Source organism: Delphinapterus leucas, chromosome 7 (assembly GCF_059928025.1).
Source record: "Delphinapterus leucas isolate spDelLeu-1000000601 "Yukka" chromosome 7, BTC_Dleu_Yukka2, whole genome shotgun sequence".
Lineage (NCBI taxonomy): Eukaryota > Metazoa > Chordata > Mammalia > Artiodactyla > Monodontidae > Delphinapterus > Delphinapterus leucas.
The window spans coordinates 30,676,793-30,820,971 of NC_143135.1; the positions used below are offsets into that span (position 1 = coordinate 30,676,793).

General features: G+C 38.4%; 1 protein-coding gene across 1 annotated transcript; it reads right to left on the reverse strand.

The window, feature by feature from the left end:
• Window positions 1–49,108: 49,108 nt before the first annotated feature.
• Window positions 49,109–120,076, reverse strand: BBOX1 (gamma-butyrobetaine hydroxylase 1). Its single transcript, XM_022583739.3, has 7 exons — window positions 118,548–120,076; window positions 117,221–117,335; window positions 99,040–99,238; window positions 72,955–73,060; window positions 67,736–67,932; window positions 51,780–51,946; window positions 49,109–50,055 (listed from the first exon to the last, which is right to left on the reverse strand). Exons 1-7 carry the CDS (start codon window positions 118,764–118,766, stop codon window positions 49,895–49,897), a joined length of 1,164 nt encoding a protein of 387 aa, XP_022439447.1. The 5' UTR covers window positions 118,767–120,076; the 3' UTR covers window positions 49,109–49,894.
• Between the last annotated feature and the right edge of the window lie 24,103 nt (window positions 120,077–144,179).

Here is a 144,179-nt window from a genome sequence, read left to right on the forward strand (position 1 = left end):
TGCGGCGAGCAGGGGCTACTCTTCGTGGTGGTGTGCGGGCTTCTCACTGCGGTGGCTTCTCACTGCGGTGGCTTCTCTTGTTGCAGAGCATGGGCTCTAGGCACACGGGCTTCAGTAGTTGCAGCACGTGAGCTCTAGAGCCAGCTCAGAAGTTGTGGCACACAGGCTTAGTTGCTCCACAGCATGCGGGATCTTCCTGGACAAGGGATCGAACCCATGTTCTCTGCATTGGCAGGTGGATTCTTAACCACTGCGCCACCAGGGGAGTCCCCCTGCTTGCTTCCATTTTAGAGCTTTCCAAGGTTGGAGTCTCTGTTGAGGCAGGGCTTTTGAGAAAATGAGACAGACTCCCTTTCTCCCTTGGAATTGCCATGGGACCTGGTAGCTGCTTCTTTACACCCTCTGATAAGATTTATTGGCACATCTTACAATCCAGGGAATAATCGATCATTTCAGTGGGAGTGGTTATAATTTTTAGTTCACATCTTCAGGGACACTTTGTATGACATGTGATCTGAAATGTGCTGTACTTTTGTAAATTGGGAGCCAGTTTTCAAAGTTGTGGAAACTGAACCTGAGAGCCTCTGTGAATTTTATTAGGATGGTTGACCTTTGTGCATAAGGCTTGCGTTCTATTGTCTCAGCCATTTTGTACCCATCCCCACGCATGTCCTGCACTGCCTCCAATTAAGACCAGTGCCCAGATGCTGTCTCCTGCAGGGATGACCTGCCACCATCCCATGCTGCAGAAGTCTATTCAGGGTGAGCAACAGGCCCAGAATCCATTAATTAACAAGGGTGATGGGAAGTTGTAAACACAGCTGTCGGCTGCTGGCGCACAGACCTGCCTGCATGTGGCAAGTGAAGAAATGTTGGGTGGTAACATAGTCTCATTGTCCAGGGCCTCTCAAATGAACTTGAAAGCAGATCTCTGGCAGGGGAGCCAACAGCAATGTGCTAGTCTCTCCAGAGGTACCCAGAGGCAGGCCCTCTTTTTGTCTGGCGTTTCTATCTTCAGAGCCAACCCATCAACAGATGGGAGAGTTTTAAGGAAGAATGGGGAGAAAGCAGCAGGCTATTTGCAAAAGAGCATATTTTCCAGGCATTAAGCACTTGTATTTTTGGTGAGTCCTTGGAGGAGACTTAGTATCTGACCTTTCATTCCCACCGTCTTTTAGTAGTAATTATTTATCCTTCACCCCAAACTGGGCCTTGGCTATTTCCTTTCTAGGAGAGATACATTCATCCCTTTAGCTGACAAAGCTGTTTGACATAAGAGAATGATAGCATCTTATTTTCCAGAGAACCAGAGTCTACAAAATCTTTCTATACTTGCCTTTCCATAAGAACTCATTTAAATCTCATTGGTCTTAGTTTATAGATGAAGAAACAGAGGTTCAGAGAGGTTAAGCAACTTGCACGAGGTCATATAAGAAGCCAGTGACAGGGGGACTTCCCTGGTGGCACAGTGGATAGGAATCCGCCTGCCAATGCAGGGGACATGGGTTCGATCCCTGGTCCCAGAAGATCCCACATGCCACGGGGCAACTAAGCCCATGAACCACAACTACTGAGCCTGCACTCTAGAGCCCGCGAGCCACAACTACTGAGGTCCACGCACCTAGAGCCCATGTTCTGCAACAAGAGAAGCCACCACGAGGAGAAGCCCAAGTACTGCAACCAAGAGTAGCACCCACTCGCCACAACAAGAGAAAGCCTGTGTGCAGCAACGAAGACCCAATGCAGCCAAAAATAAAATAAAATTAAATCTTTAGAAAAAAAGAAAAGAAAAGAAGCCAGTGATGGGGTTGAAACTTGAATGGAATCTTCAGTCTCCACACCCTGTGCTCTTCCCAGTACCTCCCAGAAGCGCCACCTGACCTTCTGAGGGAAGCAGGAGCTCATCATGAAGCCTGACTGTTGGCCCAGGGTGTTGGAATCCCTCTGCGTGCCCCAGGAAACAAGGCCCAGCCTTGATGACTAGCACTTCCTGCATCAGTGTTTAGACCAACACTCAAAGCTGACAGCAGGTTCCAGTAGCAAAAAAAGGAAACATGTGAGGCAGCTTGTTTATAAATTAAAATGAGAAGAAAACCCTGGGAAAACAAGTGGACTCATAGGCAGGCCAAAGATGATGGTTGCTTTGATGAGTTCCTTCCCGCTTCTGACAAAGTGCCCTCCATTCATGCTTCAGGAGGCCCAAAAGTGTCCAGTGGCCCTGGAATTTCTAATACTGTGTTCTTTAACAATTCAACCTGACATATATATATATATATACATGTATATATATATACATATTTATGTATTATGTGTATATATATGTGTGTGTATATATATGTGATTTTTATTTATTTTTCTATAAGTATAAATATAAAATATAAGTATCTATCAGTATTTACCTATTTATAATTGTTCTTTGCAAACTACAGATGCATTCTATATATTATGATATTAATTATATATTATACTATGTATAATTCTTCTGATCAGGTTTATTGGGACATTATTTGGCTCTCAAATCACAACACATTTTTGTGCATCTGTGCTTTGCAAAGCCCAATGGTAGAAGCTGAGGGGTATCAGAAGTGATTAACCAGGCTCCCTGCTTTTGTGTTGCTTCCATTCTGGAGGGAAAGACTGACCTGTTGTAAATAACTTTTTAAAACATGAGACCAAATGAAGTAAATACTATAACTGAATGAAAAAGTACGTGCTATGTGAACCAGAGGAGGGAGACCTCATTCTGATAGGGCTCATGGAAGACTTCAGGTAGGTGAGGGATTTGTGGTGGGAAAGACATGCTGGGCTCAGGGTCCAGAGGAGCACAGGCTGGAGTGTCTGCAATGTTCTGTTTAACCAGGGGATGGCTGTAGGGTGAGGGACCTGTGAATGGCTGGGAGCAGAGGAAAGGGGACATTGTTAAAGTAGAAGGTCACAGAGGTGCTAGGAATTGAAGTGGGATTATTAATGGTTTTAAATGTCCAGGGGCCTGGGAAGGCTAATTATACCCCACCAGCCACTTCTCCCAGTTGATTTCCCTGTTGAAATAAAGTCAGAAATAGCAGCTAACTAGGACTTTAATTAGCCCTGGGAGTACCCAATAACCCTCACTGTCGAGTTCTGGACAAAATGCTGACTTTAGCTTGAAGACGAGGTTGGGCTTAAAGTCTTAAAAACTTAAATCTGAATCCTTCTGACTAGCTGAATTATATGGAGAGGCAAAGGCCAGCATGCTCAGGCATGCATATGGAGACATGGTGGGCCTGCCTGACTGTCTACTTCTAGTCACGTGGAGAAGGTAAAGGGATAGATGGGATTGTACTTTTAACACACAGGATTATGACTCCAAAGAAAATGTGACATGAAAAATGATCTAGAATTTTGATCAAGCAGATTAATAACTCTTCCTCTCTTGAAAAGTTAGGGAGGGAGCTAGAAAGCAATGGCAAAATCTTGCGTGATGTAAGGAGAGGGGCGGAAGCATTCCTTCTCCTACAGGCAGCCGTGGGTGGTGGGTGTGAAGTGGGTGAGAGTCCATGAGCAAGGAGAGCACAGATTCTGGTTGGCAGAACAAAATGGGAGACCTCAGGTCCTAGTAACACTCAGGAAGTGGTCAAGTTGATGGAGCTCATGAGTCAGAAAAAGGTGGATGGTCAAAGGACCAAGAGGAAATTAGGAACAGAGCAAGGCAAGTAGGAGAAGAAACAAGTGGCACTGACAAGGCAAATGGAAGCATTGCTGCCCACCTGTCCTCTTAATTCATTGAGACGAAGTCCCTGGTGACTCTCAGGCAATGGTGACCGCAGGCAGCCAACTTGGTAGTTAATGCAGTGGCGGGGTGTGGAGAGACATTTGTCTGTGGTGGTGGGAAGTAGCGATGGGCGGAAGGCACTTTAGCTTCCCTCCTCCAACTCTAACAAGGGCACCTCTGCTGTGTTATATACACGTGAGCTATGTAAAATATTGTTCTCTTAAAGAGGTATTTCGACGCTCTGAAATGTTTGGAAACTATTGGTATGGCAGAAAATATTGGATTGGAATTTAGCAAACAAGTGTTTTAGTCCTGATTCTGCTATTTCAACTCTATGACCTTGAACAATAATAAACACTATAATAACGACCACGATGAACACTCACTGATAGTGTGTTAAGCTGTGTGTTAGACAGTGTACGTAATAAGTACCCTCCACGTACTACTTCATTTAATCCTCACAATAACTCTATGAAATAGGTATATTATTTCCATTTCACAGATGAGGAAAATGAGATGCAGAAAGGTAACTTGATCAATGAGATACAGAGCTGATATCAGATCCAGGTCTCAAACGGAGGTCTGTCTGATATCAAAGACTATGATCTTATGACTTTCACTCCTACCTCTAATAGGTGAATAAATATCCTTGCCTATGAAAAACGCCATTGGTATTTTGATAGGAATTGCACTGAATCTGTAGCTTGCGTTGGATAGTATGGTCATTTTAACAACAATGCAAGAACATGGTGTATCTTTCCATGTAAGTCAGACAGAGAAAGATAAACAGTGTATGATATCACTTATATGTGGAACCTAAAAAGTACAACAAACTAGTGAATATAACAAAAAAGAAAGAGTCACAGATATAGAGAGCAAACTAATGGTTACCAGTGGGGAGAGGGAAGAGGGGAGGGGCAATATATAGGAATAGGAAAGTAAGAGGTACAAACTACTGTGTATAAAATAAGTTACAAAGGGGGCTGCCCTCGTGGCGCAGTGGTTGAGAGTCTGCCTGCCGATGCAAGGGGACACAGGTTCGTGCCCTGGTCCGGGAAGATCCCACATGCTGCGGAGCGTCTGGGCCCGTGAGCCATGGCCGCTGAGCCTTCGCATCCGGAGCCTGTGCTCCGCAACGGGAGAGGCCACAACAGTGAGAGGCCCGCGTACCGCAAAAAGTTACAAAGATATGTTGTACAACACAGAAGATATAGCCAATATTTTATAACAACTATAAATGGAGTATAACCTTTAAAAATTGTGAATCACTATATTGTACACTTTAACTTATATAATACTGTACATCAACTATACTTAATCAAAAAATCCTTGTCTATTCTCACAGAGTATGTTGGGGTTTCAAATGAATAAATGTTTGTAATAAAAACATTGTAAGCTAAATGCACTTTAAAAAGGAAGCAGTTATTATCCTACACAAAGTCTGATGCTTTTAAATGTTTGTTGAATGAATATACTTAATTGGAAATGCAATTTATCTATCTCTCTATACATTTATCTATTAACTTTTCTTTTTTTGTTTTGCTCCTACTTATGTGAAGAAGAATAGTTGTAAGTCACCAAAAAACAATCTTCTAGAAAATCTTTTAGTAGGAGGGCTTCTTTCCCAAGTTTGGTTGGTTTTAGAGGATTAAAAAAATGATTGACCTTTGGGTACACTTCATGAAAGGAATCATAAAAGTGCTCCCTCTATTAAGCACACTGTATATTGGGGTACTTTTTAATCTCGTTTAATTCTCAAGTGTGGGCATCATTATTTTCGTTTTACAGGTGAGGAAACTTAACCTTTGAGAGCTTGAGAAATTCATCCAAATTTATCTAGCTCGAAGTATAATCACGAAGCCTGAAAATAATGGATGCCTTGGAATAAGAATCTGGCTTTGGAGGCAAAGCTGGGGGATGACCTATTATGACTGTTCACTTCTTACCAAGCCAAGACAGAAAAGGGGTTCCAGGGACTATTTGAAAAGCATTCCCCAAAGGACTGGATGAATATGAATAGTTTCAGCAGCCCTGTGACACTGAGGAGGGAGGGCCGGTTACTCTCTGGAGCCCTGGTAAGTGTCTCCAGCTCTTCCCAGTAGCTTTGGCTCCAACACCCATCTGGCGAGAATCTTGTTTTCCTCCTCAGCATAGCTGGGCTGGAGTTTCTGATAGTGTTTGACTTCAACAAGTTTCCACACGAGCCTCTGATCTAGTGTTGGAACAAAGCAACAGCGGAGGGAGGCCCAGCTCGGAATGAGTCAGGTGGAGACTGATGCCTTGTTTCTTGTTAAACACTGTTCCCCCTCCAGGTATGTACTTTGCCCCAACAGTCAAACTCTGTCAACACAAGTCTGGACTTCCCTCTCTCCACTAAGGCAAACACTGTTAATAGCAGAAAGGGAAAAAAAAGTCCATGGCTGAAATATGAAAACCTGTGCTTTCAGGTGCAGGATCAAGAGCGCTTCACCTTGCCAAACATTATTTGAATTCTGTAGAGCAAACACTGGAGTTTAAGTTACATCCTCGAATTCAATAGTTGGCATAGGATAATAATCACTGTTGATCTCTCCCACTTGATACAACTGTTAATTGCTTTGAGATAAAGTGACAGACCCCATCAGGAGATTGTGAGTTCGTTTGCATTACCCCACTGTTTTTTTTTAAGTAGGGAAGAAACTGAGTTTCAGAGAAGTTAAGTGATTCACTCAGGCTTATATAGCCACTTGATGAGTGGGCTGTGTAGAAAGAACTGAGGGCTCCTAACTTGTATTAAAGTGACTTTCCAACCATGCTAGACTTAATTCTGTTTTGGTTGGTATCAATATCCACTGAGATAAAAAGATTTGTCTTGGCTGAGCTTGAAAACATGTTCTTAAGAAGTCACCTGCTAGTAACTAACAGTATTTACTATAGCTAAATATTCTGACCCAGTTTACCAGGCTCTCTAATGTCGTGATTGAGAGTAGAACTTTGGGAGTCTGCCTTGGTTTGTGTCTCAGCTGCACTAATTATTAGCTCTATTATCTTATGAAATTTTACCTCTTTGCACCCCGATTTCCCTTTGCATAAAATGGGATATATGAATAACATCACCTAACCCTGAGTGATTATGAGAATTAAGGGAAATTATACATACACAGAGGTCAGAACTCTGCCAGGCACATAGTAAATACCTCATAAATGTCGGGGATCCCTGCTATTATGTGGAAGCTTAAGACGTTTTAGTTTTGTCTCTATCATTAACTAGCCTCTTACTCGCTGTGCCTCGGTTTCCTCATTGCTCCCCATTAAACATTGATTGAGTTTATATGCTATGCAATGGAGACACTTACTCGTTTGATAATTTATTCTTTGCTGAATGAATTTTTCTTGAGTGCCAGCTGTGCGGGGTACCCTGTGAACAAGACAGAGGAGTTCCCTGTTTTCAAGGAGTTTATAGTCTGTGGGGGTCACAGAAAATCATACAAGCAGTTAGAGGATGATTATGAGTTATGAGAGCAGAGTATGGGGTGCTGTGGAGGCACACAGCAGGGGTACTCACATATTTTGTGGGTGGAGATAGGGAAGTTAAGGAAGACTTCTTGGAAGCGATAATTAAGCTGAAACCCAGAGGATGGGTAGGAGTAACCGGCAAAGAGAGAGAAAAGTGTTCTAGGAAAGAAGAGAGGAACACACGTGAAAGCCCAGCGACTGGAGAAAGCAAGAGAATCAGGTGGCTCTACCGTATTTCATCTACTTTGAGACACTATTCATTTTAAAGATGTGCCCTTATTTTATATACCCTTAAGAGAGAAAAAACATTGCCAGTTGAACTATGGCATAAAGTTTTATCATTTAGGGTTTTAATACTTTTTGAAAGAGTGTATTAAATTCTTTACTGGACATACATTTTATCATACAGTGCTCTATCAAATATAGGCAAATAAAAATATATGTGAAGCAATTTGCTTTCAGTATTCTTGAAACTTACTTTTAGAGTTAGATTCTTCTGAAAGGCATTTTTGATTCAGACGCATCGATGTTGAGCTTTTCCACACAATATGGTCAAGAGCCTCGGTGATAGAATTCAAGGCTGAGCTGAACGCCATTGGGGCTGGGCTCTTCAGCTGGGTTTGTGAGTACATGGAATTAGCTGTCTTTTGAGTCCCACTTGGGAAATGTTGCTAAACGCCTCTGATTCACCTCCTCCCACAACATTTGGTGCAGAGAGGTGAAGAGGTGGCCCACTGTTGTTTCTGGGATTTTCTTCCAAGCTAACACCTATTCTGACAGTTTTGAAGCTGCTGCCTTTCATGTTTGTGCATGCAAGACCAAACCAATTAGTTAACAACTGTTGTCTGTTCTAGAATGATTTTTAAATGCATCCTAATCTCAGGGGGCGGGTGTTATGATGTGAAAAAAAAATGTGCATCTCCAAGGGTGATAAAATATGGCTAAAGCAGAGAGGGTGTATGTGTGTGTGTGTGTGTGTGTGTGTGTGTGTTACAGGGAGCAGGGTGAGATGGGCAAGTGGTAGCCTGTGGTCAGACCAAATGTCTTAAGGCATTTCAACTGTATCCTAAGAGTGTTACGCTAACAAGGATATCAAACAGGAGAATGACAATCCTTCCGTCAAGTGTGGATAGGATTGGATGGGAACAAGATGAAATTTGGTAGATCGAGGGAAGAGGCAGGCTCCAGAGGATTCCTGCTTTGTGGGTTATTCTAATAAAAAGAGGAGGAATGATCATCATCTCAGAGCTCTTAGTGGGGGATTCAGCCACCAAGATTGCTAGTCTGGGGTGGCCATCTCTCCCCCAATTACCAGGAAAAGGTGGTGTCCCAGGGAGAGGATCAACAAAGAAAGACACCTAGCTTTTCACCTTGAATGAGTATCCCAGATAACTGAAACATCCCTTTAAGAACTAAATTCTCTTTTGGATGAAAGTGTCTTTCAATTCAATACAGATTTAGCTACCTTCTCACACTGGGGCCTGTTAGGTATAATACAACCCTTTTGTAAACTGAGACTATCACAAGAATATAATTATTTTTTAAGTGAACACCAACAACCAAAAAGAGCCTCAATATTAATTAGTGAATGGGCTAACAATATGAGTTGTATAAAACAATTTGCTCCCACTATTTTTTTTAAAGATAATACCTGATACTTGTTCCTCATGATATGGTTTTCAAAGGATGTTTGCCTCCATGATCTCATCTGATCCTCCCAACACCCTGTGTGTCAAGTCAGGGCCTTCTGGAAGCAGAGGCTAAGATGAAATGAAAAGTGCAAGAGATTTATTGAGGGAAATGTCTGTGAAAGGGCTTGGGTAGGAAGAGCCTCAGACTGCAGTGTAGCTCTGAGTAGGTCTCTATGGGCTGACGGGGACCTCCACGGAGGAATCCTGTGACAAGCAGAAATGGTCTGGCTCTAGTTCACTGCCATACTCAGTCACTAGCTAGAAGCAGCCTGGGGAGGGTGTGGCCCTGGCATGAATACTATCAAGACGCTCAAGGTGCAGCTGCTGGAAGTTGCTGGCTAATTGTACTCCTCCTGGAAGTTTTTTTTCTTTAAGAAAGATCTTAGCAGCAATGCTCCATGGCTGCCACACCCTGTGAAGTAGGCAGAGCAGGTACTACTAGCCCTATTTTAAAAAGGTTTCAGATAATTAAAGACGTTCAGTGTGATAATGGCAGATTCCCAGGTTTCATGGTTGTCTTGTTAAGCGGATTTTTAAAGTATTTTTCAAAACCCTGTTGTGATAGATGGTCTTCAAAGATGGCTACCATCTATTACTTCCATTGCTGTAGGTCAATCAGCTCCTTGCATCCAGCTCCTCTCCTTGAATCTGGGATGGCTCTATGCCTTGTTTTGAATGCAGCGAAGTGTTGCTTGGCAGGTTTTAAGAGGACAGGCAGCTTCTCTCTTCCCTTTTAGAAGCCAGATATCATGTATGTAGTTTGACGGTAACCTCATTCAATTATGAGGAAACATCAGATAAAACCAAATTGAGGGACGTTCTACAAAATAACTGACTAGTACTTGTCAAAACTGTGTGAAGAGCATGAAAGACAAGGCTGATGCACTGTTACAGGTTGGAAGAGACTAAGGAGAAATAATAATTAAATATAACGTGGGATCCTGGATAGGATTCTGGGATAGAAAAAGATCATTAGTAGGTCAACTGACCAAGTTTAATAGTGTCTGTAGTTTAGTCAGTAGCATTGTACCACATTAGCTTAGCTGTGGTCATGTATTAAGGTTAGGGGAACCTGGGTGATGGGTGTGTAGGAACCGTCTATACTATTTTTGTAACAGTGTCAGAGGGATCTGTAATGTATCAGTAGATACCTGAAACACCAGAACAGAGGCAGCAGCTCAGATCACTCCAGCAGGGTTCTTCTTGAGTTGCGGATCTTGGAAAAAAAGTACTGAACTCAAGATTGGGTAGTTGGTGGCTTTTCTGTAATGTCCTCTGAGGGGGCCAAATGATGTTTGGTTTACACATAACCTCTTCACTGGTCTATTTTGAAGCTGAAATTCCTATTCTTCTGGTAACCCACTAATTTAAGGCAAGTATCATAAAAGGCATCTTGTGTGACATCAATTCTTGGAGATTCATCACAAAAGAAAAATGTTTGGTTAAATGTTTGGAAAATAATTGCACAGTTTACTACTTCTTGAAGATTATCTATGAATATTAGTATGTGAAAGGCTCTGAGAAATTCTGCAGTAAAGAAATCTATGTAACTATTTAACTTAGCAGTTATTCTCCAAATGTAACCAACCACGGGATCCTAAATGTGTATATTCAAAAATTTTCTTATGGAAGACATTTTAGGGAATGCCAGATGAAAGCATTGTGTACTGCAAAGGATTTCAAGCAGCAAAAGTGAATCCCCTTATCCTAGAAGGAATAAAAAGGAGGCTGAATGTCAAGAGTACTCTAAAAAGTTCTCTCACATTAAGAGATAGTTCAAATTTAGTAACCTATAAATATTCTTTCCCACTTCAAAAGTCTGTCAGTCAGTGGAAGCATGTGCATTAGTCAAGAATCTTAGTAATAAATAGCAGAATCCACTCTGGGAATGGGATTCGTTATAGGACACTAATAAGTTTATTACATTTACATGAGGGCCAGGAAACTTGTTTTAATGTTACACAGCTGGAAGAACATAGCAAGGAGAAACTCCCGGCTGCAAAATGAAGTCATCTAGAAGAAATTCCATTGCCAGTGATGCCTGGCTCTTATCATCTGAGATGCCAGAATCTTAATTATAGCTACCCAGAAGGACCAAGTACCCCAGATATGGTCTCATGGAGTGTGATGACTACACAATGTTACCCTACCTTGTGTCGCTTCTGCTTTCCAAGGACTGAGTGGATGTATTTCTTCATAGAATATGTCATATGAGTACCCTAGCTGCAAAGAATTCTGGGAGATGTAGTTTCCTCCACTTTCTGCAGTTATTGTACAGGAAGGCATATGGGAAAGGTTTTTGAGCACGTATTGGGTAAACCAACTTGCAGCGCGCTAGATTTTCTCATTCTTCGTTTGGCATATGCAAACATGAGATTGGTTTCATACCGTGATTGTCATTATTTTCCATTTCTACTCAGGCCATAAAACTATTAATAAATTCACAGATATAGAGAACAGACTTGTGGTTGCCAAGGAAGAGGAGGGTGGGGGAGGGAAGGATTGGGAGTTTGGGATTAGCAGATGCAAACTACTATATAGAGGATGGATAAACAACAAGGTCCTACCGTATAGCACAGGGAACTATATTCGATATCCTGTGATAAACCATAATGGAAAAGAATATGAAAAAGAATATATATATGTATAACTCAATCACTTTGCTGTATAGCAGAAATTAACACATTGTAAATCAACTATATTTCAATAAAAGTTTAAAAAAACTATTACTAAAACATGAAACGTGGTAGCAATGATAAAGTCTAGAACTGTAAAAATGATAATTATTGTCATAAAACTAAAATAATAGTACTAAAATAATACATATAATATAGTATTAATAACAAGGCGAGTATTGTTGTACTAAAATTCATAACTATGGTAATAAAACTCAATGCTAATAAAATTTATTACTAGAGTAAAATAAAATTCAGTATTGTAATGGCATTAAAACTTAATATTCTTAATAGACTAAATAATATGGATTAAACCTCAGTATTTGAAGCTTGTTTTTTTCCTCTTAGTGATTAAGAACTTGGATTCTGGAAACACAGTACCTGGCTCTTCCCTGACTTTCTGACATTAGGTTAGTTAGGTAAGCAATTTAGTTCTCAGTTTCTCATTATGAATCCGAGGTAAGGAGAATTGAATGAGAAAAAGCAGGAAAGTATCCTGCCCACAGTAAGCACTCAATAAAAGTGTTAGGTTATAGTCAGGGGAGAACTCGAGGATATGCAAATGAAACTCATTCTCTACTTCCCCAGAGACAGGAAACCTGCCTCTGTAATCTAGCCTTCTATGATTCCCTGATAATCTCCCAATTGGCTATCTCCTGCTGAGTTACCCACCATAATTTAAGAGGATGTTATCATCTACTACCCAGTTGTGGATTGACCCTTACTTTCAAACATGGAGTTTGGGGCCTGCATTTGGTCACAGAGCCATGGGGTCCTTTCTGGGGCTTTGTCTTTAGGAATAGGCCTTTCCTCAAGCTTGGGGGTCTGCCTATACCTTTAACTACCCTTCCTTGGTTGTGGTTTTATAAAGAGAAACAAAGGCTTTGGAGTCACTCTTGGTTGGATTCAAATACTATCTTCATCTCTTTTTAGCTGTGTCACCTTAGGCAAATTATTATTATTTTTTTTATAGAATCTAATTTGTTTTATAGATAGATAGGTATGCTTCTAAAATAAGTTTTGCTGCCTGGTAAAGGAAGCAGCCCCATTGCTCTTAACAGAATTGTGCCATCACTGGGTGTTTTTCTGTCTAGTTTTACCACGTTTCGTACTCACTGTGAAATGTGCTTCTGACTCTTCCTTCCACATAGTGTGAGCAGAAACTGTTAGAGTTTGGAATTTTCAAATCATGGATGTTCATGGGGGGTAGGTGGTGTGATAAGAGAATTATTTCTTTAAAAAAAACCTAAACTCAAACTTCTACAAGTAAGAAGGGAAGAGCTCTGAGAAGGAATCACTGAAAGAGGAAGGACAATTTTCCAAGGGGGTTTTGCCTTTGATGAACACATCCCGCTTTTAATCCTGAAGGCAAATTATTTTACCTCTCTGAACCTTGGGTTCACATGTAAAATGGTGTTAATAAAACTCTTCTCAAAAGGTTGTTATGAGAAACAATAAAGGACGCTGGATGATATCTGGCACAGTTCTTAGCACAAAGCAGGTACTTTGTAGCCAGCCTCCCACCCCTCTCCAAGTCCTGCTCTCTGCCCCACAGAGCCATTATTCTTTGTTCTACTACAGTAATATGCATGCGGTGGGAGGGGCTGGAGGCTGGACCTTGACTTTGTTCTGGCCCCGGAAGACCTCTGGATGTTGTTGTGATTGTTGTTTTAGTTCAAGAGAAAAAAAGTCAGCTTGTTCCCTGTGTGTTTCTCCTCCAAGAGGTGGAACTCAGCTAAAATTCTGGGAACAGAGCGTTCAGGTTAACGGGTTTCTGCTTGAGAGGTTTCGTTGTGTTTCTACATTGAGTGGGTTGTTCCGGGTCCCTTGCTTGGGTAGATATTTACTGTCTCTTTACTTAACAGGTTATTAACAACATTTTCCTCAGGGCCCTAGAGACTTCATAGAACTTCTGAGACTCTACATTGCAGCTTAGTAAAATTGTATCATCTTCATATAATCTCAATATAATTATTATCGCAGTGTTGGCATTTACTATTTTGGTTGTATGGTAGAGAACTCAAGAGATTGCATTTTGTTGTTAGACAGAGACATCTAGGTTTAAGTCCTCGGCCGATATTGAAAAAATTATATCAGAGCCACTTGGTATGACTTGAAAGGGTACACTAATGCCCCCAGCTCTTGGGTGGCTGGATGGCCTAAGGTGCCAGGACCCAGGGATGGTTTCTTATGGCTGCCAGTACCTACAATGTGCGGTACTAATTGTATCCTTTTCTATTTGTTCATTGATGTGACGAACCTTGGGTTCCTCATCTGTAAAAATGATGATAATAATATCTACCTGACAGGATGCTGTAAGGATTAACACAATTAATATTTAAAAGTGTTTAAGGACAGGATCTGCCACATAGTAAGTAATATATGCAAGCAATTATTGTTATTAATAACAATATAGTTATAATATAGTTATGTAACTGTTATCTATAAGAGGGGTATTCATGAATACGTATTTTGTACTTCGGGTAATAATCTAATACTATGTTATTTTGATGAAATTGTTCCAGCTTTGGCCATTGCAAGCTCTTTCAGTTTGACTTCTGTTTTTTTTTTTAATTTTTTAAAAAGTTTTTTAAATTGAAGTATAGTTAATTTACAATGTTTCAAGTGTACAGCAAAGTGATTCAGTTATACACACACACACACACACACATATATATATATATTCTTTTCCAGATTCTTTTCCCTTATAGGTTATCACAAGATATTCAGTAGAGTTCCCTGTGCTATACAGGAGGTCCTTGTTTATCTATTTTATATATAGTAGTGTGTATCTGTTAATCCCAAACTCCTAAATTTTGACATGCCTCCCCCCCCCACCCCTTTTGGGTTTTTTTTTTTTGAGCGCTTATTTACTTTCTGTCACTGCAAGATTCTCCAGACCCACTTTGTATTTCCCCTGCCCCACCTCTGGAATTGGCCATTCCACCGAGGAGCCCTTGTTCTTTTACTGAAGAAAGGTATTCGAAACCAAGGTGTGAGGGCTGGAGGAGCCACTAGATTTTGATGCAAATACTTCTGCTCTCATGTTAATGTCTGTTAAATGAAACACTAAGTTGAGTTGGTCTGAGAGGCCCTGTAGGGCAGGGTATAAGATAATAATATCAAGCCAGGGTCCAAGAAAGAGTATTTACTGGAGCTTGAGTATCTTCCAAAGCGAACACTGCTGAGGGGAGTCTGTGGAAGAAATTGAACATGTTTTTGTAGACAGTGTGAGGCATGATGGTTGTGTAGCAGTGACTACCTTCTAATGATTCCTCACTTGTTCAGTATTGGTCTATGTCTTTCATTCTGTTCCAACCACCTGCTGCTGTACAGTAAATTACTCCAAAACTTAGTGGTTTTAAACAACGATTATTTTATTATCTCTCTTGGTTTCTGTGGGTTAATGATTTGGGGGAAAGGCTCTGTTGGATGGTTCTGGAGCCTTTCCTTAGGTTTCAGTCACTTGGCAGCTGCCGCTGGAACAGGAGCCTGAAGCAGCTGAGGACCACTCAGGTATCTCTCGTCCTTGTATCCCTCCTTCTTGAGAAGTCTCGGGGCTTCTCCATGTGGTCTCTTCACATGAACTAGTTTGGCTTCCTCACAGCATGGCAGCTTCAGAACAGTTGGGCTGCTTGCACACTGACTAACAGCCCCAGTGCAGGTATTTCAGTGGACAAGGCAGAGGGAACCTCACCTTTTCTGAGCCAGCTTTGGATTTACTATCATTGCATCCTATTGGTTCTGAGTCACAGATGACACAGATTCAAGGGCAGGGGATGTAGACCCACCTTTCATTGGGTGAAGTCACATTTTAGGAAGAGTCTGTGGAATGACATGGTTTTGGTCATCTTTGCAAAAAAAAATTCTGCCACACATTCACCTCAGCTATGCTGCCAAAAACTCTAGCATTTGTAAATGTGCCATAAACTCACAAAAGCTGAAAGCTGCTGCCCTAAAATCGACGGGTTTTTATCTGATGTCTTTCTGTATTTCTTTCCCTCTATTTTCACACCTTCATGGCTTCTTAGAACTCCTTCCATACCTACTATCATTCATCTTCTTTCCCATGTCGTGTTTTCTGATTCTCCCTTAGTGGGCGTAAAGATTTCCTTTAAAAACACTTCTGCTTTCCGTGTGGCTAAAAGGAGGCATGTCAAATGAAGGAAGCACATAAATGGAGAGGAAAGACACAAATGAATAATGGGAAACACAAGTAGAAACAATGATGGGGAAAACAGAGTCAGTGATGTTGAATGATATGTGAGAGCACACGAAGAAGACACTGAAAAACACTGAAGGGTGGAAGTAAGGAAATACTAAAGAACAGGGAAAACTGCACCAGTGCTAAGAATTGTCACAGGCGTGTTATTTACAGAAGCGTGAACCTAGAGATCTGGGATGGTTTGGGGGGGAATCCTGAAACCATCAAAATTGTGTACCAAATTTTACACACACACACACACACACACACACACACACATAGAAGAAGAGGGTCCATAGCACTTGGAACTGCAAAGTGGTATGTGGCCAAAGAATCTTTGAAATACACTGATAGAATGTCAGAAGCTCAGTCAGAGAAGGACGTGATCACAGTCACATGCAGGTAGGAGGGGGGCGGCTCTGGAAACCTGAGGTCACTTGTTCAGGGCTATGAATCACATACGTCCAATATGGTCGCATTTCGGCCACACTCTGCTTCGCAGTCCTGCGAGGCACCATGTTGTCCCTACCCTGAGTGTTTGTGTATCTACTTGTATCTCATTGCCCATTCATTCATTCTCATTCATTCCTTCTCCTGTCTTCCTTACTGATCTGTATCCTACATCCCTGCCTTTAGCAATTGCCATAGCCCACTCTGTTCCGCAACTGAACTCGTCCTCGGCACACCCCAACCCAACACACACACACACACACACACACACTACATACTACAAACACAATACACACTCGCACAGCTTTGCTCCTCTAGGTCGTTAGAAATCACTTTTCTTCTATGTGCAAAGAGGTAAACTGGATGACATCGCCATGAATGGACAGGATATGACAAAATCGAGAGGTTAAGAAATCTTCATTTCTTGGGGATGGAGGGACAGGGTCCAGTGGGTTCAAGGGGAACCCTGCCAGGCAACAAGAGAGAAATCTATTTTTCTATTTTCAACAAGTTTGTGCAAGGAAATTGTGTGTGTGTGTGTGTTTGTGTGTGTGTGAGATCAAGGCTGTGGGACAATTTCCAGGGCAAACCACTAGATGGAGGTCCTGCCTAAAGAACACACTCGAAGGCCCAGGCACTGCAACCTGCAAGCTTCCTCCTCTAGATGGAAACGTGAGTTGGGGGCACCGGGTGAAACCCTAATCTACCCAAAGGGCCCTGTGATCTTGTTTCATCGTGGAACACACTTCCTCTCAATCTGCTTCAGCAAGTCTCCATTTTCTTACTCAGAAATTGCTCCAAATATGGGTCATTTGGTGCCACATGGTTCATTACACTTAGACAACCATAAGAATGTTTACTTTTTCCATGCTTTATTCCTTTGAATGTCAGAATGGCCAGTTTTGTCTTTTATTCTCCATTTTATGAGCTTTAAGTGCCGCCTGTGTAGCGTTCTTCGTTCCTTGAAAGGAAAACTTGCAAACGGAGGTAATTCTCTCAATATGAGAATTTTGAGTGCAAGCAAGGCAGTAAATGAACTCAGATAAATCTGAAGGTAGCTAACCTCTCTTTCTGGGGGTTGAGTTGAGTTTTCATGACTGACGCCAATTACCCCATAGCTAAGGAACTCGGGACAGACTTTATTTTTATTGCGAGGATTACTAGAAGCAAGTGCACATTTATTCTGCAAATAAAACTCCATGAATTTAAACATACTATAGATCGATTTAATGAGCTATAAATTCAGAAATATTTGACACTTTTTCCAATAAAAAGCTTCACACTTGAGATTTATGAGTGAACTGACAATTCACAGGGTCTGCCTGTTTCCCTTTTGTGTGTCAGAAGGTGACAACTTTGCACTTGACAAAGAGTGATTTGTTTTCTTGCTTAGCCTGATGGAGAATTAGGTTACATTAATGTTAGCCTGGGGAAATATTAAACCAAATGGCCTCTGAATTCCCTCCTTGCTGGGCTGACCAAGGTCAAGGTGGCTGAAAGACAACTGCGGGCTGAAGATGTTTCTTTCCAATGTCCTCGGTGCTCAGGTAGGGTCCCTGCCACTGTTTTGTCTCTCTTTATCTCGTTACTTCCTGCAGGTCAGCAGCAGAGGACATGGTTGTCAGTTGCATGCTCACCCCATTCCCTGTCCGAGACTGGGAAGAGGGCAGCAGTATCCTACCATCCCAGCCAACTAGACCAGGGCAATACCGCCAGGATCTACCAGGATAACTTAAGCTACTCTGAGTTCATATTTAAAACATAGGAAACAATGCAGGTAATTGGTTACACAGTGATGAAAGAGCTATGATGCCTAAGAGGCCAGTAAGGCAACCCAGAGATCAACAATAACAAGAAATCATTACTATCCCCAGGCTGGAAGGGACAAAGAGAGAAGGTGGTACCCGAGCCCAAGGGCTAGGATCACCATTCAGAACCTGGAGCCAGGGAAGGCTGACAACAGGAGCCTGAGCCGTGGGGAAGAGGCATTACCCCACCTGAGATGATACCCGAGGCAGAGCAGGATGGAGAAATACACTGGCTCTTTCCTTCATTGGCTCTTCAGTCTCCCAGTAATGCCTCCCATTGGCTGAACTCACCATACACCAGAAGCTGGCAAACATTTTCTGTAAAGATCTGATAGTAAACATTTTTGGCTTTGTGGGTCTTATATCTGTACAGAGGTCTTCTACCCCTTAAGCTCGTAGGGTTAATTTATTTGCTTCTTTAGATATTTTCTCTCTTCCCCTCACCCTCCGCCCCAAAAAAGATTTGCATCACCGTGTGACAAGGAAATATGTGTCTGCTATGCTACATAGTTGCAAGCTCTCGGAGGACATGGCACCTGTGACAGGGCTTGTTTTCTGGCCCCTCCATCTGTCCACTGACTCTGCCTCTGGACCTAGTCTCACTGAGGATTTGATATTCTATAAACACTTATGGCTCCTGGCATGACCCTAAATATTAGTGTTTCCTTGAGTTCTCTACTAGGTCACCTTCTTTTTCTCTTCCCCATCTCCTGACACAGGGTCAGTGTTCAGTAATACTTGTAGAATAAAGAGGGGACAATAGGATCCTCTTGTTTTTAGAACCTGAAATTCTTGTTGCCTTCCTAAAGGTGAGCAGCTATGGGGTCATGGAAATAGTCTTGGACCTGGAGTCTGGAGATCCAAGTTTTTATTCCCATTCTACTGCTTATCAGCTGTGTGATCTAGGCAAGTAGTTATATCATTTTGGATCTCAAGTTCCTCATCTGTTGTAGGGGGTTGATAACTGGAGTTGTTGTGAGGACTAGTTGAGGGACTGCTCTTAGCATAGTGGCAGCTGACCTTGAAAAGACTCTTCTCTTTTCAAGAGTCCTGCTCTTCTGTTAAAAAAGCCTCAGTGTTACTTGAACAGGCCTCATGCTGTCATGGGGCCTCTAGAAGTCTCAGTGCTCAGACCCATATACCTAAGCTGTAATAGGATATACTCCTCCAGTACTGTGTGCTTTCCTGTCTCACCACCTGTGCTTAAGCACTTCCCTTGTCTTCAATCTCTGCTGATCAGAAATGCATGCCTTTATCCCAGATCTAAGTCCATTTCTTTTAGGCTGTATTGGGTTTGCTTACAACAGACCAACTCCCTACAGAAAAATACTAGAAAGGGTGGAAGATGTTTTAAAAATCTGTTTTAAGGGGGCTTCCCTGGTGGCACAGTGGTTGAGAGTCTGCCTGCCGATGCAGGGGACACAGGTTCATGACCCGGTCCAGGAAGATCCCACATGCAGCGGAGTGACTGGGCCCGTGAGCCATGGCCGCTGAGCCTGCGCGTCCGGAGCCTGTGCTCCGCAACGGGAGAGGCCACAGCAGTGAGAGGCCCGCGTACCACCAAAAAAAAAAAATCTGTTTTAAGGGATCAGATTGTTACTAAAGCAGTCAGGACTCAAGGAGCCAAGATCCCAGAGAGAAGGGAAGCCCATGGAGGTGGTGAAGCATTCTAAATTGCCTTTCCCCTGGAGGTCTTCACTGATTTCTAAGTGGCCAGATAGAGAGGCAGAGAAGGCAAGAGAAACATGCATCTAAGGGGATGAGGGGAGAAGCAACAGCTGTTGGCAATCTTACGGTGCTGGTGCTGGGGAGATAAAAATTAGAAACAGAGTTTGCCATGGACTAAATGCTCCAAATAAAAGACAAAATCATAGGAGAAACTGAATGGTGCTTGGTAATATCTTGACTTTGGGAAGAATATTTTTGAAGGAGATTCTAAATTTTAATGGGGTATGTTTGTATTCTGTTCCAGAATGGAGTAAAAACAAGAAGGCCTATAAGTTTGTAGAATCTAAATTTGGTGACACATTCAAAAGAATCAGAGACAAGCTTTTTGATAACGGCTGCCTTATAATAAAATATTTATCAAATAAAGATGATTTAAATAGAGGCAAAAATAAAGTGCCTTTTGTCACATTTGGGCTGAACTTTTATACATTTAATAAAAAATAAAATGTTGACGTTCTCTGTTTAGTAGATTTTGCCCTGAGTTTTCTAAGAACCTTAGCACCTGTAGAAAAAAAGTATTTTCAAATTAAATATATAACGACCTCCTGAGAAGAGTCAGTTAAAGCTGTTATCAATTTAGTAACCATAAAATGCTACTTTGAAGTTTTCAGACAATTTTATGAAAAAATTCAAACTAAGATTATGCAAAACAAAGTGTTCAGTAGCATATTGTGTGCACAGGGTTAGACCCAGGTGCATATTCTTAGACTATTCTGTTCATTTTTTTTTAAGTTTCACATTATCAGTTTAAAGATTGAACAACTGTTGCACGCACACAGACGAATGTCATGTTAACTTTTTAAAATGAATTTAAATATAGTTTTAAAATTAATCTATTTTATAGATCCAGTCATGCAATAAAACCAATTTGTTGATCAATCAATAAGTATTAAAAAATAATCGGACTCACTTTTCCCAAGAAGGCCTTTGTGGCAGTCAGGCTGAGAAGTGCACTTTGTTGACTCTGAGCTCCCGACAGCACCCGCAGGGGAAGGTCATAGCCTCTCATCTCATTGTCCCCTGAATTCTAACCACTTATGGACAGTTAATCTCCACAGGAAGGGGATTCAAGCTCCTGGTTCTCAGAGAGAGACTCTATTGCACTTTATTTTAGTTTTCCACACTGAGAGCAGACAGCTAGTAATTCTTACTAACATCTCAGAAATTACCCACAGAACAAATTGGTAGGTCCCTGGAGGAGAAAATATATTCCACTTTTCTTCTTGGACTATGGGTTATTCCTGCAGATGTTAGCCTTATGCTTTCTAATTATGTAACTTAGAAAACAAGAAAGGATAAAACACAAAATAAATTGACTAGAAAACCAAAAAGAATACATTAAAATTATGATGAAAACAGACAGGAGAAAAGAATAAAATAACATTGAATCATGATAAGGTCTTAGAAAGAATGAAGATAAGGAAGCAGTATAAATAATAATAAAAACACAGGGCTTCCCTGGTGGCGCAGTGGTTGAGAGTCCACCTGCCGATGCAGGGGACACGGGTTTGTGCCCCGGTCTGGGAGGATCCCACAGGCCGCGGAGCGGCTAGGCCCATGAGCCATGGCCGCTGAGCATGCGCATCTGGAGCCTGTGCTCCGCAACGGGAGAGGCCACAGCAGTGAGAGGTGCGCGTACAGCAAAAAAAAAAAAAAAACAAAAAACCACAAAGTAGACCAAGGACAATGGAAATACAGTAAAGAGTTAAAATGAAAGGAATAAAAGATTCAAAGACTAAATCAAGCTAAGCAGAGATAAAGGCAAGGACAGGTTTAGGTTTATAAAAAAGAAATCAATTAAGATTAGATGTGGACTTGGCACCATAGAAGTTCTTTGTCTAGCCCTGTCACGTGAAAACAACCTTGGCCTTACTGGCTAAGCCAGACCTGTTAACTCGAGAGGCCTTGAAGGACTCCTTGGAAAGAACTCTAGGGCAGAGGACCCTCAGGGCTGTGAGGTGGATGCTGGAATGCAGCTTCAGTCTACTAAGGAAACCCTTCTCTTAAAACCTAATTGACTGTGTAGGTCACAGATCATGGTGTGGTAGATGGTTCCTAAGAAAACACATCTAGTCCAATCACCTGTCTATAGAGTTGTGAACTAAGGCCTATATTGAAGAAAGAGGTGTAATTCCAGTGATGGGGCTGAATAGGTGGAGGCGTAGGGAACATTTTTTGGCCACACCATGTGGTTACAAGACCTGTCCAACTAAAGATCGTACTCTCAGCACCTTCCTAAATGATCCTTTTCCTTGTACCTGAAATTTAGGAATTGACAGAAGCTTGTTTGATGTGCCTGGTGGATTGGTTGTAGCGAGCTGAGCTGCACAGCTGAGATGGGTCCAAGAACAGGATTTTCTCATCAAGGACAAAGGAAGCCCTGCTGGCCTGGTGTGAGTCAAGGCTGATGGGGAGGTGAGGAGTGGGAAGCATAGTCCTGCAGAAGCCTTGGCTGGGCTGGGTTTGCTGGAGCAGATGGAGAACACTCCCAAAGGGGAAGAAAGATGCAGAACACAGCGCGATCCTGGGCTGGCCCCCGCTTCGCCCAGCCTCTCTGGTGGTGCCTGGGCATCTCTGCATAGCTGCCTCTGGAGCAGGGGCCACAAGCACAGGGCTGGCATGGTGGGTCCGGTCATCTACGGTAAGACCCAAAGGACCTGCAGGCGTCTTCAGAGTTGTGCTAGCTCTGGCGTGAGGGACCGTATTCATTTCCTATTACTGCTAAAACACATTGCCACAGGCTTAAAACAACACAGATTTATTATTTCACAGGTCTGAAGGTCAGAAGTCTGAAATGAGTCTTACGGGGCTAAGATCAAGGCGTAGGGAGGGTGAGTTTCCTCTGGAGGTTCTAGGGGAGAGTAACTTCCTTGCCTTTTCTAGTTTCTAGGGACTATCTGTTCTCCTTGGCTCCTGGCCCCTTACTCCATCTTCAAGGCCAACAACATAGCATCTTCAAATCTCCCTCCTGACCTTTCACCCCCTCCCCTTTTCTCTCTCCTACCTCTGCTCCTTACTTTGACCCTCTGGAACTCCTCTTAGAAGGGCCCTTATGATTAGATTGGGCCCACTTGGATCATCCAGGATAATCTCCCCATCTCAAAATCCTTCATTTAATCACATCTGCAAAGTTCACAGGTTCAGGGGATTAAGACATGGATAAATTTGGGGGTCTTTATCCAGCTTACCGTAAAAGCATTTATCCCTTATTTCAGCAGGTGGCACAGTGTTCTGGAGAATCACCCACACTGAGGATGGCTGTCCTCCAGCCCCCGGTCCTCACGACCCTCTTGGTGGGGGCTGAAGGCTGGTACTGCCTTGTGGCTTCATTAAATGATGAGTGATTGAGCCAGCTGCTTTAGGGCCAGCTTGGGATCCACTTCCTGTTAGAATTCTCAGCAGCTTAGGCCCCTGGCTGCTTAGGGATAGGGGCACTGAGGGCCAAGTGTAAACTTCCTAGTACCAAACGTGTTCATTGCATGAAAGGATTCTCAGTCCTTATGGGTACTGAATGCTAGGCCAGGAAGCTGAACCTCGCTGGTCAACAAGACTGATTGCTCTCAGATTTTATTGATTTTTGCTTATTTACTCTCTTCCCATGTGTTAGAATCTAGGCTGCATTAGAGCACAGATTTTATCTTATTCACTATGAAACCCCGATGCTCAGCTTTTCAGGGATATTGATGGTAAAATCTCAATAAATTTTTGCTGAATTAGAAAAAGATACCACCTTTGACTTCAGTGAACTAATAGTTTAACAGGCTGAACGGGGTGGGGGTGGGGGTGGGGTTTGGAAAAATCTGGCCCTGGGCCAAACCTGGCTCACCACTTTGGCTCGTAAGTAAAGTTCTGTTGGAACAGGGTTACACCCATTATTTATTTATATTGTCTTTGGCTGTTTCATGCAACGTTAGTAGAGTTGAGTGGCTGCAACAGACTGCATAGATTGTGATTTGGGGCTAAAATATTTACTGTTCGGCGCTTTACAAAGAAAGGTTGCCATCCACTGGGCTGACAAATAAAGAGTAACTGCATTGAGAGTAAAAACAGTGAAAGGAAATATACTGTAGGATGCCTTAGGAGGGCATAAGAGAGGCAACACTAGATATTCTTGAAGCATCCCATGTTTGCAGGGTCATGCTATTAGTGAGGCCTCTTAGGGTGTCGGTCATCTGTCCACAGTGGTTGTCATGGAGAACCCATTGCTTCAGCCTTCGTGGTTCCTGCGCGTATGCTGCTTTCCCGTCACACAGGAGAATCTTTGTTGAGGTGGGAACTCTAGTGTCTAGGATCCGGATTCCCAGATTAAGCCGTTCTGCTTTCCTTCTCAAGGCCTTTCCACTTTCTTGCTTTACTGTTGAGGTGTAGGGCTTGGATCCCTACTGTTCATAAACTTCTCTCCTTCTCCCCAGTGTCCTACAATTGTTTCCTGTGACTTTATCACTTCTCTCTTCCCCTAACCTTCCAGGCAGCCTAACATAATCTAATTTCTTTAAAAGGTTTAGACATTTACAAAACACTTCAGCTTCTAATTTTCTTCCTTGGGAATTCCCAAAGCAAGAAATTACAAAGCTTGGTTACCTATTTGGAACAAGCATTAGGTGGAAATGGCAATAACAAACAAAAAATTGATATTTTAGGAAATTATCTTGCCTTATTTGTATTGCTAAGCAGTTTGGACTATATCCTGAAGGCAATAAATCTTAGATAAGAGAATGGTTTTAAGGAAGAAAGTGATAGGATTATCAATCAGGCTGATATTCAGTATTTAACAACTGGTAAAATGCAATGACCACTCAGTCTTAAAGAACTGTTATGGCAATACGGCTACATAATAGCTAAGGATGAGCTGGATTTGTGTGTTGTAAGTTGACCTAGCTGTTAAGGGCAGAATAGATGGGAGGCATCCTTACAAGATTCAAGGGAGGCTGGGGAGGAGAGTATTAGACTAGGAAAGGGATGATGGAACCTCTACTTGGGAAGTGACAAGGGGAATGTAGGAGAGTGTGCAGAGTTTAACTCCATTTTAAATGTAGAATCAAAGGGGTTTAGGTGAGTGATTGGATGCTGAGATTGAGGGAGAGGGAGAGCCATGGATTGATTGCTCCTAGGGCTTGGGCAATGGGATGGATGATGGAGTTCTTCACTGAGTTAGGGGACAGGGTAAAGAAGCAGGTATGAAGTATGCAGGGAAGATGTAGAATTAACTTGGCTGGGGTATTAGACCATCTGGCAACTTCTGGGGGTCTTTTCTTTAATGGCTTAGTGAATAACTTAGGTACTCAAGGAAAGGGAAAAACCCTTATGCAGGAATGGAAAAGATCTCTGCATCAAGGGTACCATTTTGTGCAAGCCCAGCTTAGGGGGCTCGTAATTGTGTCTACTGTGATGGGGACATAACTGTTGACTAAGTCCCTTTTTGCTAGCCTGCCAGCACTTCTGTATGTAGGTTTTGTTTTATTAAATTTGGAGCCCTCTAGTCTAATCTCTTTCTCCTTTGTATTAGGTCCAGATAGTTCTTAGGTGGCATTTAAGATCAGTTAAAAAAAAACTTTTCCATTATGATTCTATTAAGAGTTATGTTTTCTTTAATTTTTTCCTTCAAAATAAGTTTTTATAAGCCCTATTAAATACAACATATGCTGGTTTCATTTGCTGTGATTCTACATAGAGATTTCTTGACAGTACAACACAGATAAGGTACCTGGCAAAATTGAAATTTGACCTATATTTTTTCTAAACCCAAATATTATGAAAAAGCCCTTTTCCCTAAGGACAGGACCTGACAATAGTAAAATGGTTATTTTTAGGCTATCAAATTATAATCTGTTGTTGAAGCCGAGGGCAAAGTTATAAAAAGAGAGTACTTAAAACTACATTTTCCTTCCTTCTCTCCTTCCCTCCCTTCCCCACCCCATCCTTCTCTTCCTCCCTGTCTTCTTTCTTCCTAATTCAGTAGGCACTGATGACCATACAGTAGCCTAAACACCTGCTCTACCTAGAATTCCCCAAATAGAAAATCAGGGAGTGGTTAAGGGATGCATTTATAAAGAGTCAAATGATGGAAACTGTTCAAAACTTTTCCAAATAAAATTTAGTTTCTGATTCAGTCCAGATTCTTCTTCATTTAAGTGGTTGGATCAAAGTTAGGACCTCTTTAAATAAAATATTAAAAAGCAAAATCTTGGGAATTTAACAATACTAGAGCCTGCTGTTTTCGTATTTCCATTAGACCCATAGCTAGAGGAGGACAGATGTATTGAACATGTAAATGTGCTTTTAGAGTTTATGTTTATTTATTATTTTTTAAATTAGTAAACAATTTTTAAGAGTTCTAAGTTCACAGCACAATGGAGTGGAAAGGACAGATCATTCCTCCTCACCCACAGCCTCCTGCACCACAGGGTGCATTTGTAATAATTGATGAACTAACATGGACTTGTCATTGTCACCCAAAGCCCATAGTTTACATTAGGGTTCACTCTTGGTGTTTTACATTCTATGGGTTTTGACAAACATATAATGACATGTATCCACCCCATAGTATCATACAGAAAACTTCCACTGTTCTAAAAATTCCAGAAACACCTTCACAGACTCACTCAGAGATACTGTCTTACCAGTTACCTGACATCTCATAGCCCAGTCAAGTTGACACAAAAAATTAAGTATTACAAGAATATTTGCCTTAAGTATTTATGTGTATTTGGAGGACATTAAGAAAGAAAACTTGGATTTTATTTTACTCAGTTTTTACTATTTTGGCTGCTTTTCACTCATTCTTAAAGAACTGTGTTTCCCTATGCTATCAAATCTGTTTAGTTATTGTAGTACCTCTTTCACTGTAGATTTGTGAGCAATCAATTCTCTTAGTTAATGTTATTAAAAAGTGGCTTTTTTTCACTTTCATTCTTGAAAAATGTGTTCATTGGCTATAGAATTCTAGATTGACAGTTTTATTTCAGCAATTTAAAGATGTTCTACTAGTTACTGGTCCCCATAATTTTTGATAAGAAGTTCATGGTTATTTGCATCCTTGTTTCCTTTTATGAAATATATTTTTCTCTGGTTGCTTTTGATTTTTTCTCCTTATCTTTGGCTTCAGATGTTTGACTATTATATGCCTAGATGTGATTTTATTCATACTTATCCTGTTTAGTGTTTGCTGAGGTTCTCGAAACTGTGGTTTCAGTACATATATCCTCAACTATGTTTGGGAATTTTTCAGTATTCTTTCTTCAAATAGGTTTTTCTTCTACATTCTCTCTTTTCTTCATTTGGATTAAAATTATCCACATGCTAGGACATTTTGAGTTTTTCCTACAAGTTCCTAAAGCTCTGTGCATTTTTTGCTGATCTTTTTTTCCTCTCTTCTTCAGCTGGGATAATTTCTATTAATTTATCTTTAAGTTTACTGAGTATTTTCTTTGTTATTACCATTATGATCATAAGCACATTCAGCTAATTTTATTTCAGATGTTGTATATTTTGGTTCTAAAATTTCAGTCTAGTTCACTTAAAATTTTTCTATTTCTCTGATGAGATTTCCTCTTTTTTTTTTGCAAGAGTAAAGTGTTTTTTTACTGAAGTACAGAAGTTTTTTTTTTTTTACTGAAGTACAGAAGTATAGTTGCTGTACACTATTATATATTATACAATATAGGGATTCAAAAATTTTATAGGTTATACTTCATTTATAGTTATTATAAAATATTGGCTCTATTCCCCATGTTGTACAATATATCCTTGTAGCTTATTTTATACTTAGTAGTTTGTACCTCTTACTCCCCTACCCCTATATTTCCCCTCCCCCCTTCCCTCTCTCTCCTGGTAACCATTAGTTTGTTCTCTATATCTGTGACTCTTTGTTTTTTCTTATATTCAGTAGTTTGTTGTAGTTTTTAGATTCCACATATAAGTGACATGATACAGTATTTGTCTTTCTCTGTCTGACTTATTTCACTCAGTGTAATGACCTCCAAGTCCATCCATGTTGCTGCAAATGGCAAAACTTTTTCTTTTTTATGGTTGAGTAGTATTCCATTGCATGTATATACCACATCTTCTTTATCCATTCATCTATTGATGGACACAGGTAGGGTCCATATCTTGATATTTCCTCATTTTTGATTTATTAAGGCATATTTTCTTTTATCTCTTGAGCATAGTCATAATCGCTTTTTGAAAATCATTGTTTGATAATCCCTGAATCTAGGTCATTTTGGGGTTCACTTTTTTTCTTACAATTTTATAGAGATATAGTTGACAAACAGCACTGTATAAGTTTAAGGTGTACAGCATAATGATTTGACTTATATTCATCATGAAATGATTACCACAATAAGGTTAATAAACATCCATCATCTCATATAGACATAAAGTAAAAGAAAAAAAATTTCCTTGTGATGAGAACTCTTAGGATTTACTTTCTTAACAACTTTCATATATAACACACAGTAATGTTAATTATATTTATCATGTTGTACATTATATCCCTAGTACTTACAAAAGTATTTACTAATTCATGTAGCAAGTTCTGGGAACATCAAGAGGTACAAGGCCAAGGAGTTGAAATCTGGACTTTAGAGTAGAAAGACTGGGTTTCTCTAGCAACTCTCCACCTGAGTCACCCAACGACCATGGGCAAGCTATTTAGCATCTGTTTCCTCACCTGTTAAGGATAATTTAAAAACATAATGTGGAATGCTAAGCAGTGTTTTTCACATTAGATGTACTCAGTATATGCTCGTTTCTCTCACTTTGTATGGCTCCACCAATAAGGGGGATTACATATATGAGGTAAAATGAAATAGATTTTAACAAAGGGTTATACAGAGGAGCCATGAAGAAGGACTATCTCCCACAGTATGGAAAGAAATGGGAGCACTTCTTGGAGAAGATATGTCCAAGCTGAGGCTTAGAGGATGAGAAGGAAGGACAGACTCAAAAGCACAGAGGTTCCAAAGCATATGACATATCTGGGAGATTGGAAATTGTTATACGTAGAGTATAGGGGTCATAGGTGGTAGGGGAAGGAATAGAAAATGTGGCTTGGATGTTTATTCAGGATTTTAGACTTCATCTTGAATGTAATGAAAAATCAGAAAATTTTAAAGTAGGGAGTTGACATAACTGTTATTTTGGAAAGGAAATTTTGTCATAGTGAGACTAGATGGTGGTGAGATTAAAGGTAGGGTGGTCAGTTAGGAATTTCTTATAGTAACAATAGCTACCGTATACTGAGCATCAAGTATGGTATATTAATATAAGTATTAAGTATTTGTACTATCATAAGTATTCAGTGTTAAACATTTATATTAAGCATAAGGATTGAGACACTGGGCTAATTTTCAAACATAATGTCATTTGTTTCTTGCATAATATCTAATCTGCACAATAATATCTAGAGGTAAATATAACAATATTAACCTCAGTTTACAAGTGAGGAAATTTAGGCTCAGAAAAGCTAAGTAACTTGCCCAATATCACACATCCAATAAGAAACCAGGGTAAAGAACTGAGTCAAGTTCTGACTGATTCCAGCAGTTCAGGTGAGAAATGATGAGGGCGTGAGTTAGGATGGAATCTTTCCTTCTTTGTTATTTGAATAAGATATGGTTTTGTTAGCCTCAGAATCATTCTTCCTTCTTTCTTTCAATTCATTATGCCACAGAATTAAACTGCTGCTATTTAGTAACAATTGCTTAAGAACCACTGTTGAAAGAGATGTACCATTTATGAGAATTCCCACCTTCCCACTTCCTTCTCCAGAGGAAACCTCTGGCAACAATTTAGTTGTATCTTTTTAGTATATGTATATATTCATACACATATAATACATATATTGTTTATATATATGTATACAATGGTTACTAAGCATGACTCATAGATAATCATAGAGCAATTTTATTTGTATTCCCACTGGTCCTTATCTGGGGAGCTAGTTCTTCCCCTGCCCTGGATGAGAGCACATTTAGGTATTGTGCCTTCTCTAGTCAATTCAAGTCACAAAATACCATCTCAGTGCACTAATTACCATGTTAAATTCCAAGTAATAATACAAAAATCTGGCTTTGATTTAAAGTTGAGGCTTCATCCCTATTTCATCTTGGCCTTGCTTCAGGAAAGGAGGCGTGGTTATTTTTATTCATCTTTCCTCATCTAGAACTTCTGCTTGTCCTCCCACATCTCACCAGCCTTGTCTTTCTGACTCCTTTGGGTAAGAGTATCCTTTTCCTCACTTCTGACTCATTATTTGATATTAGTCTTTTAAAAATATTCTGCCAATCTGATAGATACAAATATCTCACTGTTGTTTAATTTATAATTTCTCAATTACTAGTGAGATAGAGTATCGTTTATATATTTATTGGCCAATCACATTTCTTCTTCTGTGAGCTGCTTGTTCATGTCTTTTTACCATTTCCTTATTAGTAATTTTTAAGAAATGATTTGTGATTTTTTATATTTTCCCTATAATGTCATTTGTTAAATATTTTGCAAATATTTGCTTTCAGTCCATCATCTGATTTTTGTCTTTGTGTATGATGATGTTTCTTGTATAGAAGGTTTACATTTTGGGGAGGTCCAATCTTTTCCTTTATTTTCCAGGTTTTGTGTCTTGTCAAGGAAGGTCTTTCCTCCTCCATGGTTATAAAATATTCTCCTATAGTTCTTATTATATGTTCATATTTTGTGCATTTATCTTAACCCCATAATGTATCTGGCGTTTAGTTTTGTATATAGAGTGAGGTGGGGGGGTGTCTAAATTTAATGCTTTCAAAGTGGATGGCCAATAGTTTTTGATGCTACTTATTGAAAAGAGCATATTTTCCCCATTGATATGAAATGTCACCTTTATCACAAATAAAATTATAGATATGTTTCTGGAATCTATCTTATACCATGAAAGAGCCTTCTTTTCTTGTGTCAATACCATTGTTTTTGTCACTACAACACAGTTGGCTTTGACATCTGGTAGGGAAGAATCCCCTTTCCTCCCCTTATACTATTTTTAATGTTCTTGGCTATACTTACACATTTTATCTTTACATAAATTTTAGAATTAACTTGTCACAGTTTATAGATGATCCAGTTGGAATTATGGTTCTAATTGCATTTTATTATGAATTTATTAACTGGAACAGAACTGACATTTTTATAATATTGAACTTTTATATCCAGGACCATGGTATCTCTACAGTGTTCAGGTCTTTAAAGCACTTTAGTGAAGTTAACGTTGCTTTTTATCTAAATCTTTCATGTTTGTTGCTAGATTTATTTATTCCTATATAGTCTAGTTTCCTTTTAAATTGTCTTCTCTAAATGGTACTGCCAGTCTTGTTTCAGCAAGATTTTACTCACCTCAGAGGAACTAATTTGTTTGAGTTATATAATATTCTGTTATGCTGAACAATATGGTAACATTAATTCTAAGTAGAAGAAAACATGCTAGATTTAGAGTCATGAAACATGAGATTGCACTCACCATTTATTATATGTAAATCATTTACATATAATATGTAATCATAAGGTTTTTTTTTGTTAGATTCTTATCTGTAAAATGGGAGCAATAATCTTAACTACACACAGGGTCATTATGAGTATCCAATGAGATGGTATTTGGGAATATGCATTATATAAATGTAAAGGACTACCAGTAGAAATCTTTTCACTAAAACATTTGGGAAAATGGTGAGTGAGTACACATTTTTAGGACTTAATAAGCTCTGGAAGATTCCTATAACTCAAATATCCCTGTATGTTACAATATCCTTTTAAGTTAAAGAGAAGTAAAACTTGTCAGAAACCTTTTTCAAAAGTCCATTAGAACCACTGCATAGGTATATTATGAGAACTTCAGGCTGTAAAATAGCTGTCATTTATTGAGCATCTTCTAGATTCTAGTCACAGCACAAAGCACTTTGCACATATTACTTAAATCTACAAGGTAGATATTATTATTTTCATTTCAAAGATTCCTTCCTTCTTTCCTTTCTCCTTTCAAATTTACTGAAAAGTTGCAAGAATAGTAAAAAGGAAATCTGTATGAAGTTTATAGCAATACAATCTTACCTCAAGGAACAAGAAAAATCTCAAATAAACAATCTAACACTACACCTAAAGGAACTAGAGAAAGAAGAACAAACGAAACCCAACGTTAGTAGAAGTAAAGAAATCATTAAGATCAGAGCAGAGATAAATGAAATAGAAACAAAGAAAACAACAGCAAAGAACAATAAAACTAAAAGCTGGTTCCTTGAGAAGATAAACAAAATTGAGAAACCTTTAGCCAGACTCATCAAGAAAAAGAGGGAGAGGACTCAAATCAATAAAATTAGAAATGAAAAAGGAGAAGTTATAACGGACATCACAGAAATACAAAGCATCATTAAGAGACTACTACAAGCAACTCTATGCCAATAAAATGGACAACCTAGAAGAATGGACAAATTCTTAGAAAGGCATGACCTTCCAAGACTGAACCAGAAAGAAATAGAAAATAGGATCAGACCATCCCAAGTAATGAAATTGAAAATGTGATTACAAATCTTCCAACATGGGGCTTTCCTGGTGGCGCAGTGGTTGAGAGTCTGCCTGCCAATGCAGGCGACACGTGTTCATGCCCCGGTCCGGGAAGATCCCACATGCCACGGAGCAGCTGGGCCCATGAGCCATGGCCACTGAGCTTGCATGTCCGGAGCCTGTGCTCGGCAATGGGAGAGGCCACAACAGTGAGAGGCCTGCATACCGCAAAAAAAAAAAAAAAAGATCTTCCAACATGGGGAAGGGTAAGATGGGATGAAGTGAGAGAGTGGCTCACTTATGGACTTACATATACTACTAAATGTATGTACTTTAGTATGGGATGAAGTGAGAGAGTGGCTCACTTATGGATTTATATATGGACGTATATATGGACTTATATATACTACTAAATGTAAAATAGATAGCTAGTGGGAAGTAGCCGCATAGCACAGGGAGATCAGCTTGGTGTTTTGTGACCACCTAGAGTGGTGGGATTGGGAGGGTGGGAAGGAGTTGCAAGAGGGAGGAGATATAGAGATATATGTATATGTATGGCTGATTCACTTTGTTATAAAGCAGAAACTAACACACCATTGTAAAGCAATTATACTCCAATAAAGATGTTAAAAAATAAAAAATCCAACAAACAAAACCCTGGACCAGACGGCTTCACAAGTGAATTCTATCAAACATTTAGAGAAGAGCTAACGCTCATGCTTCTCAAACTCTTCCAAAAAATTGCAGAGGAAGGAACAATCCCAAATTCATTCTATGAGGCCACCATCACCCTGATACCAAAGCCAGGCAAAGATACTACAAAAAAAGAAAACTACAGATCAATATGACTGATGAATATACATGCAAAAATCCTCAACAAAATACTAGCAAACAAAGTCCAACAACACATTAAAAGGATCATATACCATGACCAAGTGGGATTTATCCCAGGGATGAAAGGATTCTTCAATATACACAAATCAATCAATGTGATACACCATATTAACAACTTGAAGAATAAAAACCATATGATCATCTCAATAGATGCAGAAAAAGCTTTTGACAAAATCCAACACCCATTTATGTTAAAAACTCTCCAGAAAGTGTCCATAGAGGGAACCTGTCTCAACATAATAAAGGCCATATATGACAAACCCACAGCAAACATCTTTCTCAATGGTGAAAAACTGAAAGCATTTCCTCTAAGATCAGGAACAAGACAAGGATGTCCACTCTTGTCACTTTATTCAACATAGTTTTGGAAGTCCAAGCCATAGCAATCAGAGAAGAAAAAGAAATAAAAGGAATACAAATTGGAAAAGAAGAAGTAAAAGTGTCACTGTTTGCAGGTGACATGATACTATACATAGATAATCCTAAAGATGCCAGCAGAAAACTATTAGAGCTAATCAATGAAACTGGTAACATTGCAGGATACAAACTTAATGTACAGAAATCTCTTGCATTCCTATACACTAACAATGAAAGATCAGAAAGAGAAATTAAGGAAACAATAAATTACCTAGTAATAAACCTACCTATGAAGGTAATAAAAGACCTGTACTCAGAAAACTGTAAGACACTGATGAACGAAATCAAAGATGATACAAACTGATAGAGAGATATACCATGTTCTTGGATTGGAAAAATCAATATTGTGAAATGACTATACTACCCAAAGCAATCTACAGACTCAATGCAATCCCTATCAAATTACCAATGGCATTTTTTACAGAACTAGAACAAAAAATCTTAAAATTTGTATAGAGACACAAAAGACCCCAAAAGGCCAAAGCAGTCTTTAGGGAAATAAACGGAGCTGGAGGAATCAGACTCCTTGACTTCAGACTACACTACAAAGCTACAGTAATTAAGACAATATGGTACTGGCACAAAAAGAGAAATATTGATCAATGGAACAAGATAGAAAGCTCAGAGATAAACCTACTCACCTATGGTCAACTAATCTATGACAAAGGAGGCAAGGATATACAATGGAGAAAAGAAAGTCTCTTCAATAGGTGGTGCTAGGAAAAATGGACAGATACATGTAAAAGAATGAAATTGGAACACTCCCTAACACCATACACAGAAATAAACTCAAAATGTATTAGAGACCTAAATGTAAGACTGGACACTATAAAACTCTTAGAGAGAAACATAGGGAGAACACACTTTTATATAAATCACAGCAAGATCTTTTTTGACCCACCCACTAGAGTAATGGAAATTTAAAAAACCAAACAAATGGGACCTAATGAAGCTGAAAAGATTTTGAACAGCAAAGGAAACTGTAAACACGATGAAAAGACAATGCTCAGAATGGGAAAAATATTTGCAAATGCATCAATGGACAAAGGATTAATCTCCTAAATATGTAAACAGTGCATACAGCTCAATATTAAAAAAACAAACAACCCAATCAAAAAATGGGCAGAAGACCTAAATAAACATTTCTTCAAAGAAGACATACAGATGGCCAAGAGGCGCTTGAAAAGCTGCTCAACATCACTAATTATTAGAGAAATGCAAATCAAAAGTACAGTGAGGTAGTACCTTACACCAGTTAGAATGGGCATCATCAGAAAATCTACAAACAACAAATGCTGTAGAGGGTGTGGAGAAAAGGGAACCCTGTTGCACTGTTGGTGGGAATGTAAATTTGCACAGCCACTATGGAGAGCAGAATGGAGGTTCTTTAAAAAACGAAAAATAGAATTACCATATGACCCAGAAATCCCACTACTGGGCATATACCCTGAGAAAACCATAATTCAAAGAGATACATGCACCCAAATGTTCATTGCAGCACTATTTACAATAGCCAGCTCATGAAAACAATCTAAATGTCCATCGACAAATGAATGGATAAAGAAGTTGTGGTACATATACACAATGGAATATTACTCAGCCATAAAAGAACAAAATTAGGTCATTTGTAGAGATGTTGGTGGACCTAGAGACTGTCATACAGAGTGAAATAAGTCAGAAAGAGAAAATCAAATATTGTATATTAATGCATATATGTGAAACCTAGAAAAATGGTACAGATGTACCAGTTTGCAAGGCAGAAATGAAACACAGATGTAGAGAACAAACATATAGAAACCAAGAGGGGAAAGTGGGGTGGTGGGGTGGTGGTGGTGGGATGAATTGGGAGATTGGGATTGACATGTATACACTAATATGTATAAAATAGGTAACTAACAAGAACCTGCTTTATAAAATAATAAAATAAAATGCAAAAATTTAAATTAAAAAAATTCCCATTTGATAGTCCCTTTATTTTAATTTGTGAGCTTAATCCATTTTTGTTTATTCTAATTGCAGTTAAATTGGGACTGATTTTTGTCATTCTATTTCATTTAAAAATTTTACTATATTGTCTTTTTATTTCTATTTAATTGAATTGTCCTAATGATGAATTCCCTAGTTTATTTTTAACTGAATTCATCCTGCTGTTTGTCTCATATATTATGCTCTCAATTTTAAGTACTGTGTTTATTCATATCTGTTATTTTTCTTAATATCTTTTTATGAATATTATTATTACTCATATTACTACTATCTTTCCTTATCTCCCTAAATATATATTTTCATGTTTATTTTAAATTATTAGCCATTTGTTCTGGCTGTTTCTTTAGTGCTGCCTTTCTTTTATAATGGCCATATCTTCATGTGACTTATTATTTTATCTTGTGAGATCACATTGACCTAGGGGTAACAATTACACTGGAAATGAATATTAATGAAGGGCCACCAGTGGGGCCCTAGTCTGTGTCCACCTCAGTGAGTTTGAGGAGAGGGGAAGAAAGAGGGCTTACCACATAGCACCATAAGATCGTTCTTGTTTAGTGCCACTCTACCAGGTAACTTCTCTTTTAACTCTTAGGAAAAAATAGCATGGTGAGGATGTCAACACTGTAGGTGGTAATATTGCCAATCCTGGGGTTTTTAGAGTAGAAGGATAGAATCTGGCAACTGTACCCATTTTCAATAATTCTTCATCTCATTACGGCTACTGAGCTGCCATAAAATCAAGATTTTACCTAGCTGACCCCTGTGGTTGTGCTATTGCTGTAGATTTGGGTGTTGAAGGGACAGGCCATGATTTTTTCAAAGTAACAGCCTGAGAATAAGAACAGAACTTTAAAGATTTTCCCCAATTTATCTTCTCACTTCTTTTCAGACCATCTTTGGCCCCAGGCTGCATTGATCTGTTTCTTATACAATCGGGTCAAGACAGTCATCATGCTCTCCAGGGTTTCTCACGTTTTCTTGATGATTCTGGGAATCCATATTTCCTTCTTATGTCTATGGTTCTATCAAGTTTGACATTTGGCAAGAAGCCAGCAACAACACCTGCTGGTTTTCTATTCAGACAAAAAACTTGTAAAAATTTTTCTACATAGTCAAATGGCTATAATTTCTATTTTATAACTTCTGGGTTTTCAATGCAGATTGTGCATGCAGTTTCCTAGGTTTATTTTCAAGATTTTATTCTTTTTAAAAAATTAAAGTCATTTATCCATCTATAATTTATTTTTGTGGATGATGTAAGATTAGGATAAGGATGTCTCTATTTTATTTTTCCAGAAAGACAGTCAGTTGTTTTATCATCACTTAATAAGGTACTCATCCTTTTATTTCTGTTTGGCTATTTCAGTAGCAATACCATAATAAATAAAGTGGCTTTGTTATTAAGCTCTTGAATCAGTAGTAAATTAGCTGCAGTTACTCTCAGGACAGTCCTATCACCAAGGATGGGACTCATATCCAGCATCACTAATGCTGGCTATGGCTCCCTATTTTAATTGGATATACTTACTGAATCATTTTATGTATGCCAAAATATTTAAAATAAAATTTGCCAAAAATTAGCTTTTGATGTAAGGGTCATCTAGTTTGGTTGACTTATTGATAAGCAAATCATACCTTTTTCTGTTTTTCTTTTTAAATACCACATTGTTTTTTAAAGTTAATTTAAAAAGCTACATTATTAGTGGTTGCTGCTAAGGGAAAGCAAATGGTATCTTAGATTATCTTATTTAAGAGGCTTTCCAGTTTGATCCTGGTTCTTCAGCAGATATTCCCAGTGGGGAACACCTTGGTGATGGCTTCAGATGTGGGCTTCTGTAAACTTGATATCAGGTGTTCCTTTGGTTCCTGGGAAAGAAGGTACATTATTTATCACCACCAATAATTTCAGTGGTATCCAAGAAAGAGTTCAGGACTTTCCAGAAATCATTAAATGACAGCTTTCACAAGGGTTTCATTTTAATGCTGGTTGAATCCCACATTTCAAAGACACTGCCTAAAATTTGAAAGCAAATTGTATGGGGGAAAAACAGAAACCACTAAATACGGTTTCTTTTCATGTGCATATTTATATTCATTGCATCCTGTTTCCATCTGACCCTGACTCACCACTGGTCCAAGAATTAAGTCTCTCTATGTATGTGTTAACTCAAAACAACTAGGACTGCAATTTTGCCCAAGCGTATTAAAAAGGAAATGCTTGATTTATGTCTTAAAATGAAAGCATATCTATATGAATTGCATCTTCTGTACCCTGCTTCCTCACTACCTAGCTCCTTACGATGATTTAGGTTTCTCTGAATATGACTTAACCTAGAAAATCTCAGGTGGTAAGATCTTTAATTTTGCATAAATGTATTAAAAGGGAAGCCTTGTGATTTGTATTTTTAAATACATAATGAACACTAAGCAGCTGGGTCAGCACACTGCTATTTCCTGGAGAGAAACCATAGCAATATTTGGGCTCATCAAGCATCATAGACAGTGGTATTTTCCATATGGCCTCCAGGGAATGTAAAGCTTAGCTCAGTGCCGCTGCTTACATCATACATAAACAAGCCAAAACACCATTTTTGCATGCATGGTAAATGTTTTTTCATTATATTGATTTCAACAATTTGAGAACATTTATAACCAGTATCTTCCAGGCCATATCACAGTATGACATTTGGAAATGTCACTTTCTCCAAAAATAAAAGGAAGGGAAAATTTTCCTCTCTTCTACCTACAAAGTGTGAAATTTGGATCATTTTCAACAGTTTGTATCCCAAAGTGATACTCTGCTTGTTTATTCGGCAACCCTTCATTGAGTGTCTCCTGAGTGCCATGTATACTCTGTATTATGAGTGTAACAATGTCCAGGGAGAAAAATAAACCCAAATAATTAGTTATTCAGAAAACCTTTGTATTGCAGCTATGGTAAATGCTTCCAAGGAAATGTTCAGTTTATAAAGAAAATGTGTGGTAGACAAGAGGCTGAGGAAGAAATACGACTTCTTGGGGCTGACAGACAGATGTAGTTGCTGACCTCTACTAACATAGAATAGGGTAAGGAGACCCTCTCTGTGACACTTCTTTTGCTACTGGTATACCAAAGGAAAATAAGGGAAATCTTTGAGAGAGGACAGTGAAACAAAGTGCAGACAATGTGTGGCTATTAAAAGTCCCAGAGGCCTTTTCAGTCAGGGTTGCAACGCTTCCTTTGGGCCATGTGTTCAGAACAGTGTTTCTTAAAGTGTGATCCATGGACCACCTACAGCCCTGGTATGCTTGTTAAATATCAAGACTCCAAGACCTAGGTCTACTGAATCCAAATGGGGGTGTATCTGGAGTCAGCATTTTACACAAGCTTCCCAGTGATTTTTATGTACTCCATAATTTGAGAATTTTGCACTGATTTAGATTCTCATGTTTATTAGACCCTCAAATGACCTTTGTGCCCTTTCACTTTTGTCTCTGAATCAATCCTGGGATTACTTCACAGGGAAAGTAAAGTGAAGCCACTGGTCAGAAATCTGGAAGCAGCAAGGAGCCAGCCTAATTCCACGTGAAACTGAAATCCTCACAATGTGAAAAAGAAAGAAACCTGAACGGGAAACCAAAATATGTGTTTGAATTCTGGCTCTGTCACTCACTATGTATAACCATGGAAAGTAATTTCTCCTCTCTCTTTCTGTTTGTTTTTTCATAAGATGATCCACATTTTCCCAACTTCAGTCAGTGGAGTATCACCTTGAAAATAGTATCACCTGTGCTATTAGAAATATTTTTCTTGGGCTTTCCTGGTGGCGCAGTGGTTAAAAATCCACCTGCAAATGCAGGGGCCATGGGTTCGAGCCCTGGTCTGGGAAGATCCCACATGCCGCAGAGCAACTAAGCCCGTGAGCCACAACTACTGAGCCTGCGTGCCACAACTACTGAAGCCCGCGCGCCTAGAGCCTGTGCTCTGCAACAAGAGAAGCCACTGCAATGAGAAGCCTGTGCACCACAATGAAGAGTAGCCCCTGCTTGCTGCAACCAGAGAAAAGCCTGCATGCAGGAACGAAGATGCAATGCAGCCAAAAATAGCATAAATAAAATTTATAAAAAGAAAACACAAAAAAACAAAATCCCAATCCCAGCAACTTAAAAAAAAAGAAAAGAAATATTTTTCTTTTAATTGTTACTTAAGTTTAATTTGAAAAAGGAACTTCATATCATTACCATAAATGGAAAACCAATCATCACGATAATTAGAAAGTCATAAGTATAAAATATATAACAACTAAAAATTTAAAAAGTCTATCCCTGAAGTGCTGAAATAATCAAATCTACTTTTAATATTATTATTACCATACTTGGGGAAACAGCTAATTAAATGGTATTTAAGACCATTTTCTGTTTTATAAATCTAAGGACTTATTGGAGTGTCATGCAAATTATTTCATTATTTCTGGGAGGAAAAAAAAGTTTAAACTTGAGAAACAGTTTCTGAAAAATCAACCTTGGGTGATTATCAGGAAAAAGTATCATAACAAAAGCTATGAAAAAAATGACTTTTTTTCCTCAAAATAAATGGCATTTAATGTTACTCTAATATTTAATTAAATGCTTATATTAAGTATACAGTATTTAAGCAAGAAATATTTTTCTTAATAACATCTTTTAACTGCATCTGTTTCTTTTTTCAAATGATTAAAACTAGAACAGAATTAGAAAAAAAATTACAGTTTTAGCATAAATGAAATTTGAAATCTGTTCACAGTATACTTATTGTGCATCATTTTTACAGCTTTATTGAGATATAATGGACATATTGTGTAAGTTTGAGGTGTACAACATATTGATTTGATACACTTATATATTGCAATATGATTACACCATAGTGTTATCTAATGCTTCCATCACATCACATAATTAACATTTCTTTTTGTAATGAGAACATCTATGATCTAATCTTTTAACAACTTTCAAGTAAATATTAATAATACAGAATTGTTATCTATAATCACAATGCTGTGCATTAGATGTGGTCTCTCTCTCTATATATAGACCACATCCTTTTTATCCATTCATCTGTTGATGGACACTTAGGATGCTTCCATATCTTGGCTATTACAAATAATGTTGCTATGAACTTTGGGGTGCATGTATCTTTTCAAATTAGTGTTTTCATTTTCTTCAGATATATGTCCAGGAGTGGAATTGCTGGGTCATATGGTAGTTCTACTTTTAGTTTTTTGAGGAACCTTCATAACGTTTTCCACAGTGGATGCACCAATTTACAACCCACCAATACGGTATGAGGGTTACCTTTTCTCCACATCTTCCCCAACATTTGTTATTTGTGGTCTTTTTGATGATAGCCATTCTGAGAGGTGTGAGGTGATATCTTATTGTTGTTTTGATTTGCATTTCTCTAATAATTAGCAATGTTGAGTATCTTTTCATGTGTCTATTAGCCATTTGTATGTCTTCTTTGGAAAAATGCCCATTTTTTGATTGGGTTGTTTATTTTTTTGATATTGAGTTGTATGAGCTGTTTATATATTTTGGATATTAACACCTTATTTGTTAGATCATTTGCAAATGCTTTCTCCCATTCAATAACTTGCCTTTTCGTTTTGTCGATAGTTTTCTTTGCTGTGCAAAAGCTTTGAATTTTAGTTAGGTGTTTATTCTTGCTTTTGTTTCCTTTGCCTTAGGAGACAGATCCCAAAAAATTGCTATAATATATGTCAAAGAGTTCTGCCTATGTTTTTTTCTAGGAGTTTTATGGTTTCAGGTTTTACATTTAGGTATTTTATCCATTTTGATTTTATTTTTGTATATGGTATGAGAAAATTTATTCTTTTACATGTAGCTGTCCAGTTTGAAGAGACTATCTTTTCTCCATTGTATATTCTTGCCTCTTTTGTCATAGACTAATTGAGCATAAGTGTGTGGGTTTATTTCTGGGCTCTGTACTGTTCCATTGATCTATGTGTCTGTTTTTGTGCCAGTACCATAATGTTTTGATTACTATAGATTTGTAGTACAGTCTGAAGTCAGGGAGCATGATTCCTCCAGCGTCATTCTTCTTTCTCAAGATTATTTTGGCTACTCAGAGTCTTTTGTGTTTCCATACAGATTTTAAAATTATTTGTTCTAGTTCTGTGAAAAATGCCATTGGTATTGTGATAGAGATTGCACTGACTCTGTAGATTGCTTTGGGTAATATGGTCATTTTAACAATATTAATTCTTTCAGTCCAAGAACATGGTATATCATTCCATCTGTTTGTGTTGTGTTCAGTTTCTTTCATCAGAGTCTTATAGTTTTCCGAGTATAGGTCTTTTATATCCTTCATCAAAGGAATTCATTTTGGTTTTGTAATAACAAAACAATAACATAATAATTGGTTTCTTTAGTAAAAATAAAAAGGATAGTCAAAACTACCTATGGTAAAGACTAACAACTCTCTATGGGACTGATTTTTTTTCTGTTAACTCATAGTATTGAAAAAGTAAAGATGAACACAAACTCATCTCATTTGGATGTAGTGTTCTACTAAATAAGATGAGAAGGCTGTATTATCTACTGGGGAAAAGGTAGCAGTTTCTGCCTTTTTCAGAGAGCTGTTGAGGGGATAAGATAATAGATTGAAAGTGTTTTCAAAAGTTGTAAAAGACTAATAGCCTAAGAGATTATATATTTTTTTCTTATAAGGACATAATGAGAATTTATAAGAATAGTTTCTTAATTTTTACAAGGGATCTAAGTGATCTATGAAAATCTGATAAAATTATGATCCTTTGACTCAGAAAAATGTGCACACATACTACACACATAAATACACCCAGACTTTTACATATACTTTCAGGGTATTCATGTAATTCTCAAAGTCAAATCACTGGACCTAGAAGTCCATGAAAGAGATAGTAAGATTCTTTGGTTTTACAATATAATGACTAGAGTCTGATATCAACAGACTAATACTATAGCCCTGTATCAACATTATCAATATGGAAAGCACTCAGTGCTATCTACTTATATTAGGTTCAAGAAAAATTTTTTGTGAGAAGATGATTGGATCAAATTGTTTCAGGTCCTGACTAAAAAAATCTAGTAAAAAGTGGACTCTCATCAGAGACAGAGGCTGAGGGATTACTTTAACCAAATACTTGAGGACCTACCTGTTGCTTCAGGTGCTGGAATATTTTATTTGACCTTCACTTATCCATTTTCCAATGCTCTTCCTTTATTTCTGTAGAGCTGAGTGTCTGACATATCATTCTCCTTCTCTCTGGAGAACTTCTTAACATTCCTTGCAAGGCAGACTACTTGCAGCAAATCCCCTCAAATTTTGTTTGTCTGAGAAAGTCTTTATTTCTCCTTAATTTTTGAAAGAAATTTTGCATTCTGTAGAATTTTAGTGTTTTTTTTTTTCTTTTCAACCCCTTAAATATTTCACCCTAATCTCTTGCTTTCATGGGTTCTGAGGAGTAGTTACATGTAATTCTTATCCTTACTGTTCTATACATAAGTTGTTTCCTTCCTCTGGCTTCTTTCAAGATTTTTTCTTTTTCTTTGATTTTCTGAAGTTTGAATATGATATGACTGTGTGTAGCTTTTTGATATTTATCCTGCTTGGTGTTCTTTGAGCTTCCTGGACTTGTGGTTTGATGTCTGACATTAATTTGGGAAAAATTCTAGTCATTATTGCTTTAAATATTGTTTCTATTCCTTTCTCTCTTTCTTCTCCTATTTCCATTACATATATGTTATATCTTTTGTAGTTGTATCACAGTTTTGGGATATTCTGTTCTTTTTTTATTCATTCCTTTTATTCTTTGATTAATACTCTTGGAAATTTCTATTTTCATATCCTCAAGCTCAGAGATTCTTTCCTCAGCTGTGGCCCCTCTACTAATGATCCCATCAAACATATTATTCATTTCCATTATAGTGTTTTTTTATCTCTAGTATTTATTTTTTATTGTTTCTTAGAATTTCCATCTCTGTGCTTATATTATCCATCTGTTCTTGCAAGTTTTCTCCTTTTTTCATTAAAGGCCTTAGCATATTAATCATAACTTTAAAAAATTCCTGGTCTGATAATTCCAACTGCCATATCTGACTCTGGTTCTGATACTTAATCAGTCCCTTAAAACTGTGTTTTTGTCTTTTAGTATGCCTTGTAACTTTCTGTTGAAATGTGGTCATGATACACTAGGTAAAAGAAACTAGTAACTAGACCTTTAATAATGTAGTGGTAAGATGGTGAGTGAGGAAAGGGTTCCTTAGTCTTATGATTAGGTCTCTATCTTTTGGTGAACTTATGCCCCTGGACTGTGAACTTCACCAGTACATCTCAGTTTCACTTTCTTAGGTGAGACAGGATGGCTGGAGGTGTCTGGAGCTCTGTGTTTCCCTTCCCTCAGGTAGGTTATGTTCTGATATAGCACCAACAGATTAGGCTCTGGTAACATAGTTTTCCCTGAGGGAAGGCCTTGTTAAGAACAGAATGATCTGGCACATTTTAAAATGGTTCCTTTTCCCTCCTCCTGCTGGAAGAGGAGGGGATTTTTCTCTGATATTCACTATGAGAACTTGTAGAGCTCCTGAAGATAAAACTCACAAAAATGTGAAGGCCTCCCTATGACTGGGGTCCCCTAGAGATTTTCCCTCTTAGATATGTCTACTCTGAGCCTCCAGCAATTTGTCAATTATAAATTAGGGTTTCCTACCCTGGTACTGGTCCTGTGGAAGTTTCTGCTCTGATAAGTTGTGATTTTCTGTACTTGCTTTTTTGTCTGTAGAGTTTGTCACTGCAGTTTACCCTGTGACCTCACTTGTTTGATGGATCTAGGAAGTGTTGTTGATTTTTCAGTTTGTTTTACTTTTTACTTGTTGTAAAGAGAGCAAGGGCTTTGAAGCTCCTTGCATGCTGGTCTGAAAACTGAAAGTTCCCTGCTGGGTTGTTTTAAATTGGTGAATGGACTGATCCTGGTAGAGAATGAAAAAGCTTCTGAGGCTAAAATTGGGTATATGCATAGATAAAATGTGTTATACAAGTGGAAGAGGGAAAAGAAATGAGGTCCCACCTGACACAAAAACTGAGGTTTTTCTAGATGACTGAGGTTCTGGGGTTGTGACCTAGGATGTAAAATGGAGAGTACTAGTATGCCCTAGCTTCAATCATTTATTCCACATACTTAGGCACTGGGGATACTAATGAAAATATCTCTGTCTAAAGAGTGTATAATCTATTGGACACTGTTGGTTGGCTACTCAGCTTCTAGACTCATGGCGTTCATCTATTTCTTCAGAGGTACCATATTGCCTTCCATATCAGAGCACTTACTCTTTTTGGTCTGCCTGCTATGCTCTCCTTGCCTGTTTTCTCCTTCACCTAGACAAGTCTCTCCTATCTAGAGCAGACACTGGTGGTTGCCTACACATCATCTAACCTTAATCTTCATCCTGATGTTTTAGTTATTTGCTCTTCTCCACACAACCACCTGCACCAGTGATAGAGACTACCTCCCCTGTCTAAGGGCAGATCCTGATTCATCTAAGTTAAACATGGAAATCTCATTTTCTTTTTCAGTCACTAGCTTAGGAGAGTGTATTTGACACAATTGTGGTTGAGAAGGCATGAGAGGAAGCCTGTAGGAGGGGTTCTAGGAAAAGTTTCTCTGCTTCCAAGAAAAATATCAGACTTTTTATTCCTTTTCACACAGCCGTGTCTTGATGTGATGCCTGGAACTTCTGTAGCCATTTTACCAACTTGAGGATGAAGCACACATATGAAGTAAGGCAGAAGCAAGAGAGATACAGAGGAGTGGGACTGACGAAATGTGATGTGGGGAGACTGCCTCATTCCTGGACTTCAAGTTTTGTGAGATAAAAAATTTCTTTATTGTTAGATTAAGAGTTTCTGTTGATGTCAAAAGTACCATTATATATATCATTCTTCATCAAACAACTCAAAAGTCAATTCCTCAAGGAAGACTGAGCCCCACTCCCTTCAAATTAGTCCTATTCTCTTATTTTATGCTTTGGTAACTTCTTAGACTTTTCATCTATAGCATTTACCACAATTTGTAATTAATTACTTCTGTGATTACTTGATCAATGCCTGATATTACCACTAGACCATTAGCTCTACGAGGGCCCTTATGTCTGTCTTGCTCACCACTGTGTTACCAATGCCTTGAATAGTGTCTGGCACATAGTTGGTGCTCATGAATATTGATAGAATAAATAGATGAATATACAAACATTTATTTAAAGCTCACTGGGAGCCAGAGGAAAGGGTGCTTAAGCCTGACTTGGAGAATCAGGGAAGGATTCACAAGAGAGGTGAAAGGAGGAAGACGAGTTTTCCTGGCATAAAAGGTGGTAGGGAAGAATAGCCCAGACAGTTGGAAAAGTATGTGCAGAGACACAGAGGTATGTTCTAAGCCATTTAGTCTGAACAGATCACATTTTCATTGCAAGAACTTTTGGTTCAAATCTATCCTCAAAATGATATTTAACATAAAAGGGTATTTTTGTTCATAAAGTGTCTCCTGTTTCTTAGCTTAAATTCTGAACAGAGAAATTACCCTCAGTGTCACTCAGCTTTTCCATGGATTTCCTTCTTTTGCATAAATTCCCTCTAATGAAACTCATTTATTTACCTTTTAATGGTCCATTAGGAGGAGAAATAGAGAACAACAAAGATACCTTGTGACATGTCATTCTGGTGACCTGTGAAGTTATTCTGATTAACCAGCCAAGAAGCTAATATTCTGCAATTCAAATCGGAGAAATAGAACAGACAGTAAGAGTCCGCGCTGCCAAATAGGGGTAAATTCTAGTCCAAGTTGCATCAGATCTATTATGAGTTTGGAGGAAAGTCAAATCTTTAGACTATTATATCCAGGAAACCTAATCATCTTCAGTCAGCACCAGCTGCCGTAGCCCATAATATGTCATGTCCTATATAATACTTCAGAAATTGTTGCAATGGCATCCAATCCTTTTGTCCCTTCTTTCCAGGGCAGAAATAATTTTTCAGCAGAGAAGGAAGCAGCCAGTCCATGGGGCGCTGGTTTGGAATGTTGTCATCTAGTGACTAAATACAATATGTAAGAGGTCTAGCTGATTTTGAATGTAAGCCACCGCTGATATGTTCAGGGTGTAACTGATTCCACAAACTAGGCCAATATCATTAGTTTATCATCATATCATGAGGCTTGTAATCTTGGTCATGATCACTAAATGTCTCCAGGAAAACAAGTAATGATTTCATCCATCATTTATATACTTTCCACATGCAGATCTCCAATCCAGGTCTCTGTCCTGAGCTGTATGTATATATAGAGCCAACTGCCAAATGGACTAGTCCAAGGACAATTCAAGTTCAGTCTGTTCAAAACTGGATTCGTTGTCTTGCCCACAAGCTTTCTTCTGCTCTTGTGGCTTCTCTTCCTAAGCATGGAATCACTGTTAATCCATTTTTCTTAACTAGAAATACAGCATGCATCCTGGACATCTCATTCATTCTCTACATGCCGAGAGGCACCAAGTTCTCTAGATTCAGCCTTCTAAGTATCTCTCTATTCCCTCTCCCAGCATTCTGATTCAATCTTTCTTAATCTCTCATCTGGCTTCCTACAGTAAGTAGATTTATAACCTCATAAGTGGATGTACAGCTTCTAGCCTTGCTCATTTACAATTTCCTCCACAATGTAGCCAGGCAGATCTTTTAAAAAAATGAATATCTGACCAAGGCACTTTATTGTTTAAAAACCTTTAAATGGCTCCTCATTGCTTTCAAGATAACATGTCAGCTCTTTAGTGCAACATACATTTTGACATTTCATGACTTGGTCCCTATCTCCGTCTCCGGCATCATATATCTCTTTCCATCCTTATCTACCCTTTCCCTCTACAACCTCTGTTATTATAACTAATTATAGTTAACATCTATTGAGTGCTTACCCTCAGCTAGGAGCCATGCTAAATACTTTACATTAATATTTTCCAAACTTCTCTGCTGATGCCTATCACCTGGGATCTTTGCTCAAAATACAGTTCCTAGTTCTTAGCCCAGATCTGCTGAGTCCTAGTCTTCAGGGACCGAGTCTGGGAAGTTGTATTAAACACACACACACACATACACACACACACGACTCTTATCATCTGAGAAGTTTGGGAAAACACTGCTCTACATGAACTTTTACTTAATCCACATAAAAATATAATGAGATAAGAACTATTATTAGTCTCATTTATAGACAGAAATCTGAGGCTTAAGGGAAGAAGTTATTTGTCCAAAGACACATAGTTAACTGATTATCATTATTACAATTTGAACCTAGGCATCCAATCCCAGGATTTACAGCCCTGCTATGCTCTACTCTCTCAGTGCCTACACTGTGATCACTTTCAATTCTCTGTGCTTCCTCTGCCCTTTGACTTGGAAAGTCATTTTCCCATCTTTGCCAGGAAAACCACTGCTAACACTCATTCAATTTACACTGAAGCTTTCATTAACCTCCCCAGTATTGGTTGCCTTCCTATGAACCGTTCTGTTAACATAACACATCGTCATCTACATCCTTATCTGTTCCTCTACCAGACTATAAGCAGGCACATCCCAAGTCCTTCTATGTCCTTAGTCTATCACTGTGCCTGATATATACCAGGTATATATGGTATAATTGTGATTATAGGTGATTACAGGTGATTAAATATCTGTCAAATGAATAAAAGTCTAACAAGTCACTTTAGTGTTGCAAGTGCTTGTGGTTTAGATGCCATAAATGGATGGAGCTAGGGTTAGTCCAGAAACGTATTTGTTTTCAGGTATTGAATGCAGCCTCTTCAAATCAAGCCATGCCCCCATTGAACTTACCTGTTTTCATTCTAGGAGTCTCTTAGGAGAGGTGAGACTGAGAACCCAACCCATTTCATTTGAAGTATAGAGGAATCAAACATGTGTGGTGTACTATAGTAGCCCCAGGCAAGACCAGATAATGGGAAAGGACAAAGAAGGCCCCAGAAAGGGGCAGTGTTCCAAGAGAAAGAGGAGCCTGGGCAGGCGATGTGGACTTACTACCAGAGTTCAGAAAATAGAGGGGTGTGCTGACATAGGCCTAAGACACTTTTGATCCAGACTCCCAGTGCCATGGGCACACTATGAGTGTGAAACAAAAGTTAAAGCATGGATGGAAGTAGTGTTTTCACTCGGTCTTAAGGTGACAGGTAGAGCTCTACAGTGGTGGCAGTGATTAAGACTTTTGAAATAGGAGGCTTGGTTAGGTCCCAAAGTGTATGGACTAAAAATCTATGTACTACCAGGATTTCAGCAAATGGAAGTGCTGAGACTCCCCTTTTCGGCAGAGGTAGGGAAGGGACTGGGCACAACCAGAGTGGAACTTTCATGGCTGGTGGTTACACCTGTGTTCCATCACTGAAAGCAAGGCAGTGGCCATATAAGAAGCCAAGACCAGCAAGTCAAGCTGTCCAGAGGTTAACAAACATCATGTCCACTTATGAGTGTTGCATGCATCTTGGTTCTACCTTTTCTAGTTATTAGTTGAAGGCAAGGAGTGAGGAGAACTGATCCACGGACAGGGGTAAGCTATGCTGGCAGTCCTTGGGAGTATTTATTTGGGGAAAGAGCAACTTGGTGGGGGATGGAACTAGATTTTCTTTTCATTTGGCATATTCTTGGGTTTGGTATCATAATTTAGGTATTAAAAGAAATGCTGAGATCACCAGGTTGGTGAGGTCTGGAAATTGGGGTCATGTAATTCTGTAATAAGAGTAAACAAAAGAGATCTTTGAAAATATGAAGCCTCTTCCCACGCATGCTAAAGACAGTAATATGCAGTCACGAAAAATGAGACCCTCCAGGCAACAGAGCAGAAACATGTTTTGAGACGCTTTATTTGAAATGCAACCTTTATTTGAAACAAAAGCTTTATTTAAAAGAAGACTTACTTGAAGAAAGACTTTGATACAAAACTATTTGAAGGCATTCTGGAGACTTTCACAGATGGGCAAAAGAAATTAGATCATACATGCAATTGGACAGAAGAGATGCTTTATTTGAAAAAGAGAGAGCATGGCTACAACATCTAAAAAGTTGGCAGTGTATATGACTACAAAGAAAAGAGAACTCTTGTGTTAAAGAAATTAATGTGTTATAGACATGGCTCATGGCCTGTGAAGACAAATAACCTTGCCATATCTTATAAAATACACTCACTGGAATCTTATCGACAGGAGATTCAGTTTCTATTCCGGACACTCTGCCTTAAGATACGAAGCCTTGACATGACCACATCCCAGTCGGCATAAGCTCCTTCTAGATGGCGGGATATCTCAGTTCCTGCTTCATAGCTCCGTCGGCCATGAAGTAAGCGCCAGTTATCAAAGGTAATCACATCACCTAGACAAAAGATTTTGTTCAATATGAATATAATTCTATGTGTAAATGATTTGCTGAGCTAGAAAATGTAAACTGCAAAACAGCATTGCTACTTGGTTCACATCAAGACGCAATATGTTTATTTCTTTACATGAAACTGCGCATTTGCTTTTTCATACAAATCAGGCCCACTGAATGGAGACTGCTTTAGACCTTTTGACATTTGAACTACATAGCTTGGAGGGCCCTTGTAGACACTTTTATAATTCTTACTTAAAGTATTATCTCTGTATAAAACCTTTGAATTGTTCTTCCTGATGGTTACTTATCTCTTACTCAGAAGTGTTTTTTTTAAATTGAAGTATAGTTGATTTATAATATTGTGTTAATTACTGCTGTACAGCAAAGTGATTCAGTTATATATACATTCTTTTCCATTATGGTTTATTACAGGATATTGAATATAATTCCCTGTGATATATAGTAGGACCTTGTTGTTCATCCATTCTATATATAATAGCTTTCATCTGCTAACCCCAAATGTCCAATCCATCCCTTTCCCCAACCTTCTCCCCATTTACAACCACAAGTCTGTTCTCTATGTCTGTGAGTCTGTTTCATTTGTGTCATAATTTAGATTCCACATATAAGTGGTATCATATGGTATTTGTTTTTCTCCTCCTGATTAAGAAGTATTTATTTCTACTTTAACAGCTTCAAACAATTATAAGGGTAGTGATATTCTTGGTTTGTCTTTCATGTTCCTAGTATTTTATGTACATAATTTCTATGCCTCATAAAAATCTTGAAAGGAGAGTATTATCTCATATTTTCATACATGAGAAAACTGAAGCTCTGAGCAGTTGAGGCACTTGCCAGGAGATACACTGCCATTGAATGCTGAAGCTTGAATTCCAACTCCTATTTTGGGGGTATTTTTCTCCCACGGTATTTCCATTTTACATGTTGCTGCTCTTAAACTCAACTTGGTGTTGACTTCATAGCAGCGGATTTATGGAGATTTCTAGTATTACCTTATTATACCAAAGATCAATTCAAAAAATAATCACACATGAAAAGTATCTTCCACTTGGCCCAATCAGCAGGAGGGAGAAATTATGCTTTTTATTTTAGATATCAAAAGCCTCAAGTTTGATGTCACTTTATTGAGTAGAGATGGTCCAGACAAACCATAGTGCTTTCTGCTCCTTTATCCAAGTGGCTGGAATACTTCAAGTACTACTTTATTTCAGATAGCACCATGTTTGCCAGATCAGATAAGTGTAATGAGTAAACCCTACTCATGTACTTTAGAGTGAGGCTCATGGAGATAATTTTATTTATTTACCAAGATAGAAAAATTAAGTACAGGTTTCAGTTTGTATTGATTGGCTATCAAAATAGAAAATATAAGTCATCAGTCTTCATATCAGACATGAGATTTTATTTGGTCTGTAGCTTGTCTTTCAATATTTATTCTTTAGGTTAGAGGTTATTAAATTTTGGTGTGCTTAAGGATTACCTAGGGACTTAGTAAAATGAGTATTTTAAAGTCTGGAGAGTCAATTTAGAGGAAGGGTAGGGGCCATGAGTCTGCTATTTAAGCAAGCTGGCTGCTCACCAAGACTCTGTTGTTAGTGTTCCACATGCCATGTTTGAGAAACACTGCTCTAGATATTGTGCTAAATGGTTAAGGTTGAAGAAAATCCATTCTTTCAGTTGTCTGAGAAAATGTGTTCACTGACCTGGATTCATCTTGAAAGTAAACTTGAATTCTTTACAATTCATGAGGTCAACAAACTCCTTCAGAGCAGCATAAAAAGGCTGAACTCTTTCAACAGGTACGTCAAATATTGTGTCTCTAGTTGCATTATTGAAGTTGATGCGAACCACTTGGCCTTTATCGTCTAATCTATTTTTCAAAGAGCAAAAGTTAAAATATAGAAGTCATGAAGTATCTATTTACATTCGTAAGGGTCATTTCATCTTGGAAGATATTTCTGAAATACAATATTAAAGAATCCAAACACATGTACAGAAGATATTAAGGTTATCTGTGGTACAATGTACTCATTTGTTTTTTTCACATATTCATTTAGCAAGAATTTTTTGAAATCTTACTACATAAGTGCCAGAATTGATTCAAATTAATTTAAAATAAATGTTTCTGAGAAATTCCAGTTAAAATTTGTTTAGGAAAATAAATTCATTCTTTATTCTTTAAAACAGCAGCTTTTACATATTAAAATATTTTTCTGTTACAGTTCATAGGTCAATCACTTTATATGTTTCATCTATGGAAGTTTTAAATATGATTTTACTGGAACAATATTGGGAAGAAAAAATTGTTTTTTAAAAATTGGAAATACTCTGTTCTATTTCAATCCCTAGTTTATAGATGGGGAAACTGAGGCACAGAGAAAGAAGAGTCTAGCCTGAGGCACATTCTTTGGATCTTTCCATCTATACTATGTATCTTAGTGTATAGGCTTCTAGAAGACTGATACTGAATGTCATTTAACGTTGTATTCCCAGCAATTAACATAGATCCTGGATATAACAGGCAGTTATTAAATATTTGTTGCATATGTAACTTTGTATATATTTTTTCAGTACATTTAGAGAGTACCAAGGTCTTTTTAGTACCTTGGGAGATCCTAATATTGTGATCTCTATATTCTTTCTTAGAATATAAATCATGATCATGACAATGTAACATAATACTGTTTTCAATGTAACAAATGATAACATTATTTCTAAATTTAAGTTTGCTGGTTATAATTAGCAAGGCATGACCATTTAGACACAGAGACAAAAGGAAGAGACAAATTGTTTTTTAAGCTTATTCGGAAGGTGAACTTTTCTCCAGTTCTAAAACATCAACCAACTTTACCTTTTCTTTAGGTACAGGAGTGATGGATAAAAACTGAAGATGGGCAAGGATTGTGACAAAGTGCCAAGAATTACTCCTGGGCCAGCTTAGGAGGTGGTAATGTGAACCAACAGCTGACTGATGGGTCAAACAGAACAGACTGTCACATGTTCCAGGGGTTGGTGACACTGATTTGGGGTCTAGATTACACTTAGCTGGCTGCTCACACAGAGTGGACCATTATCAACAAGCTAGGTTATGGGAGGAAGGATGCAATGGCCTGTGGTATACAAAGTATGGCTATCTGGGCCCCTGTGCTTTGTGCCTCAGATTAATAGTCAATCCTCTGAGCCAATGGCAAGTGTAATGATAAACTCTAAGAAATAGTGACTAGCAGCAACTCTTTGCTTATTGAATAGTGACTGAAAACTACCTATTGAACCATATAGGGAAAGAATGTAAGAAAGGAACAGGTTTTCAAAAAAGGCTCTTAGAACTTGAATTTATATATATTGATAAAATACAAATATGACTGAATAGGCAGTGAAGGGCCCTTCCCTGTTGCCCCATCTTCTCCACATAGATAAAGGATGCTCTGTGGCCTGCAGGTTGTGGCTTTATGAACAAAGAATCAAGGAAGAGGTCAGTCAGCAGAGGAGACTGTGGACCTCTGGGTTTGAGGGGTACAAAGGACAGTGCTTGGCCTTTCAATTGCCCCATTAGTGTTCATACTGCTGGTTTCAGACCCCTTTCACAGTTTCTGAGGGCATTTTGCCTTTTCATCTTATCTTTAAAATTCTAGCCTGACTGCTCCTGACCCACATTCCCTCCTCTCCCCCTGCATTATTTTCCGTACATATACCAATGACACCCTTTGTGTCATCCTCCATGATACTGACAAGTATGTCACATCTTTGAAACTTCTTGGGGTCTTCCATCCCAGCCACTCTGGTGATGTTTTTTTTTTTCCACTAGCACCGTAATTCTTGCATGGGAATGGTTAGCTAGTTATGAGCTCTCTCTTTTGGAGTCCATGTATGTATCCTCACATATCTTTGAAAGGAACTTCGTGATTCATTAATCTCATGAAATCAGAATTGTGTGTCCCATGGTACATTGTATTAAGTTTTCATTTCCCAGAGTTCACACATGTGGGCAAAAAGAAGCAATTTCTCTATGTGTGTACGTGTGTGTAACACAGCCTCTGTCTCTTTTCACCTGGTATCTACTTTCTATATGAGAAAATAAGAAACAAATTTGTTATTTAGCATTCTCAGTAATGACCTGAGGAGAAATAGAAAGTAAATTTAGTTATGAGGTCTAGAGAAGATGTTATCCTGAGGATTGAAGAATGTTAGAGGAGATGAGTGGCTGGCATCTTGAAGATCAACCTAAAATGCAAAATTGAATCTTAGTAAGCAGGCTATTCTGTGTGCAAAAACAGAATGAAAGGAAGGTCTTGATGCAGGATTATATGCTGAGGAAGGGTAAAAAGCCCCCAAAGATGAGGAATAACCAGCTATGTATTAGCTATGCATAAAGGACAAGCATTTAAACAGAAACAAGCAACATGGTGACTGCAAATTAGTAAAAGCAAAACATCATCAGTGATGCCAATAAAAGAACCCAAGGGAAAGACTGTAGAATCATCTCCTACAATCCAGGTGGATGCTGTGGATACGCCTATTTAGTTAAAATATTATTTCTCATTGAGAGATGTGATGTGAATTTGTTGTGAGAATATCACTATGGTCTTGCCCACCACATCACATTTTATGCAAGAAAAATTTATTTCAGACTTTAAAAGCATCTCAGATCTTGCAAATGGATTATGTTCCCTCCTTGCTTTGGTCTTTAGAAACTCAGAGCTGAAATTAAAATCTATCACCAGTAAATGTGTTGGATTATGAAAATTATGGCTAGCTAAAATTTATTCTGCCCTTTCTGATCCAGACACTTTGACAGGGCTGTCTGTATATTATCTCTATAAGTCCCACTACAATTGTTATGTGGTTAAGTATTAATATCACTTTTTTTTTTTTACTGAGAATTACTCCTTTTCGTGACTTAGCAAGAATAAGTCACTTGACCAACAACTCACAGATAACAAGAAGAGTTGTGTTCATGTGACTGAATTTGTAACCAGTAGGATGCAACACTATAGCTTAATCTCACTATTATTTTCGTCCTAGTTACTTTGTTCTTTATTGTACTGCATGATATTTAACTTTCTCAGCAGCCTCAAAGTTCTTTTTGTATTAGATAGGACATAAGCATCTCAAAAGACTTAAAAGATTTAACCACCAGGAAAATTAACCCAAACACTCAGGGGACCGAGGCCCTTGATTAACTGAAAACTCCCTTTCATCTCCTATTGTTAAAAATACATTTTAAGTGAATTAATGTTAACCACTTGATATTCTCTATGGATATCCCTGAGACCTTGATAACGGCCAAATTCTAGAATGCTATTGCAAAAAATAACAAAAGCAAATTATGATGATAGATATTGTTAATCTCACTCAAGGAGACCTTCAAGATGGCGGAAGAGTAAGACACAGAGATCACCTTCCTCCACACAGATACATCAGAAATACATCTACTCATGGAACAACTCCTACAGAACACCTGCTGAAAGCTGGCAGAAGACCTCAGACCTCCCAAAAGGCAAGAAACTCCCCACGTACCTGGGTAGGGCAAAAGAAAAAAGGAAGAACAGAGACAAAAGAATAGGGACGTGCACCAGTGGGAGGGAGCCGTGAAGGAGGAAAGGTTTCCACACACTAGGAAGCCCCTTCGCGGGCGGAGACTGCAGGTGGCGGAGGGGGAAGCTTTGGAGCCACGGAGGAGAGCACAGCAACAGGGGTGTGGAGGGCAAAGCCGAGAGATTCCCGCACAGAGGATCAGGGCCGACCGGCACTCACCAGCCGGAGAGGCTTGTCTGCTCACCCGCCGGGGCGGGCGGCGTTGGGAGCTGAGGCTCGGGCTTCGGTCGGAGCGCAGGGAGAGGACTGGGGTTGGCGGCGTGAACACAGCCTGCAGGGGGTTAGTGCACCATGGCTAGCCGGGAGGGAGTCCGGGGAGTCCGGGGAAAAGTCTGGGAAGAAGACTTTTTCTTTCCTCTTTGTTTCCTGGTGCGCGAGGAGAGGGGATTCAGAGCGCTGCTTAAAGGAGCTCCAGAGACGGGCGCGAGCCACGGCTAACAGCACGGACCCCAGAGACGGGCATGAGACGCTAAGGCTGCTGCTGCAGCCACCAAGAAGCCTGTGTGCAAGCACAGGCCACTATCCACACCCCCCTTCCGGGGAGCCTGTGCAGCCCACCACTGCCAGGGTCCCGTGATCCAGGGACAGCTTCCCCGGGAGAACGCACGGCGCGCCTCAGGCTGGTGCAACGTCACTCTGGCCTCTGCCGTTGCAGACTCGCCCAGCACTCCGTGCCCCTCCCTCCCTCCGGCCTGAGTGAGCCAGAACCCCTGAATCAGCAGCTCCTTTAACCCCGTCCTATCTGAGCAAAGAACAGACGCCCTCAGGCGACCTACACGTAGAGGCGGGTCCAAATCCAAAGCTGAACCCCGGGAACTGTGCGAACAAAGAAGAGAAAGGGAAATCTCTCCCATCAGCCTGAGGAGCAGCGGATTAAATATCCACAATCAACTTGATGTACCCTGCATCTGTGGAATACCTGAATACACAACGAATCATCCCAAATTGAGGCAGTGGACTTTGGGAGCAACAATATATATATATATTTTTCCCTTTTCTCTTTTTGTGAGTGTGTATGTGTATGCTTCTGTGTGTGATTTTGTCTTATAGCTTTGATTTGACCATTTGTCCTAGGCTTCTGTCTGTCTGTCCATTTTTTTTTTTTAGTATAGTTTTTAGCACTTGTTATCATTGGTATATTTGTTTTTTCATTTGGTTGCTCTCTTCTTTCTTTTTTTTTCTTTTTTATTACTTTTTAATTATTTTATTTTTAATAATTATTTCTTAATTATTTTATTTTATTTATTTTATTCCTATGTTTCTTTCTTTTTTTCTTCCTTTTCTTCTGAGCCGAGAAGGTGGGAGAGCTGAGGTCAGGACATTGGTCCACTAGAGACCTCCTGGCTCCACGTAATATCAAACGGCGAAAGCTCTCCATCTCAACACTAAGACCCCGCTCCACTCAACAAACAGCAAGCTACAGTGCTGAACATCCTATGCCAAAAAAATAGAAAGACAGGAACACAACCTCATCCATTATCAGTGAGGCTGCCTAAAATCATAATAAGGTCACAGACACCCCAAAACACACCACTGGGTGTGGACTTGCCCACCAGAAAGACAAATCCAGCCTCAACCACCAGAACACAGGCACTAGTCCCTTCCACCAAGAAGCCTACAGAACCCACTGAACCAACCTTAGCCACTGGGGGCAGACACCACAAACAATAGGAGCTATGAATCTGCAGCCTGCAAAAAGGAGACCACAAACACAGTAAGTTAAGCAAAATGAGAAGACAAAGAAACACACAACAGATGAAGGAGCAAGGTAAAAAGCCACCAGACCAAACAAATGAAGAGGAAATAGGCAGTCTACCTGAAAAAGAATTCAGAGTACTGATAATAAAGATGATCCAAAATCTTGGAAATAGAATGGAGAAAATACAAGAAACGTTTAACAAGGACCTAGAAGAACTAAAGAGCAAACAAACAATGATGAACAACACAATAAATGAAATTAAAAATTCTCTAGAAGGAAAGAGTAGCAGAATAACTGAGGCAGAAAAACGGATGACTGACCTGGAAGATAAAATAGGGGAAATAACTACTGCAGAGCAGAATAAAGACAAAAGAATAAAAACAATTGAGAACAGTCTCAGAGACCTCAGGGACAACATTAAACTCACCAACATTCGAATTATAGGGGTCCCAGAAGAAGAAGAGAAAAAAAAAGGATTGAGAAAATATTTGAAGAGATTATACTTGAAAACTACCCTAATATGGGAAAGGAAATAGTTAAGTCTGGAAATCACAGAGAGTCAAATAAAGGATAAATCCAAGCAGAAACACACCAAGACACATATTAATCAAACTATCAAAAATTAAATACAAAGAAAAAATACTAAAAGCAGCAAGGGTAAAACAACAAATAACCTACAAGGGAATCCCCATCAGGTTAACAGCTGATCCTTCAGCAGAAACTCTGCAAGCCTGAAGGGAGTGGCAGGACATATTTAAAGTGATGAAAGGGAAAACCTACAACCAAGGTTACTCCACAGGCAAATTCTATCAAACATTTAGAGACGAGCTAACACCTATTCTTCTCAAACTCTTCCAAAATATAGCAGAGGGAGGAACACTCCCACACTCATTCTATGAGGCCACCATCACCCTGATACCAACACCAGACAAAGATGTCACAAAGAAAGAAAACTACAGGCCAATATCACTGATGAACATAGATGCAAAAATCCTCAACAAAATACTCGCAAACAGAATCCAACAGCACATTAAAATGTTCATACACCATTATCAAGTGGGGTTTATCCCAGGAATGCAAGGATTCTTCAATATATGTAAACCAATCAATGTGATAAACCATATTAACAAACTGAAGGAGAAAAACCATATGATCATCTCAATAGAGGGAGAAAAATCTTTCGACAAAATTCGATACCCATTTATGATAAAACCCCTCCAGCAAGTAGGCATAGAGGAACTTACCTCAACATAATAAAGGCCATATATGACAAACTCACAGCCAACATCATTCTCAATGGTGAAAAACTGAAACCATTTCCACTAAGATCAGGAACAAGACAAGGTTGCCCACTCTCACCATTATTATTCAACATAGGTTTGGAAGTTTTACTGACAGCAATCAGAGAAGAAAAAGAAATAAAAGGAATCTAAACTGGAAAAGAAGAAGTAAAGTTGTCACTGTTTGTTTGCAGATGACATGATACCATACATAGAAAATCCTAAAGATGGTACCAGAAAACTAGTAGAGGTAATCAATGAATTTGGTAAAATAGCAGGATACAAAATTAATGCACAGAAATCTCTTGCATTCCTATATACTAATGATGAAAAATCTGAAAGAGAAATTAAGGAAACACTCCCATTTACCATTGCAACCAAAAGAATAAAATAACTGGAATAAACCTACCTAAGGAGACAAAAGACCTGTATGCAGAAAACTATAAGACACTGATGAAAGAAATTAAAGATGGTACAAACAGATGGAGAGATATACCATATTCTTGGATTGGAAGAATCAAAGTTGTGAAAATGACTATACTACCCAAAGCAATCTACAGATTCAATACAATCCCTATCAAACTACCACTGGCATTTTTCACAGAACTAGAACAAAAAATTTCACAATTTGTATGGAAACACAAACTATCCTGAATAGACAAAGCAATATTGAAAAAGAAAAGCAGAGCTGGAGGAATCAGGCTCCCTGACTTCAGACTATAGTACAAAGCTACAGTCATCATGACAGTATGGTACTGGCACAAAAACAGAAATATAGATCAATGGAACAGGATAGAAAGCCCAGAGATAAACCCATACACAGATGGTCACCTTATTTTTGATAAAGCAAGCAAGAATATACAATGGAGAAAAGACAGCCTCTTTAATAAGTGGTGCTGGGAAAACTGGACAGCCACATGTAAAAGAATGAAATTAGAACATTCCCTACACCGTACAGAAAAATACACTCAAAATGGATGAAAGACCTAAATTTAAGCCTAGACACTGTAAAACTGTTAGAGGAAAACATAGGCAGAACACTCTATGACATAAATCACAGCAAGATCCTTTTGGAACCACCTTCTAGAGAAATGGGAATGAAAACAAAAATAAACAAATGGAACCTAATGAAACTTCAAAGCTTTTGCACAGCAAAGGAAACCATAAACAAGATGAAAAGACAGCCGTCAGAATGGGAGAAAATATTTGCAAATGAAGCAACTGACAAAGGATTAATCTTCAAGATATACAAGAAGCTCAGGCAGCTCAATATCGAAAAAACAAACAACCCAATCCACAAATGGGTGGAAGACCTAAATAGACTTTTCTCCAAAGAAGATATACGGATTGCCCACAAACATATGAGAGGATGCTCAACATCACAAATCATTAGAGAAATGCAAATCAAAACTACAATGAGGTATCACCTCACACCAGTCAGAATGGCCATCATCAAAAAATCTACAAACAATAAACGCTGGAGCAGGTGTGGAGAAAAGGGAACCCTCTTGCGCTGTTGGTGGGAATGTAAATTGATACAGCCACTATGGAGAACAGTATGGAGGTTCCTTAAAAAACTAAAACTAGAACTACCATACGACCCAGCAATCCCACTACTGGGCATATACCCTGAGAAAACCATAATTCAAAAAGAGTCATGTACCACAATGTTCATTGCAGCTCTATTTACAATAGCCAGGACATGGAAGCAACCTAAGTGTCCACTGACAGATGAATCAATAAAGAAGATGTGGCCATATATGCAATGGAATATTAGTTAGCCATAGAAAGAAACAAAATTGAGTTATTTGTAGTGAGGTGGATGGATCTAGAGTCTGTCATACAGAGTGGAGTAAGTCAGAAAGAGAAAAACAAATACTGTATGCTAACACATATATATGGAATCTAAAAAAAAAATAGTTTCTGAGAAACCTAGGGTCAGGACAGGAATAAAGATCCAGACATAGACAATGGACTTGAGGACAGGAGAAGGGGGAAGGGTAAGCTGGGATGAAGTGAGAGAGTGGCACGGACTTATATATACTACCAAATGTAAAATAGATAGCTAGTGGAAAGCAGCTGCATAGTACAGGTAGATAAGCTTGGTGCTTTGTGACCGTATAGAGGGGTGGGATAGGGAGGGAGGGAGGGAGGGAGACACAAGTGGGAGGAGATACAGGGATATATGTATATGTATAGCTGATTCACTTTGTAATAAAGCAGAAACTAATACACCATTGTAATGCAATTATACTCCAGTAAAGCTGTTAAAAAAAAAATCACTCAATAGCTAAGTGTTTTTTTCTTTTCGTTTTTGTTTTTTTGCCTCTGTTCTCTAGCCCTGAAGAGTCTGCACCCATATTGTGTCACAACAAAATGGTAATTTGTCATAGAGTTTTAAGGTAACTTTTTTTTTAATTGTTGTATTTAGCCCATTTATATTTAATGTTATTATTGATAAGGTCATGTTTAAATCTACAATCTTACCATTCATTTTCTCTTTTTTTCTTGAATTTTATTTTTTATAAAGCAGGTTCTTATTAGTTATCCATCTTATACATATTAGTGTATGTATGTCAATCCCAAACCCCAATTCATCCCACCACCACCACCCACCCCCCTGCTTTTCCCTCTTTTTGTCCATACGTTTGTTCTCTACATCTGTGTCTCATTTCTGCATTTCAAACTGGTTCAGTTGTACCATTTATTTAGATTCCACATATATGCTTTAATATATGATATTTGTTTTTTTCTTTCTGACTTACTTCACTCTGTGCAAAAGCTTTTAAGTTTCATTTGTTCCCATTTGTTTATTTTTGTTTTTATTTCCATTACTCCAGTGGGTGGGTCAGAAAAGAACTTGCTGTGATTTATGTCAAAGAGTGTTCTTCCTATGTTTTCCTCTAAGAGTTTTATAGTGTCCGGTCTTACATTTTGGTCTTTAATCCATTTTGAGCTTATTTTTGTGTATGGTGTTAGGGAGTGTTCCAATTTCATTCTTTTACATGTAGCTGTCCAGTTTTCCCAGCACCACTTATTGAAGAGACTCTCTTTTCTCCATTATATTTCCTTGCCTCCTTTGTCATAGTTTAGTTGAGCATAGGTGCGTGGGTTTATCTCTTGGGTCACTATCCTGTTCCATGGATCCATGTTTCTGTTTTTGTGCCAGTACCATACTGTCTTGATTACTGCAGCTTTGTAGTAAAGTCTGAAGTCAGGGAGTCTGATTCCTCCAGCTCCGTTTATTCCCCTAAAAACTGCTTTGGCTATTCCGGTCATTTGTGTCTCCATACAAATTTTAAGATTTTTTGTTTGAATTCTGTAAAAAAATGCCATTGGTAATTTGATAGGGATTGCATTGGATCTGTAGATTGCTTTGGGTAGTATAATCATTTTCACAATATTGTTTTTTCCAATCCAAGAACATGGTATATCTCTCCATTGGTTTGTATCATCTTTGATTTCTTTCATCAGTGTCTTATAGTTTTCTGAGTACAGGTCTTTTACCTTAATAAGTAAGTTTATTCCTAGGTATTTAATTCTTTTTTTGCAATGGTGAATGGGATTGTTTCCTTAATTTCTCCCTCTGATCTTTCATTGTTAGTGTATAGGATTGCAAGAGATTTCTGTGCATTAATTTTGTATCCTGCAAATTTACCAAATTCATTGATTAGCTGTAGTGGTTTTCTGGTGGCACCTTTAGGATTATCAATGTGTAGTATCATGTCACCTGCAAACAGTGACAGTTTTGCTTCTTCTTTTCCAATTTGTATCCTTTTATTTCTTTTTTTTCTCTGATTGCCATAGCTAGGACTTCCAAAACTCTGTTGAATAATAGTGACAAGAGTGAACATCCTTGTCTTGTTCCTGATCTAGAGAAATGCTTTCAGTTTTTCACAATTGAGAACGATGTTTGCTGTGGGTTTGTCAAATATGGCCTTTATTCTGTTGAGGCAGGTTCCCACGGTTTGCCCACTTTCTGGAGAGTTTTTATCATAAATGGGTGTTGAATTTTGTCAAAAGCTTTTATTGCATTTATTGAGATGATCATATGGTTTTTATTCTTCAAGTTGTTAATATGGTGTATCACATTGATTGATTTGCGTATATTGAAGAATCCTTGCATCCATGGGATAAATTCCACTTGGTCATGGTGTATGATTCTTTTAATGTGTTGTTGGATTCTGTTTGCTAGTATTTTGTTGAGGATTTTTGCATGTATATTTATGAGTGATATTGGTCTGTAATTTTCTTTTTTTGTAGTATCTTTGTCTGGTTTTGGTATCAGGGTGATGGTGGCCTCATAGAATGAGTTTGGGAGTGTTCCTTCCTAGGCAATTTTTTGGAAGAGTTTGAGAAGGATTGGTGTTAGCTCTTTTCTAAATGTGTGATAGAATTCTCCTGTGAAGCTGTCTGGTCTGGGGCTTTTGTTTGTTGGAAGATTTTTAATCACAGTTTCAATTTCATTACTTGTGATTGGTGTGTTCCTATTTTCTCTTTCTTCCTGTTTCAGTCGTGTAAGGTTATACCTTTCTAAGAATTTGTCCAGTTCTTCCAGGTTGTCCATTTTATTGGCATAGAGTTGATTGTAGTAGTCTCTTAGGATGCTTTGTATTTCTGTGGTGTCCGTTGTAACTTCTCCTTTTTCATTCCTAATTTTATTGATTTGAGTCCTCTCCCTCTTTTTTTTTTTTTGTGGTACGCAGGCCTCTCACTGCTGTGGCCTCTCCCGTTGTGGAGCACAGGCTCCGGACGTGCAGGCTCAGCGGCCATGGCTCAGGGGCCCAGCCGCTCCATGGCATGTGGGATCTTCCCGCACCGGGGCACGAACCTGTGGCCCCTGCATTGGCAGGCGGACTCTCAACCACTGCACCACCAGGGAAGCCCAGTCCTCACCCTCTTTTTCTTGATGAGTCTGGCTAATGTTTTATCAATTTTGTTTATCTTCTCAAAGAACCAGCTTTTAGTTTTATTGATCTTTTCCATTGTTTTCTTTGTTTCTATTTCATTGATTTCTGCTCTGATCTTTATGATTTCTTTCCTTCTACTAACTTTGGGTTTTGTTTGTTCTTCTTTCTCTAGTTCCTTTAGGTGTATGGCTAGATTGTTTATTTGAAATTTTTCTTGTTTCTTGAGGTAGGATTGTATTGCTATAAACTTCCCTGTTAGAACTGCTTTTGATGCATCCCAGAGGTTTTGAATCGTCGTATTTTCGTTGTCATTTGTCTCTAGGTATTTTTTGATTTTCTCTTTGATTTTTTCACTGATCTCTTTGTTATTTAGTAACGTGTTGTTTAGCCTCCATGTGTTTGTGTTTTTAACGTTTTTTCCCTGTAATTGATTTCTAATCTCATAGTGTCATTGTCAGAAAATATGCTTGATATGATGTCAATTTTCTTAAATTTACCAAGGTTTGATTTGTGACCCAAGAAGTGACCCATACTGGAGAATGTGCCATGTGCAATTGCGAAGAAAGTGTAATCTGCTGTTTTTGGATGGAATGTCCCATAAATATCAATTAAATATATCTGTTCTATTGTGTTATTTAAAGCTTGTGTTTCCTTATTAATTTTCTGTCTGGATCATCTGGCCATTGGTGTAAGTGAGGTGTTAAAACTCCCCCAATATTATTGTGTTACTGTTGATTTCCTCTTTTATAGTTGTTAACATTTGCCTTATGTAGTGAGGTGCTCCTATGTTGGGTGCATATATACTTAGAATTGTTATATCTTCTTCTTGGATTGATCCGTTGACATTATGTAATGTCCTTCCTTGTCTCATGTAACATTCTTTATTTTAAAGTCTATTTTAACTGATATGAGTATTGCTATTCCAGCTTTCTTTTGATTTCCATTTGCATTGAATATCTTTTTCCACCCCCTCACTTTCAGTGTGTATGTGTCCCTAGGTCTGAAGTGGGTCTCTTGTAGACAGCATATATATGTGTCTTGTTTTGGTATCCATTCAGCTAGCCTGTGTCTTTTGGTTGGAGCTTTTAATGCATTCACATTTAAGGTAATTATTGATATCTCTGTTCCTATTACCATTTTCTTAATTGTTTTGTTTTTGTTTTTGTAGGTCCTTTTCTTGTCTTGTGTTTCCCACTTATAAAAGTTCCTTTAGCATTTGTTGTAGAGCTGGTTTGGTGGTGCTGAATTCTCTTAGCTTTTGCCTGTCTGTAAAGCTTTTGATTTCTCCATCGAATCTGAATGAGTTCCTTGATGGATAGAGTAATGTTTGTTGTACGTTCTTTCCTTTCATCACTTTAAATATATCGTGCCACTCCCTTCTGGCTTGTAGAGTTTCCGCTGAAAAATTAGCTGTTAACCTTATGGGAGTTCCCTTGTATGTTATTTGTCGTTTTTCCCTTTTTGCATTTAATAATTTTTCTTTGTCTTTAATTTTTGTCAATTTGTTTACTATGTATCTCAGTGTGTTTCTCCTTGGGTTTTCCTGCCTGAGACTCTGCGCTTCCTGGAGTTGGGTGGCTATTTCCTTTCCCATGTTAGGGAAGTCATTGACTACAGTCTCTTCAAATATTTTCTCAGGTCCTTTCTCTTTCTGTTCTCCTTCTGAAACCCCTATAATGTGAATGTTGGTGTGTTTAATGTTGTCCCAGAGGTCCCTTATGGTGTCTTCATTTCTTTTCATTCTTTTTTTTTTTTTCCTGTTTTGCGACAGTGGATTCCATAATTCTGTCTTCCAGGTCACTTATCTGTTGTTCTGCCTCAGTTATTCTGCTATTGATTCCTTCTAGTGTATTTTTCATTGCAGTTATTTTATTGTTCATCTCTGTTTGTTTGTTCTTTAATTTTTCTAGGTCTTTGTTCTTTAATTCTTGTAGGTCTTTGTTAAACATTTCTTGCATCTTCTCAATCTTTGCTTCCATTCTTTTTCCGAGGTCCTGGATCATCTTCACTATCATTATTCTGAATTCTTCTTCTGGAAGTTCGCTTATCTCCACTTACTTTAGTTGTTTTTCTGGGGTTTTACCTTGTTCCTTCATCTGGTACATAATCGTCTGCCTTTTCATTTGGTCTATCTTTCTGTGAATGTGGTTTTTGTTTCACAGGCTGCAGGACTGTAGTTCTTCTTGCTTCTGCTGTTTGCCCTCTAAGTTAACTTTTAAACAGTGAAAGCTGTCCTGTTAAAACTGGGAATCTCAGGAGCTATTTTATCTTTTTCCCACCTCAATGACCTACCTCTCAGGGTATGTTATTATGAACTAGGATTTATTTTTGACATGTGTCTTTCTCTCACACCATCATTCAATCTGTCATGAAAATATGCTGTTTCGATATGCAAAATATATCCCCAAGCAGACCCTTCTCCATACTGCTGCTATCGCCACCTGGACCACTCATGTTCAAGTTACCCTCATTTCTGACCTCTGGTCATGTAGGAGCTTCCAAGATGGTCTTCCTGCTGCTGCCCTTGCTCTTGTACACTATATTCAGCACAGCAACCATGGTGATCCACTTAAAATGTAAATGACTTTATATAAATATAGATGCCTCTCTTTTGGTCAAAATCTTCCAGCAAGCCCTTTTTTCACTAAGAATTAAAGCTAATATTATTACAATGACTAGTAAGGCTCTATATAAACTTACCCCCACCTGGCCTCCTTTTGTAATACTATCCCCCCATTGGCCTCATTGCTGTCCCTTGGACACACCCAGCATCTTCTTAGGGTTATCCTAGGAACTTTTCTGTAGCTGCTCATCTTCTGGAAAAACTCCCTCACTCCTTTAAATTTTTGCTGAAATATCGCCTACTCAGTAAAGCTTATCCTTGACACACTATTTAATGATACAAATTTTATCCTCCCTAAGTCTTTGGCTCTACAGATTCCCCTATCCTGCCTTACTTTTCCTTTTTTCTTAAGCACTTAAAATGTTTTAATATTCATTGCAATTTACTCATCCATTTTAAAATTCCTGATTCTCCCCTCCCCTATTAGAAAGTAAGCTACATGAAGGCAGGAATCTTTGTTTTGTCCACTGATGTATCCCAAGCACCAAGAAGAGTGACTGGCTTCAGTAAATATTTGTTGAATGAATAAATGAAGATCATATGTGTATATAAGAAAGCTGAGTTAGTATACTGAGGATTTGATTATTTATTAAATGAGTTTATTTTCATATTATTTGGTTATTTCTCCTAAAAGAAGAATACAAACTCAGTTATAAAATTGGAAAACACCCCAGCATTCATTAACTGAGGTTGGATTAAATAAAACATGTCCTAGAAATGCAATGTAGGATAATTCTCATATAAGAGAATAAATGTGTGGTCCTTGTAGATACTTGAAAAATTATTGTGAAATAATGTTAAATGAAAAAAGCACACAAAACATTCTGTGTAGGGAACATATGAGTTTTTGGCATCAGTCTGGGGAGATGTCACTGTTTCATTCTCAGCCCTTGTAGTTCGGGTGAGCCTGACCTTACTCCAGAGGTGAACATGTGATCCAGGGACAGCCAGTCAAAATTCTCTGACTTCCTAGCCGTGGTGATTGCTTCCAGTATAGACTTGAACACATGTTGAGCAGCGAATCTACATCTTTGTGTTAGCTATTGGGAAGTAAGTGTTTTCTGTGTCCTGTGATTACCAGCTCTAATAACAATGAAAACTTGGAGCTTCTATTGATTATCTTTGAAAATGAAGCCAACACAGAGGATATGTTGGCTAAGAGATGAAGGAAAAAAAGAGATCAATATCAGATGATATTTTAAAACTCCTGGACCTACCTAATTTGAGTTATATTTTTTTCACTTCTGAAAGGGTCCTGATTAACATACAATTACACTGATTATAACTCTGTAGAACTTATATTTTTAAAATGAAGTATACATGAAGTCTTAGTTACTCTTCTTATATTGATTAAGAACAGGGAATTTGATAAAGAATTTTTTAATGGTGATAGTGTTCTTTTTTCCTCTTTCATTCAAGAACTGGAGTAAACAGTTAATAAAAACTAAAGTTCGTGAGTTAACTGAATTTTTCTGTTGTTTAAGCTTTAGGTTAATGAAGCATTTGCTGTCAACAGTTTTACTGCTCTGACAAATTTAGAAACAGTACTTACTCTATAATTTTGTGTTTGGATTGTACGGAGAAATCGCAGTAATCCACTCCAATGTCTGTAAAGTCCACAAAGGTGGAGGACAGAATCTGGAATGCCCAAGGATTTTTTTCCTTGAGCTTTTGGCATACGTTAAATCCATCTACAATTTCTGAATCACCCCCAGTGACTGTTTGCTTTATGCAGTGCAGAAGCTGAACCTATGAAAAGAAACAGAGAACTATGTTTTAAAATGGTATGCACTTAACATTTTTGACAGTTTTAAGGAAAGATTCATAAAGGTAATTGAATTAAAATCAGCAAACCTTTTATATCTGTCTCTTTGGTGACAACAGAGAAAGAGGTTAGGGAGAAAAAGTTGCTTGTAATCAATAATTTATAGTTCAAACATTGTTACAGTTGAAGACAAGGGCACAGGCATATAATGTTCATTAGTAAACAAAAGGCACAGATCATAAGAGCAGTGATCTTTTGAGTGAGCACTCTGTGTTGACTTTACAGAGGAGGTGGGATTTAACATGGGCAAAGGAGGATGGATAAAATTTTGGATACATAGAACGGAATGGCAAGAGCTAATCAGGTGGTAGTGTTGATGGGTATGCAAAAATGCATACTTCACTGGGTCTCAAAAAGCTTGGCTGTGGTAGAGGGTCACAACTGGGAATAGTAGATCCAGCTGGAAAGGTAATCTAGGATTTCATCAGGAGAGTCTGGAATGTCAGATGAAAGATATTGGACTTTCTTGTGCACAGAGGGGAATTGTTAAAGTCTTTTGAATATGGAAGTAATGTAGTCAAGACTGAGTTGGAAATTATTAGTCTAGTGGTGTTGACAAGAGATACATTTTTTAAGGGGGAGAACTAGTGAGAGAGTAACTACTTGAGAATCTAATGCAGTAGTTCAAGCATAATGATAAGGGAATGAGGAAGGATGTGGCTATGAGGATGAATAAGCCCAAGGTACACTGGGAATGAGAAACCAAAAGGAATGTTAGTTACTTTTACTAAGAGTTAGGGAAAAATGTTTAACATTATTTCATTTTGAAAAACTAAATGTAGTAATATTTTAACAATATTCTTCTGAATGGAGCTGATTTGTTTTCCACGGTTATATGATTCTTTTTGGTAAGTCAGCATGGGTGGGTGATTTTGAATACCTAAATTTTTTTTTTTTTTTTTTTTTTTTTTGCGGTACGTGGGCCTCTCACTGTTGTGGCCTCTCCCGTTGCGGCCTCTCCCGTTGCGGAGCACAGGCTCCGGACACGCAGACTCAGCGGCCATGGCTCACGGGCCCAGCCGCTCCGTGGCATGTGGGATCTTCCCAGACCGTGGCACGAACCCTTGTCCCCTGCATCGGCAGGCGGACTCTCAACCACTGCACCACCAGGGAAGCCCTGAATACCTAAATTTTTAATACCTAAATTTAGACAGTAATTTTTCTGCTTAAAGAAATTAACACTATTCAGCTTAAAGAAACTAATACTATAAACTAAAACTTCCTCTTTACTGAATAAAATAAAAATAAAAGGCAGTGTCTGACAGTTCTTGTAAAAAAGAAGAGGCAAATATGATCAAATACTCAGACTAGGGGGATATCAGTATAAGGGGGGAAAACATCTATTTGGCTTGGTTATCTCTGTAGATGGCTAGGGCAGTGCTGTCCATTAGAACTTTCTGTGTTGATGGAAATGTTCTTCTGTGCTGCCCAATATAGTAGTCCCTAGTCCTATACAACTACTGTGCACTTGAAATGTGGTTAGTGTGACTTAATTAGCTTAAATTACAATGTAAACAATCATAGATGACTAGGGACTACTATATTGGATAGTGCAGATCTAGAACACAAATTCTGCCTCCTCCCAAGTCCACACAAAATTTCTCAATATTTAAAATTTTATACATACTTGATCTTAAATTATGATGTTATAATGCATATTTATTAATTCCTCACAACAGTCCTTAGAATTCGATAATTTCATCTCCATTATATAGATGAAGAAACTGAGAGTCAGGTGTAAACACTGGCCAGCTGGTAAGAACTCTGCTAATACATGGCAAAGCTAATGTTCAAACCTCAGCCTATTTGCTTCAAAGTCCTCATACAGCGAGTTCCTTTCCTGTAATAGGAGAAGTCCCTTTATAGTACTCTTACTAATTTGTTATTATGTGGTGTGTGTGTTTATGTGTTTTGTAAGCTTAACGTTCCATTACAGGTTGATAATACCTTATTTTCTGCTATTAGGAGATAACTGATCTAAATGAATAATGGTTCAGTCCTTAAACTTATGCCATTTTTTTTAAGCTTGAAAAAATATGTGCATAAGCTGACCAAGTCATTGTAGAGAATTATCTCATCGCCAGGGTAATGAGGGGTGAAACAGCATGATTAAAAAGAAGATGAAATGGAAATATCAAACTCAAGTCTTCCAAACTCCAAGAAGGCAAAGCAATAGCATAACTTTGTCTTTGGGAGAATCTGAGTGTTCTTTAAATCCTTTTATACTCTGCCATAATGAAGTCACAGAATATTGCAAATACAAATCTTAAAAAAAAAGGTCAGCTGATGTCTTTTACATGTGGCAAGGCCAACTAATAATCTTCTTTTGTACATTTACATTTTAATGCCATCTTATGAAAGAAAAAAAACGACGGAGCCAGACAACACTTTCATCATGAATTCAAAAGGTAAATACACGCCTGATGTGTATAAAACCAAATTTGATGTCATGTAAGTCATTCAGAACCAAAAATATTTTCTTTTTAAATGTTACTTTATGGCAGCATGTGACTTTTGGCCCAGACAAAGACAGTGAAGGAAGCAACATCTGTGTTTCATTAAAGATGTCTCCTTATCCTCCCCCACGTGATTGAAATTGATCAAACTGAACTCTTAACAGGTAACTCATTATCCAGATCATTTCATCTGTACTGAAAAGAGCATTGATTTATTTTATTTGTTATAAAAGAGCTCAAACTTTGGTTTAATCCCTGAATAATTCAAAATGGAAATTTAAACAATAGCACAAGCAGGTGGCTACATTTTATTCATTATTTTACCAGAATCTAGACATTTCAGGAATCATTTTTTATTTAAAAATCTCCAATCAGATCACTTAGATTTGGATATTGCACTTGCTGGTAGAGATTGTTACAATTTTGTGGCATTTTTAAACCTCTTTTTGGCATATTTATTAAGTCTCTATTACATGCAAGGTGCTGGGTTAAGTCTTGAAATTTATGGAAGTATGATTCAATTCCTGTATTTCAAGAGTTTGTAATATATGACAATGTCTATAAATAATCAACATTTTATAGAAATTATGGTAATTAGAAAGTCCAACTCAAGATCCCTATGGTGTGGTGAAAAAACTTGATGGAGGCCTGGTTTCAAGTTCAAGTTCCCTATTAATCAGATGTCACCCTGTGAAAGTATTTAACCATGCTGGGTACCATTTCATCATTTACCATAAAAAGACATGATGTCTCCTGTCTACCTTAAAGGAATTCTAAGAGGCATCAAATAAAGCAATATAAGTAAAAATGCTTTGAAAGAATATAAAACGCAGAAAAAAATATAAAATGCTATGAAAATGTCAAGCCTTATACTTCAGGGACATTTATGAAGTCATTTAATCACTTTTCCATAGGCTTTCAATTTTAACCCAGAAACAAACATAAACTCATAAAAAGCAGATAATTTAAAAATTCAAATAGAATCTAGTTTTCTAGTCTAATTTTTAAAACTTTATTCCATTTAACTTCTCCAACCTGTCTTTGGCAGATGAACTGAGCTGATTAGTTTGGCTTTTAACCCTCAGGGTTTTAGAAAATTTCTGGACCACATTTAAAACAAATCACATTGTGTGCCTTCCCCTCAATCCCTACCCAAAAAGGTGACTATTGTGGGTCATTTCACTGTCGTCATTTAGTTCAGAGAAATCATGTGGTGTTTTACAATCAACAAAATAAAATATGTGAAGTCAAATACTAGACTAGCTTAGTTAATACTGAGGACAATGGGTAACAAAGGCACAGGGAAAATGTGTCCAGTCAATATGATGAAAAACACAGGAATTTTGATTTTCCCTCATTTCACCTTCATTAGCTAGAGAACTGCCCCAAATTTCCATTTACTGTTGAAGATATAAATTTCTGTGTGGCTATTTCATTTAGTCTCATTTAGCTCTAAAAATAGGAACAAAATATCTTTTCAAAGGTAGTTTCCTGACCATTTATTTCTTGGTTTAACAAAATGATGCTTTTGTAAAAACGTAGCTGGTTTAGTAAAATGGTAATTTTGTAACAATGTAGTGGAAGAGGAGGCTTCCAGAAAATCTGGAGGATTTGTGGTTCCATGGTGAACATCTTCCTGCTCAATGAAGTATCTGATAGCTGGGAGAGTAGATGATTTCCACAACCAGACAGGGTTATTCTGCTTCTTGTATTCATACTCCTTTGTAGTACATCTTTGCAGCTTCTCCCATAAAAGGTGGCCTCTATTTCCTCACCCCTTGAATCTGGGCTAAACTTATGACCTGCTTTGACCAATAAAACATGGCAGAGATGACATTCTGCTGATTGAGGGGAGAGGATGACAGATCAAATGGAGCAGGGGCAAGTCACCTCAGCTACCACTTAGGTCAACCAGTCCCTAGCAGACTCAGCAACTGCAGAACTACCCAGCTGAACATAGCCCAAATTGTAAAGACATGAGCTAAGTAAATGGCTGTTCTTTTAAGCTGTGAAGTTATGGAGCGGGTTTTTTTTTGTTTTGTTTTTTGGGTTTTTTTTTGCAGCAATAGCTAACTGATATGAATGGTGGCCATGTGACTTTGTGGGAAAAACTCTACATTGTGTTCCCTGGTTTTATTTTCTCTTTTAACTCTCTTGGGAATGGTAAATATTCAAAAAGACCTCAAGATGTACCACTGTGGTAAAATGTCTTGGCAAAGCAACAAATGCCAATAGTTATTTCCAGGGAGAAATGAAGAAATGTTAAAACAAAACAAAACAAAACAAAAAAACATGAAAATCTTCTATTCCTTGGGAATATGAGGCTATTCAGGATTTAAGTACAGAGATTTTCTGAGTTTGGATTGTGTTTGGAGAAAGATCTACATAAGACAAATTAGCTAGTGAAACATATAATCTTCTAGGCTCAAAATGTAGGAGGATATTAGTCCTTGGCCTGCCTTGTGGAAAATATGTTGAGGCTCACCTTACCCCAGGTGGATGATGGAGGGCTGGATAATCAGTGTGAAAGCTTAGCTTCCCAGTTGTGTAAGCCACATTGTTTGCGTCAATTTTGTCTTGCACTTGCCAAGTGTGTCTGTAAAATACAAGAAACGTGTTTAAACAGGCTGTCACTAAGTCAGAGGAAATGTGTTAGAATGAACTTGAGACATGGGGCAAATGGAAACTTCATTTTATGAAATAATTACCATAATGACTATGAGTCAGGAAAAGAGTCTGACCTTTCTTTGTGCAAAGTAACCGTTTCAGAATCAGCATCTCCTCATTTCTCTTCTCCTCTCCAAAAAAGAGTGCAAAATTTATAAAGAGGTGTATATGGGTGTAGGTTATGTTTTTTAGTAGCTTAATGCAGTTGAAAAAATGATTCATTGAGGCAAAATTTACAGAACATAAAATGAACCACTTTAAAGTGAACACTTCAGAAGCATTTAGAACATTTACAATGTTGGTAACCAACACCTCTTTCTATCTAGTTTCCAAACACTTCCATCACTCCAAACTAAAACCTCTTACCCATTAAGCAGTTTCTTCCCATTCTGTCCTCTTTCCAGTCTCTGGCAAACAACAATCTGCTTTCTATCTCTATGGATTTACCTCTTTTGGCTATTTAATGTAAATAGAATCATACAATATGTGACTTCTTGTGTCTGGCTTCTTTGACTTAACATAATATTTTTGAGATTCATCCATGTTGTAGCATGTATCAGTACTTCATTCTCTTTTATGGTTGAATAATGTCCTATTGTATGGATATACCACAATGTTTCTATCCATTCATCATTTGATGGACATTTGCGCTGTTGCTACTCTTTGGTTATTGTGAATATTGCTGGTTTGAACATGTGAACATGTTCAAGAACATGCATTTATTTGAATAACTGTTCTCAAATTTTTTTGGGGGGGTAATACTTAGGAGTGGAATTATGGGATTATGTCATAATTATATCTTTAACTTTTTGAGGAAACACCAAATTGTTTGCCACAACAGCTGAGCCATTTTACATTCTCACCAGCAATGTGTGAGGGTTCCAATTTCTCCACATCCTCACTACACTTGTTGTCTGTTGTTTTTTTAAAATTATTTATAGCCATCTTAGTCGGTGTGAAGTGGTAGCTTGTGGGTTTGATTTGTGATATCCTAATGACTAAAGATGTTGAGCATTTGTGCTTGTTGGGCATTTGTATATCTACTTTAAAGAAATGTATTCAAGTATTTTTCCCATTTTAAAATTGTCTCTTTTTTTTGTTAAGTTGTAAGAGTTCTTTATATATCTGAGATACTAGATCCTTAGATACATGATTTGCAAATATTTTTGCCTCTTCTGTAGGTTGTCTTTTCATTTTCTTGGAATGTCCTTTGATGTTCAAAGTTTTTAATTTTGATGAAGTCCTATTAATTTATATTTGTTGCTGTTTTTGGTGTTATATGTATGAATCCACTGCCTAATTCAAGGTCATGAATATTTACCCCTATGTTTTCTCTTAAGAATTTAATGATTTTAGCCCTATAATTGATCCACTTGGAATTATTTTTTTATAAGTGGTGTGAGTAAGAGGTCCCAGTTCATTCTTTTGCATGTGGGTATACAGTTGTCCTAGTACCATTTGTTGAAGAGAGTATTCTTTCCCCATTGAATGGTTTCAGCACCCTTGTTAAAAATCAATCAGCTATAGATATACGGGTTTATTTCTGCACTTTCACTTATATTCCATTAGTCTATATGTCTATCCTTATCCCAGTACCACAATATTTTGATTACTGTTGATTTGTAGTAAGTTTTAAAATCAGGAAGGGTAAGTCCTCCAAGTTTATTCTTTTTAATATTGTTTTGGCTATTCAGAACCCCTTTCAATTTCCTATCAATTTGAGGATTGGGTTTTCCATTTATGCCAAAAGGCTATTGGAATTTTGGCAAGGACTGCATTGACTCTGTAGCCCACTTTGGTTAGTATTGATATCTTTAACTATATTATGTCTTATAATTCATGAATATAGGATGTCCTTCCATTTATTAGATCTTTAATTTCATTCAGCAACATTTTGTAGTTTTCATTTTACAAGTCTTTCACCTCCTTGGTTAAATTTATTCATAGGTATTTTATTCTTCTAGATGCTATTGTAAATGGAATTGTTTTCTTAATTTCCTTTTCAGACTGTTCGTTGCTGATATACATAAAACAACTGACTTTTCTGCATGGATCTTGTATCCTCAAACTTTGTTGCATTCATTTATTAGCTCCAGTAACTTTTTTGTGCATTCTTTTGGGTTTTTTACATACAGGATCATGCCATCTGGGAAGAGAGATAGATTTACTTCTTCCTTTATCATCTGGATGCCTTTATTTCTATTTTTTGCCTAATTGCTCTTGTCGAAACTTCTAGTACAATGTTGAATATAAGTGGTAAAAAACAGCATTCTGTCTTATTCCTGATCTTAGGGAGAACTTAATGAAGTTTTAATTACACTCTTGTAACTTCACTCAGATCAAGAAACAGAACTTTAAGCTCAAACATATGCCCTGTCCCAGTCACCATCCTTTCTCTCTTCTCTAGAATAACTGTGACTTCTATATTTATCATTTCTTTGCATTTCTTACATTTCTTTGCATATCATTTCTTTGCATTTCTTTACATTTTTATTCCCTGAACATGTATCCTAAGACACTATGTTTAATCTTGCCCATTAAAAACAATTGTTATGTCTTTTAAGTCTCTTAATCTATATGTTTCTCTTCCAGCCTATACTTCGTACAATTTATTATTTGAAAAAGGTAGTGAATTTGCCTTATAGAGTTCCTCACAGCCTGGACCTTGCAGATTTTATACTCATGGTGTAGTTCAACATGTTCCCTGTCCTCTGTGTTTCTGGAAAATTGGCAGCTAAACGCAGAGGCTTGGGTAGACTCTCTCTTCTCTATTTGACAAAACTGTAGATGTGATTGTGTTCTTTTATTACAAGGCACAGAATATCTAGATGTCTTTCTTTTTGTGATATTTGTTGCTCGTGCTCAATAGCTAGACCCACTAATTCACTGGGGATTCCAAATAGTGAAATACCAAATTAATAATTTCTTTTTTATTTATCAGTTGGAATACTTTTAAAAAGATTCATTTTCCCTCATCTACTGTTTGTTTACCCCATATAATAGCTTAAATAGGGATGATGAGATAAATGCTTGATTCTTTCCTTTATTTACAATTTTGCTATGTAATGGGTTAGTTTTCTACCACTCCAAGATGAATAATAAGTTTTTTAAAAAGTAACATCATTGATGAAAATGGATTAAAATTAAATAGAGGTAATGGTTTCACAACATTGCCAATGTACTAAATGACAGAGAAATGCACATGTTAAAATGGTTAGTTTTATGTTATGTCAATTTTACCTCTATTACCAAAGAATAGCTTGACTTAAACGTTATAAAAAGTTAATTAAAAAAATAACTAGAGATTACTTGCAACTCTGTGGCAAGAGAAGCAACCGTTATTCAGATTTTGTAAGGCTTTTCCTTGGAAGATTGAAACAATGGGTAATTGGAAGGAAGCTGTGTCTCAAAATAAACCAAAGCTGATTTGAAAATATGTCACTATACATGCATGCCATTTTATTGCTGTTATAATGTCTATTTGTTAATTTATGTTCATATTAAGTCATTTTCAATAAATATATATTGAAAAAACCTATTCTATTCCAGGTATTGTTTTAGCATTAGTTCATATAGTAGGGAACAAAAAGGACAAACAAGCAATCACCAAATCTAATATCAGATAGAGATAAGTGCTATAAAGAAAATAAAGCAAGGCAAGGAGATAAGGTTTGGGGCCAGGAGAACATCATGGTGGAAATGATGGTTTGGGAAGTACTCTAGAAAGAGCTGAAATTTTTCATAGAAACCTGAATTAAGTAAGGGAAGGAGAAATGTGAATATCTGAGAGATGTATTTGAGGCAGAGGAATCTGAAAGGAAAAGGTTGGGCTTCTTCCCCATTCTCTGGGACTGAGAATGAAACTAGCTATTTTGCTCTGTTGTTTTTTTTTTCTCATTTAAATTTAGGGTGGAAAGCCTGGTATAACTTTCATTAAAATTAAAGAGCCATCCATATGTGGGCATGAACTGGAAAGAGACCTAGCGAAAGGAGAAAAGGGTATGTATAGCCTGCTGCAACTCAAGTATGAGTCAGGCAATCCATTATATTGTTGTGACTATAGCCAAGAAATACATGTTCGCTATGAAGTTCATGTCACTCCATGGTCCATATATAATACAGATTCAGACTATTGTCAACATCAGCATTCCAAGAATAATCTACATATAGGAAGGGATTTAGGATACAAAAAGAGTAATTTCATCAAATTATAAAATATATAATGTCTTCTAAGAAGATGATGCTGTTGACACTGTCAGGAGGAAATGACTTTATTTAGATTTTCTGTCAAGAGTGATGATGGTTTTGCTTTGATCCATCTATATTCTCTTTCCTTGTTCCTCCTACGATCAAGGGTAAATGAACTGAGTTTTGCTGTGGCCAAGAGCTGGCTGAGATTCAAGGTGCAAGCTTTAGGCAGGGAACAGATCTTTTCTTTGACACTAACTGGTTTCTACAGGGATGGGGCTTGTGACTTGGCTTCTTCAAAGCAGTTCTCCAGCCCTCTGAGCTAACTGGCAGGGGATGGTAAACATTTTATAGCCCTAAAGTGTCTTAGGCACGGTATGGGATGTATAGCCTAAAAGTCTATGCTCACACGTAATGATAAATCCCAGGAAAGGAGTTTGCCAGTTCCAATCATAAAACCTTCTCTTAATAGTTATAGCATAAGTCTGGAAAAATCTTAGAAATGTCATTTGATTTACCTTTCTACCTCCTTATAGAAATGAGTCATGCTAGGAAGGCTTCTATGACTCTAAGCTTTCACTTATCCTTCTCAAATCCAAATCTCCAATGAAACATAGCAGAAATAAATGCAAGCATGATCCATTGGCCTGTGTAGAAAGGATTTTTAAAAAGTCCGCTTGTGGAGCCTTAGTGAGATTAGGGTGTACTTACATGCACCTCTTATTAGTGACATATTCTTAGGTTGTTCTAAGAAAGGAAACAACTCAAGCTGATTATCAGGAGGTGTCATGCAATAGAGGTACAGGACCAGATTGTTCTAAAGTGGAAGAAGCAGGCTCAGTATAGCATCTAAATCTGATGGTGTAGACTTGCTTGTAATTGTACTTGGGGCAGGTAATTGTCACTGTACAAATAATACTGCTTTTGCCAAAGGTGTTATTAAACAAGCCTAAGTATTTTCACTGAGCTATTCATGTCATTCTCAACATTTAATTAGAACTTTCCCTATTTTTCCTCATCTATTCAAGAATTTTGTCAAAATCTTCTGTACATTAAAATCATGATGTTAAGGTAGCACTGTATTTCATGGAATTGGTTTGAATGCTAATTTACTAGATTCACCCTAATCTAGATGGCCAGTCATAGATACCATGGCATTTCATGATATTAATAGTGATTTGTGACAAATTTGAATCCTTCAGTATTTATGGAATGCTGAAATTTTGTTTTCACTAGATTTTTTCTTTATAACCTGGGTGATAGATTTTATACTCTTTTGGTTAGTGGCTCACACTTGGAAAATCATGCTGAATTTATTTGCAATCTTTTTCTTTTTTGAAGTACTATTTATATGAAAAGATGTTCTAAACCTGCAACCTGGATTTATTGTCCCCAGCAGCTACAACCTCCAATGTTGACCTGCTGCAAACTCTTATTGTCAGATATAAGAAAGAATGCCTTTTTTGAACATCATTACTTATCCCATTGTATCAAAAACATAATGTTCATATCTTTATTTTTATTTTTTAAGTTTTAACATGGAAAATGCTCTCCTAGCTAAAATAAATCAAAAGAATTTATAGTTAACCATCTAAAGGAATACATATTGCTTATTATTATTTCTAACTATAGTTGTGATGCTTCCACATGTGACTTGCTAGATGCAGTCACTCATCAGACATCCAGATATTTATTTTTCCATTATCATTTATTAGACACATACAACGGGCCAGGAACTGAGGATGCAGAAGTGAATAGAATAGTCACGGTACTTGCACTTCATGGAGCTTACAGTCTATGCAGAAGACATATTAGTGTGATTTATCTTCCAAAGCTAACGTACAAGGTGTTATGAGAGTAAAGAAGTGACAGTCAGGTGGGGACCTGAAGACTGAGTAGGATTTACTTAGAAGGCTAAAGGGCATTGCAGGCAGAAAAAAATAGCTTGTGAGAAGGCCTAGTGGAGGGAAAGAATATGATCTATCAGAGGATGTGAGAGATGAGCAAGGAAGATTTGCTCAATGGCTATTCTTGGCTTCTCTTCAAATTTCTGCTTCCCTATAGTCCTGTAAAGTCTTACAAAAAAAAAAATCTCATTACAGCAGGGAACTGAACAGCTCCATAAAACATAAAGATATGAAGTAAACAAGGAGGATTCTGGAATGTTGGTGGTGACAAAGTTTTTAATCTCTCTGAATTCTCTCTGCAAGACATCTAGTGTACAAACCCCAAAACTCAGTGACAATATCTAATCAAAATTAGGTGACAAGATATTTCCATGAACCCCCAAAATGAGTGAGTATAGAGATGGGCCTTCCAAAGCAACTGTGTAGGAAGAAGCAGAGGGAAGCAACTAGATATCTGATGGACCTGAAAAATTCCCAAATTACTGACAGATATTCACTGGAAAGTGCAGTAGGGCAACTTGAGAATGGTAATTAAAGCTGGGAGGGGATTTTGACATTCCACTATAGCTGAATACAAGAGGTCTATAGTAAGGAGTTGGAATAGTCTGAGCACCATGAACTCTAAAATCTTACCAAATTCCCTTCCAGGATAAAGCTTCCTTCTGAGAAAAAGATCCTATGTTGAGCATTACAGGGACAAAGGAAAAAGGTCTAGACGAAAGTAAAGGAGAAGGACTGGGAGGTCTTAGAATGTTATTGCCCGTAATTTTGAAATATAGCTTAAAAACATAACTTATAAAAGGTTTCTGAATCACATCTCCCTTTAATAGTTAAGAAAACACGTTTTATATAAAGATAAGCAACATACAAATGATTAAGGTTTAGTCTCATAGTTAATTTATAAAAGAGAAAGAAAAAATAGTGAAATAGCACACCTACAGAAAATACATCATTGATAGAAGGATATGCCCCTAAAAGATGAAAAATATATTTTTTTCTGTTTCTAACTTCTATTTTCTACTTATAGCTACTTCTAATGAATCCAGAAGACTTTGGTACAATATAAGAAAGAATAACTTACATAAGAAGCAGAAACTCAAAAATGGGATGACATACTCAGAAAAGAAAAAAAAATTAAAAATAATTAGAAAATGAAGACTAAATTAGAAGAAATACAAGATCAAATAAGCATAACAAATAATGCCTTTGGATGACTACAGGATGAAAGGGAGGAAAATTTAAATGTCAAAAAAAAAAAAAAAAGAGATAGGGGACCTTCAAGGTGGCCTGAGGAGTAAGATGTGATCACCTTCCCCTCCAAAAATACATCTACACGTGGAACAGCTCCTACAGAACACCTACTGAACGCTGGCAAAAGACCTCAGACTTCCCCAAAGGCAAGAAACTCCCCACGTACCTGGGTGGGGCAAAAGAAAAAAAGAAAAAACAGACACAAAAGAATAGGGACGGGACCTGCACATCTGGGAGGGAGCTATGAAGGAAGAAAAGTTTCTACACACTAGGAAGCCCCTTCACTGGCAGAGACGGGGTGGGTGGGAGGGAAGCTTCAGAGCCATGGAGGAGAGCACAGCAACGGGGGTGCAGAGGGCAAAGCGGAGAGATTCCTGCACAGAGGATCGGTGCTGACCAGCACTCACCAGCCCGAGAGGCTTGTCTGCTCACCCGCCGGCGTGGGCAGGGGCTGGGAGCTGAGGTTCGGGCTTTGGAGGTCAGATCCCAGGGAGAGGACTGGGGTTGGCTGTGTGAACACAGCCTGAAGGGGGCTCGTGCGCCACAGCTAGCTGGGAGGGCGTCCGAGAAAACGTCTGGAACGGCCTAAGGGTCAAGAGACCATTGTTTTGGGGTGTGTGATGTGAGGGCATTCCTTCCCCGAGTGCCCACAGAAGGCAGAGCACTGCCTAAACGAGCTCCAGGGATGGGTGCGAGATGCTGCTATCAGCGCGGACACCAGAGACAGGCATGAAAAGCGAAGGTTGCTACTGCAGCCACCAAGAATCCTGTGTGCAAGCACAGGTCACTATGCACACCTCCCCACCTGGGAGCCTGTGCAGCCCACCACTGCCAGGGTCCCATGATTCAGGGACAACTTCCCCAGGAGAACACACAGCGCACCTCACGCTGTTGCAATATCATGTTGGCCTCTGCTGCCGCAGGCTTGCCCCGCATTCTGTACCCTTCCCTCCCCACTGGCCTGAGTAAGCCAGAGCCCCCAAATCAGGTGCTCCTTTAACCTCCCCCTGTCTGGGAGAAGAAGAGATGCCAGAGGGCGACCTACATGCAGAGGCAGGGCCAAATCCAAAGCTGAACTTCCAGAGCTGTGCGAACAAAGAAGAGAGAGGGAAATCTCTCCCAGCAGCCTCAGAAGCAGGGGATTAAATCTCTACAATCAACTTGAGGTACCCTGCATCTGTGGAATACCTGAACAGACAACAAATCATCCCAAAATTGAGGTGGTGGACTTTGGGAGCAACTGTAGACTTGGGGTTTGCTTTCTGCATCTAATTTGTTTCTGGTTTTATGTTTATCTTAGTTTAGTATTTAGAGCTTATTATCATGGGTAGATTTATTTATTGATTTGGTTGCTCTCTTCCTTTTATATACATATATATATATATATATGTATATATTTTTCCTTTTTCTCTTTTTGTGAATGTGTATCCGTATGCTTCTTTGTATGATTTTGTCTGTGTAGGTTTGCTTTTACCACTTGTCCTAAGGTTATGTCTGTCTGTTTCTTTTAGTATAGTTTCTAGCACTTGTTATCATTGGTGGATTTGTTTATTGGTTTGGTTGCTCTCTTTTTAAACTTACTTTTTCATTTTTACAATTTTAATTATATAATTTTTAATTTTAATAACTTTATTTATTTTATTATTTTTTCTTTCTTTTTTTCCCTCACTTTTGTTCTGAGCCCTGTGGCTGAGAGGGTCTTGGTGCTCCAGCCAGGTGTCAGGTCTGAACCTCTGAGGTGGAAGAGCAGACTCCAGGACACTGGATCACCAGATACCTCCCAGCCCCATGTAATATCAATTGGCAAGAGCTCTCCCAGAGATCTCTGTCTCGACGCTAAGACCCAGCTCCAATCAACCATCAGCAAGCTACAGTGCTGGACACCACATGCCAAACAACTAGCAAGACAGGAACACAACCTGACCCATTAGCAGAGAAGCTGCCTAAAATCATACTAAGTTCACAGACACCACAAAACACACCACTGGGCACAGTCCTGCCCACCAGAAAGACAAGATCCAGCCTCATTCACCAGAACACAGGCACTAACTAGTCCCCTCCACCAGGAAGCCTACACAGCCCACTGAACCAACCTTACCCACTGAGGGCAGACACCAAAAACAATGGGAACTACAAACCTGCAACCTGCCAAAAGTAGACCCCAAACACAGTAAGTTAAGCAAAATGAGAAGACAGAGAAACAAATAGCAGTTGAAGGAGCAAGGTAAAAACCCACCAGACCAAACAAATGAAGAGGAAATAGGCAGTCTACCTGAAAAGAAAGAGTATTACAAGAGACAAAGAAGGACACTACATAATGATCAAGGGATTAATCCAAGAAGAAGATATAACAATTGTAAATATTTATGCACCCAACATAGGAGCACCTCACTACATAAGGCAAATGTTAACAGCCATAAAAGGGGAAATCTACAGTAACACAATAAGAGTAGGGGACTTTAACACCCCACGTTCACCAATGGACAGATCATTCAAAATGAAAATAAATAAGGAAACACAAGCTTTAAATGACACATTAAACAAGATGCACTTAATTGATATTTATAAGACATTCCATCCCAAAACAACAGAATAAACTTTCTTCTCAAGTGCTCATGGAACATTCTCCAGGATAGATCATATCTTGGGTCACAAATCAAGCCTTGGTAAACTTAAGAAAATTGAAATCGTATCAAGTGTCTTTTCTGACCACAACACTATAAGATTAGCTATCAATTAGAGGAAAAAATACACACACAGAAGCTAAAAAATATGTTACTAAATAACCAAGAAATCACTGAAGAAATCAAAGAGGAAATCAAAAAATACCTAGAAACAAATGACAATGAAAACATGATGACACAAAACCCATGGGATGCTGCAAAAGCAGTCTAAGAGGGAAGTTTATAGCAATAAAATCTTACCTAAAGAAAGAAGAAACACCTCAAATAAACAACCTAAACTTACACCTAAAGCAATTAGAGAAAGAACAGAAAAAATCCAAAGTAGCAGAAGGAAAGAAATCATAAAGATCAGATCGAAATAAATGAAAAAGAAATGAAGGAAACCATACTAAAGATCAATAAAACTAAAAGCTAGTTCTTTAAGAAGATAAATGAAATTGATAAACCATTAGCCAGACTTATCAACAAAAAAAGGGAGAAGACCCAAATCAATAGAATTAGATATGAAAAAGGTGAAACAACAACTGACACTGCAGAAATACAAAGAATCATGAGAGAATACTACAAGCAATGATATGCCAATAAAATGGACAGCCTGGAAGAAATGGACAAATTCTCAGAAAAACACAACCTTCTGAGACTGAACCCAGAAGAAATAGAAAATATAAACAGACGAATCACAAGCACTGAAATTGAAACTGTGATTAAAAATCTTCCAACAAACAAAAGCCCAGGACCAGAGACTGCACCGGCGAATTCTATCAAACATTTAGAGAAGAGGTAACACCTATCCTTCTCAAACTCTTCCAAAATATAGCAGAGGGAGGAACACTCCCAAACTCATTCTACGAGGTCACAATCACCCCGATACCAAAACCAGACAAAGATGTCACAAAAAAAGAAAACTACAGACCAATATCACTGATGAATATAGTTGCTAAAATCCTCCACAAAATACTAGCAAAGAGAATCCAACAACCCATTAAAAGGATCATACAGCATAATCAAGTGGGGTATATCCCAGGAATGCAAGAATTCTTCAATATCCACAAATCAATCAATGTGATAAACCATATTAACAAATTGAAGGATAAAAACCATATGATCTTCTCAATAGATGTAGAAAAAGCTTTTGACAAAGTTCAACACCCATTTATGATAAAAACCCTCCAGAAAGTAGGCATAAGGGGAACTTACCTCAACATAATAAAGACCATATATGACAAACCCACAGCCAACATCGTTCTTAATGGTAAAAAAATGAAAACATTTCCACTAAGACCAGGAGCAAGACAAGGTTGCTCACTCTCACCATTATTATTCAACATAGGTTTGGAAGTTTTAGCGACAGCAACCAGAGAAGAAAAAGAAATAAAAGGAATCCAAATTGGAAAAGAAGAAGTAAAACTGTCACTGTTTGCAGATGACATAATACTATACATAGAGAATCCTAAAAATGCTACCAGAGAACTACTAGAGCTACTCAATGAATTTGGTAAAGTAGCAGGATACAAAATTAATGCACAGAACTCTCTTCCATTCCTAAACACTAATGCTGAAAATTCTGAAAGAGAAATTAAGGAAACACTACTATTTACCATTGCAACAAAAAGAACAAAATACCTAGGAATAAACCTACCTAAGGAGGTAAAAGACCTGTACTCTGAAAGCTATAAGACACTGATGAAAGAAATCAAAGATAACACAAACAGATGGAGAGATATACCATGTTCTTGGATTGGAAAAATCAACAATGTGAAAATGACTATACTACTCAAAGCAATCTACAGAGTCAATGCAATCCCTATCAAACTACCAATGGCATTTTTCACAGAGCTAGAACAAAAAATTTTACAGTTTGTATGGAAACACAAAAGACCCTGAATAGCTAAAGCAACTTTGAGAAAGAAAAATGGAGCCGGAGGAATCAGGCTCCCAGACTTTAGAGTATACTACAAAGCTACAGTAATCAATACAGTACAGTACTGGCACAAAAACAGAAGTATAGATCAATGGAACAGGATAGAAAGCCCAGGGATAAACCCACACACATATGGTCACCTTATCTTAGATAAGGGAGGCAAGAGTATACAATGGAGAAAAGACAGCCTCTTCAATAAGTGGTGCTGGAAAAATTGGACAGCTACATGTAAAAGAATGAAATTAGAACGCTCTTTAACACCATACACAAAAATAAACTCAAAATTTATTAAAGACCTAAATGTAAGGCCAGACACTATCAGACTCTTAGAGGAAAACATAGGCAGAACACTCTATGACATAGATCACAACAAGATCCTTTTTGACCCACCTCCTAGAGTAATGGAAATAAAAGCAAAAATAAAGAAATGGGACCTAATGAAACGTAAAAGCTTTTGCACAGCAAAGGATACCATAAACAAGATGAAAAGACAACCCTCAGAATGGGAGAAAATATTTGCAAACGAAGGAACTGACAAAGGATTAGTCTCCAAAATATATAGGCAGCTCATGCAGCTCAATATCAAACAAACCAACAACGCAATCCTAAAATGGGCAGAAGACCTAAATAAACATTTCTGTCAAGAAGATATACAGATTGCCAACAAACACATGAAAAGATGCTCAACACCACTAATCATTAGAAAAATGCAAATTAAAACTACAATGAGGTATCACCTCATACCAGTCAGGATGGCCATCCTCAAAATGTCTATAAACAATAAATGCTGGAGAGGGTGTGGAGAAAAGGGAACCCTGCTGCACTGTTGGTGGGAATGTAAACTGATACAGCCACTATGCAGAACAGTATGGAGGTTCCTTAAAAAACTAAAAATAGAACTACCATACAACCCAGCAATCCCATTACTGGGTATATACCCTGAGAAAACCATAATTCAAAAAGAGTCATGTATCGCAATGTTCATTGCAGCACTATTTACAGTAGCCAGGACATGGAAACAACCTTCATGTCCATCAATAGATGAATGGATAAAGAAGATGCACATATATACAATGGAATATTACTCGGCCATAAATAGAAACAAAGCTGAGTTATTTGTAGTGAGGTGGATGGACCTAGAGCCTGTCATACAGAGTGAAGTAAGTCAGAAAGAGAAAAATAAATACTGTATGCTAACACATATATATGGATTATAAAAATAAATGGTTCTGAAGAACCTAGACGCAGGACACAAATAAAGACACAGATGTAGAGAATGGCCTTGAGGACACGGGGAGGGGGAAGGGTAAACTAGGATGAAGTGAGAGTGACATGGACATATATACACTGGAAAATGTAAAATAGTTAGTGGGGAGCAGCAGCATAACAGTGAGAGATTAGCTTGGTGCTTTGTGACCACCTAGAGGGTGGGATAGGGAGGGTGGGACGGAGATGCAAGTGGGAGGGGATATGGGGGTATATGTATATATATAGCTGATTCATTTTGTTATACAGTAGAAACTAACACACCATTTTAAAGTAATTATACTCCAATAGAGATGTTAAAAAAAGAGAGATCTGTATCAAATTACCCATTATATTTTTCACAGAACTAGAATAAATTATCCTATAATTTATATGGAACTATAAAAGACCCAGAATTGCCAAAGCAATCCTAAGGAAAAATAACAAAGCAGGAGGCAAAACCCTCCTACACTCAGACAATACTACAAAGCTACAGTAATCAAAACAATGTGGTATTGTCACAGAAACATACATATGGATAAATTTTACAGAACAGAGAGCCCCGAAATAAACCCACACTCCTACGGTCAATTAATCTTCAACAAAGGAGGGAAGAATATAAAATGGGAGAAAGACAGTCTCTTCAGCAAGTGGTGCTGGGGAAGTTGAACAGGAGTATGCAAATCAATGAAGTTACAATACATCCTCACACCATACACAAAAATAAACTCAAAATGACATAAGATATGACACCATAAAACTCCTAGAAGAGATCATAGGCAAAACATTCTCTGACATAAATCATATCAATGTTTTCTTAGGTCAGTCTTCCAATGCAATAGAAATAAAAACAAAAATAAAGAAATGGGACCTAATCAAACTTACAAGCTTTTGCATAGCAAAGGAAACCATAAACGAAACAAAAAGGCAACCTACGGAATGGGAAATAATATTTTCAAATCATGTGACCCACAAGGGCTTAATTTCCAAATTATACAAATGACTCATACAATTCAACAACAAAAAAGCAAACAACCCAATCAGAAAATGGGCAGAGGCCTAAATAGACATTTCTCCAAAGAAGATGTACAGATGGCCGAGAGGCACATGAAAAGCTGCTGAACACCCTTAATTATTAGAGAAATGCAAATCAAAACTACAATGAGGTATCACCTCATGCCAGTCAGAATGGGCATCATCAGAAAATCTACAAACAACAAATGCTGGAGAGGGTGTGGAGAAAAGGGAGCCCTCCTACACTGTTGGTGGGAATATACACTGGTGCAGCTGCTATGGAAAACAGTATGGAGGTTTCTTAGAGAACTAAAAATAGAATTACCATATGATCCAGTAATCCCACTCCTGGGCATATATCCGGACCAAACTATAATTCAAAAAGATACATGCCCCCCTATGTTCATGTTGGCACTGTTCACAATAGCTAAGGCATGGAAACAACCTTAATGTCCACTGACAGATGAATGGATAAAGAAGATGTGGTACATATATACAATGGAATACTACTCAGCCATAAAAAAGAACAAAATAATGCCATTTGCAGCAACATGGATGCAACTAGAGCTTATCATACTAAGTAAAGTAAGTCAGAAAGAGAAAGACAAATACCGTATGATATCACTTATATGTGGATTCTGAAATATGGCAGAAATGAACTTATATATGAAACAGAAACAGAGTCACAGACATAGAGAACAGACTTGTATAATTACCTGGCAGGGAAGATACCATGATCACGAGAACAGACTTGTGGCTGCCAAGGGGGAGGGGGTTGGAGGAAGGATGGATTGGAAGTTTGGGGTAAGGAGATGCAGACTATTACATATAGAATGGATTAACAATGAGGTCCTACTGTATAGGACAGGGAACTATATTCAATATCCTGGGATAAACCATAATGGAAAAGAATATAAAAATGCATACATGTGTATTACTGAGTCACTTTGCTGTATAGCAGAAATTAACACAACATTCTAAATCAGCTATACTTCAATTTAAAAAATTTTTAAAAAAGGTAAGAACATTTGAGAGAAAGTAACAAATTAAGAGGATAGGCAAAGATGATTTAATATATACATAATAGGTGTCCTCAAGAGAAGAAACTCAAAGTAAAGAACAGAACAAATACTAAAATCTACAACTCAAAAAAATTCTTGAAATTAAAAAAATGAGATTCAAAACTGCACACTGAAAGATCAACCCATATACTCCCTGAAAAAGTTACCCCAGAGCAACCAACATGAAGAAATAGTCTATAAAACTACTGGTCTTTAAAGAAAATAAAATTTTTTGAGAATCTAGTTAAAAATATCAAATTATTTATAAGGAAAAGAAAATTAGATCACCAATAAAACCATACTGACATCTTAGAGATGCTGTGAGCCAAGAATTTGATATTTAGCCAAGCTGATTTTCAAGTATAAAGGTCTTAAATTGCTTTCAATATGCAAGAATTCAGAGTATTGTTCCCATGAGTTCTTCCTGAGGAATTTATGAGAGAATGGGCTTCAGGCAAGCGAAGTGAATAGAAATACATTGACATAGCACTGGTGCTGATTAATAAATTTATGTTTACAAATAGAACTGATTGTAGGTAAGGAAAAAAGATATCAGAAAACTAAAAAGATGGGAAACCAAACTGTAGTGCTAAGGAAGTCACACTTGGGTGCTAATACTTTAAACTAGAAAACCATGTAAGTGAATATGATAGTGAATACCTTAAAGTTCAGGGGCGCTATTACATGTGGGGAGAAAAGAGAGGTTTGTGATTGGTTAGGACTTGTGGATGGGCTGTAGAGTGGCTGGCAATGTTCCATTTCTTGACCTGGATGGTATTTAAGGGTGTTTGCCTTAGTAATTCATTAAGCTGTACATTTGTTTTATGTGATTTTTCTGTATCTATATTCTACCATGAGAAGTATTTTTTGAAAATTTATTTTTAAAGGTTAATAATACTCCCAACAATAAAACTGAAGACAGGTAATGATAGAAAGATGGCAGCTGCCTCTAAAAACATAAAGAAAAATGTTACAGCAATTTGCTTCAAAGTTCCAAAGGCCTTCATGAGGAAAAACTTAGAATGTAGTACATTGCAAAAAAAAAAAAACTATAAGATTTCCACATTTAGCATATTTAATAGTTTTTTTGGGGGGGTGAAAGGAAAACTGTGCTTAATTTATTTCATCAGAACAAGAATTGGATGCTAGTTTAGATTATTAATGTGAAACATTAAAATATAAACTTTAGAAGCAAGAAAAACTACAATCCTGCAGCCTGTGGAATCAAAACTATAATGAGGTATCACCTCACACCAGTTAGAATGGGCATCATCAGAAAATCTACAAATAACAAATGCTGGAGAGGGTGTGGAGAAGAGGGAACCCTTTTGCACTGTTGGTGGGAATGTAAATTGATACAGCCACTATGGAGAACAGTATGGAGTTTCCTTAAAAAACTAAAAATAGAATTACCATACGACCCAGCAATCCCACTACTATGCATATACCCAGAGAAAACCGTAATTCAAAAGGAGACATGCACCCCAATGTTCATTGCAGCACTGTTTACAATAGCCAGGTCATGGAAGCAACCTAAATGCCCATCGACAGATGAATGGATAAAGAAGATGTGGTACATATATACAATGGAATATTAGTCAGCCATAAAAAGGAACGAAACTGGGTCATTTGTTGAGACATGGATGGATCTAGAGACTGTCATACAGAGTGAAGCAAGTCAGAAAGAGAAAAACAAATATTTTAATGCCTATATGTGGAACCTAGAAAAATGGTACAGATGAACCGGTTTGCAGGGCAGAAATTGAGACACAGATCTAGAGAACAAACATATGGACACTGAGGGGAGAAAGTGGCGGGGTGGTGGTGGTGGTGGTGTGATATATTGGGTGATTGGGATTGACATGTATACACTGATGTATATAAAATTGATGACTAAAATTAATAAGAACGTGCTGTATAAAAAAATAAATAAAATAAAATTTAAAAAATTTAAAAAAAAGAAAAATAAATACAAACTTTATCTTCTCTTGTGACAAGTTATCTGTTTGTCAACTGTCATTTTCCCTTTGCATAAACAGTTGGCTATAATTTGAATTTAATAGAGGGGAAGGGAATGAATAGTCTGGTACTGTCATTATGGTTTCGTTTGAGAACTTTCCACATAATCCTGTCAAATTATACCCTTGCATCTGGGCTAGCAGTATGAGTTGAAGACACATTTGATAGTCAACAATTATTATGGCATTAGGGATTATGGGAAAATGTTAATATCAACAAACCACCGTAGCGGTGTGTTGTAAAGGAAAGATTACAGACTGTTGAGTCAAGTAAACCACAGTTTGCAGCTGATTCTTCTGCCTCAGTTTCTTTACTTTTAAAATGGGGATAATGATTCTTATCAAAATTGTCAAGATTCAAGATCATGATGGTAAAGCATGGAGCTCAATACTTAGCACATAAAAAGTGCTTAATAGAAAATTATTTTCTCCCATCTCAATAACAGCAGCTGCCTGTCTTAGCTGCACAGAGTATAACCAAAGAGGTAATGGGGATCAGAGGGCTTGTGGAAAAGCAACTGCCTTAGTAGGGTAGCCTATAAATTTCCTCAAGTGATTTCTAGAGGAGCATGAGATACAGAAATTATTTTTCCTTTCATTCATGAGATGACCTCATACTCAAGTGGTTTTGTTGGCAGCTACTTTACCGTGAAACCTAAGATAACAAAGGGAACTCCAGAGACTGGCTCTTGGCTGATAACATAAACTGGGATTCACAATGGCCGAAAGAACACAGCTTGTTACTCTGCTTGGGAAACCCTAATACTCAGAAGAATACACATTTTAAAGCTCCCCCAACCCAATCCTCAAATACTGTGATCAGTACTAAATCTAAAACAGCTCATTAAGAAATTTCAGTGTAGATTTTTCACAAAGTAGGATGAAATTACAACTCAGTTCAGAACTCAGACAAGTTTTCTTTGTTTTCTTCCCAAGTCTGAATTGCTTCTAGGTTAGTTTTTATTTTATAGCCATTTTTATTCAAGAAGGGCTGTGTGGTTTTCTCAAGCAATTGCTTAGCTAGAAACTTCAGCAAAATGGGTAAACTTGTTTTTTCTTCCCCTCTTCAGTCCCCACACTTCACAAATGTTTTCTAGTAACATGTATATCAAGCAAGTAGCTGTTTCAAAGTCAGATTTGGAGGAAGTACTAATGGTAGGAGCAATTTCTAAGGGGCCAGATGCCAAAGAATAATCATATTTTTCACTCATACGTCCTCAATCTCTAATACAAGCTAATGTGTGAAGTGCTGCTGGGCTGGCTTACAGAAATGCTAGCAGAAATCCAGTGAATGCTGGAAAGGAGATATGTTTGTTCTCCCCAGAGGCTATTTCAATAATGTTAATTTTTAACTGGCTTGGCTGGTGCATTTGACAAACAGCCCAATAGAAACATTTGCTGTTTGACATTATTTTATTCATCTCATGAAGCCTGCATGCAAGGTACTCATGCAGATGCAAAACTCAGCAGTAATAGTTTTTAATAAAAGCTAAAAAAATTTTTAGATTTTTTCCAGCAAATTTTCATCCAAAGGCCTCAAAGGACATGATAGGTATTAAAACGCTCCTTTAGAAAGAGAAACAAGGCCTCAGTAGAGGAGAATCATAGAACTCTGGGAAACTAAAAGAAAAGTTTAGACCAACTTCTCACCTACAAATAGCTGGTGGTGAAGCCATGATTAAGCTCTGCTTCCCTACTGGTCCCATGGGCAGCTCTCTGGGTAGTAAGGCAATACAGATGCTCTGGGGCATTGGGTCCTCAATTCTTCCCTAAACTTTATGGAAGGAAGTGTTTCAAAGTATTTATTTATTTTCCACTACAATTTGTGGCCTTATAAGTTTTATTTAGCATTTACCTATCTTTCATGCTGTCTCCACAAGATAAAATTTGACTACCACCAAGATTCATAAATTTCTTTGCTTTTACACCTATTCCTCATTGTCTCTCATCATCTTTATTTTATTCCTGATGTTAGTGTTTCAGAAAAATATATTTTTTAATTTTCACCTGATTATTCTTCTTAGCCTAATCCTTGTTATATGTGTTACTGCATCTTGCTTGTGCTAGAGAATAAAATATTCTTAGAAGAAAGAAGAAAGAACTGAACTTCTGGGCTCTGATCTGGAAAAGAGGAGTTTTGCTAGCTAAGGTTGAAATTTGTATTTTTCTTCCTCTTGAGTTTCTGATGAGTTGTTCATGAGGTTAATTTTCTAAGGACTGATAAATGTCGACAATGCTAAGAAAGAATTTTTGATGTCTTGATCAAATGGAATTTCTCAATATCGTAGCATACATTCCCTTTCATTAACGTTTCCTGAGAGATAAGTGTGTGTGAGACACCAAGCTAGCATTGAGCAGGCCACTGTTTCTGCCTGCAAAGAGCTCAATATGACGGTGGCAATGGCAATGAGATACACATGCCTTATTTTCAAAGGTTATCCTGGCTAGTAGTCACAAGAAAGGTAACTAGTTAATACACAATATTAATGGTAAACACTAAAAAATACGATGTCGAACCCTCCTCTCCCACCCCATCTCTGTGTCTCACACACACACACACACACAAGTATATATAAATAGTAATACCCTGACCACACCAGTTAATTTAGTTGTCCAACTAATTAGAGGAGAAATTCTCAGGTTATGCTTTTGCCTTTTTAGGGAAGAGCATGTGAACTTCTCATTGTTGTCTTAATTACAGTCTCAAAATATGATGACTAGCAAATATTACTACAACCCAGCAAACTAACAGTAGTGATATCTTACAACACAGTAGTTTATTTTCTTTCACACTGCATGCGTTATCCCTAAAAGTGGAATCTTCCACAAGAAACAGAAATTGCCTAACTAGATATTAGGAATATATGGGAGAGAAGGGAATTTCCATCCCTCTTTCTGGACGGGCGGTTCAGAATGCAAAACTGGCTCCTAGGATGAGTAGTAAAGTACTTATTTTGTTTTCTTGTAATGCCTGGGCATGGGGATGTGGCGATGGTAGTGATCTCACAGAGCTGAGGCTGGGAGAGGGGTTCTCTCCCTTAAAACTGCAGAGGCTACCAGATCAAGGGAGGATGGAGCAGGGATGGTGGTTGGAACACAGGAGGAGAAAGATTAATAGGTCAAGCAACTAGGGCACGAAAGGCCAAAAAGCAGCCAAAATCAGAGGAGGACTTGGAACAGGTTGTTTGTAGACAGGATAAAGGAGATGGAAAAGCGAGGGAGATGCATGCAAGAAAGAAGGTGTTAAGTTGGAAGGGAGGAAAGCAATCTGAGCAACGTGAGAAAGGAGCTATGGCGGTAGTTGTTCCCCACCAACTCTCTTTGGTGGATAAAATGGTATGCATCCAGGGCTTCCCTGGTGGCGCAGTGGTTGAGAGTCCGCCTGCCGATGCAGGGGACACGGGTTCGTGCCCCGGTCCGGGAAGATCCCACATGCCGTGGAGCGGCTGGGCCCGTGAGCCATGGCCGCTGAGCCTGCGCGTACGGAGCCTGTGCTCCGCAACGGGAGAGGCCACAACGGTGAGAGGCCCGCGTACCGCAAAAAAAAAAAAAAAAAAAAATGGTTTGCATCTAAGTTGGGCTAGCTTGAGATGAGGAGGAGATGTATGGAATTATATAGTCATAATTAAATATGTATGTAGTAATGTCACACCTACTTATACAGTGGTAGCCTGTGTAAGTTTGAGGAGTCTGGCTTCATTCTCTCTAGCTGCCATATTGATAGCTGAATATCACCCCATCTTCACCTTGCTTTCACCAGGCTGGGAGAGTATCACCCTTCAGCTATGTGCTACCTTTTAATTACTGTTGGCATGTATTGACTATCTTGTTCCCTCATTTGTAATGCCAAAAGTCCAGGGGTACTTTACAGTTTGTTCCTTGGTTTTATGGAATATTTATTGTTCCATATTATCTAGATGAAGTCAGCTCAACTCTTTATATTCACCCATATACAGCAATCACCAAAGATAGTTTTCCATAAAGTAGAAACCCAGATCTAGTTCAGAACAAAATGCCTGGCATGGTGCCTTGCATGTGGTAAAGTATTCAAGGAATGGTTGTTGTATGGATGAGTAAGACGACAATACCACCGACCAGGACATTCTCTTTCATTGACAGTGACTGTACTTTCTTGAAGATTTACTCTGTGGGATGCATTGTCGAATGCATTATTCTAACTTGCATTCAGTCACTGAAGATGGCAGTGGAGTGTAGTTTACAATGACTATTTCCCATTGGGTTAAATTATGTCATAAAATTCAGATATTTTGTTCAAAAAAGAAAGAAATGATCCAGAAAGCTATTTTCATTCCTTTTGTGGGGGTGGGGTGTGGTCAGGGACATGGGATGAGGGTTTTGGCCTCATTCTGTAAAAACTACATTGTTCCAAGTCAAAGGTTTAAATCCTCCTGAAAAGGTCATCTTTTTACATACTGCTCCACATGTATATGTATTTGACAAAATTGACAATGGGGGTTTCTTTACCAACTCTTATTCTTTTCTCCCAGGAAAGATTTCATCATTAAGGCAGTAAGGTTACTGAACATTTCATATGGCTGCATGAAAAAATATTGCCTAGATGATGCACTGTCAAAAACTGACAAGTATCTGAGAAAATACAGCTGTGGAAAATGATGTAAACATATATCCTCAAAGCTATTGCCATTTTGATAGGTGAACATAATCTTATAACATGAAATGCTCTAATAATTATTACATTCGTCAGCTGCTTTATAGTCTTTTAAAAACTCGGTGTGAATTTATTCATTATACATTTATTCCTTGCCTACCATATGCTAAAAATACAGAAAGTTCTGGAATCTACTGTTTTTGTTTATCCAACCAACAATCTAACAATGTAGATGGCAGCCAAAACCCCAAAATAGACATTATAATTCTCACTTTAGACGCACACAGTTTAAATTCTCTAAACTAGTAACCCTATTTGAATGGAAAAGTACTAGGTTAGTTTCCCAAGGCAAGCACGTGTGAAGTAGCATCAAGTTATTATTGTTTTTGGCAGCTAGGCAAGAGCAGAAACCAGGCTCCTTGAAAAATCTACCCGGAAAGCAAAGTTTACCTTTAACATTCCCCACTTTCCTTTCTCTGTCTCTCTCCTATTTCTGGCATTATTATTATTGCCTTCATTATTTATTGCCTTCATTTATTCTTTCTGTTCACTCAATCACCAACCAGTTATTTTTCAAACAAGAGTAAGGCCAGGGCTTCCCTGGTGGCGCAGTGGTTGAGAATCTGCCTGCCAATGCAGGGGACACGGGTTCGAGCCCTGGTCTGGGAAGATCCCACATGCCGTGGAGCAACTGGGCCTGTGAGCCACAACTACTTAGCCTGTGCGTCTGGAGCCTGTGCTCCACAACAAGAGAGGCGTGACAGTGAGAGGCCCACGCACCACGATGAAGAGTGGCCCCCACTTGCCGCAACTAGAGAAAGCCCTCGCACAGAAACGAAGACCCAACACAGCCATAAATAAATAAATAAATAAATAAATAAATAAAAAGAGTAAGGCCAGTGGAGAAACAAAGATATGAAAGGGAGAGACCCTGTCTAAGGCAGCTACTGATTCTGTTCTAAAGTCACATCCAGGCATTACCACAGTACAAAGAAGAACATGACAAGTGCCATTTAGTCTACATAATTGTGAGAGTTCAGAGGATGTAAAGAAACCAAGCTCCACACCACCTGTGACCTGCCTTCTCTTGAACTACCGTTCCTCTCAACCAGAGCCTTATGACCTTTGCTGCAAATGAGTATCTCCTGAAGTGTTTCTAAAATTCCTGATACCCAGGCCAAATCCAAGTCCTGTTAAAAACAAAATTTCTGGAGATGGGACCCAGATGTCAGTATTTTTTAAATTGGTTATTCCACTGTGCAGCCTAGGTTGAGAAACATTGTCCTAAATATCTCCCTTTTTTTAAAATCTCATGTTACCCTAACTTCAGTATAGAAAAGGCAAGTAACTTTGGGGAAAATATTCACTTTTCTCATTCTGTTGACAAAATCCCCCCAAACAAGTAAGCAAACAAACAAAATCAAAGCTACAACAACAACAACAAAACTGTTCTCTTCGTTAAGTTCTTGAGGTAGGGAATTAGAAATTGCCCCCCCCCGCCCCACACAAAATTCAAAATTAAAAAAAGAGATCTTGACAATCATTGGTGGAAGAAGCAGTAAGGTGGAAAGAAAGGCATTTTCTGGAGTGTGGTATAGTTTGAGAGATTTAGGGAAGAAATGTGATCAACTGCTGAAGGTGAAATTGTGTAGGTATACTCTGTGGTCAGATGCAAAGATCTGGGACAAAGGGAATGGAAGAGTAGTAGGAAGTCTGATTTGTTTTGACAACAAACCTTTAGTATTCATTCCAACAAATTTCACAATATTAGGTCAGTGGCCAAATTATTAAGCCTTTTTTAGGATTTGTAACAACAAAACAAAATAAAACACAAGTTATAAATCAGGACTAAGAATGTGACCCTTAATGTGATAGATGGGGGTGGAAATTAGGGAGCCATAACAAAGAGCCCCAAATTTGGCCACTGTAATGAAACTGTGAAATGTGTTGGCATCAGTGCAAAAAGTCTGTTGTCAGCAAATAAAAATGAAGTAAAAAGAACTTAGAAGATATTTGAAGTGTTCTGTTTACCTCCAGTGCCCTAAGGCATCTTTTCAATGCGCTTCCTTCATACTATGATTGATAGTGAGGTATATTAGAAAGCCCAGGGATGGGACAGACACAGATTCCAACTCTGGTTCCTTGTTTACTATCTGTGGAAACTCGGGTTTATACTTTAATTCTCTGGGCTTCAGCTTCCTCATTAGTGAACTCAGGGATAATATCTATTCCAGAAAGTTGTGAAAAATAGAAAATAATACAGTTGGGGCTCTTAATAATTTCAAGACTCTTCCTCTTTCCTTTGTCTGTTGTTGCTGCTGTAATCTGTTAAGGCAGCTTAAATTCTTACAGATGTAGGGGAGATAAAAATTTTGTATGACACAAACTCGCTAATGGTAAAAGTTTGTTCTTGGGATGGGGGTGGGGACTGGGTCATCCAAGCCTAAACATGATAGAGTCTTCTACCATGAATAAACATGCTCAAATCATTGAAGGCAAGTGACTGAATATTTTTGACCTTCTGTTTACCTACAGACGAGGTCTTGCTCTAGATTAGCAAACCTAAGGGCAAAGTCAAAGGCTAGCAGGGCTCTTGCAGGTCTGAGGTGGGAGTTGGGGGCAGAATTCGTGAAATTGGAGAGTGAGGATATGCTCTCTTCAGGGCTCAGCCTTTTCTTACCTCCAGCAGGTTGCTGGCAAGCAGGGGTTTAAGCTCAGTTTTTGCTACATTTGATTTTTCAAGAAAAGTCAGCTCCATATTTAATGTAAAATCTCCCAGTTTTTAAGTGTTGATTCCATTTTTTTTCAACATCATGTGAGCCAAACAAAACACATCTGAATACTGCCCGTGTGCTACCAGTTTGCAAACTTTGCATTTTGCAGGTCCTTTTCACTTTTAGTGCCCTCTACTCTGAGCCCAAGAATAAGTGTCTCCATCGCAAATGACAGGCTCACCCTAAAGATTAGAAATACAGTCATACCCCACTACTTCCAGGTAGTGTTTCCTGTTGCTAGTGTTTTCTTTATCCATAATTAATGTTACCTCCCAGGCAATTCTTATGCAAACAGCCTCTTGTTCCAAAGTTAAAATCAATTGTATTTCCTGTTACTTGTTAAAGTGCGTAGACTTAATTTTCTGCATGTTAGCTTTATTTAAAACATCTGGTGGCTGGTTTCATTTCCCCAGGGCCCAACCTAATTTTTTGCCAACTCTTGGGAGGTAAAACTTTAATAAACGTTCACATTTGTAAAGCTGAATGTTTTTAAAAAGCCTTAGAGAAACAGTCTTCTATCCCACTTGGTATGGACTGAATTGTGTCTTCCCCAAATTCATATGATGAAACGCTAACCTTCAATGTGACTACATTTGGAGAAAGGGCCTTTAAGGAGGTGATTAGGGTTAAATGAAATCTTCTTTTTTTTTTTTTTTTTTTAACCAGGGATTGAACCCAGGCCCTCTCCAGTGAGAGCGTGGAGTCCTAACCACTGGACTGCCAGGGAATTCCCGATTACATGAAATCTTAAGGGTGGGGCCCTAATCCAATAGGACTCGTGTCCTTATAAGAAGAGGAAGAGATACCAGGAGTGCAGGTACCCTGAGGAAAGGCCATGTGAAGATACAGTGAGAAAGTGGGCAACTGCAAGTCAGGAAGAGAGCGCTCACCAAGAACCAACCCTGCCAGCACCTTGATCTTGGACTTCTGGCCTTCAGAACTGTGAGGAAATAAACTTTTATTGTTTAAGCCACCCAGTCTACGGTATTCTGTTGTGCGGCCCTAGCAAACTAATCCTCAACCTTTAACTATCCTGTCTTTGGCGTCTGACGTCATTCCAGTCATTCTCAGAGCAATCCCAATTTTAGATTCTCATCTGACTTCCTGTCAAGACATTGTGGAAATTTCTATATCATCAATCAAAAGAGTCCCCTGTCTGGAAAGTATATCAAACCCTATATATGATGGCAGAACACCAACGATTGGGCGACTCACCCATAAAATGTGAGATAAAGGAAACCAATCCTTTTCCCAAGTTTTAAAACTTCTCCTCGTTTGTCAGATGCTCCTGTGAGTCGCACTATGCCGACTTTCTTGAGCCTGGAGAGCCACCTGTATGCATGCTCATCATCTTTTAAAACATCTTCAAAATCCAGAGTAGGTAGCTGGAACTCTGAGCCCCAGTACTGACATTCTGTGAATTAAGAAAAAGAAGAAACCAGATGGGATTGCACTGTTTTTAACATACAATGAGAACCTCAGAGAAGGGACTACTTCATGGAAGCTGACCTTTGTTCTATCACGGAATTGATTAAATTTCAGTCATATTAGAAATGCCCAAGTTACCAGCTCTTCTTCCCTGGACCCAAGCCAGTCTACTCTATGCTGTCTGCCTACAACTGTGGAAGACCCATGACGGGTATTCACTATAGCACATTTGTCAAGAGGATGTTGTTTAGCTTGTGATGGCTCTTGATACATAGGTCCTTAGGGCTTCTCTGCCTGGACATTGCTTAGAAATAGCCTTGAAATATTGTGTATTTTAACAACCAAGTTATATTGCTCAATTCCAAATAGAGGTAAAATCAGAACCATGTGCTAGAACAGCGTATGCCTATCCCTGGGGGTCGGGGTGAGAAGTGTTTGCCATGGTAGGAACTGCTCCTTCTTCCTCTTGTTTTACCTGATAAGAAGCTTTCTCTAGGGTCAACTTGTTCACAGGAGTCAGCAAAAGCTGTCCATGGGGAGGAAAAGATGAAAGTTGTGCTCATGGCATGCACAAACACTTTGGTGACAATGCCACATGAGATAAAGTCAAATGCCTTTCTTTGTTTTCTGATTCCTCATGATTTATGGCTCATAAAAATGTTTACTTGAAAAAACAGAAAGGAAAACAAGTGTAGAAAATAATTTGCTTACAAACCAGGCTCTCTCAAAGGAAGTAGAACACAGAGGAAACATAATTTTGCCAAGGAAACTAACTCAGATATTAACAATTGCATTCAGCAAAGACCACTCTAGCTAATCCACTTGATTTCTTCATTTTGGGGGAAAGAATTTACCTTAGGAAGGCAAGCCTTCTTAACAAGTGACAGAATGAGGTCTTATGATCTCAAAATCATCCTGTGCAATGCCTCCCTTTCTAGCTGGGAAATATATGTCATGTTACAGAAAACAACCCCAGAGCCTCCAGTTTAAGACAAAAGATTGGGTCAGTGTTCCCTTGTAGTAGTTGTAGATTGGGAGTCATTTCTTCTTTGATGTCAGCATGGCTGTTTCTGCAGAACCAAGGATTTCTCAGGAGTCAGATGTTGGTTTAGTAGTAGCAAAGATACTTACAGGGGCAGGAAGCCACTTCCTGATCTCCCATCAGCGAGTTGCATGAGGACATTCACAGAGATGAGCAGGTGTGTGTCGGGGCGGGGAGGGGGGGGAGAACTAATCAGATTATAAACACATATATTGCCAAAGTTTGCATAATATTGCATAATGCATAATGAGGCAGAATTTTCAGGGCCTAAATTGCAAACTCTAAATGAGTCCTCCCTAGTGGCTGCATTCATTATTTTGGACAATGTTAATATTCTTCAGTATTGAATACATTCCAGGTGACTTACTGTATCTTCTCAGGAAGTCAAGTTTATATTCAGCCACTGGTTCCTAATTTTTGTTTTAACTCTTCTCTTTGTGGGACTAACCGTAACTGAAAGAACTATAGCCGTTCCTGTTCCTTTTTTTTTCAGTGTTTCTTATCAAGTGCTTTTAGAGAAAAACCTTAGAATTTACTATTAAACCAAGTCAGCTTGGCAAAGAGAAGCAGCTCAGCACATGGGCCAGAGCAAGTTGACTAAAGCGATAACAATGGGATGTGAAGGGTTTGGGATATAATCACAATTGTTTTTGGAGGGTGGATGGTGTAAAATACATATTTTACCATGTCGTGAGACACTGTGATAGGCAGTAGGTTTTCAGGAACTCATAGTCTATGGGAGACTTGGACATGGAAACTGACAATTAAAACATAATATGGTAGATGCTATAGTTGAAGTACGTTCAGGATACCATGGAGATATCAGATCTTCTGATCCCTTACCTAATGCTCCTTCTACGATGCCAGCTGCTCTTTTATATGCATGAAGTTCCTCAGGTCTGTCCCTCATGCCTCAACTATTTCTTCTGAAATCAAAGTTGGTTTTATGGGCCCAGCGCGGTTCTGCTGCACCACTCTGCTCTCTAACAAGAGTTGGCTTTATATGAAAGAGCTTTTGTTCAAAGAGGCAATCTATTTGACTTTGTTTTGAATATTGGATTATATGGTTGTTTGCTTTGCCACTCCCATTTGCCCTTCGCATTTACAGTCTCCAGATTGTAATATCTGATACTAATCAAAAAGGTCTGTGAAAAGAAGGTGATAAATATCATAAATATTACTTATTGGCTACGAAGCTAGAAAAGTCATTTGGCTTCCAGTTAAGAGAAAAATTTCCTGGGCAAAATATCAGTGTTAATGACATAATAAATTACTATCTCCTCTTTCCAAAGCTTACACCTAAGTAGACTACACCCAGAAACTTAAAAAATATTGAAAACAGCTTTAAGCTTGTTGAGCCCCAAATGAAAGTTATAGGTCCATTGAGTATTAGAGGTAGATGAGAGGTGGAGACTCATCCTGCATTTTCACATTGGCTTTAGGATTTCCCATCACCATGGGTTCTTATTATTGAATAAAAAGATCATCTAGACTACAGCTGAGGATCCTCCTAGTTCTTGGGCACTGTGATGATCTGGCCAAGGGCAAATTTTTCATTCCTGTGTAGACTGTTAGATGGATTAGCTACGGTCTACATGGCCATCTATAGCAATGTGTTGTCTTTATTACAAAGGGTTAAGTAATTAATTGATGAGCCTTTGTTATAATATTTAAAAGAAAAAATGTGTTGTCCTATTGAGAGCAAACCAGCCTGGAGAGGTAGTATGGTCTAGACTGCAATATTGTCAAATAGAACAGATGAAGGAAATATTCTCTCTCTGTACCATCCAGTATCATAGCTACTAATAACATGTGGCTATCGAGACTTGGCATGTGGCTAGTGGAATGAAGGAACTAAATTTTTTCCTTCATTTAATTCAAACTGATTTAAATTTAAACTTAAGTAGCCACATATCACTGATACTGTATGAAACAGGACATGAATAGAATAAAGAACATGGAGCTAAAGAGGCCTGGGTTTGAGTCATTGTCTTGCTTCTTACCAGCTTGTTTCCTTGTCTTTTCGCTGATCCTCCAGAACTTAATTTATAAAATAACCGTACTTATATTTACTTGCAGGTCATATGTTGACCATGCAATGAGATTATGCAAGGAGCTTGGTACAGTGCCTGGCACATAGTAAACTAATAATAATAATAATAATAATAATAATAGTTAATATTTGCTGAATACTTTCTAGGTGTCAGGCACAGTGCTAGGTGCTCTCCATGCCTTATTTCTTTTAATGTCCGTAATAAATATATGCGATAGATGCTTTCAGTATTCCCATATTACAGAGAAGGGAACAGAGATCCAAGTCTTTCAGCTAATGATTTGCAGAGCTACTTCGGCAAATTCAGGCGACTAATTCCAAAGTCTAATTTCAACAACTACACAGAAAATAAACATTTAATGCCTTGAAATACTGTTGTTACATGTATTCTTAAGTCCTATGTCTGAATGTCCACAGCTTATTCTATCCCTTACAAAGGAAATCTACTTTCTAGATGAAAAAAAAAGCAGGGCAAGTTACAATTAGGAACACTCTGTCTGGACATGTTCAAGCATGAGTGTTTAAAGATAAACCTTGGCTCTCAGTCAGGATTTTAAATGCAGAAAAGGCTTTATGACTAGGCACAACTCTTTGACAGCATTGCTATTCATTGCTTTTGTGAAATGAACCAAGGCTTAAAAATCAGCTAGCTTCGTTTTTAAAATTTATGCCAGTATATGTCAGTGATTCATGCCAGTCTGGTTTTACTTAAGGCCTTTATCACTTTCCAGAGAGTTTTGGTGACTGTGTAGCAGGGAAATGTAATAAATAGAGATGGAAAAAACACTTTCACAAGATGTAAATATTTTCAAAACTTTTGTATTTTGAGCATTTTGTGGATTCAAGAAGGCTCTGCTAAGGGCACACACTATATACATCTCTATATAATTATTGCATATTTTAATGAATTTTTGTTTCTACATGAGTCATTTTCCCATTATAGAATAACACACACACAAACACATGCTCTCAAACACACACGCACATACACACACGATATTCTTTGTTTTAAAATTACAAAATGAGTTAGATTCTTTGAATAATTTTGTTACTCTTTACATGTGTAAAATTAACCATATTCACACAAAGACTCAGTATAAAACTCAGTATGAGGCTGTTCATATCATACATAGCATAGTCTGTACTATACATAATTTCAAATTCATAGGATTTTACATCAGGGGTTGGTCACAATACCTTTTAAGTTCTACAGAGTTTACAGTTTTCCAACTGTAGCTCCTATTTTGGTGTGCCTTGGCAGGAGCTTTGAAAAAGTCAGTGACCAAGGGCCACAACCCATCACAGGATCTGTTTCCTAATACGAGCCATTCACAGACTCAGTTATGCCAATTGTGACTTTCAGAGACAGCACTATGACTAGCCAGTTTCCAAACTCATCACAACATCCCCGATATAAAATACTCCAATCTTCTGGGAGAAATAAACTACATCTTCTTAATAAATCCACCAGATCATTCTATGATTTCTGTACAGAAACTTTGACATTGAAAAAGTTATTTAGAAGCATTTTCCCTGTCTCCCCCCAACTGCAAAACACCACCACTGGGGACCATAAGAAAACATGCTGGCCTAGAGTAAATCGTTTGTTAGGTGAATACATTAAAAGAAAATTTAAATTTCACACTTGGGTCTGGAAACATAAACAGTGTGGAAAATGACGGAATATTTAAGGCATGAACCACCCTTTCTAATTTAACTTATGGACTTACTAATAAATGCTTCCTTGAACATGTGCTTCACACATCATAAAATTTATGAACAGGCTACATGCTGGCTTTTAAGACACCATTTGTACAAGGCTTCCTTTTCAGGATTAAGTCTCACATTCCTGGATCCTGAGTTGTATTTCAAAAAAGGAAAAGACACAAAGAAGCTCTTCAGTTAAAGATTCATGAGTACAGCGTGCAGGGTTGCAATGTGTTATTTCAAGAGTTTAGGACCTTCTGTCTACCTTCACGGAACTGTGCTCTTGGCTCTGAAACAGCTCATCTCATGTGCTGATGATCAGCTGATTGCTTACTGTCTTTTCCTATAAATATCTTGCAGGGGCCCAGCCATAATCAAAATCTGACCCCCAGATTTTGGGACTTTGATTCTCTTCTCTGCACTAAGGAAATCCTGCCCTCTTTGGAAATTCTTTTACCTCTTGTCTAGTGAACTCGACACGCCTTTCAAGATTCTGGTCACTTGTCCTTTTTTAGATTGAGATCTTCCAGTAGCTGACCTTGAGATGAGGATTTGAATGCAAGCAATTTACTAAGGAGGTCTCCCTGGAGGCACCAATAGGAGGTGGGGAAGTGAGAAAGGGAAGGCGGCCTCTGGAAGGTGTTTTAATGAATGGGTTACTTCTTTTGCAGCTGGGGCTCAGCACTGCTGGACCTCATGGCAACACTGTAGACTATACTCAGATACAGAGTTGTCCCACCCAGGGGCAAGGAAGCTGAGATGCAGAGGCCACCCACACCTACCCCTTATTGGTTGAGAGCTGCTTCTGGGTGTTCACTCCTTGGTCTTTCTGGCCCTCCCTGTGTGTTGGCCAAGCCTGCTCCCTCAGGCAGAGAGAACCCTCCAGGAGCTTGGCAATCTCGCAATAGCAAGCTGTTGGCAAGTATGGGAAGAGTGCTGAGGAGGTCTGATGGGGCAGTGACAGCCTCTGCAATGCCCACCTTAAGGATCTCCAAGACTGGGTTAGATGGCTATCTTCTGTGATCCCCAGCACCAATACACACCTCAGCCCCTGTGCTCACCACCTTATGCTGAAAGGATATTTCACTTACTCCACACGTATTTGTCGAAAGTCTGGCTATGCGAAAGAGGTTGCATTGGTGAATAAAAATAGACGTGGGGCTTCCCTGGTGGCGCAGTGGTTGAGAGTCTGCCTGCCGATGCAGGGGACACGGGTTCGTGCCCCGGTCCGGGAAGATCCCGCATGCCGCGGAGCGGCTGGGCCCGTGAGCCATGGCCATTGAGCCTGCGCGTCCGGAGCCTGTGCTCCGCAGCGGGAGAGTCCACAACAGGGAGAGGCCCACGTACCGCCAAAAAAAAGATGTGATTGCTGCCTTTGGGATGGAAAAAGTGAATAAACAACCAAGCAAACAAATAAATACATAAAAATAAACGTTGTAGTAAGTGCTGTGGGCGTAACGAATGGGGTATATTGACAAATAATCATTGGGAGTGGGACGGAGAACTTATTTGCTTAGACATGGCAGATAAGAAAGGTGTAACTGAAAAGAAGCTTTTTAAGCCACATCCTGAGAGGTGAGAGAAGCCAATCTCGCAAAGGGCAGGGAAAGTGTCTAAAAAGGAAAGACAGTAGGAAGAGGGGTGATCTCTTAGCTTGCTGGAGGAACTCAAAGTCACTGAAGCTAGGACCCATGAGACAAAGAGGTGGGTGTCGCAGATGAAGGGATAAAATAAGCAAGTGTGGGTCAGGCAGGTCCTTATCTTTCTCTCTCTGCCACTGGACTGTACGGTCCTTGCAAACTATAGAGATCCTGTTGTTTATCTTTATTTCCTCACCACTGTTGCCCCCTTACTCTTCCTCCCCCTGGTATATAGCCCAGGGCTTGCACCCAGTAGATTTTCAGAAAACTGCTATGTTCTGTATCCTAAACAAATCTTTGCTTATTTCTTAATGATGACTGGAAACAAGAAGCAACCCCTGAAAAAGGAGTGTTTGAGCACACTTTAGTATTTTAAAAGATGGAAATCCATAAAACCTCTCCTCTAGGTGATAATCCCACCAAACTTGAAAAGTCTCCCTGAGAATGTACAAAAGATGCTTCTAAACAAGTTTACGTTGCTTGAAAGAAGAGAAACACATTTTTGTTTTGAACTATTAAGTACCCGGTAATATATATATGCTCAGCCCCATATATATAATATATATATGACAAGAGTGACGATTTAGTTGGAAAAAACAAGAACTCATGAAATAATGAAGCAGCACTAAAGGGGAGTGTGTGAAAAACACTTGAAAAAATGAGAGTGAACACTTATTGGGCATTTATAATTCCAGGCACCCTTCTAAGCACTTTACATGGAGTGATGCCTGTAATCCTGACAACAAGCCCATAATAGAGGTTCTATATTATTCCCCCTTTATAGATTAGACAGGCATCAGGGTCATACCTAAGTTAGGCAACGTCACACAGCTAATATATGTCAGAGCTGGGATACCCACACGAAGAGCTAGACTGGATATTCTGAAAAAATTTTGTCAAAGGATAACAAGCACCAGAGGATGTTGATAAGGGAGATTATTATCTCAGACTTCATTGGAATTGGCAGGACTAACAGAAAATTCAGTTTTACCCTCTGTCCTTGTTGTGACTATCCCCTCTGACATCTCTCAAAAGGTTATAGAACACCCTCTTGATGGCTTTTAATTCCAGAGCACACATCTCTCTATGGCACAGCCTATCCTGGTTCCAGACGGCTCCAATCAACACAATCTTCTTCCTTATGCAGAGGCACATCTACGTCTGTCACCTTCCTTTAGGCACTAATTCTGTGCTCCAGAATTACGCAGAATATGGCAGTCTTGGAGATGTGTATAAAGACAGGCCCTGAGCTAAGTTTTTCTTGCCAAGGCTAAATAGTCTCTTTCTCTCCCATATTTTTCATGTTTTATGGCTCCCAAGCCCTGCACTACCCTCTCTGCTCTCCTCTGGATGATGCTTTCAAGTTTGCTGATGTCCCACAGCAGCCTAGGCGTCTCAGATCAGACATAATACTACAGGCGTGCCGGCACGGTGGGCTCGCTACTACATTTTTATTCAGGCCGCCTAAATCTAATTAACTTTGTTTTGGCAGTCTCAAGTCTGTTGACGCATACTAACTTTTCAGTCAACCAGAATGTGTACGAATTCCTCCTCAGCCAAGTTTCCGAAGCTAGTTCACTGAGAACATATTAAGCACATATAGAGTTGAGAATGCAGGTCCGATTTGATAGGGACTTTGTGTCAAAATTCATCACTCAAGGTTTGAAGGCGACAGATGTGGATTCAAATCTGAATTCTGATACTTCCGTCTACGTGACCTTCAGAAAGTGATGCATTCTCTCAGTTCAATTTCTTCATCTGGAAAATACAGAATTAAACAACCTGCAGGGTTGTTGGGAAATTTAAATGAGATGATACCTAGAAAGAACTTGACATTGTATACTTAATTAAATCTGCACTTGACCCAGAGCAGCTGAACATGGCTGGAGGAAAACATACCATGATGAGTGATTTTATTGCACATCCATTAATCTATAGTTAACTCTATCTCGTGCTCCCCTAGCTGACTGTTTCTCACGTTCCCTGTCCTCAAACTTCCCACACTTCCTCCTCCTATTCATGCTCAGCTGATAACTTTGCTTCCTATTTCAGTAAAAAATTAGAAGGACTCAGAAGAGACTTCCATACACCCCATCGCCACATCGACCAACCTGCCTGTGTCCAAGTCCTTATGGCCACTTGATGTAATGTAGATAAATTTGTAAATTTTGCGATCTCCTTCTCTACCAAAATGTAAACTCCTTACAGTTAAAGTCTACCTCTGTTTTGTTCATCAATGCATTCCCAGTGCCTAGAACAGCGGCTGGTACATAGCTGACACTCATTAAGTACTTGCTGAATAAATATAATGCATGGAAGATGTTCAATAAATGCTACCTGTTATTAATATTAGCTATTTCGTTGGATTCCAATTGTCTAGTGGGGATGACAGTCAAATACACCGACATTGACCCTTCAGTGCAATAATTGCAGCAACACAAAAAGAGTAGCCGGCACCAATTGCTGTAAGCACAGAGAAGAGGTGGATGACAGAAAGGCATTCAATAAAGCAGATGTTCTTCAGTCAAATCTTGGCTCTGTTGCTTCTTTGCCTCTTTGATTTTGGACTAGTTACTTACTTTTATCAGCCTTATTTTCCTCATGTGTAAACTGGTTACAGTAATGTTGCCTTTGTAAAGTTGTTGCTAGGATTAAATAGAGTAATACATATCAAGCATTGAGCTCTGTGCCTGGCAGATAGCAATGCTTTAAAAATATGAAGAAGGAAGACTGGCAAAGGAGTAGGGGAAGAGGAAGGGGAGGAAGAGGGCGTACGCTGTTGGTAGTTCAGATGGAGGGTTGGTGGTGGAGGTAGCGAGATGTGGATGGATGGATTCTGGATTGTTTTGGTAATAGGGCTAGTAGATTTTCTCGACACATTGGGTGTGTAGTATAAGGGATAATGAGGAGTCTAGGGTGGACCTGCTGCCTGAGAGATGGAGTTGCCATCAACTGAGATGGGAAAGACTGTGTGTGAAACAGGATTACCTAAGACCATCTGCTCCCATCAGAGGATTCACCTTTTCTCTGGTTTTCTTCATTTTTTCTTATTGCTCCAAGTAAATCACTTTATAAATCTCCTTTTTGGTTGTCCATCATATATTGTGCTTGACCAATTTATTCTGGGCTAGAAACTTCCATCACGTCTCAGTGAAGTTAGAGTTGAGAGACTCTGCTTCCTCCTTGCATGAGCACATTGTTCTCTTTAGATACCTTTCCTCTATCTTCCTTATTCATATTATCTGTTTTCTATATGGTGATGAGACTGTATCTAGATGGGTCTGGAATTTTTTTCGTCCAAGTATCTAGGTTTGTACATGAAATATATCTACTGAGTGCTGGTATTTTCATCTGTAGTGATCCTTGACTAACTAGTAGATAACTCACCATTTTTCCCCAAGTTTGCTGATCATCCCAGCTTCAGTAAACATTTTTACAACACTGATTGGAATTAGGGTCATAGTTGACCAGTCTTTTCATTGCCTTCCTTAGTATTATTTAAAGGAAACTATCTGTCAGGTAGGCAAAAATTTGGCCCAGACTTCAAACCAATGTCTGAATAACTAAAATCCTTTTCGTGGCAATAATTCACCTCTGAGTCACTCTCAAGCGTTTAATTGGATAATAACATGATTATTCGTCAAGTAAGGGGAACTCACGCATAAGAGGTGATCATGCCACTGTTGTTTCTCTCTCCTGCCCTTACCTGAATGCTCTTTACTATGCCTCTGCTATGTTCATGGCTCTCTAAGTAGAAGGAGAAGGGGAGGGAAAGGACCTAACAAGGTTTGAGCATCCACAGTGTGGCAGGTAAAGTACTTACATTTTTCCATTTATTCTTCACATCCTGGAGCTGAGAGGCATTGCCTCTTTTACATATGGAAAAAGTGAGTGTCAGATCATTTATGACACTAGGTCAAGTTCACAGAGCAGAAAGTCAAAGCCCCTCTGCTGACTCCAAAGCTGTTCTCCTTTCAAAACACTGTGTTGTTTCACGGGGGGAAGCGCTTTCCTAGCAGACCACATTCTTTCACTTCTTCTCCTAACAAATTCTAACAAAATTCTTTTAGAAAAATATATATGCTTCCATTGTTACATTATAGCTTTGCATTTTAGTGTTACGAGTGAAATTATGTCCATTTCCTGGGCTTGCTTTCTTTCTGGTCTCTATTTTGTAGTTTGACTTGGGGATAAATATAAATATAAATATAGGGTAGGTTGGTAAAGGGCTTCTTTGGGATGTGAGTTACACCTTGCAGGATGGACAGGTGAAGTTTGGCCAGACAGAAAGAATAGAATAAGTGATCTGAGAAACTAGGAGTTTGGACAAAAGTAAGAATCCACATGCTTGCTGAGGGGGCACTACATTGTGGGATGATTAGACAGTCCCAGGGAAGACTTTGGACTTTATCGTGCTGCAGTGAAACACCAGAGCCAGGGGGGAGAAGGATGATGGTGGGCATCGGGAAGCTTACCCTGCAGAGTTGTGCAAGCTGGGAGTGAACACAGAGGATTCAAGTGTGAGATAATAAAAGGCTTCAACTAAGTTGTTGGCAAGAAGGACAACCTATACAACCTTCTCCCCCTAAAACCTTTTGAATGTCAGTCTTCTCTGGGCAAACAGGCGATGTGCATGGAAGCTTGACAGCTAATGGAAAAAAGGAGAAAGAATTTTACTAATAGGATTCTACATTTTTTTGTTTCATATGTTTCATTGAACAGTAAACATATACTGTTCAAGAAGCCTCTCAAGGCTGTTCTCTGTAGTTATTTACAACTGCTTTCAAGGGCAACTTGTGAAGATGAAGTGAGTTAATATGTAAAGTGAGACGTTGTTTTTCTCTCAACATGGTGCTACTCAAGGCGATAAGTAGGTACCATCATGCAGTTAAAGATTTAGGGGCATAGACAGGTTAAGTACATTGCTCAAGATCACAGACCTAGAAAGACCTAAGTTCAAGAGCACTTTTAATTTCAGTGCTACACTGCTCTTTTGATTAAGAGCAAAGTTACAGATTGAGAATTATACAGAGTTTTGAGGAAAAGAATAAAGTTAGAGAATTCATTCAATGGAGCAGTGATTAAAGATTATTTACCTAATTTGCTCAGCTAGATATTAGGCAAATACACAGATTGGGTAAATAGCAACATCAAAATTCTTTTTTAAAATCAATTTTTTCTTACAGGGATAGAAAACTTTAAAAAGAAATTAAAAATCATTTTTTTCCATGGGCATATTTGAAAGTTTGAGACTGGAATCTTAAGGAAGAAATTTAAGTAAGATGAAGATATCTACTATCCCAAAACTATAGTTGTTCTTCTGTGTTCTGTCATCTTGAAGAACAAAGTAGAACCAGAAGTGAGAATAATTGTTTATAACTTATGTGTAGGTTTGGTAAAAGTGAAGCTAGCATATAAAGCAATCCAACTTTACTTCTTGAAATTGCCACACTTTGGAATTTTCTAAATGTATAAATTCTAAATTTGCAGTCCAATTGCCAATGTTATAAAACTTATTCCTGGGCTGCAAGAAGAAGTAAGTCTTGTTTGTGAGAAATGGAAGTTCTTCACTCACTGAAAAAAGCCCACTCTACCCTGTTTGAAAAGAAAAAGGAAGGAAAAGAAATAAATTTACTTTAGTGTAACTCTAGAAAATTACTTTTCCAAGAATAAAAAAGTTAGTATATTTTTCTTAATTTTTGATGTGGTAAGTATACTGAAAAAATATGAAAAGGGAAACGTAATAATTCTTCCTTAAAATAGATTTGTTTTAGATTCTCAAAAATATCCTCAAACTTTTTCAAGTCTTTTAAAGATATCAGCTTTTGAAGACACCAGCTTTTCAAAATACTATTTCACACTAACATTGGATGATGACACGATTCTTTGTTTTATGAAGTTGTTAAGTAATAAAAAATGATTTTTTAAAAAGAATATAATGTTTATTACCTAAAAATTTAAAAAGGTAATAGACGTAGTACACAGGCCTTTTTTCCCCAGTATTTCTGTAATGTATCTAGTTGTAAAATAGACATCTTTAATATTGGGTTGGACAAAAATTTCGTTCGGGTTTTCCATAACATCTTATGAAAACCTGAACAAACTTTTTGGTCAACCCAATACTTATCTCTGAGTATGTGGTTATGTATTTTCTAATTGGAGGTATGGATGGAGATGAGAAAAGGCAAAAGAAAAAGGATCTGACCTAGAGTCTACAAGTGGAATCAAAAACTAGGCAGATGGCTATGGGAACAACCCACAGATTCGGGGCCTCTGCTGGGTACACAGCACTGCAGGGTACTTCCCAGTCTGTGAATCTCCCATCTTGGACTCACTGACTCACAGCCCATGGAGGGATATTAGACCCTTTACATATTACGCCCACGTTTACCAAGTACAATGCAGAAACTGAGTGGGATAAATGATATGTAATTCAGAAAAGAACAAGACACATGGGAAGACATCACTATGGCACAGAGAAAAAGCGAAGCAAAATATGCATTTGTAAACTCACAAGCATTTAAGATACCTGTATTCATTTCATCAAAACCCCAAAGACATTTCTCTGAAAGTCAATAGGTTCATTTCACATATGGCAGGCAAAGTAGAATAGAGACTGGCTTCTTAAACTTACGAAGACTTTGAATCATTCTCCCACCTGTGCATCAGACAATGTGAGCCTGGATAACCTCAGGGAAGGAATTTTTATAAGGTCTTTCTTGGGACGGGAATGTATTTTGGTACATGACATGGTGAATTGATTGCTCTAATGCAGCTGATTTAACAGAGCTCTTCTGAAGCCATTCTGACCTGGCAGTTCTGATACAGTTGGAACACTCTAAGGCAGCTTGAAACAAACGAACTCCCAGTCCTTTTTATAATTACCAAGTAATACGTGAAACAAATGCCCTCACCCATCCCCGACATGCACTACAGATTCCCACCTCTAGGGGTTTAAGAAAAGGAGAAGGATGGGGCAAAGCTTAGGGACATGGGTAAAATATTACATGGGAGTTAGGCATGTTTATTGTGTACATTACTTGTTAATTTTTTAAAAAGATAGTGATTTTTTCTCTTTTGGAAAATTTCTGTAAAAGTAGCCTGGGTACCAAACCAATTCTGTTCTTTGCACTATAATAGAAAGCTTCATCTTCAAGGGAACACATGCCCTCTGTAAGAAAGGGGGAGCTCTGTTTTTTGGTTTGTTTTTTTCACCATGTGCAAGGCACAGAGATCTTAGAGGGACCTTATATCTCCTTGAGATTTTTCACTCCTCTTGTGGCATATTCCTTTTGAAACAAAGGAGGGAGTCATAGCTATGTACCGAAGGGTTGTAGTCTGATAAAGTACACAGGTGAAGACCTGCTCTGCTAAAGTGGGGCATATTGAAACAAGGGGAAATATCCTTTTCTGACCGTGCAATGTACCCACTCCCTCCACTGCTGAGAAAGCTGAGCAGACTGCTTCCATAGAACAAAAGATTTTCTTCAAATTACCACATTTTAAATTTCAGTTTGCAATGACAAATACTACTGATGTCAGAGAAAAATATACAAACATTTCAGTACCAGTTCAAGGAGGTAGATAGGAAAACAAGCATTCATTCTGCCTCTGAGGGTTAAGAAGGACAGATATTTAGGTTCATATATATATAAGGTCATGCTATGTATCGATTTTTTCCCCCATTTTAGTCTTATCAATTTTATTTTGGGAAGTTTGCATCATGAAGTTAGTCACAAGAAATGAGTGTATAATTATGTCAATTTCACATGGAGGCTAAAAAACAATTACATTTAAAAATCTTCATATTTCCAATGTTTTATTAAAGTCTTCCATTTCATCCACCTATCTGGAAACACTCACATGCAAGGCTTCAACAGTCTGGTTTAAAATTGGTAGAGATTAGAGGGCCAGCAACCTCCTGTCCTCCAGGTCAATGATGTTTCTCTTGAGTACAAATTCTACCCCCATCCTCTCTGCTGCTTCCCTAGTTTAAGTTCTTAATGGCTCTTACAGGACAATTTCTAGGCCATGCTATGGTTACCTTGCTCCCAGGCACTACCTACGCCAATCCATCCAGCACAGATGACCATGCTCAAGACCTTTCTACAACACAGAACTGATCACTTCACTGTCTTTAGTAAGATAAGTACAAACCAAGAACCAAAGGGGTACACTGGAGGGGGAGAGAATGCATCAAGAGAAAAAGGAAGCTAAGAAGACATTCACAACCTTGTAGGCATTTACGAAATTATATGCATTTGGTAAAAATCAGAAAGATACAACTCTGAAAATATAAAATGCATCCTAAAGAAAGTAAGTAAAGCAATCTTCTTAAACTTATAAAGACCTTAAACTCATTTCTCTGGAATTTTAGGAAGAGAATCAGCCTGGGGAACTAATGGAAGGAAACATACTTGACCTCTGTGCTGGGCAAACTTCCTTGCCTAAGGGTTTAGGGCTGAGCTTCTTAGTAGGGTACTTAAGCCACTTCCTTCCTCGTTGCCTAACAATTTTAACTTCACCTATATTTTAAACTAATTGCAGTTTCCCGCACCGACCCTGCCCTTTTATGCTTCTCTGATTTTCTACATGCCCTTTTCTCTGTTGAGAATTTCCTTTCCTTCTATCTTTGTCTGACAGATCCTTCAAAACCCAGCGCAAGTATTAGCTCTTATTTGAGTTCCATTTCCTTGTTTCTTCAGAGTCCTTCTACATTCTAATTAACCTTCTATGCACACTTTCATGTACTTAAAATGATGTACTATACTTATTTGTTTCCATGCCTAGTGTCCCCTCCTAGACTGGATAAATCCTCTAGGGCAGAATCCATGTCTTTTTAAAACCTGGTATTTCCTTACAGCTTCCCACACGAGATAGGTGCGCGATATACGTGCAGTTGAATAGAAATTTATGACGGAATGATCGTTACCCATGCCTTCTTTCCAGCTGTGGCTGTCCCATGACAAGAGTTTTTTCTGGCTGATGTTTTTTTCATTTTTGAGTTCAACATCTAGTGCCAAGCAAAGATCAAGGAAAAGTGATCTGCATCTTGACGCCAGATTTTAAAAGTGTTTCCTCACTCTAAGGAAAGAGCAGTAGAGGAAACATTGCCACTGAGGACTAAAAACAAAATTCTTTGACAAATGTAACTGAGTTTGTTTACTTGTTCTGAGTATGAATGTTTGAAAATATGCAATGGCAGGGAAATAAGGTGTCAAATTCTACAGGCAAAAAGCCATAGAAGCAATATTTCAAAAATGGTCCATTAATTTCTTCTTTCACCTACCAATTGCACAGCTTGAGAATATATTTTCAAAATCTGATCTTGTTTTAAACCATTAAAATAGTTTCCGTTGTCTAAATAGCAGCCAGTCCTCCTTATATTATTCATGATTGCAGCCTGTCAGTGTGACTAGTTTTTTCCACTGTTTCACTGAATATAGTATCATTTCCATCCTGCTACTGCCTGATAGTACTGAGAAATGTAAGCTATAAAACTGAACCCGTCAAGAAATATTAATGGAGGGGGTGGCCATATACTTTTACAATGCTTAAAAGCATAAGCTGTAATAATAAAAAGTTGGCTTTTATCCCCTGAAAATAATCAAAAGAAGAACTCGAAGGAAATTAGAGTAAAATCCAACGGGATTACAAAATTAGGGCAGAGTTAAGGAAAAATATTTTGAGTACCAGAAGAAATCTAAAATAAATAAAAAATAATAATATACTTGTGATATTGCTATTTGACCCAGACAGTTGCCACTCAGTTTTGTAATTGAAGACTCTTTGAAGAATCTAGCAAAGCACTCACTGGGGGGAAGGCAGGAAAAACATCTTTCCCTTGATATCCATCTGGATTCCACCAGCTGGCTGGACTAGATAAAGAGGAAAATGGATTCCTGGTGGTTTAGACAGAAAGCACTAGAGCAAAACATTGTCAGGTGTCAGAATGTTGAGATTAAGAGAATGGAGGAAGCTAGCTCTTGATAAGGCTGGACTATGCTTGAACAGGAAGGGGACCATGTCATACCCTATTGATAACCATGGGACAAGGTGAAGCTGTGGGGTTCAAGTTGGCTATTTAGTAACATCTCCACACCCAGTAAAGTGTTGTAAGTCTAACATTGAAAACCATGCAGTTACCACACATGTTTGAGAATTTCAAATTCGAAAGGAGTAAGGTAAAATCTCTATCTTGGTGTATGACCCAGAAATCCCAGAAGAGATGTGTATAAAATCCAACAAGGCTGGTCAGTTGCCCAAAGGGACAGTGGTCCAATATATCCGGTAAACAGCGGAAAAGAAAGTTCAGGGAAAGTTGGCTTGTTAGTGTGTTTGTAGAAGTCAAGGTTCTAGTAAATACATATGAATCAGCATGTTTTCAGAATTTGAAAACATGAATTTGTGGGCCTTTGACCCACATCATCTTATGACACAAATCTTCAAAATACACAGAGTAAAGTATTAATACTTCCCACTTCTCCCCAGCACCTCTGTTTGAGCTGTATTACTGTGTATCTCCAAAAATCGTATTTAAAAAATAACTTTTTATCTATATTAAGTATTTACTTTGTCTCTCAGATCAAAAATTAAGTCTTCTTCATAGAGAACAGACTCATAGTTGCCAAAGGGGAAGTGGAGGAAGGATGGAGTGAGTTTGGGGTTAGCAGATGCAAACTATTATATATAGGATGGATAAGCAACAAGGCCCTTCTGTATAGCACAGGGAACCATATTCAATATCCTGTGATAAACCATAATGGAAAAGAATATAAAAAAGAATGTATATATATATATATATATATATATGTATAACTGAATCACTTTGCTGTACAGCAGAAATTAACACAACATTGTAAATCAACTATACTTCAATAAAAAAAAGAAAAAAGACTGAAAGCAAATTTAAAAAAAAACAACAAAGAATGAAGTCTTCCTTTTCGACCGAATCTGTTTACTGGAGATTTTCTGAATGTTTCTGTGTTCACAGATTCCCTTGGGATTCATATAAACTCTCCCCAAGCAATTTGCTGTGCACAAGCCTGACACACATACACACACACACACGCTCACATGCACACTCAGTGTTGTCAATGATGTGTATATCATTTCATGAGGTTCATAGATCACATAGTTTTATCTGATGCCAGGTTAGGAATTTCTGCCTTGTTGATTCTGCGTGGTTCTGGCCTTAGATAAAATTCTTAAGGGCAAGTCTGCCTCTGGTTCATCCTGCTGCTTTGCAGGGAACACTTATGGAGTATCTACAGTGTGCCAGCTTTTGTGTTAGATGACAAGGATAAATATTTGCTGCATTTCTTTTCTTTCTGTCTCTTTAGAATGTCTAGAACTGCTCTATGTTTCTTTCCATCTCTACCTACATCATCTGTGTTGGTAAATCATTAAACGTTCCACGTAAATTACAATAATATTTTAACCAAAGCACAAGGGTTTTAATTTGCTTCTGAGCAAATTTCTTACCAGACAAGTTTTAAAGGACATTGAAGACCATAGCAAGGTTACCTGGCAAAAACAATTCTCTCTGGAGCTTTCCTCTGGCCTGCTGTGAAAAGCATCTTTTCTTCAGCCAATCAGCTTCATATTCACTGTAGTGGTCGTTTGGCCACGTGATATGAACCTTATAATACAGAAAGCAAATATCACGTAAACGTTTATTATGCTTCTACGTACCTTGGTTCTCCACTCTTGCTGTTTCTGAATGTTATTTAAGGTTATCAGGGAATCGAGTGAGCCCTTGCTCTTTTTTCTTTCTGTTTTTTAACTTATATACTCACAGGCATAGAATAAGCTTTTGGAAAACAAGGAAACTGAAAGCCAAGGGGATACAGCTGAGATCTGAGGCCCTTTAAATATCACAAAGAAATAAAACCTGGCTAGATCTGAGTTCTTGTTCTATATTCTGAAAACCTGTGGTCCCTAAACTTTCTGTGATGGTTAGAGATCAATTAATATTCCTGCCAAGAGTGTCAGAAATAGTAATGATGATGAGACAGATAATAATAGTAGGAATAACACCATTTTGAGTGTATACTCTACAATGAGCGCTATAAACATAACCCACTTAGTCCTCATACAACTTGAGGGAGAAGCAATAACTAATACTCACATTTTTCAGGTGAGCAAAGTAAGAGGAAATAACATGTCTAAGGTCCCACAGCTATCAAGCACTGAACCCTGGGGGTAAAGTCCTTAATTAGAGATGGAGACAAGAGTGGGAGAGGATGACCTTGCTGGTCACACTTGCTCTTCTGATAACTATCTTAGCAAATTTGGAAGAGAGAAACACAGGGTGAGGCCACATCTAGTTTGTGGTTTTGAGAGCTATGCTTTCAGGAATCCCATACAAAGCCTTACACATTTACTCACGAATTTGACTAAAAATATTCATCAATACAAGTTTTTGAGCGCTCACCATATGCCAGCCACATGCTAAGATTTTTACTCATATTAGCTCATTGAATCTTCACATCATCCCTAGGAACAAATTTTGTTAGTATCCCTCATTTCTAGATGAGTAAACTGAAGCCCAGGGGCATTCCTTTTATTAGAGACATAGTTTGATTGTGTCTTCAAGGCTGCCACTCACTGAAGGAATAATGAGCAACACTGTACATTTTATTAAAATAATAGCAGCAGTAATAAAAATAGTAATAATAATAGCAGAAGCTTCCATTTAGTAAGCATGTGGACCTCGCACCAAGGACTATGCAATCACGGCTTTATGTATAAAATATGACCTAATAAAATATAATTCATTATGTAAATTATTGGAGACTAGTTCCTTTATTTAAGTTGAGAGAGAAGGCAGAGATAATTTAGAGATAGTTACCTTTTTCCTTTCAAACGTCAAGCCTTTGATACCGATGTTCACATCAAGCGCTTCGATGAGAAGTTTCCGTGCTCTTGCAGAATCCAGGTAGCAGTCGGGACACTGACAGTTGTCCCTCAGCCACACAGCGGGGTAGACAGACTCTACACCATCCTGCCAGAGGATTCGCATCAAATGAGCCCCATCCAGCGCTTCTGCCTTTTGGATGGCACAGTGCATGTTTCTGGTCCTTGAGGGTAAATCTTGTCAGCTACCTGCTATGACAAATCAGTGTTAAGAGGACTCTCAGGAAGATCGGCTCTGAACTTGACTTCAATTCAAATGGACTCTGGCTTCTGCTATTTGCTTGAGTTTGTGGTTTCACTTATCAACGCTAGGACCTTTGTTCTGATGAGAGTATTTCATGAGCTGTAAACAGAAACACAGTGACTGAAAGTAAACAAGATAAACGTGCTGAGTCAGGATCCAGTTGAAAAGAATTCCTTGTTTTTCTCACAGTAATTTTAGATAATACGTTCAGAACCAATGACACAGGCACTTTTATGTTTGCATAAAAGCTCTGGAAAATTTTTAAGGGAGAAAAATACTCCACAAATTGAAAGTGTAATAATCATACCTGTGCTATTTTAAGTGATGCCCAAGTACACGAGCTCCAGCCAAATTAAATATTTTCTATCATTCAACCTCCATACTTTCAAATCTCAGTTCCTCAGCTCATTCTGCCCCCATTGCTTGGGATGACCTTTCACAAACTTTTCTTTTCATGAGCCAACCTATCTGTATCCAGATGATCTGACAAATAGAGGCTTAAATAAGCAAGGAGTTTATTTTTCTTGCGTGAAAAGAAGTCCTAACATGACTGTCCAGTAATGGTAATGTGATTTCACAGAACCATGGGAAGCCCAGGCTACTGGTAGATTTTCTCCTTCTACTTCTTGCCTCATGTTTGCAAAATGACTGCTGCATCACCGATACCACATCTACATTCCAGAGTGGAAGAAGGGAAAAGGGAAAACATCATGTGGCAGCTAAGTCTACCTCATTTTTAAACATTTCCCCATCTAGCAACTTCCAAGTATATTTCACTGACCAGAATTATGTCACAATCTAACCTTAGCTACAAGGGAAGCTGGGAAACATAGCTGTTTACTAGTCACATGCTTGCTCTGCAGAAATCAGTGTTTTATTAGTGAGGAAGGAGAATAAGATAGAGTTAATATGCATTCAACAGCATTGATCACACCCTTTAAGACTTACTCATATAGACATCCTTAAGGAGGCATTTTGGAGCCTTTCAGATAACTATCAATGCCATTTGTGCCCAGTCTTCCTTATTTTTTGTTTACTTTCATAATTATCTCACTTTTTTTTGAGGTCTGAAACTTCATGGTGATCTTTGTATTCTCTAGTGCACCAGACACATAGAAGATATTTAATATATATTTGAATGATAACTCTAGCTTTACATATGAGGAGGAAAAATATAACTCTATTCTGTATTTAAGTAAGATTGTATCTACTGAAGTAAAAGCACGACTTACATAACTTGATCAAGGACAGGCAAAGTACTGCCTGTGGGCCAGAAGTTTTTGTACAGCCCATGAGGTAAGAATAGTTTTTACATTCTTAAAACATTTGAAAAAATAAAACAAGAACATGTGACAGGGAATGTATACAGCCTGCAGAGCCAAAAAATATAATATTTGCCCTTTTACAGAAAATATTTGCCAACCTCTGAGCTAGAGAAAAGTTCACTATGTTTACTCTTTTTGTTCTTATGTGTTGTATGCTATTTAAGGGTCTGGTTATATTATCCCAAATTAACTGGAAACATCCCTGCCCAGTGAAAAGTCTATGGCAATTACCCAAGTAAACAGCAGGAGAAAGAGGTTGGGGAATACCAGAATACAGATGATACCATCTTAAGTTCTCCCAAGGAGTAAGACAATTAAGGAAAAAAATCCTTATTTTTATCATTAAACTTTCATGCGTATCAGTGTATATTCTAAGCTTAACTCATTGTCAATAGAGTGTTTATTAATGAGCTTGAAAATGTCTTGGTAGAAAGGATTTTTATAAATTTCACACATTGAATTTTTTTTAACATTTTTATTGGGGTATAATTGCTTTACAATGGTGTGTTAGTTTCTGCTTTATAACAAAGCGAATCAGCTATACATATACATATATCCCCATACCCCCTCCCTCTTGCATCTCCCTCCCACCCTCCCTATCCCACCCCTCTAGGTGGTCACAAAGCACCGAGCTGATCTCCCTGTGCTATGCGGCTGCTTCCCACTAGCTATCTATTTTATATTATGTCCATGCCACTCTCTCACTTCATCCTGGCTTACCCTTCCCCCTCCCCTTGTCCTCAAGTCCATTCTCTACGTCTGTTTTTTTATTCCTGTCCTGCCCCTAGGTTCTTCAGAACCATTTTTATTTTTTTTAAATTCCATATGTATGTGTTAGCATACGGTATTTCTTTTTCTCTTTCTGACTTACTTCACTCTGTATGACAGACTCTAGGTCCATCCACCTCACTACAAATAACTCAATTTGGTTTCTTTTTATGGCTGAGTAATATTCCATTGTATACGTGTGCCACATCTTCTTTACCCATTCATCTGTCGATGGACACTTAGGTTGCTTCCATGTCCTGGCCATTGTAAATAGTGCTGCAATGAACATTGTGGTACCTGACTCTTTTTGAATTATGGTTTTCTCAGGGTATATGCCCAGTAGTGGGGTTGCTGGCTCATAACACATTGAATTCTTAATGGATACATTGTTTGAAGGGTGCATCTCCTACCACAATAAATACTGTTCTGTACTTAACTTGGCGCTGTGCCAAGTCACACTAACTGTGGAACTGATCACACCAATAGATGTACCTGCACTAACAGACACTAATTACAATCCAACCTTCCTTTTTAGGCTTTCTCTCTCTTTTTTCTTTATTTTTCTTCTTCTGCTTAGCAAATTTGAACTGGAGAGGGAAAGTGCATTTCCAGGTATTAGGGGAACCTGAGACTCTTCCCCCCAGCCCTCCTGAAATGGATGTTCTGAGGAGGGTATTTCGAGAGCAGTGGCCACATCAGGAGGGTGGTTGATGGAGGCTGCCTGAGGCACCTGGGAGAGGGTGGAAGAACTGGAAAGACCTGGGTGTTGCTGAAGTTAAATTGTTTGGGTATCTATGAAGGAACTTGGTGGGTTACTTCTACACTTCACAATTCCTTTCTCAACTTCATGACAAATGTGAATGGTCATCCAAACAAAAGCAGGGAGCAATGGGAAAACAGTTTCCCTCTTTAACTTTTCTTGATTTATTTAAAGCTGTATTGGGGCAAATGGGCTGAAAATTTAAACAGGAAGAAACCATCAAGGATCATCAGAACTTGAAAACAGATTCTTCATGAAAATGAATAGGCTTGTACGTGTGTGTGATTTGTTGAAATCTGTTTTTCAATTTGACTTGTTAAAATTGAGCCCTGTTATCGAGATCAGCTCAGAGCTTTGTGACCACCTAGATGGGTGGGGTAGGGAGGGTGAGAGGGAGATGCAAGAGGGAGGGGATATGGGGATATAGGTATAAATATAGCTGATTCACTTTGTTATACAGCAGAAACTAACACAATATTGTAAAGAAATTATACTCTAATAAAGATGTTAAAAAAAAACTGAGCCCTGTTGAAGCATAATGACCATTTAGTTATTTGATAAACTATTGTGTTTCTCTGAAGAAAAGAGAAAAAAAGAAAAAGTTTGATGCTCCTAGATATGTATGTATATATATCTATATCTGTATCTCTCTCTCTTTATATCTATCTCAGTGTGACCTTTTTGCTGAATTAAAGAGGTCCTATAAAATGAAAATGTTTATTTATTTTATACTTAACTATTCTGCTTCTTATTATTCACAAGTATAATTTAGTTTATGAAATATCAGCTTGATTTTTGTGGGAGGAAGTAGTTTTACCTGTCCTGGAAAATAGACCTTGGATTAGGGTCAGGGGGGGTTACTATCTGATGGGACAGATTTCTTTTAATTTCATCCCATCACTTGATGTGTATGTGTTGTTGTTTTTGTTGTTTTCCTTCCTAACTCACTTACCATATTTTTCCCCTTCAGAGCTATGGAAGTGTGTTTGGCACTCCTGTTTTGCACAACTAAATTGTTTTAGAGATTATCTTACTTAAGCCATGGGTGTGATTTTTGTCATCTTTAAAATTTTATAAACTCAAATTTTGTCAGCTGGTTTGGAAAATCAAGAAAGTAGCTCTGAAATTTATCTTATGTATTGATCTTGGAAATAAAAGAAACTTAGAACTAGAAATCTCAGAGCTGGAAAGAAACAATCTTCAATATCACTGGGTTAAGTGGCCTCTATTTTTATGCAAGGAAAGTGGAAGCTCAGAGATGTTGGGTGTGATTTGTCCAAGCACATACTGCTGGCTAGAGGGAGAGGTTGCCCCAAACCTGGATCTGCCAGTCTAGTACACACATAGAAAGTGAACAACTTCTGGTTCTATACAAGAGAGTGCAAAAATTCCTCAAATGCGAATTACAACTAATTTGAATCAGAGGTTTTAGTTAGGATTCTCAGGAAGTTGATGTAGAAACTACATAGTTACTATATATAAAATTAAAATTGCTAGAGATTAATAATATGCACCTGAGAAGGCTGATTCATCTGCTAGATTACTCACCCTCCAAAATAAAAGGCCGTCATTTTTGGACTGATTTTTATGATGGAAGACCAGATAGAGTGGACTCATGTTATCAAATGTCAGGATCTGTTAATATCTATTTTCTCTTCCTCTGGTAAGTCATCAGACTTGCTGTCATAGAACAGGATTCTCTGTGTTTGACCTCCTGCTTTTAGGTATTAGGATCAAAAAAATGATCAAAATGCAAGAAACATGCAAATCATATGGGTAGGTGTGCGAGGTGTATCACAAAACCATGTATTTAGCACTTTTTATGTTCTAGCTGCTCTAATGATGCTTTCGATTGCATAAACCTTATTTAATCCTCCAGAAAACACTGTGAGATCTGTTCCATCACTTCCCTTTTACAGATGATCTTAAGCTTCAAGGGGTAAAGAAACTGATTTGAAGGCAGAGGAAATAGAAATTGTGACCACTACACAGGACTACCTCATGGAGAATCTGTGGCTGAATAATTTTCCAGGCAATAACTTCAATTTACCAAAAAGGTACTATTAAAATAGTAGCTAACTCTCATGATTATTGGTTGTTGGTTGACCTCACCATCCGACATTTCATCATTGAAAGGAGAGGACAGGAAGAAGTTTTCAGACATTACACCATAAAGGCTTAAAATATTATTATTCCTTTATACACAACCTTTAAATCATAAAACTCAGTTTCCACTTGGTAAGGTAGAAGTTGACCAAACTGCATTTGTAGTGTGTGAACTTTAATATGGTTTGAATACATACATACTCTACTCATTACATTTGCTACCTAAGTCCTTTTAACTTTTAGAAGTTATTGCTTTTTTTTTTCTCTACCTTGATTTAATAAGTGGCTGAGTTACTTAATAATTCATGAATATACTCTCATGGGAATAATGAATTCTATGAAGCTATTAGTAAAACTGGACCATTCTCTTGAGTAGGTTTACCCTTCTGACTGCTCCCTTATTTAAAGTACCACATTTTTTTTAAGGTATCACATTTTATGCAAACACTTCCTTCCTAAATTATAAAAAGGAAAATTTTAGCTTCAGTCTGGTGGCATTACTACATTCCGATTGAAACTCAAATTATCAATTCATTTGTTTACCAAGGTAAAGCAGAGTACTGGGTCTAGATTTTAAGGTTTCTAAATCTTTGCAACAGAACATATATTCATTATGAGAAATTCTATGTTTTCAAATAAGATCAATTCAAAATACCTGTCATATGTCTTCTTGAGCTATATTCAGGAAGCAAAATAATTGAAAGAGGTCACAATAGCCTTAATTGACCAATATTCTAAAAAAGCATGTTACATTCAGTTTGGGGGCTTAACAAAGGGCCAAGGTGTAATATACAGTCACTTTCTTTGGGCTGGGTGGTGGATTAGTTAGTGAACATTTCCAGTTTCCAGCCAGAACCCCCCTCCCCCTTCACCCAGTCTACTTTTTAGACAGTATCCTCTCTGTGCCCTCTGTGTGCTTCCTGGATCAGCTTAGGGACTGCAAAGTAATTTGACTACTAGACTAAGCCAAACATAATTGCGAAAAGGAAGCTGCCAAGAAGCAATCAGATCCACTGCATTCCAAAATCAAGCCTATTCCTAATGCCTGATGGACCATCCCCATCTCAGCCCACATGGCTGTGAGATGCATGTGACTGGATTTCCAGTTGGATACTCCCCCCACCCCACCCCCAATCCGTAGACCCGAATCCACAAGCCCTTCAAAATAAGGGAAAGTTGAGCTCAATTATACCTGTTCTCAGATGTGCGTTGTGTGCCAAGTCATGCAAAATTTACCAAGGAAAGAAAACATCAGCTTTGATCTTCAATGTCCTTTGGGCAGGTAGCCTCCTGATGCCCGTCACCTTCCAGATGTATCTGCCCCCAGTTTCCCTACATCTGATGTAGTGCTCTGACTTGGAAGCCTTTCTTCCTGTTCCTGGCAGCGCCACTGCTGCCCTGCCCCCAGACACAGCTGAGGTTTGCAAATGAGGAAGGATGTCCCACTCTGAAGGTGTAGCAACTCCTGACGGGAGGTTGGAGATTAAAAAAAAAAAAAAAAAAGTGAAGAGCTTTTATGGCCTAGAGGAGAAGGAGTTAGAAAGAGAAAATCCTTTAACTTCTACTAGTGCCTAAAACCACAAAACCCCAGGACTCACTGCAATGCATTGCCGTAGTTAGAATCTTTCCTGGTAAAAGGAGAACAGTTCTCACCTGTCTTATCTCCTGCCCCTGAGCCAGCAGCAGCAAGTGAAGGAACTCCTTTACTCCTGTCCCACCTGTTCACGGCAACAGCTTTATTGTTGAAAAACGCACTTGGAGAAAAGACATTGAGATGCACATTTAACAGGGAGGAGCTACTAGCTCCCACCTGAGCAGAGATGAGGTGGTACCTCCGTGCCCATAGAATATTCCATATGAGTCTCTTTGGAGGGAGCTTGACTAGTTCTCAGGGGCTAGTAGGAAGGCTGGGATGGTCCCCACTGAGCCCGATGCCCTCCTTTCTCTGCCGCTTTGGCTGGAGTGAACAGTAGCGGCCAGAGAGCATGGGGCTTTTCTGAAGGCACCTGGTTGCCAAGTGACTTGACTCCCAACACACAGCCCTTAGGGCAACAAAAGGGAAAGACCAGGGTGGGCAGCCTGCCAGGGACCCAGAGCCTGGCTGCCGGGCCTTCAGTAGGTGCGTACCCCGTGCAGGGGGAGGGCTGGTGGGCTGCTGGGCCTTCAGTAGGTGCGTGCTTGGTGCAGGGGGAGGGCTGGTGGGCAAGTCTCAGGTCCTAGTTCTTAACGGGGGTCCAGATTCCATTAAAAGAAAGTCTGCAGGTGGCAACTGAGGTCCAGGAAAGTGACCTATGAGCCCTCTGCCCTCCTCTCACCAAACACCACCCTTCCCAGGAAGACACCCAAACAGCCTCAGCCCACAACTTGTTGATTCTTGCCTGAAGGACTCCACAGCTGTGAGACTCAGACAGGCAGCCGCAAAAGAGCTAATGAGAGAGAGAAGGAGGGAGAGAGGGAGAGAGGGAGAGAGGGAGAGAGGGAGAGAGGGAGAGAGGGAGAGAGGGAGAGGGGGAGGGAGGGAGGGAGGGAGAGGGAGGGAGGGAGGGGGAGATAGAGATAGAGATAGAGATAGAGAGAGAGAGAGAGAGAGAGGGAGAGAGAATGCAGATCCACTCTCTGTGGCCTCTTCTAAGGTCTCCTGCCCAGGACAACTCCCCCCTTCCAGAACTGCAGCGTCCCCTCCATTAATGATGCCCTGTTGGCTCTTTCACAGTAAAATTTAAACTGTGTCCTTTCATCAGTGGTCTCCTCCTCCATCTTCCTTCTTCCCTCCCCCAAGTCTCCAGGTCAAAAGACTGACACGCGGGAATCCAGTGAAAATCAGGCAGGTTTTGTTTCCTACATATGGGAGGAGAAGGTGTGTGGACATGGGGGTCCTCCATCAGTGTTGCCAGAACTTTAAACCCGCAGTAACTGAGGTGATAGGTATGCCAGAAGCAATCAGTTAATTATATTTTAAACATTCAGATGACGTAATATTGTAGAAATACACTCCACTGACTTTTAAAAATTTAACTTAATTTAATTTATTTTTTTATACAGCAGGTTCTTATTAGTGATCCATTGTATACACATCAGTTTATACATGTCAATCCTAATCTCCCAATTCATCACACCACCACCGCCGCCCCCTGCCGCTTTCCCCCCTTGGTGTCCATACACTCCACTGACTTTTATTTCACACTTTGTGCTTTAGTAACAATTACTGGAATAAATTAGGTAAATTCTGTTCCAGCTTTCAGAACATCATTGAAAAACTGGGTTGCATGAACACGGTTTCTAACAGAAGAGTGAAAGAAAACAAAACGACAACAATAAACAAACCTGTTAAGGTTAAAGTTTAAACACCTGCACATAAAGAATTAATTCCCACATTGAAAGCACACAGACAAATCCTACTCTTGACTGTGAGAAGCCTCTTTAAGATTGGAAAAAAAAAAAAAAAAGCGTTTCCCTGAGGCCTCTCTTCTATCTGTATTAACCCATTACAGTTTTCAGCTTGCTTTCATATATGGTCTCTCAGTGTACTATCCTGGCAGTGGCAAACAATGTTAAAATTCTGGGTTTCAGATAGAGAAAATGAGACTGTAGAGGTTCATGGACTACAGAAGATCACAAAACGCGCAAGAGGTGACATCCGTACCAGAGCCAGAAATGTTGATATTTTGCCCATGTGTTTCTTTTAGGTTTAGGCTGAAGAAAAATTTATTTTAAAAGTTAATTCCATGTTAAGTACAGCTAATTGAACTTAAGTACAGCCAATGAGTTAGACATTAGAAACACATTGTAACTCTGTTTTTATTTTAAACAGAAATAGAATGAATGATGCCCTCATTTCAGTGAGCATGCACAAATGAAAGATGGTCTTGATTACTTGAAAGGCTTCTTTGGTGTTGTCCAAGTGGCAGAATTTGATGAGACTGAGCAAGATGTCACTCGCAGATTTGAAGGTTGGTGGTGTTTCTAGAGGAGGAAAGCCATTGGAGCCTGGAGACTCCAGTGGCAACATACCTGTATCACATGTAGCATCTGGTGATGCTAAAGAGGGTGACTTGGGCTTAAGAAAACATTGTTAACTGGCAGGACTCTTTAGTTTCAGTGAAATCTAGTGCCTATGGAAAGATTCTGCTGCTTACATCATTTCCACTTTTGAAGGAGGAAAAACTAACAGGATTTGCACATGATACTTCCTATACAGTCAATAGATAGTAGCATTCTTTCTGTTTAAATTTTAGTCATTTCATAAAGGTTGAAAACACACACACAAAAATTAATGATATTAAAAAGACTATAATTTATACATACTTCTCTATAAAGAAGAAAACCAAAATGGCCCATAATCCCACTGACCTCATATTATTATTAAGAAAAATATGGAAATACAATCAATGAAAAGCCTTCCTTCTCTTTCTTTTGAATTACTTTTCCCAAAAGTAATAGCTGTTAACATATTTTTTTAGTCTACACTGAAGTATTTACCATACATATGTGTAACCCAGTGGTATGCTGGTAAGCACGGAAAAACCAGCTCTCTGTGCCCACAAGTTTCTAATTTTCAGGTAAATAACAAAAATACTTTCATTATCTAGGGTGATGGGACCCATGAGCAAGGAGCAAGCCCAGCCCAGAATCTGCAAAAGGACTCATTCAGGTAGGTAGAAGGAACATTTATTTTGAGTGGGAAGCTGTCCTCAGTCCTTCCTCAGACATCATAACAAATACTGTGATGAAAAGTAAATATTGGTAACCATTTTGTGAACTAAGATCAATAGCCAAGCTCTGAATTTTTAGTCATTCAGTCTCCAAGAACTTAGTAATTTCTGAAAAAATAATCTGTCCATAAATAGTCACTATTAATCTTAAAGAGGGGTGGTAATATAACCAATTTGATCTTGAAAATAATTTTTTAAAAAATATTTAAATATTTGATATTTAAACTATTATATGTCCTCTTAGTAAAATATGAGCTCCATGAGGACTTTGAGACTTCTGTATTTAGTATCATTCTTAGAACAAACAATAGAGGACTCTACGCTGTGCCCTGTGTTGTAGGGGGCTCTACTCTGGCCCCTCTCCATCCATACCACTCCCCAGTGATTTCACATGGGACCAGAGGACCCACCTGGAGCCTGTACCATCCCTCCATTCTAGATGATGCTCTGTGAACCCAGACCCTGACATTTCAGACCTGCGAAGACTTGTGTCTGCTACCAGGGTCTGTAACCATTCTCTTCTCTTCCGCTAGGCCACTGAGGTTGTACAGCACCCCGATATGAAAAACGCTAGGCCCAAGGGGTGGTCCAGGGGCAGATCTGCATGTGTGTGTGGTGTACAGATAGATGAGCTGACATGTGTTTTCTGGAGTGTCCACGTGATCTTCCTCCCAGTGAAGGGTGAAACTTGAGATTGATGAGAAGTGGACAGAGCTGTGGCCTCAGGTTGCAGGCTGAGGGCTAGAGTCTACGGGCTGGCTCTCCCTTCCCTGTCAAAATCTGGTGCAGAACAACAGGAATCTGGGAATTATAAATTCAAACTTGGCCTCCTAGATTATCTTGAAGGTATATTTTTCAAGGTTGGGGGATAGAACATATTTTATTCAACAGTTAGGTTGTCACAAGCAGTGGTATGCTGGTAAATGTTTAACAAGAGGCTCTCTGAAAACAACAGCAGCAGCAACAACAATGAACCAATTTGTAGTGTTTTCCATTTGCCAAGGTGTAAATTCTCCCACCACGGCCAAATTCAAACTGCCAATGCAACATTACTGAATGTGAATTTGGGAGGAGATGCATACAGCTGGCTGTATGCAGGAACCACCCATTCTTCTTGCATGGCCCTGCAATAAATCTTTCTCTGCTCCAAACTCTGATGTTTCAGTTTGTTTGGCCTCATTGTGCATAGGTAACATTTATATTTTAAATATTTAGCTTTGTAGTATAGGAGCCTCAATTTGTACTCCCATTCTTGGAACCCCCCCCCACAGCCAAATGTTAATGATGCACCCTAGTGCATAGAAAAGTGCTGGAATATAGTAAACCTTAATAAATATCTCTTGGATAAGAGGCTTTATAGGTGCATGACTTTAGGTAAGCCATTCAGCTATAAATTCATCTGTACTTTATAGAGCTCTTGACCAAATGATACAGTTCATGTGAAAACATCTAGCACAGTTCTTGGCACCTTATATACAATCAATAAATGTTGTTGAAAGAATGAATAATAGACTTTCAATAAATTTTCATATGTTTTTTATTATCATATTTGGGAAAAATTCAAGTTTTTTCGTTTAAACTGTTCTTAGGTTTTTGTAATTTTCTGCAGTTGTCTATAGGTCAAGACAAATGCCCATTTCTTTGAGGGTTTTTCTTGGAGAATCCTTTGTGATAGACATCTCATTTTCATACAGTTCCCAAGGGAACAGTGCTCACACAATGTTACTCATTTTAGAAAGTTTGGTAAAATTCCATTTGGCTACAAGTCTGTTATTCGAGCTTAGGGGAGGAAAGGCTGTGTTTTATGCTCTAACTTTGTTCTCAGCTGTATTTTGTATCCTGGGATAGTGAAGAGAAAAAGGGCTTTGAATTAGTAGTTGAGATTTAGTCATTCCATATACTATCCTCAGTGAGGAATTCAAGATGAACATGTGAGAAATAAGGAAGATTCAGCAGAGGCATTCTCCCTCTCATTTGCTTGGCTAACTGAATAAATCTTAATGATGAGTAATCAATTCTGCTGAGAGAGTTGTTACCTGTGAAACGTAGTCCATTGACTGGTTATTGATACACTTAGTTTAAGCGTTGCTTTTTCTCAATCATTCCTAATAGCAGATATTTTACTTTTCATGAGGGTGTTTTCTTCCTCCCAAAGTATTTCAGTATTTCTCCCATGTGCTCAATGAACCATTTTTTCCCTCCTCAATATTTTTTAGCCGATAGCCATGTTTTCTTTCTTTTTTTTTAGGTGTAATTTTTCTTCCTTTCCTTTTTTTTTTTTTTAGCCATGTTTTCTTTTCATAGTGTCATCAATAGCTTTTTGTTTTACCTCCCAATTTCTATGAAAAAAGTTGAGTGAGCTCTGTTTCTATTACCTCAAAACCCTGGGAAAGAAATCTCTTGTAAATAGCAAAAATATGTCTGGGAATCTTCCTTTACACTATCAAAAAAACAACACAGTTCTTTCTCCAAAAGATCTCCAAATAAGAATATCCTAGGATCAGACCACAAAAGTGTTGAAAACTCATCTGAACAGGCTGCTGAGTGGAAACACAAAGGGATCCATATGAACATGAACCTAAAGGTAGCACTCAGGAAAATCATCAGTAAATGTAGAAGTACAATTGAAGTTGGGAAGAACCTTAGACATCTTCTGATCTAAAATCTTAATTTATAGATGGTGAATCTGAACTACTTCTGCAGGAAAGAAAAACCATATAACATCAAGAGTGATATCATCTAGGTGTCCACTCTAGAGATTTTCATTTCTATGTTAGTGAAGATGGCTTGGGTTATGGTGCATAAATAAATAACTGCAAAAGCTGAATGGCTTAAAGCAACTGTGAGGTATTTCTCACACACATGACATGCCCATCATGTGTGGGCAGTGGGATCTTCTCCATGAACTTGGGGATCAAGACTGATGAAGTCTCTACTACCTGGCATATCACCAGATGCTGTAGCAGAGGGACAGTAAGCATGGCTAATTATGCCTGGAATTTAAAGACTCCCATCTGTAAGTGTCACATACCACTTTCACTCATTTTATTAGTTAAGCAAGTCAATCATCACACATCCCTTCAAGGAGGTAAAGAACTGCAATCCAACTGTGTTATTGGGAGGACGAAAATGGAATATTTTTGAACTGTCCCAATGTCTGCAAATCCTTATTACTCCTACAGTCACTGACAATTTTCAAATGTGTGAACTCATAGACATAGATTGTAAACATAATATATACTAAGGCATAATAAGACCCTAACAATAAGATGTTTTGAGAATACAATTATAGAAAATTAATTCTAGGAAATTAGCATAGAACTGAGTGGCTGAAACATTTCTTCCAACTCTCACCTGTCTGAATTAGTAAGACCCAAGCAGTTGCAAGATAAGTGATATTAAGATTATCTAAGGAAAGTGACAATTGAAGGTGAGGAAACATTAAAAACCAGGAGTTAGAAGAAGAAAGTTGATAGCACCCCTCCAGCACCGCCAAAGGATTTGGCAGTGCAGATGGATGCATTAGTGTCTGACAGCATATATCCAGTAACGTTTGAGACCCACAAATAGTTCTCCTTGCCTACCAAGATATTTTTATATCAAAATTTGGCTTTCACAGATTTTTTTTTTTATAGAGGGGGAAAATGGACAGCTTAGGCTAATAGGAATATTTTCCATCTCAAAGTTAAGAGTTCTTGTTCTAATTCAACAAATTGGTCTCTAGTTTATATGCTTCAGTGTGGACATTGCAAGGCAGTCTCACTTAGTGTTATCAACTCCGAGAAACTGACATTTTCTGGGTCTGCAAGGCCAATACTTGATTAAGATAAAGTCACCCAGGAAACGCTGCTGGATAAGACCTTCTCCTCACCAATATCTGACCTCCCGTCTCACCCTCTGAAAGACAGTTCTTCCTTCTCCATTGGAAACACTGTCTTCAAACTATGATGTGCAGGGTGCTAGCTAACTTCCTTTCTTAACATGATCTCTTTTCTGCCAAAAGAAACTACACTAGTAATAGGCGTCCCATTGATTGAAAGGCAGGCATCTTCTCATTAAGATTTAGTCTCTTCCTGAGATCTTTTCAAATGCAAATATCCTTTGAGAGAAGCACTACTTTGTCACTAATGTTTACTGAGCATTTCTTGTGGAGCAGACACTTTAATCAGTGTTTTATGCTCTATTTTGTTCAACCTTCACAAAACCCAATGAGGTAGACACTATTATTCTTACTTTACAGGTGAGTAAACTGGAGCTCAGAGAAGGTTGCTAACTTGCAAAAGTTTATTCAGCTGGTAATTATCAAGGCTGGAATTCAAATACAGTTCTGACTTCAAAACCAGAGCTCCCCATCACTATGTAGCAATGAAGAGACTAAAAGTAATTGCAATATTCATTTACCCACTTCTTCAACAAGCATGTTTAAGAGCCCACCATAAACACTTCGAGATGCTCCTCAGGGAGCTATTATTCCACTGAGGAACATAGACAATAAGGAGGAAATAAATTAATGAGATAATTTCATAATGAGATAATTTCACCAGTTAGTGGTAAGTGCTGTAAAAAATACTAAACAGGGAAATGAGGTGGAGAGAAATTTGAGTGAAAATATATTAGTTGTGGTGGTCAGGGAAAGCTTTTTTTTTAAATGCAGAAAATGCTCAAGCTGAGAAGCGAATGATGAGAGAGCCAGCCTTTGGGAGAGGATGAAAAGCACTGCAGGCAGAGAGAACAGAGGACAGGAGAGTATAAGAACATTCCAGGCAGGGAGAAGAGCAATGGAAAATGGTTTGAGAGAAGGGTCAGTCTGGTGCCCTTGAGGAAAAGACGGGCCACTGCAGATGCACATGTTGATAAGGGGAAGAACTGGAGGAGATGAGGCTAGACAGATGAGCAGGAATCATTTAGGGCAGAAGATGGGAGGCAGGAAGCACCATCTGCTCTTGGATGAGAGTAAAAGAAACAAGAGGGAAAAATTGAGGAGTCTTGGAAGACAGAGGTTTAAAAAAATATTTCTTTCAAGGGACCAATCTTACTCCCAGAGATTCTTACTTTGTACCCACCCTGCCAAGACCTAGTGACATGTACTACAGATTTGGATTTAGCTATGCAAACCATTGCATTCCTTCAAGCACCTGTTGAACACAAGACACAAGATTGTCTATAACATTGAGCACAGTTAGGTCAAGCATGCATTGTTACAAAAACAGCTGTTTGTAATTAAGACTTTTACATTTAGAAAGATGTGTAACACACTGATGGTGGTTGAGGTTAACACAAATAGCTGGAAATGGGACTAAATAAATGATACCCATGGATTTGAGGACATAAACTGATAAACATGCCTTCCTAAGATTATCAAATGGTTCCCAAATCAACACTGTAACATGGGTCTGAATCCTATAGGTTCACCTTGAAATTAGGGGGCTTCTAAGGCAAAGGTTCAAGTGATCTCATAGATGGAACATGTTTCTTATTCTGTGGCTAAATTCTAGGAGACCCAGGGGGATCCAAGGGAACTTTCCTTGTTGTTTTCTTGTGAGTGTATCTCCCGCATAAACCTTTTTCTGCAAGCCAGCAATCAAATTCAACAAAGTAACAGATAGTTCTGTTTTCTGATTTGTTGTTTAACAAATGAAGTGCTCTCCAGCCTGTTTGGATACCTCAACAAAAGACTTAAACATATGTGTGGGTAAATGGATTTAGGATTTGATAATATACTGTGGAAGATGAATTTAGAATGTGACTGGAAGAAAATATATACTACACTGAAATGTCTTAAAGAACCTGGTCCAGTGTGTGCAATTTGTGGGCAAACTTGCACTTGAGAAAGTATATTGTGTCTTTTGTTCCCTTAACACTATATCCTAAATCTCACATTCCTTTCTTATCCAGATGTATTTACAATACTTTAAATTTTTTCTTAGCTCTGTAGGGTTCTATAACATTCTTTGTTTTTCTTTCATGATCATTTTTCCAATTAGCTCACAAGGCTCTGATGACATTTTTGGCAGAAAGAGGGTAACTCCTCAATCACTACATGATTTGAACAGTGGGAAACGAGAGTTAACACATCATTTATATAAAACATTTGGGAAACAATGATTTGTGGGTTCATTATTTGTCTAGCCAAATTTCAATTTCTCAAAATACTCTATTTTTTTCCTACTTCAGAGAATGTCATCTTGAGTATAAAGAGCCACTAAAAAAATGCTTCATCCAGACATGTGTCCTTGATTTGCAAACGTAGGAGTGAGTTTTAACTTTGAGATGTTTTTAGACAGATAGACTAGAGCTATAAAAACATCTCAATGGAAAGGCTTTACTCTTCTAATAAATTACTTAAAAGGGTTGGGCTGGCCCATTAATGGCTTTAAAAAAATTAATAAACACAGAGCTCTGAGACTGAAATACAAATGGAAATCTGGAATTCATTTGTTTTATAGTACACTAACATTCCAAATATTTTTATTATAACTTACCATATTTGATATATTACTAAGTTAAATAACATTAATGATAAATACCAGGCACAAAAGAATTGTGACATGTCATATGAGTATACTAATTTATTGATTTCTTAGTGAGTTTGGAAATAAAAGAAATCATTAATGGAGATTATGGCTGTATAATTCTGGATATGAAGATCTTTGTTTTATATTTAAGGAAATATTTTTATCTGTTTCACTTTCTTTTCTTATAAAATCTTACATGATCATAAAATTTAAACAACATGAAACTGTATAAAGTACATGACTGAAGTTCTCTCCTTACTCTCTTGTTCCCAAATTAATTTGCCAGAGAGAATCATGGTAACAGTTTGGAGAATACCTTTCCAGATTTTTAATGTTTATATAAATTTACATAAAGGTATGCCTACACACACAGTTACATACATACATACATTTATACAAGAGACATGTATAAGTTCATACATGTATATAAGAAATGAGATTATACTAGATACATAATTCTACAACTTGCTTTTTCACTTGGATTGTGGAAAACTTTCCCTATGAGCACATGGAGTAATGCCTTACTATCTTCAACCATTGATATTGAAAAAATGAGATTTTGTTTTTTCTTCTCGGCTTGGTAAAATTGGAAAAGATTGTTAAGGCCTGTCTTTAGGAGGGCATGGAGAAACAGGCCCTCCTAGGTCCAATGGGTAGGAATGTAAATAGTGATGATATGAAGAGCTCTAACAGCTTTCCAGGGAATTTAAGCAGTATGTAACAAAGTTTTAGTGTGCAACGTCTTTGACTCAGAAATTCCTCTTTAGTTTTCTAGCATATAGAAATAATTTTCATATGTACAATGATATATTCAAAGAGGTATTTATTGCAGCACTCTCTGAATTTAAAAAATTTGAGAAGGTAAACAACCTAATGCCTATAAATATGGTGGAATGGCTACATTAACTCATATCCATCCTTTTTTTTTTTTTTTTTTTTGCAGTGGGTGGGCCTCTCACTGTTGTGGCCTCTCCCGTTGCGGAGCACAGGCTCCGGACGTGCAGGCTCAGCGGCCATGGCTCATGGGCCCAGCCCCTCCGTGGCATGTGGGATCTTCCCGGACTGGGGCACGGACCCGTGTCCCCTGCATCGGCAGGCGGACTCTCAACCACTGCGCCACCAGGAAAGCCCATATCCATCCTTTTATTTCTCACATTGTGCCAGTTGGTTGGGCTACAGCAGTTCTAGACTGGGCTTGGCTGTAGTTCATGAGTTGGGTTCATGTCCTCTCCATGGGTCTCCCATCCTCTTTGGACCAGTGACCACCTGAGACATGTTCTTCTCATGGAAAAAAGCAGAAGTGCAAAAGGGCCAGCCAATCCATATAGTGCTATTTGAGCTCTTGCCAACAATCCATATGCCAAAGCAGGTGCCATAGCTGAGCCCAACATGAATGCAGGATTCATGCCATTATCTTCCAGTTTATGGAGGAGGTCAAGGGGGAGGGAGTGACCATTTGCAAACAATCTAATGAAATCGAATAATCTAAACAATTTTAAACAGATCCCACAGGTTTCCAATAAATTTTAGGTACAAAGAAGTCCAATCCAGTCTAGTTGAATTTAAAGCTTCAATGTCATATTCAATTTACTGCTTATGTTCTACTCTTCTACATCCAACTTCAGCTTGATTTAGGGCTGGGGCACCTGTTAGAGCTCTCTCTTCTTTATCTTCCTTTTCTTGTTCTCTTTATTATGGAAAAAGACCTAATAGTACAAGCATCGCTAACTGAGCAGGTCTCAGCAATTCTCCATGTCTCTGGGCAATCTCTGAGTCGCTGGCTAAGATGGACTGGCTGCTGATGCCCCTGTAAGGCAAACATGCCGACTCTATTGTGGGGTTCAAGAGGCGCCTTTGAGCTTCCCTTACTGCCTAGTTTTTTATTATGAGATTCTTTCTAGCTTAACTGTTTTGAACCCATGCAGCGTGTGCTCCTGGCAGTTTATCCCACAGCCTCTTGATGCTCTTGATATCTCACTGGGTGCCCAGCCCTCTTGGGTGTGTTACCAGCAAGATATTTCCTGTTCAACCACCTTTTGACATGCCCACTTAACCTTGAGAATTTCACACACCTTTGCCAAATCTCACCGTTGAAGTCCCTCTCTCCATGCTGCCATCTCTCCCCAGTCCCTTTGCCTTGCTCAAATAGGCAGGTTAGCATGATTATTGCCAAAGCAAAGGTCCAACCAGGGAATGAGATAACAATTTCATGTTGCTGTGCACATCCTCAGGCTCTCAGATTGTCTTCTATGTGCCCTCCTCATTAGCTTTGGGGTGGGGTAAAGTTAGGAGGCACCTTTTCTTTCTCCAAAAGAAGCTGGAGTTGGGGAGTCAATGACTCTCTACTCCCACACACCGCTAGCTCTCTGTCTTTTTATTTAGGCTGGTTGTTGTGGCAGGGAAGAGAGGAAGATGACTCAGGTAGCTGAGATATGGTTGGGTTTGGAAGAGCCAGATCTACTGCTTCTAAATAAGCCTTGGAGAGAATTTGGCTCACCTTTGTTTTTTGCTCTTTTTAAAATGTGGGGTACTTGTCACTTCTTTGTCATCAGCAGAGGCTCCCAAGAGTCAATTCTAAGGAAACGGGAAAAGTTCATTCAATTTCGTATTACTTAGTATATGTGAAACTGGGATTTCCTGTCAAGAGCAGCCATGCTACTAGGGAAATTATTATACCTGCAGGATATAATTTCAGTGCCCTGGAAATATCCTGTCTTGGATAAAAATACTCCATCTTAAAATTCTTAGTTGGTGGGATCCTAGGGATAAGCATTGCTTCCAAAATGACTAATCCAAGAGAACATCTTAATCTCTTCTATCCTCAGTTCAGCTGTCTGGCACCCTATGTCTGAGTGGGTCACAATTGGGTGGCTAATTGGAACCATCCTGAGAGGCAAGATGCAAGGATATCACTTAAACTTACCATATATAGTACCAGCTGTAGCCTTCCCAGTAGAAACACTCTAATCAAAATAAGGAAATCATCATTCTTTTTGACACCTCGTGAATAACATTATTGACTCTGAGCTGGTCTTCTGGCTACTGATCATGATGGGGTAGAAGAAGGGTGTTGGAATCAGAGAGATCTACATTCGAATTCTGATCTACTCCTTCCTAGCTGTGTGACCTTAAGCAGTTAAACCAAATTCAGTGTCTTCATCTGAAAACTGGGAATCCTAACAACGACCTGATAGCATTATTGTAGTTAAATGATCTAATGTATATAAAGCTATTAGCACACAGTATGTGCTTAACAAATGGCTACTCTTATTTAGAAAAGCATGAAAGCAGATAACTGATTGAGTTAGTATGACATATACATGCTTAGTTAGAGAATCTGCTACTGCCCTCTAATAACTTAGGCACACTCTATAGAAACTTTTAATTTTGTTTGAAAAACTCTCTCTTTTTTACAAGTCCTAATTCTGAAGAACCTATAAATAATACTGGTAATTCTTTAATAGATCAGTCTCTAATGGACTAGCCAAAATTAAAACAAATTTAAAATATGTTATATTTTATGAAGTAAAGCCCCCCAAAATGGTCTTGGATGACAACCAACATATACCGATTTTCAGCATTATGACTGTTTACATTTTTCATTACTTCCTTGTATTCATGCCAATGCACACATACCCACTACATTAGTCAGTGCAGTTTCTCTCCTATAGTTACCAACTGAAGGATGGCCAACTCTATGTATAATGCAGTTGTTTAATATACATCCATGGATTTAAGCATAAAGAGGAAGCACCTCACACAGCTTCGCTTGGGATATGTTTCTTTTATACTCTAGTAAAATGAATACATTTGTTCAGGGAGCACATGTGCCCTAGCATCACAGAACTTGTGGCTCATGGCCTGCCATTGTCTTCGAGGGAAGCAACCTGTTACATTGGAAAGATTGGAAAGAGCATGAGATCTGGAGCCTGTGGTGGAAGTTGCCATCTGTCCACCCAAATTCACTCTTCCCACATTTTCCAGCCCCCCTCACAGTTAAGTGTGCTCATGTGACTTCATTTTTGCTAACACAGTTTGAATAGGAATAATGAGTATCCTTCTAAAGCTGGCCTATACGACTTCCCCAATCTGTTCTTTCATGTTCTTTCCTGTACACGATGATGAAGATTTAAAGGGTTATAGAGCCACAAGACAGAGAGGTTTAGTCCATTGATGACCACATAAAGGAAAGCTGCCCCACTGACTCAAATGATGCTCCTGGGACACTTATGTGAAGGGGAGGCTTCTATTGTGTTAAGCCACTGAAAGTTTGGGGGCTAGTATCACTGTAGCTTAATCAAACTAATACATAATCAGGTAGACTTAAGTCCAAATCTGATACTTACCTTTTATTAGATATTTGGTGTTGGGCTCTTCACTTATCCTCTCTGATCCTCTCACTTTGTATGAAATATGTATACAAAAATAGCTACATTACAAATTCTTATTAAGATTTTAGAGAAAGTAGGTAAACCATCTAAGTTAAAGCTTTAAAACCATTTTTTCCTTCTATTTTAGACCCAGGAGCACAGGATTGGATTAATCATAGCCTTTAGCTATGAAGCACTCTCATCACTGGCTCATGAATGGTTACATTTATTTTGTTGTTTGTTTATAATTATTCATTTATTTTCAATAATACAATAAACACTTGAGGACTCACCATTCAATATAAGAACTAGAATACTGTTTGAAACTACCCTTTGCTCACCCATTATGGGATAGATTACAGTTATTTGGCATAACCAGATGTTGGACTATAGAAGACCCTGGTTCTTGGGTTGTGGGGCTTTTAATCTCTATGGTTAAGGGTGCTCCAGCTCCTCTGCCAAGGTGATCAGATTCCAGAATCAAATAGCAAAGTAATATAGCAAAACTTTTAGTCCAGCCCTATCTTGCTAGTTGAGTCTTCTCAGTAGAGGGTACCACTAGCCTTTCCCTTGCAGTGATCAGGAGGTCAGGGTCCCAATCTATCAGTTGCAGCTGTATGATGATGTGTGAATGGAAGAATTTGTCACCTGGCAAGAGTATTCATGTTCATAGAAGCACCAGTCCATCATGGGGCATCATCAGTGTGCTGGGGTCTAAGCCTTGAGATTAACTGGGATTGACGTCACCTTAAGTATTTGACCAATGCTGGTTTCTATGAAGTTTTGCAGGAAGTCATCTCTTTTTCTGGGAGATCAGCCTGCAGTGGATTGGTCTCAGAGTGTTAATATGTACCTCTCAAACTAATTATCTAAATTCTTTTCAACACTTGGAACTTGTCAAAAATTATTACCACTATTATTATTTTGCCAATCAAAAGGGTCTAAAATGGCATCTTATGTTGTAATTTCCAGATATCTGATGATACTAGATCTTTCTCTGTGTGTATATTGGCAACACGCATTTCCTTAACCTCGAGGTGTGTGCTCATGCCTTTGACTATTTGTTAGTGTGTTACTTGTCCTTTCCTTATGATTTCCAAAAGTTTTTTATATGTTGTTATCAATTTTTTATTGGTTATACATGTTGAAAATATCTTCTTCCAGTTCATAACATGTATTTTCACTTTCTTTAATGTGTCTTCTGATTAGCAAGTGGCCTTAATTTTAATATAGTTAAATTCATCCATTTTTTTCACTTACATCAGCACATTTTGTATTTTAAGAAATCCTATCTACATTGAGGTCAGAAAGAAATTCACTTATATTTCCCACTAAAATCTTTACTTTTGACATTTAGTTCTCTAATCCATCTGGAATTGATTTTTATGGGGCAGGCAGAAATCCAATTTTATTTTTCGCTGTATGGATAACCAATTTGCAATGGTCTTTCTATTACATCATTTGTACTTCAGGGATTTGAGTTTGACATTCTACCTGGGTTAACATCATGCATGATATATATTGGGCCTCATTATTTCTTCCCTTAGACAAATTCTCCCCATCATAACTGAGTGAGAAAAGGTTCTGTCCTCACCAAGGCTAATTTTTTATTTTTTAGTGAAGCTGATTAAACTGTTTTTTAATATTTTTCTTAGTGGCAAAATTATTTGATTTGATTTGCTCTAAACCATTTTTCTTAAGTTCTTCCAACTGGGCCATATTATTGCCTCCAAATCCTCCCTCCCTGATCACAATCAGTGATGAAAAATGAAGCATGTGTACCTTGAGTGTCTGGTCTCCTTCGGTAGAGGTTTCATCCAGGGTATTCAAGGATCACTTTGAAGAAAGTATAGGTTTGAGTGTTCTGAAAAGCTGGGGAAAGAAACACTGGTTCAAAAGTGAAAAACTGTTGAGATGGTATATTCTGCATGGCATATATGCACCCAGTACAAATGTGTGGTTGTGTTTAGTGAGTTCCGTGGCCTCATTGATGAAATCCAGATCTCTGTGGTCAGCAAGATCTGGTGGTTTCCAATGATGGTTCTCTCCAGGGAGAGAGGTTCATTTTCAGGAAAAAGTAAAAATACTGGTTGACAAAGTTAGCATATAGTCTTGTTTTGGTAAACTTTTGAGCCACATAAATATGGACCACTTTTTAAAAAAAATCAAAGTCTATTCTTATTATTTTAAAAAGTGTCTTATTGAATAGGTTGCTTAAGAAGAAGTGTTTCCCATGAGCATAACTTTGATCTCTCATTTTTCTTTAACAATCTTTTGCACAACTGCCAAATAGCATTGATCTAACGCTGGATAAGGGACATACTATAGAAACCCAGTAACAGAGAGAGAAAACAATAGAAATCCAGTAACAGAGAGAAAACAATAGAAACCCAGTAACAGAGAGAGAGAACATTTTTTTTTCTGAGCTTCAGGAGGAAAAAACCCAATCCATGTGCTGTTATCTGCAATTCCTATTCAGCATACATTGCTCCATCTGATTCTGCAAACCAGTGTTGCCATTGAGTCAGAGTCTGGTTAAACCAGAGCCCCAAACTACACTGCAGTCTGTTATGGCCACTTCACGATGACACACCACCTACAAACACAGGTAGTTGCTTTGGAAAAACATTTTACTTGGAAATCCTTGCCAGAAATCCTAGTAATGTAGTGCGACACGTAATTTGTCTGAGAAGTGTTTAAATAAGGGGTTCCTGAAATCTTATCTGTCAAGATTCCTGTGAGCACAATTTTCTGAATGGTGGTCAAATAATCTAGTTTTATAGTTACTGTGGGTCTGAGAAAAATCCTGTCCATTCATTTCAATTTGATTTGATTCACGGCAATTCAATTCAGTTCAACTATAGTTGCTGAATAACACCCAATAGTTCAATTATGCGGACTTTATTGAGAACCTATTATATACAAGGCAGTGTGCTGGGGGAGGTGAAGAGAAACCATTTTGCTGTATTCATTTTGCATGAGGAGACTAAAAGCTCCTTGGTAGCAAGCAATACAAATCCCTCTGTCTACATTAAGCAAAAGGATTTAGTGGAAGTGTTCAGGGGTCATAGAACACAGAATTATTATATCTGGCCATTTACAGCACTCATATAAGCAAATAGCCATATAAGCAAAATTCATACGACCACGGATGACTTAAATGTACACTTATCATTGTACATTTGTCCTTATCTCCAGATATTCATTTTTGTGAGATAAACAACAAAATAAACATCAAAAGTTTATAAAAATGGCTCTGACTATACAGATCCTTGTTTATGACTTTTAGAGTTTAGATTAAAATTTTTGAGAAAACACGGGTAGTGATGCATAAATGTTATTATCCTTGAAACATTTTTTTTTTGCGGTACGCGTGCCTCTCACTGTTGTGGCCTCTCCCGTTGCGGAGCACAGGCTCCGGATGCGCAGGCTCAGTGGCCATGGCTCACGGGCCCAGCCGCTCCGCGGCATGTGGGATCTTCCCAGACCGGGGCACGAACCTGTGTCCCCTGCATTGGCAGGCAGACTCTCAACCACCGAGCCACCAGGGAAGCCCCTTGAAACAATTTAAATACTATTACTGAAGGACTAAAGAATAGGGGGCATGTAGAAAGTTAGTCTTTTATTGTTTTCTTCTATGTATTAAGAATTTCATTGGTTTGTCTTGTAGCTAATGAGATAGTTCAATATGAAAAACTGAGTACAATATTGAAATAGTCAACGTGCTTGAGCTTGTGGTTTTGATTAATCCCACAGCTGGCCATGGTGTTATGTCAGAGAAACCTGACTTCTCATGCAAAGGGATTACCTAGCCAAGACCTAAAGATTTTTATTGAAACTCAAGATTTTTATTGAAAATGTCCTTAAATGCAATAAAATGGTAGTAAGTAGACTAGGCTCAGGAACAATAGGAATCAATGTATAATATAATATAATATAATATAATATAAGTGTATTATGTAATAATATGTTATATATTATATACTGTATACATTATATAAAAATATGTTTATAATATATTTATCAATCCAGAGGCCAAAATAAATGCAGGAAGATTAGACCATTTAACAAATATCTCCAGCAAGACCAAGAATCTTGCATGCTGGTGATGTTGTAGTCATTGCCACTTCATCCTCCCTGTGATAAGAATAATTGCCCCTCAAAGTTCCCAAATCATCTGATTAGTTGAGATTTGGTCACAGACCTATCATGGCTGAACCAGAGTCTGGTCCATAATTGGAGGTGTGCATTTGCAAGCCAGGAATTACCCTTCTATCAACTTCAAAAACAATGGGGGGAAGCTAATTCCTCCAAAAGAAGCTGGGTACTGTTGAGAAAAGGGATGATGCTGGGAAATTCCTAGTGCAGGCAAGGTGGACTTTGTCACATTGCTTAGAGAGGAAGGAGAAGGAAGACGGAGAAGGAGGACCAAAAAGGGGCCATTTAGTTTGAAGGTGTATTAGAAGGTCATTATTGTTGGTGATAAATGGGGCAACAATGAAGTGCCCTCTAAAAACACACACAAAATGAAATAAGATGGCCACATGAGAATTAAACTATAACATGAACACTTAAGGTTTGATCCATCAGAGATGGTCAAAGCTACATAAAGAAGAAAGAGTGCCTTTCAGGCCAGTAAGGCAGGACTGAAACTTGATTGAAGGAGTTACCTTATCTAAGGAAAGAATGTGTCATTTCAGAAGGGATTTTGACCAGCAAAGAGAAGCAGAGAGACACAAGCCAGAGGGGAGAGTGCTCTGATTAGAT

What these genes read in the sequence shown, in the direction of transcription:
- BBOX1 (XM_022583739.3), bottom strand. Translation starts at nt 118,766, where the DNA reads ATGCACTGTGCCATCCAAAAGGCAGAAGCGCTGGATGGGGCTCATTTG. An exon ending in GAGAGAATTGTTTTTGCCAG is followed by an intron (nt 99,239 to 117,220) that starts GTAACCTTGCTA and finishes CTTAATTCACAG; the next exon opens with AATGTCAGTACTGGGGCTCA. An exon ending in TACTTTCAAGATGAATCCAG is followed by an intron (nt 50,056 to 51,779) that starts GTCAGTGAACAC and finishes TCTTTTGTCTAG; the next exon opens with GTGATGTGATTACCTTTGAT.